Raw genomic sequence first — 144,179 nt, forward strand, 5'->3', positions numbered from 1 at the left:
GCCGTCAGCCACCGCTGGAGAGGCGCAGCAGATGGGTGATCAGGTGCATCTGGATCTTAATCTCTCTCTACGAGGAACACACAGGCCTTGAAATATTCTGTTAAGCAAATGACTGCTAATGAGGTGTGAAGCCCCTAATCAGGATATATGCCTCATTCTGCCATTTGTAGTTCTCTCACCCCCCGTGGCCCCCCTTGCACCCCCCTTTTTTTTAATTTTCCGGTAGGCTTCAATTAGGTGAGGGCTTTTCATTTGAAACATTGAGATTTGTACTTGGCCTGCTAAGGCTGTCAGGTCTAGTTTGCTGCTGAACAGTTCATGCTTTGGTGCTGGACAATGCATGAATGTTTAAATTGCTTGAAATGTCTAATTGAATTATCCTCAAATTACAAATCAAAATGGGAAAGGCTGTCTCTGGCTCACAGGCTCGCTCACTTGGATGTGTCTGCCACACTGCTGCTTTTCTTTATATTTTCTTTTCTACTTCCTGCTATGGCTGTGTTAAATGAAACCTTAAATACTGAAAGCATTTCTGTGTGTGTGTGCAGGGGGAAGTGATGCTGAACTTAGAGGGAAATTTATTCACGTTCTGGCTCAGAGTTCTTTTTGTGCTGCACAAAACCCAGTTCATGAAATTTATATCAGTGCATAAGAAAGCAAACAGCCAGCTGCTATTTACAAAGAATCTTCCTTTCTCTTTCAGCCACTATAATATATAATATAAAATACTTTCAGGCAGATAAATATAAATACCACTTAACTGTTTTTTATGGGTGCTCACAGATTAAGGAAATCAACAAGCCAGAAAGAAGACTAAATGTATCTAGCCAGCACTCACAATAAAATCAGCTTGTTATAGCCTTGCCATTTACACAGTGAGATAGAAACTAAAGCCTGTAGGATTTTCATTTATAAATTGTTGGGGGAAGCAGAGCTGGGTCTCCATGGATCCCATGGACCACATTCACCATGTGCAGCACCTTCCCCAGCAGCACTGGAGGCTGATCAGAAACTGGTCAGTGCAATAAGGTGTCTTTCATGGGTGTAATAGCTTCATGGCATTTTATAATATACAGTAAAGCGGGCTTGACCGCTCACCTGCAACCTTAGTTCTGTACTTAACTTGTTCAGTGACTGTACCAGCAGGACTAAGGGGTGTTGGTGCCGCATCCTGCTCCTAGCAGCTGCACCATCCCTTCGTCTCCCCAGGAATTCGCTCTTCAGGGGCTGCACGCTTCACCCAGGCATTGCTGCCTCCCTCTGTGGGCAGGCATGGAGCCCTTGCTGGTGCTCACTGTGCTGTACAGACTCTCTTGGTGGGATGGGTTGGGGCAGGAGGATGCTGCGACAGCACTGCTGACATGCTTGGAGTAATCAGGAGAATTGCTAATCCCCATGGCTATGCCAAACATGCCATGGTGCAAGGCAGGAGAAACACAACAAGTGTTTAAATGTGGTAGTGAATGCTTTTGTATTAACTCTGACCAAAAATAAAACAAATTCAGAACACGCCAGGAATCTTGGTATTAATATTCCCAGTATTTTTTTCCTGAATTCTAACAAAATTAATTAGATTCAGGTCACTTTCAAGGGCAACTTCTCTGCTAGCTTGCAATTAAGTAATTGTTTTCGTGCTTTAAAACTGGTTGAGGATATAATAGCTATGAAAGGACCATAAGGAAATGGCTTAGATATAATCTCTATTAAGTGGAAGACCATCTGTGAGGGGTATTTTTGATAGAAAAGAAATATCTATTATTAATAAGAATGTTGACACATTGATAACTTAAGACTAATACATTAGGTCTTTTAAAACACGGGATTGTTTTGAGGGGCAAAGATTGCACCTGCATGAATCAAGCATGCCCAAATCAGAGCCTCTTTCAGAAAAGGAGAAAGATGTTATTTAAAACTAATTGTACTGGACATCTATTAAAATGATGTAGACCTTGGCAATGCACGTGTCCAGATGAAACCAGTGAAATGCACTTGATAATGATTGTATATTACCAAAATCACATAATACACCACATCTCTCTCATTATAAATCTCTTGCTCCCTCTCCAAATAATATTAAAACCCAGTAATCTAATTACTCTCTTGGTATCATAATGTTGGTTCCCAGTGGTGGGCCAGTGGAGGAAGAGCACACCAGGCAACACCAGGCTTTTCAGCATGGCAAGATATTTACTGTCTCCTATTCTTTAGGAATATTTTCAGTGATTCTCAAAACATACCCACAGTTTTTAGGTTAGGAGCTCTTCTGCTATGTTCCAGTCTAGTCAGATTTGCACCAAATACTCCTGTTGCTCACCAAAGAGCGCCAGTGCCTTGGTCATTTTTTAAGATGCTCATGCTTTTGGTTCATGTGACCGTTTCACTTGGACTACAGCATACAAATAGTCAAATGGCAGTGGATTCTGGGTTGATATTTTTATTGTTACTAGGACTTGAGGGTCCTCACCTGAATATCACCAGGGCTGTGCCCTACCTTTGTCTGCAGAATGGTGTCCAAGCAGTCACTCCCCAGTTGTGTAAGTCTCCTCTTCCCAGTGACGTGCTGCTTCCTCAGCTACAGGCTGGAGGTACGGATGCTGAACCGTCAGCTTTGATGCCTGAAGCAGGGACAAATGTCTGCTGGAGGCGTTTTCTTTCTGAGTGGTCACAGGGAGATTTTAATGTGGAAGTTTTCTTTCACAGAACACAGCTGATAGTGAAGCCTGGTGGATGGCATACTATGTGGAATAATAGTTCTTGCTGTAGTTTATTAAACTGTCACCTGCTCAATTTACATTCATGTTGGTTTGGGGTTTGTTCAGTTCTAGACATCCTATAAATGGAGATATGAAATCATTCACTAGGGACCAATGAAATCTACTGAGCTCCAGGAATTGGGCAGACAAATATTTGTACCGTGAGGAAATCCCATTTTAGGAATTAAAGGCAACCAAGATGCCTCCATACCTGAACTAAATTTCCGCCATGCAGGCACACATACAGCTGACCTCGTTCAGGCACCTGAAGGTACCAGGGGAGTTGCTTTAGGCTCCCCGTTGGTTGAAGAAGCAAAAAACCCACTGTGAGATACAGCTCAGGTTGGTGATGGCTTCAAGAAGCCCTCACAGATTGTGTTCTACTCCCGTCTGTTAAAGGCATAACATTATGTGGGGTGAATCCTGGCCAAAGGATCCACATTTACCTCCTATAGGTCACGGTGAATCTTTTGAAGCTTGGGTCAATGATTTGCTTTTGTTCTTATGTGGAAACTGGAAGGTTAAGCCCAAGTGGTGAGTTAGAATTATTGCTGCACATTATTTCTTGCATCAGAAAACCTAATGTGAAAGGCAAAAATGAAAATTCTTAAACAAGAGAGGTTTAGGGAAACTTGCAGCACCTCTGGCATAATAAAGAGAGAGGCTTTCTTGAGCTTTGGGGGTGCTGCAGGAATCTGCTAGTGCAATTCCTTAGCTCGCAAAGCACCGACTTTTGGACCCAGTTTTCCTGCCACTCACTGATGATGGCAGTAAATTCCTCCTCTCCCAGCACTGCTCAGCCAAGTACTCTGGGGTAAGCATGGGGTAGGCAGGGACACACAGTGCTGGCCTGCGCAGCCAGTGCCAGGGCACGGCAGAGAAGGGGCGAAGGTAAGGAATGGGCAGCGGCCAAAATCTCATAGCATGGCTCTGGGACTGAAACTTAAGGGTTGGATGAGATGGACCCAGAACCCAGCCAGACACCGGCGTGAGCAGCAGCCAGAAGCTACTCTGAAACCAGAGCAGAAAGCTCTTTTAAGCAGGCTTAATTCAGGCAGCACGAGAAGTGCCTCAACAGGCACTGCAGTCATTCCTCCTGGCAGTGCTTCTCTTTACCATGTCTCAGTCCTCAGCTACATAACCCACAGAACACAGGAAACTTTTTACAAGTACATTTTTATTTAAAATAAAAATTAATTATGGTGCCTTTTTAAAATAGGGTACTGCACAATCTGTATATGCAACACAGTTTTTGGTACGGAACATACTTATTGAGCAATATCCTTAAATACTAAATATACATTAATGGCTTGTTTGAGAAACATGACAACATTAATTCTGATAATTTTCTCTTTAGTCATTTAACCACTGATACAGATTTCCTATAAACAATATTCGTTTTCATCTGTACATGTGGTACACAGTCAAGAAGGCAGATCTTAGAATATTTACATTCATGCATTGATTTAACACACTATTTTGTAGTTTAAAATAATATATTTTTGTTTGTACAGATGCAGGGAGTATTGTAAATACATATCTACCACAGGCCTGATTCTCCATTGCTTGGCAGCATCTATGGTCATTACCTGGTTGGAGCAGCAGGGCCACGCTCGCTTCACATGCTGTGCATGACCATATGGCATGCAAGACTGGACAATTAGGTCTCTGCCTAGATATATATCAACATATTTATATCTTAGACTTGGTAGAACTCTCCTCTTTCCTTCCATGTCTGTTTTTGCAGCACCTACGCGAGGTGGAGATGCTTTCCTGGTCACACCTCTGTGGTGGGCCTGCGCCAGGAAGGGCTGCAGGGCCAAGGCTTCCTGCAACACACGGACACCTCAACTCGGCCTTCCTCGCGTTGTGGAGGACCGAAGAAACACCGCTTTGCAGCTCAGGCCCTTACAGTGCAGTCTCTGCTTGTGTCTGCTAGTGGTGATGCTCGTAGAAAAGAAGAAATTTTGAGTTAATACTCTCCCTCAGACTGAACAAAGTGGTTTTCTGTTTTGCGAGGCTGCCTGGTGGTGATCAGAGGGGTCAGAGCACAGCAATTTACTTCTGTCTAGAAACAGGCCACCTTTGCATCTGCCAAGGATATGGCTATTTTGTGAATGGAGCTTTACAGGACCTTTCTGTGCCTGATATTTTGGTGGCTAAAAATAAACTTGCAATGCTTGTAGAGCTGTATTTTGAGTTGCCAGTTCCCCAGATCCAGGGTCACTGCTCAGTGAGGCCCTTATCCATCAAGACCTTTCCTTTCCCTTTGTATTTAATTATAGTACAATAAGGAAGCAGAGAAGGCTGTTTTAGAAAAGCACCCCGAGTAGTCTGTGGAGTGTTAAACAAACCCTTAAGCCACATCAGAAAACTTCAAAAATCATTCCCCAGAGACACTGCCTTTCTGGCCTCACTTTTCTGAAGACTTAATCTGCTTCCAGCATACTTCTCCAAGTGACTTTCTGAAGATCACCTTAAATTTTTGGTGCACTGTATTCAACTGTATTTGGATGCCCAGGATTCTACAGGAATGGCAGCAAAACTGCCCCATAAAGAATTTCTCGTCTCTCCCAGCCATGCAGCTATGTAAGTGCTGAGAACAAGGACTCTGGAGAAGCAGAGAGGAGCAGCTCCCAGCCTGTCTGCTGCTGCTGCTCTTCTGTGGCCAGTGGATTAATGAAACACACTGGGGATTGTTTGCTTATGAAATACCTTGGGAAGTGTGAGTATTACGGTGATGATGTGCCCGAATACATTTATTTAATATCAGCGTGTTGGATATGATGACAGTGTAACCCCGCCTATGCAAGTAAGATACATATACATCTCTCAAAATACTGCCACAGAGCTGTTAAGTATTTTTATCTTGACTACACAGATGGGTAAACTGAGGCACAGAGAGGCAAAATTACTTGCTAGTAAACAGCAGATCAGTGGCAGAGTTGGAAATAGATGCCGGTCCCCACGTGTGGCTCCTTGAAATGTGCTGCCTCCCTGCTCTGCACGAAGCCTGAACATTTGTGTTCCACTGCGGAGACCTCCAGGGCTCTAGGGGAGGTTTGCTTGTGGGTTATGTCATACACCACAGTTTTCTCTCAGTGAGAACATTTTACCATTGACATCACTGAAAATAAGACAGCATCCAGTGACCATCTCTTTAGACTTTTTCTTGCAAAAACAGACACATTTTGATGAACATAATGAGCTACAAATCCCTTTTGTGATTTTGGCCTTTCAGAACATACCTTTAAAGCTTTATTAGGAAATAAGTAAAATCAACAACCTTTAGGAGAAAGTGCTAATCCTGAGCCCGTATCATGCTAAACTCATCTGCATTCACACTTATACTCTCAGCTAAACATGCAACCAGTCTCAAACTATGACACAATTAGGCAGAAACAACTGGAGTAAAAAACAAAAGGCAAACATAGGTAACTACACCAAAATAAATATTATAGCTTTAAAAATATTCTAGAAATATACTTCCAATATTTTTATTATAGTATTTAGGGGCTAAGTGCTTTAGGCAATCAACATTTGGGATACTAGACTCAAAATGTAAATTCTGTCATTTTAATCCCACTTTGGATCTAAGAGCATATCACTGTATCTTGTGCAAGCACACAATATAAATATGGCAGGAAATGATCGTAGTCTTGGGCAAAAGGTTACTTATTCCCTTTCACTTTTATAACTCGCTTCTCAAGAAAGTCTAGCCTTTAAAAATACTTTTCTGTAGCTAAACTTCTACATAATGACGACAGGCTAAAAAGCTAAATTAATAACTCCATAAAATTCTCAACAGCGGTATATAGCAGCATTTCATTTTATCATTGAAAAGATACTTATATTTACATATATCCTATTGTTCAATAGGTAATAGAAAACTAGAGATGGGCCTGAGCTGAAAATGCTGATTCAAGCATCCCGGAGCTTTTTCAGGGAAGGTCTGCAGAACATCGTCTTCCTCTACCATCAGGCCAAGCTCTACATCCCAGAGATAGACCAAATGCAGACAGGACCGCGTTCAAAATCAAGATCTGCTTTCTGCAGTTCAGGCACATCCTTACATAAAACTGAAAGCATCGGTGTGTTGCGTTTCCGATGGACGCGACGGCTGGGGAACAGCCACATCCTGGACCAGGACCAGGTTGGCCCCTGGGAGTTACTCCCAGACACAGAGACCCAGTGGTATTGGTGCTTGATGTCCAGACAAGAAGCCAGGGTGGACGTTTGTCTTTCACTGCGTCGCTACTTTCAGCACAGAGGTAAATGGAGACATACATGTGGAGGTGTGACACAAAGGAAAGTTTTCAGGGGGTGGGTAAAGACCAGCGGCTCGGCCAGTCCTATCGCCTTTATCCTAAGGGTTGCTTACTGAGTCTAACCTGAGATCCTAAATGAAATGGATTTGGGTGGATTCAGCTTTGCTTTAAGTAGTCTGCAATCCATGTCATGGAAAGTACAACACTAAGCTATTACGCTGAATTTGGCACGACTGGCAGTCTCTGCCCAGGAGAGGCAGAGACTGAGTTAACAGTTAACATGGGCACAACCAGCTTACAAGGCCCTCAGAAATGGTCCTCCAGGCCAGCTCTACAACGTCCTTGGTGGGTCATTTCACCAGACTTGGCACTTTCAGGAAACAACACTCATCAGCGAAGGAAAAGGACTTCAAAGGGCTGCTCTTCCTCTCTAGAAAATCCCGCCCAAATGCTCACTCCAAGATGTAAACAAAATCTTTCATGTAGGGGTTTCCCTGGCAAATCAGTGTGATGCAAACATGAGGAAATGTGGGAAACATGGGAAAACTTTCACAAAGGAAGGACTTTTAGAAGATAAAAAGTATGTGATGTGGAAAAGGAGGCTAACTATAAAGTAATAATGTTCAAAGCACCTCTTAATAATATCTCTCTTTCACTAGCAATGCTAATTGCTAAAATAATATATTTTGATTTCTTTTGCCTGAAAAGTCTTCAGCCATGGAAATTGCATAGTCACCAGACCACAGATGAATTTCCTGGTCACAAGTTCAGTCACAAGTTCATCCAACTTTTGGTTCCTTGATGGCTTAACAGATTTTTTTTCCCCTTTTTAATAATGAAATAATAAAAATGATAAGAATGAGTGAAGTATAATTATACAAAGCTGCTAGGTTCTAGGTGAAAACACTGCATGGGCTGGAGAAACATGTAGGTGACAGCTTCTACTCTTGACCCTCAGACACATTTATAATAAGCTGCTGCCACTCCGGCAGATCACCTTTTCCTTGAAAGACCCTATTTAAGGAGCTTTTTGTGGGCACCCAATTCAAACTAAAAAGTGGGTGAAGAGGAAGTAGGAGGCATCGTGATGTTGCTTTCATGAGATGCAGCATGCAATGCCTATGCCTTTGTGATGCTTTTTCTCTGGGCAGCCTGGACAGGCGAGTTTATCCTCCCTTGGAGAAGCAGCAAGCCTGAAGAGCTGCCTGCTTTTCTCTTCTGAGTCACTGATGCGTGCGCTATTTCTGAAATGAAGTCTGTGGCCACAGAGCCCCTTCTGGTGCCTTATTTCACCCACCTTGCATACTCCATGCGTGTGCTTTAAAAGTTTACCACCTCCTGCACCTCAGTGGGGTTTCAGGGATTATACGACCGCACTGTTGTCAACTGTTTTGTTGTTTTGGGAGGAGGTCATTGCATATTCAGCCCGACTGGTTCCATTCTCTTCTTTTCTCATGGGTTTCCTTAGGTGATCCCAGGTTCGGTGATGAATAGGCAGGGTAGGGGGAGAAGAAAGGACACAGATAAACATCTTCTTTGTCAATACAGAAAATCAAGGACATTTAAGGTGTATTATAACAGCGAATATTTCCTCTGTTTTCCCTTTCTGAGCACAGGTCAAATCAGCAGTTAAATTTTGTCAAGCCTGATGATTCAGCTGTAAGGTGCGGGGTCTGGTCCTAAGCCACATTCTGGGCTGTTGTTCTCCTCATGTCAGCTTACGTATAGATACTGGTGTGTGTGCTGCATGAAATGAAAGCTGCTGGAAGGAGAGCCCTCCTGCATGGGGCCATGTATGTTCCCAGCTCTCCACCACCACCTTCATCCCTGGAACTCAGGCACTGGCTGAGGATCTACCTTGGGCCAGTCCTGGGCCTTTCGCCTCAAAGTGCCACATCATTCAAACTGCAATGATGGCCAGTCATGTCCACTGAGGACCCAGCTCACTCAGCAGTCATTATAAAACCACTGTGTTCAGTCACTAGCAGAGGACTTGTCTGAGCAGGTGTCAATATGTACGTCTGTGGTGACCAGGCTAGACTCTCTTCACAGTCAGTGGACAGACAGAGGTACGTTTAAAACATGATTCAGATCACCTTAAGTGGATACCCAAAATACGTCAGAGGCATTCCCGTTTCTCCGTATGGCCTGTGAAGGAGGCCTAGTTTACTAGTTCAAACAGAAAAGTCCGTCTAGGTGTTGAAGCTACTGACTGAAAACACAGTTCCTGCTGTGATCTGCCAGTCCCCCAACACCAACCACTGAAGCATCTCCCTTTGTATTTAGTGGTCATTGGCACCATTTGGTAACACCGTCTAAATCCAACAATGCTAATCATGAGGCAAAGCAGCAAATGCTCAGCAAGTGCAGAAAACCAACAAAAATCTGCAAATTACTGAGCAAAAGCATCTTCTCTGGTATTTTAAAGTGACTCTGAAAGGGAAGTCCTGAGCATAAGTCCTATAATAGACCATGTTACATCATGGATTATTTCCTCCACACTTTCTATCCTCAAAAGTGGCATGGCCTTTATTTAAAGACAAAGTTTTACACACAGTAAGAGGCAAAAGCTCTGTGCTTTCCACGTAGATACCTCATACATTAGTGCCTTGAGTTCAAGATGCTTGTAAAGGCAAAAAGAACACTACATAAACATGTATAATGCAACATTTTCTGCTATTGTTCTTGGCATTATTTAACAACGCAAACATCAATTAATAAAAATAGCTAAGCACATTTATTTCAGCAGATAAAGGCATTAGTGAAAGGTTTATGGAGAATGACTACAGGAAGATAAATTTGTTTCTCTTGTAATGTTGAAGAAAATAACTCTGACTATGGTATCTTACTCCCTGGTAAGGGTTAAGGCTTGTTAATATTAGCTGTGGTTTCAGCTGTTAGAGAATGAAAATGGAAGGGAAGGTGAGCCTAAGAACTTGATTGAACCCCTTTTCAGCTGTTAACATGCTGTGCCTGCCTGTGTCTGACACAAGATCCTGAGGCTCTGTCTTTCATACCATTGTAAAGCACCCATCCACTCCAGCACATCCCTCAGGAGAAATGCAGAGGCAACATTCCCCTCATTTTCTCCTGTTTACCCCTTCTTTCTTTATTTTGCTGTCCTATGTGTTTCTGCCCTCCCCCCCTTTTCATTCCCTGTCTGGCCTCTTTCTTTCTTCAAGAATTATCTTCCTCTCATGTTTATCTACATTCTTCTTTTTTTTCTAGAAGTGATTTCAAGTATGGCCAAGAGAAAAGAAAGTTTCAGTCCTCCTGAAACTCTGCTCTGTTTCCCTTCTGCCCCTTTTCTGACTTCTGCTTCTGGTCTCCAGAAGCTCTTTTACCTCCCCTGCCTGGAGCCTTGTTTGTTTGGAGTCTCCCCTCTGACAGTGAGACCTCTCTGGAGAAGCTGCCTGTGATATTGTATGACCTATACTAGAATGCACCAGAACTTATTTTTTTCAGAGCCTGAAAATACCAGAATGGAGACTTTATTGGGGTTCTGCTGTCTCTCTGCAGCCCCAATATCCTCATCTGCCTTATCAACTGCTCAGGGTAAGTGTGAGTGAAACAGAGCAACTGTCTTGGGTCTCAATGAAATGGCAATTTGAGGTGTTTATTTATATAGAATCATAGAATCTTTCTGGTGTTTCACAATTTTTAAGTCACACTTTGGCATTAGGGCACTAGCTCTTCCAGTGTTGCCAGCTCTGTGTGTCACTACCTCTTTTTCCCCTCAAATTTTGTTGGCCGTTGAGATCACAGTATACCCTTTTCCTCTTATACACCAAGGAGAACCCTATTACCCTATTCTGAGCCTGATAAGCAGGTTATGCATGATCTTCCTATATGTAGTATTCCAAGCCCCTTTCAGATGAAATGCTGTAGCCCTGTATTTATGCATTTTCACTTCAGGGTTGCTCTTCACTGGCAGGGAGGGATGGGTCAAATTAGTGAGGGAATGAGCAGGGAACTATTCATATCTGACATACTCACTTGGTGGCAGGCGAAACAGGCTGTTTGCTAAGTGGTTTGCACTGCTTTACGGTATGATTTGCTACACATCATGCTTTGATGTTTAGCAAGCAAATTGGTGCACTCTTCATGCAAAACATCTGTGAATGAAAAGTAAATGCAACTCTGCACTGCTTAGTACACGCCTGAAATGATGCATCTGAGTCCATAATGAGCTCTCCACCATGTATGCGTTAATTTGCATGAGTCCTAAAATCAAAAAAGCATCAAACAGCCATTTAATAGTGCATTTCCCAAGTTAAGCTTCCATTTCTGATGAGGTTCTGATCACATTTAATAATAAATCTTGTTTGTTCAGGAAATTCATATTGGCTCGTACCAGCTCTCTGCAGAGTCCTGTGTAAAGGTCAATGTAACAATGCACAGTCAAACAGAATTTGTAGGTTTTTGTCTTCAGGAAAGCTCTTAGAGTAAGTCTGTGTTTTAACCTGGCAGGCAGCTAAGCATCACAGAGACATTCACTCACTCCCCCTCAGTGGGATGGGGGAGAAAAATCGGAAGAAGGTAAAATTGTGGGGTGAGATAAAGACAGTTTAGTAGAACAGAAAAGGAAGGGAAAATAAGAATAATAAAAATAATATAATAATAATAATGAAAATACAAAACAAAATATGAACAATGCAATTGCTTACCAACTGCTGATTGATGCTCAGCCTGTCCCCAAGCAGTGGCTGACCCCTTCTGGCTACCCCATACCCCCCAGTTTTATTGTTCAGCATGACACCATATGGCATGGGATATCCCTGTGGTCAGTCTGGGTCAGCTGTCCTGGATGAGTCCCCTTGCAGCACCCCCAGCCAGTAGGCTGGGCAGCATGAGAAGCAGAAAAGTCCTTGGCTCTCTGTAAGCACTGCTCTGCAAGTACTGAAACATTGGTGTTAGCACATGGGGGAAAGGAAGGTGATCAGGAGTAGTCGGCATGGATTCACCAAGGGGAAATCATGCTTCAATCTGATAGCCTTCTATGATGGGACGACAGGCTGGGTATATGAGGGAAGATCAGTGGATATTGTCTACCTTGACTTCAGCAAGGCTTTTGACACTGTCTTCCACAACATCCTCACAGGCAAGCTCAGGAAGTGTGGGATGGATGAGTGGACGGGGAGGTGGATTGAGAACTGGCTGGACGGCAGAGCTCAGAGGGTTGGGATCAGCAGTGCAGAATCTAGTTGGAGGCCTGCAGCTAGTGGTGTCCCCCCCAGGAGTCCTGGTGGACAAGAAGTTAACCATGAGCCAGCCACATGCCCTTGTAGCCAAGAAGGCAAACGGTATCCTGGGGCCGCATTAGGAAGAGTGTTGCCAGCAGGCCAAGGGAGGTGATCCTGCCCCTCTACTCAGCCCTGGTGAGGCCTCACCTGGAGTATTGGGGCAGTTCTGGGCTCCCCAGTACAAGAGGGACATGGAGCTACTGGAGCGAGACCAGAGGAGGGCTACTGAGATGATCAGGGGACTTGAGTATCTGTCATATGAGGAGAGGCTGAGAGAGCTGGGCCTGTTTGGCTTGGAGAAGGCTAAGAGGGAATCTTATCAATGTGTATAAATATCTGAAGGGAGGGTGTCAAGAGCATGGGACCAGACTCTTTCCAGTGGTGCCCAGCAACAGGACAAAAGGCATCGGGAACAAATGGAAACACAGGAAGTTCCGGCTGAATATGACAAAAAACTTCTTTACTGTGAGGGTGACAGAGCACTGGAACAGGTTGCCCAGGGAGGCTGTGGAGCCTCCTGCTCTGGAGATACTCAAAACCTGACTGGATTCGATCCTGTGCAATGTGCTCTAGGAGACCCTGCTTGGCAGGAGAGTTGGACTAGATGATCTCCAGAGGTTCCTTCCAACCTCAGCCATTCTGTGATTCTGTGCTACCAGCATTATTCCCATCCTAAATCCAAAACACAGCATCATACCAGCCACTATGAAGAAAATTAACTTTATTCCAGCTGAAACCAGGACAAGGAAACACAGTTTGGGGCACATGATCCTTACTAGTCACAAAACTCAGCTGGTATGCTTGACCAAACCCTCCTTGCCAGCTTTTGCTGCTGGTGTAAATTCAGCACAGATGTAGGTCTGTGTCTGTAATGCAGTTCTGCTGGTAGAGTACTACGGGAGGGTTTGTTCTCGTTTGTCTCATTTGCACACATTTAAAAAAATATGACTTTTTAGAGAAAATCAATCAAATGCTGAGCAAACTGTTTATTTAATCAGGACTTTATTATGCCATTTTGCTCATAGCCATATTGAAGCATTGAGGAGAATGAGATCACCTAGAAATTGGAATAGGAGCTTTGTCCAGAAGAGTAAACTGCAATGGAGTTTAAAAGACACATCCAAGTCCACATGCTCTTACTTCTCAAGGTATTTTGTGCTTTGAAGATATGAGATTTTAGAATAAAAAAGTGGCTTCATAAGAAGACTGAACCCTGCAAACCTAATAGTTTTCTACTGCCTGCCTCCATTGCAATGTCTCTGTTGAGTGCTGCTGCCCCATGGCCAGCATTCAGGAAAGACAGACCCCAGGGAAACCCAGCCCAGATAAGAGGGGTTGACCTTGGGCTGGCAGAACACTGTAGGAATCTTAAATTCATCTCCTGCTGGGGCTCTGATGCTCTACTTAGCACTGCCAGAATGCCTGCCTCCGCTTGGGATTTGCTGAGGGAAATGTCTACTCTGCTTCTTACAAAATGGGAATAGAGTATAATTTTCCTTTTAAAAAGCAGTCAGCAGAAAAGCCACTTTATCCTCCCTGCTGTGGGTTTGAGGGGATGCCCAGTGCTCAGAAGACCACAGTACAAGTCCAAGTCTCTCCTGAATAGTGGTACAAAATTGTAAATTGCACTTAAGAGGTTCTATAGGACAAAATAAACAGCTGGAGACCTGTTCTACCACAAGTGACACCAGGACTCATGAGCCCCTCCTGTGTTGTTGGTGACTGGTTGTGTGTGCACCTGTCGCTCCCCAGGGCAAAGCGACAGAAGGGAAGAGGCATACCAGGGAGTCGAGACATATCACTTGTACGTGCAATGACTTCAAAGCTGCTCTCTATAAGGATAAATATTTCATTAGCTATCAACACATAAAAATTAATGATTTTCAGTAAAACTGGCTCTCATACAACACATCCATTTGCTTTTATAGGATCGGTCTATCCTCATGGGTCTTCAGTGTACAACAGATACATCCAAGCTGTCTAGGTACCACTAGTGATCCAACAGTAGCAGCATCGTCTTGAGTTGAAATGGGGTAGATACCTGGTAACTATATTTTCACTCAGCTTCATTCCTCCCAGGCTTGGATGTTAGCAATACCTGTGGCAGCTATGCTTAGAGCTCTTGGCAAGACTTCAATGCTGGAAGTCCAGACAAGATAATATGTGGACTACTGTCACACTTCAAAAAATCCTTATTTAGCAGATGCAGGTAGGAATGGAAGAATAAATTTTGTACACAGTTAGTAGACCGTCTCTCTCAGTAACCTGAATGCTTATAAGAATGCAAAGTAAGTGAATGGAGGGTGTTTACATCTCAGCACTGTGGGCGTTCATCAAACAGCAGCTTGATTCATGCTGGGCATCAGCTACCAGAGATGAATCAGTTCCCATAATAGCAACTGGTGGGAGAAGCAAACTTGCTTTCTAAGACTGTTTTGTGAACAGGACCCCTGCTAGAGAGACTCAATGCACTGAAGAAAGTTGCTTTCTGGGACATAGCTGTCGAATCTAGAAAGCTTGTGTGCAGCCACCCACCATGTGCCTTGCCTTGTGACTAACCCGGGCTGGGCAGCCTGGCGCTGTGGCCCGGCCATACAGCACTTGTGTTTCCCAAAAAGGGAAGGCCACTTCTCTGGAGATTGTTTTCAGATTCGTGGAAAGGGAGTCACATTCTGACTTCCATTTGTCTGTCTCAAAGGGATCAGAAAAGTTCAATCTGGATATTTTTTATTTGACAATATAAAGATAGAAATCAAAGAAGAAGCCCTAATGAAGAACATTCTTTGAAACCTTAGTTTTTCTCTATTAAATTAGTTAACAGCCATATGTGGACTATCAGTCTGTCCAGAAAACAAGCAGCATACTACTCATTACTCGTAGGAAGAGGTTACTAGTTCAGCTACTTCCCACGTACAGAGCAAATGTTTTACAGTTATATTAAAAAGCATCTCCATCTGGACATGTTACTCAATTAGTCTCCTACGTGCAGAAGGGGAGAAGATCTGTACAAGTGCATGTGCTAGAACCAGTATGCAAACCAGAAAAGTCTCTTTCACAGCACTGCCAGTCATGTTGCATCAATAGGCTTTGATCTAGCCCCAAGATACCATCTCCTAAGCAAAGTTTTTTGTTTTCTGGATATTCACAGGAGCATTTTCAAGCCTGCAATTTACAGCTATCTCAGCTCTCCCTCATAGCCATTTTTAGCTGACCAATTTCTGTAGTATATTTAAGTGAGCTCTGCAGGCATGTGGGCGATTTCCATTTTGGGGTGTTTCACACTCCCCTGTGATAGTCAAATCCCTCTCGCTGTGCTCAGATTGAATGTCTAGCCTTTGCTGAGTGCTCCTCTCAGGGAAAACCATTTCCATATGGAGCCACTCTGCAGCTGTTCATCAGCAGTTAGAGGCTGTTGGACTGCAAAATGCAGTGGGCAGATCTTTTGCAGCAGAGGTGTACCTACCCCAGCCTGCTGAAGTCACTCTGAGTCTATCTGAAGGGAGAATTTGGCCTGTTCAGATTGGAAGTAATTGCAGTAGATTGCTGAGCTACACATGAAATTTAAGAAGTGGAGTTTAGTCCTCGTTTATTTTTGGTAGTGCACAGTCAAAGCAATTCCACAGGCTCTGGTGGACTTGAGCAAGATTTTTTATGAGGTAACAAAGAAAGATCTGTCCCTGGGAGACTAAAGTGATGTAATCCCATTTCCTACTCAGCCTTCGTTTAAACTAGCTTCAAAATTATGCTCCTTACTTATCACCTACACAAAACCTATCTTAAGGAAGAGAAGCAGCTTTATTATTGGACTATTAACTGAGGTAATTGATAAAAGTACTTTCAGTGACCCCTCATTCTTTGCGCTCCCTATAATGATCTTTAAAAGGTTTTATTGACTGGAGGGTATGACAGCTGATGTTATCCATTGGGTGTTTTCAGTGCAGAATACATCATCGATATGTTTTGATGACAAAAGGAAATAAAATGAATGGGCCTAATGTGAAACAATGAGCTCATGTTGCTGGCCTTTCAGCCTGGCAAAAAGCCACTAAATGGAAAAAAGAAAAAAGAGAGGTTTAATGCATGGAATGAAGGCACCCTGCTTCTAACAAAGCCAAAATACATCTGGAAGATGGCCAAAACCACAATCAAGCAATGCAGAAACTGCCTGATACTGTCAATATACATATAGAGCCCTGATAACTGGGACTGTAGGTAACTCTGTTGTGTTAGGCAGGGTCTGCCTAAGCTAGTATATAGCTTTAAGAGAGCAGCCAGCTCAAATTTCTCATGGAAGACAACAGCAAAGTTTGAACTATTTAGTCCAATGAAAAGAACGAGGAGATGGGATTGGTTTCAAGGAATACTGGAAAAAGGTTATTTAAAAGAAGAAATGGGAAGTAGACACGGGTAAATTTAGGCTGGAGATGCAAACAAGTTTCTTGCCCTCAGAAGAATAATGGTTTGAATTGGGATTGCTGGAGGAAGGAGCAGGGAGTGAGGGAAAACAACACGGCTTCAAGAAGAGACCGATATGTTTATGGAAGAGATCAAATGCCACATTGCTCACAATACTGGGGGTACACGGGGAGACTCGAAGTTCTTGTTCCAGTGCGATGTTACTATGACGTTCAGGCTGCCATGCTGAAGAAGTAAAGCAGAAATACTGACTGCTTCATGTGTGACTTCAGTTACTCAGGGGCTGACTCTCAGTGACCACAGCAATACCTATGGCCAGAGCTGGACATGGGTTGGGTTGCTCCACATCATCACCCAGGGCTGGGTGATGGCTAGGAATAGGTTCAGCTGGATAAGAAAAGCAGCAGACTCTCTCCCATTTTGCTTTTTTTTTGTTGTTTGTTTGTTTCCCATTTCATGCAGAGCAGTATTTCCTAGAGCCCTTCTGTGAACATCCTGCAAACTGGATGCATTGCTGGCGTTATATTGGTGTCTCACTAAAATCAAAGTCACGGGGTTTGTGCAGTGTTGGACAAAAAACTGAAGGCTGCCCCCAAAATGGACTGTGCACACTCTGTGGGCTCTTGTGCACAGAAGCTGAACATATACAGGTTTGGTCCTTTATTTCTGCATGTCTGTGAAAGCTCTCCATGACTCGCACAGAACTCAGCCATGCACATTCCCTGGAAGGAAGCAGCAAGCCCTGTTCTGCTCATCCACAACTTGCTGGTAATACAGAACCATGAGTGGAAGCCAAAACTCAAGATCTTCTTTCTCTTAGTCCTGTAACATTCTCCAGTCTTTCTGGTACAGTAAGAACAATGTTTATCACTGTTTAGCTCTTTCTGTCCTCAAAGTGCTTAACAAACATTAAGGAAATCTGGAGAAACATGCTTTTCAAGTGCCCAGCTGTATCAATCCTGATTAATACTTCGCTTGTTTTATAGACATCTAAACATACACACTGAACAACACATGAGAACTACCTAATTGCTCTGCTCAGCTACAGTGAGGCCAGAAAAAAGCTATTTATAAACTATTACTTAGCTGGGATCCCATGTGGAATTTGTCCTTACAAAAAGACGTCTATCTGGGAAGTGGAGGAGACAGTGCAGGAATCCCTCACCACCTCTGGCTGTTGGTGTGCCATGTTCTATGCCAGGGGGACCATCAGTACTGGAAAAATGTGGGGATGGAATAATAAGGTGGCAGAGAGAGATGAGAAAGGGCTGCTCTCCACTGCTCTCCCCCCATTTCTGAAGGACGTTATGTCTCTCACCATCCAAGAAACTACAGATACTGCCATTCTAGGCACTGGACTTTTCCACCCCCAAAACAAAGTTGATCTGCTGTGCTACTTTGTGCCCGGATTTTTTGCTGAATGTAGATAACTACCTTGCCATTTGTTCCCTTGCAAACATGGGCAACAACTTGTGTGATGGACTTGATCCATACAGAAGAAAAAGGCTACTGCTATTTCACAGAGTCATTTGAGCAGAGTTTCACAGAATTATTTAAATACTTGCATTCTGTGCAGCTGAACCAAAATTCTGTTGTAGAAATGTCTTTAATAGAAGAGTATCTGCAAGGCAACTAAATGCAAAGAGCTGAGAAGAAAAACAAAATTTGTAAAATAAACTGACCTCTGCAACTCGGGATCACTTTGCATTTGAAGCAATCTGTCCCTGCCACTAACTAGAGTAACACCACTGATTTCCAAGCAGCTGCTCCTGAATTTCTCCCATCAAGAAGAAAAGTCTGCAGAGCCAGACTTGGCTTTTTTGCAGGAAAAATACAAACCCACCAAGCTGACTGCACACTGGTCCCAGCCTTCCTGTTCCACAGGTGTGCAACTGGGCAAGCCCACGCAGAGGCACTGCAAGCAGCAAGTCCTATGCACCTTAATGTCTGCACAAAGATTTGGGTTTGTGTAGTTTGGGAGCTAAGTAAGATTAGCTAATTTTAAGTGGAGACAATTTCTGAGGAAGGATTTGAGTTCAGCCAGTCTCCGTACTCAGAAGAGCACAGGGCTCTCAGGGTTCAGAGCAACCGAAGGGAAGAGCCAGGTTAGCGTGCAGTTACTGCTGCTTGGGGGAATTAATGTCTTTTGCAACGTTTCTCATCACTGCCTCAAAACGCAGACACCAAAGAAGGCACTCCACTATTTCTCTGTCTGGAGCCTCTTTGCAAGGATGGTTTAAGGCAAAGGCTACAAAGAGGAATGACCATATCTTCCCACCCTTAACTTACACACAGCTGGGATCAGACCCTTCACTTCTCTCTGTGCTTCACTCCATCACCTGTCATCAGCTTGGGCAATGAATGCTGTGATGCTCCGACAACAGGCCACTCCAAAAACACCATCTGACATAGATGTTTAGCCAACAACGCTCCAAGCTGGACAAACTGGCAGCACTGTCCTCCAGCCTGGTGGTACTGGAGGCGTGACCACATGCCTGCTGACCACAGGAGCACTGCAGCAACGAAGCAGGCGCGTGGCAGAGCAGGGCCACCCGGGCAGATGCCATCTTCTCCCACCCCCAGCTCTGCCCACGCTGACCTAGTGCACGTCTCGCCCTCGCGGCGAGGCTCTCCCGAGCGGGGAGCTGCGTGCTGCTTAGCAACTCGGGAGTGTTATAAATATTTAGCAGTAAGTACTGGGGTACGGAAAGGGAAGGGCAGAGGGAGCAGAAACCAAGCCGCACGAGCAGCAAGGGGCTGAAGGGCGGCTGCGAGCAATTGATGTGTGCCCAAGGACTGCAGCTGGGCACAGGGGGGCCCTGTCTGCACCCACTGCACCCCGGTGGTGCAGCTCTGTGGCAGCAGCCCCACAGCAAGGCGGGGGGCCACGTGGTGTGGCCTGCTTTGGACGGCACAGGGCCCATGAAGGAACCGCCGGGGTCCTCCCGGGGAGGGCTCGATGGTGCCCATGTGTGTGGGTGGGCACAATCCTGGCTCTTTTGGCTCTTTTTGTGCTGCAGCAAGAGGGTGGGTACCAGGAAGGGCAGAAACTGCTGCAGCCGCGGCCTCCCCTCTGCTGGGCTGGCTTAGCACCCCCGCCCTGGTAAATTAGTTAGAGGGAGCTAGACGGGACTTGAAATTCTGTAGGCTTATTCAGAAAGAAAAGCAGGGTGACAGTGATGAATCAGGCCCATGCTTCCCTGGCTTTCTCATTCTGACTTTTTGGGGTTTTAGAGCTCCTGCAAACCCGCCGTGTCTGCTGAAGCCACGGGGAGCTGCGGCTGTTCAGACACCGGAGAAAACAGGCTCCGCTGCTTTGACTCCAGATGCACTGCAAATCCTCTGTGGGAAGGAAAAGGATAAAGCGATAAAGGCACCCAGCAGGTTCCTAAGGGATTCTTCTTGTGTAGAGAGAATTTCTGGGTGATACAGAGCTAGAGCAACTGATTCCCACCCCGCCGCAGTGCCATGGGTACAATTTCCTCTGCACCACACAGCAGATTGTACTGGGCAACCCAGGCTGCCGGGTTTTCGCAGGCTGTAACAAATGCAGACCTAAGCTCAGGTGCCCCCAATAACCCTGCCAAAAACTTTCCCTAGATGTCTCAGCACACTGTCCCAGGTACCTCTCAGACTCAGCTGTCAGTTTTCAGCAGCAGGGTCAGCCGCAAGTGCCCTCATGTCAACATGAAAAGGGGGAAATTTAAAAGGTAAATGAATTTCTAAGAAATTGAACTTTATTTCTTTGCCTTGAGAGGTTTTGAATATGTAAGAGTCCTAAATTTAAAGTCAGTTTTTAGACTGGTAGGTGAAGAGAACATACGAGGAGGTGAAATCACCATTTTAAACCCCTATCTCATATTTATTCATATTACTTCAGAGGTTATGGCTTCAACAAGAACACCACGTAACAGAGAAGTCATTGTAAAATCATCGAAACTGACAAATCTCCTGTTGGTTTCAAAGCTCCAGTATCTGCCTGTATCTTTGAATATTGCTGGGATAAATTTCAGGAATATTTCAGCCAGTACTACTAGACTAGCATGAGCATCACACAGGTGAAATCAGTTGGGCTGAGGCAGTTACTGTAAAATACTTGCATCTAGTGCAGGATTTCTGCCCGCTTGATGTGCTAGCCTCATCCACAGCAGAAAACAGAAAAATGGCAGGCTAATTTCTGTTAACAGTGACAAGTTAAATGACCACAGGATTGACCATAATGGTCTACAGATTGCTGTTGGCATCTTTTTCAGTACATTACAAATTAGGAGTGAATAAATGAAAAAAATATACATTGGAGAGTATTCTGTGCAATGCTTGGGGAATTTGTTTTACATTGGTGGCTGCAGCCTCCTGCAGGCTTCTAGCGATCCCGGTTTTGAGGAAATAGGGGTATGTTTTAATCATTTATGACAGCAAACCTTCTCCCTACTAATATGCACTTGGGTATAACTTGTGAAAGAAAGATGGACAGAGAAATCTCCCTCTGTAATAATTATGCAAACATGCATTGCTTATAAAAACCCCAGACTGACAGCGCCAGAGCAGTGCCTGCTGCTTACCTGATGAAAACACACACTGCACAGGCAACAGCAAAGCAAACTTTCCTGCACAGCGCTGCCCGTGCAGTTTGGCCCAACCTTCTCTCCAGATGAAAGGCTACTTTATCCACTCCACTCATCAGCCCTTGATCTGTCAAATGAACCTGCTAACAAGCAGTAGAAATACTTCTGGTATTCTGCTTCAAAAACGAGGCCAACCTTTTTTTGCCTTGATGTACCCAAAAATCATTGGACTGTACTAACTTAAGTGCCCCTTTTCAAAATCCCCAGTGGTGCCATTGAGTCAGGAGGATCAATACAGCTGAGCTCTGGCAACAACACTGGGTGTGGGTCAAGTTTTAAAGCTGTTCAACAGCTTGTCTTAAATATGCTAGCCTGGAAATCGCTGAGCAACCAACATGCAGGCTTGGGGCTCTTTGGAAGAATAACTGCTTTTCTTTTTACCCAAATTTCATCAAATAGGACTACACTTAATAAGTAGTGTTAGCTATTGATATCTCTGTGGAGATACTCAAAATCTGGCTGGACGCAGTCCTGGGCAACCTGAACCTAGCTGACCCTACCAGAGCAATAGGTTGGACTAGATGATCTCAAGTGATCCCTTCCAACCACAACCACTCTGCGGTTCTATGAACTCATTGCTTGATGGTTAAAAAATGGGATCTCCTGCAGCAGGACTGGTTGCTCATAATATTTAATTTGTTGTTTGTAGATGACCTGCAGCCTCATCCCAGGATGGGAATAAATTCACCACTGGAAGGGGGGTAGGCAACACACAGGGAGTTTGACTGTGGTTAGAGGTGCTCAGTGGTAGATACCAAACCTGTTGCTGGTAAGCGTCGACATTCAGCCAGCAGGAAAGGTACTCAGGCTACAATGTGACTGTCTTTTTGCTCTTCCAGAATTTTGGAGTTTGTTTTTCTTTCTACTGCCCTTAGTGACATTCTCAGGCCTTTCCAATGAAGATCATATGCCCCTTTGAAAGGCACTTTCTAGGGGTTGACCCCTTTTGCAGTGCCAGACTGGTTTGACATCAGGAAAGTGCATCAAAGCCACACAGATCTGCTCCCACAGACCCTCTTCTTCCCTTTGAGCGTCCTCCACTCAATCCAAACTTTTTAACCCAGCTCTTCCACCAACCATACTACTTCATCTAATGAGTAATTACCATCTTTCCAGCCATCTGCTGAAAATCAAGGCACCATTTCAGTGCAAACCCATCTAATGTTTCGGGGAGAACAGAAGAGATTAACAATCTTGATTCATCTTGACCTGTCTGTTGTCTGTCATGCTGCAGATATCCACTTTACAGCAACTAAGTAGACTAGGCCCCTCTTCTGTCTTCTCTCCCTGTACTAAAAACCATTGTTTTGTTGCAATAAATAATGATTTTGGACTAGACTGTGATTAGCCTCATTGCTTCTCATAAGAGATGGCCACATGGAGGACTACACTGTCCTTGCTCTTGGGGTGGTACAAAATGTGCTGAGGGAGAAGTTGGGGGCCATGGCCTGCCAGGTAGGACATACACCTCTGCACCATGGGACACGTTTGTCACACACAGTGGCTCATCACAGCTCTCACTCCCACTTTTTGTCCTCTTAAAGAAAGAAAGCCTTTTCCCCTTGTAAGCACCTGCTTCGTTTTGTTAAACAAAGCCAACCTCCCGAAGCCTGCTCCAACTACTGAAATTAGATCTTGCAGTACATGGGGTCCATAAATCATAGGGCAATGCTGAGTACTCTAGAAAATACCTGAGCAATGAATTTTAAGACAGCGTAAATATGGCCTGTCATTTTATTTCAGTACAATGCTTTCTTCCATTTAATTGTTATTTGAAGGTGAACTCACCACCTATTTAAGGAAGTGCATATGTAGGCATTTATGGCACCTCTCTCTCAGGCTATGAGACACATACAAAACTGTTGTGGCTTGACAAAGTTAGAATAGTGAACAAAAGATATATTATGTGAAACTTTGCTATCATCAACCTGCTTTCTCTGCCGACTTAGCAAGAGGGCTCTTTGTCAGCAAACCCTGTGGTACAGCTGGGAGCAGAGCTGTCTGTCCTACCTAAAACCCAGCAGAGCCAATGAGTCGCATCCCTAGGCACTATGAGCTGCTCACAGGTCATCTCAGACTGTATGGATGTTCTGGAGATACTAACTGCAGACTTTTCACATATTGGAAAGCATCCTAAACACCTCCTGTCAGGTTGCACAGCCTGTACATCAGCTGGCATAGAGACCTGGATGCTCAGCTTTGCCCTCGCTTTTGAGACTTGAGAGATGGCTCCAGTATCTTAATATTATACAGAGCCAGGGATTTATTTTTCCCTTTTATGTAAATATCTCACTCCCCTCATAGCAAGACACTGACACACCAGTGAGCTGCAAAAATAGGATTACAAAATGCGAGTCCCGCTCTCCCCCGTTTCAGCTGTTTATTTACCAAACTACTCTTGTTAATCTTCTTTACTGCGTTTCCTTCCCACTTCCCTCCAGTCTTACTGTCTTACCATGGTTCAGGTGCTTACATGGTAAGTAGATGTTGAAAAAAGCTCAGGAGGCAGCCACCTCCAGAGCTGATTAAGAGGCACAGAGCTCCACAGATTGTTTCGGAAGCTGCTCTGATTTTTGCGAGATGAAGATTTGTTAGAGCTGCTTGCATTCATAGAGCTCTCACCCAAGTCCAGCCCACAAACCATGTAACACTGAAATGACCTTGCTTCCTCCAGCCTATGCTAAAGTATGAATTATCCCTGGACCCCCTTCTTTTACTTCCTGGTGACTATACTCCAGGGGAAGAGAAAGGGCGGTAGATTTTTAGATGGAGAAATGCTGGAGAAATACCTGAGGTAGCCCAGACTTGGAACCAGTAATTCACCTGCTCATTTGGTCATGGTATGCGCTACAGAAATCGCTGGCTGCGAGAGTATTTTCCTTACCCCTGAAATGAGAAGTCCCGCTGCCTATAATGGGTCTGAGCCCTGGCCAGTGGTTACGTCTCTCCTAGAAATCTGCAAACAAAAGGTGTCACAGACTCTGATTACTGCCTGCACAAAGTGCCAAACATTCAGCCAATCCTTCGATTTTTTTTTTTTTTCTAACGTGCCTTGGAAAAGTTTCTTAAGAGAAAATTCACATTTTTTAAAAGAGGAAATATCCCTCTGCCACCAAAACCAAAGAAAATATCTGTTCCTCTACTGCAAAACTTGGGGTGCTGTCACCACATGTATAACCATACTGCAGCACAACACAACATCATGTGCAATCTCTCCAAGCGCTCGATCCATGCAGCTGCATCCATTTTAACCAGTGTGCTAGCCATGCAGCACCCTACTCGGCAGACCCCAGCATCACACACAGGAAATTTAGAGCCTTTGAAGAGCTGTCCCATAGGTATCTTCCCAAAAGTCTGTCAGTGCTCTGAGTATTAAAGCTCACTGAGATATTTTGGTATTATTTCTCTCATGGACCGGAAAGCACAGGAATGGATTTCAGCATTTCTTAAGAGCATTTCATACTGGAGAATTTGAATATTTCCAGGGGAGGTGTGGGGATGGAAATAACAGCATGCTGGCTTGGTTTTGGTAGATATTTCATACAAAGAAGCACCAATTCACTAAGTTGTATTTTATGACAAAAATGCTTAGCACCAAAACTGGTGATCAGCTGAAGTTTTAGCTTTCACAAGGGAAAACAAACAACCTCAGGATAAACATTTTTTAAACAGATCAAATAAAAACAGAGCTGAGTTATGATACCTCGAGGACAGGCGCTCCCTCTCTTGATGCTACAGAAAAGCAGACACCAGAGAGTTGGATTGGGTCTGGCTCTTTGAAACCAGTAAATGAGATTTTAACTTAAGCACAATAGGATTTTTCTTCTTTTTCTTTCTACTTCAAATTTGATTCTTATGAAAGTGAGGGATTAATACAACAGATCCAAGCTCTGTGCAAATAAAACTCTGCCTGCACTCTCCAGCTAAGATATTTAACTCTTGCTACACCCTCCAAAACCAGGTAATTGCCATTATTTCACTCTTCAGCATCTCTGTAGTGCTTATACTGCTAATTAAGCTGAGACTCATGCTTTAGGCTAAATAGGATATTGAAATCATTGAAGGCCAGGCTGTAAACCCCACTTTATTTGGAAGACTAACAAGCAGAGAAATCTGGAATCGCCTTATCAAGTTATTCCAGTTAGGTTCTTTGCAATACATAATCCATAATACTTACAGATTTGTCACTGGGAGATATATACCACATATGTTTACTAAAGTTTAATTCAGATTGGATGATAGTACAAGTTTTACCCATGGATAGGTGTACCTTACAAGGAGATCATGTTCAGTGTGTTCTTTGTATTTTCAGTTTGGTTTAACTCTTTTTTAGCTGATGGGCTGGCTGGCAAGGATTTTTAAATGTTTTTCCTGATGCTCCAAAAAAGATATTGAACTATCTGCTGCTGGCAAGCCAGTTTCCATGTGTACTGGCACTTCCAGTCTCTGTTGCACTGCAGGCTCTCATGAGAGTGAAGGTTTGCAAATGTGAAGATGTGGATCTCCTTCCCTGGTTCCTCTAGGAAGAGGTAAAAAAGTCCTGTATAAAAATTCTGGTGTGTGACTTGAAAGGTTTTACAGAGCATGTGATTGGATGATAATTCTTGCCACTTCCACATTTCCACTGCTCACCAGACAGCGGGTGGTGAACCTAGGTGACACCCTTGTGATGTGGGCAAATGTCTTGATATCTGTCTCAGAGAGGGGAAATTGAGCAGGAGAGGGGCTTGAGGGTCATTTTGTGATGGGCATTGTAAACAGTCCCTTCTCATCAAACCTTGCCACTCTCCTGGTCTCCCTCACTGCCCTCTCAGCAACCAGGAACTGAAGCTGTGCCACCTCTGGAACCCGCAGACATGCCTGACACGGCACTAGGGGGAAGGGATGCTGTTCAGTGATGAGACACAACACTATCCTCACCCAGAGGTAAGAAAGAGTCAGGGTGGGCAAAGGTGGGGTCTTCAGGCTGCTTTTTGGTTTCTACAAAGAGACAAACTGAGTGTGCCTTTCCTTGGACAGCAAGGGTTGTGCTGTATAAAGGTTCTAATCCAATCTAGATGGTAAGCAGACAACACGCTGCCCTGGAGGTGGGAGCCAGACCTGTCAGGGACGCTGCAATGACAGAAGCCCCATTTCCAGGAGATGCACAGGGATGGGAGCCTGCGAGGACTGTAAAGAAGAGCTGGTGGGATGGAGGTGTGACAAAGGATGGGGCAGAGCACAGCTACAGAGCCCAGGGACAGGAACATGCTGGAGGGACCCTCAGCTTCAGCATCACCCAGATTAACTCCCTCCCTCCTTCCCTAGCCAGCAAAAGACAGAGTGGAGGATTTCTCACACTAGCTAAAACCAATTCAGCTCAACAATATGTGATAATACTTTGTGTTGAAGACAGATATGCTTCTATTGTGAAGTGTCTTATCTTATTTCCTAGGGCTTATCAATATATACACTTTACAATGGTTCAAGGAACCTGAACTACTGTGGGAGGCTGCCAGGCACTTCAGGGTATCCATTTGATAGAGTTGTTTAAGAAAGGACTCATTGATGAAAAGCAATGCTCTACTTAGTCTGTAAAAATACAATTAATAAGATTTTCTTTTATAGCTGTCCATCCCACATCTGAGCGGTTTTCAGCTTAGCATTTGTCAGCAGTGTGAATGTCAACAATAAGATCTAAGAGGAATTTTCATTTTTCTCTGAGCCTAATGCCAGTTCAAGCTGCAGACTTGTATGTTGATATTCACACCGCTGACAAATAACTGGTGTCTTCATCAAGTACATGTATTATTCTTCACTGACATGAAACACAAGAGACTTGGTTATGTGAACTCCCACAGCCTTTTCAAGGCAGCTCTAAATTTGTCTGATTAAATTTCTGTTCCGTACCTCCCATCTACCAGCAGCAGAGAGCAGATCCGAAGAGCAATTTCTTGCTAGGCACAAGTTGCCCTGGAGAGTTACTGCTCCCGTAGGCATATTTTACAGCCTTGGCAGAAATCATTCACAATTTGGCACTAGGCAGACAAATACAATAGCTGTTGTTGAAACAAATACAACTTCCCACATGGAACTGAACCAATCCACTGTGAACAGTCCAAGGTAGATTAGGAACTATAACTAAGAAATTTTGCACTGTTACCAATCCAGTAGGACTCCAGTTTCAGTCCTCTGTAGATGATTTTCTAAAAGTGCAGTAGACAGAGTGAAAGCTTACCAACTCCTCAAAAGTAATACGCATTAATTTAAACTAAGCTAGAATAGCAAGAATACTTATGTAAATTTAGTAAGATAGTATATGCAGACTTTCTTGTTTGAATTCTTCCCTTTTGATGCTCTTGGACATGCTATCCTTCAAATTCTGAGTAATTTTTTCAGACAACCAGAAAGTATGAGCAATGCTTCACCATTGTGATATCCCTGATGGGGCTCATCAAAAGTCTTGCATTTGCTTTGAATGCAAATAACTTTTTCATGAAAACTATTTTCTGTTTTTTTTTTTTTCTTTTTCCCTCCAAAAACCCTGTGACTCAGATGTCACTGCAGTATCTAATGAGAGTTATGGGTTGAATATTGCACTCTTATCTGTGAGCCTGGTCACCCACCTGTGCTATAACCCCTACCTGAGACCCCCATTGTATGAAACAGTGACACCATGAAAACACAGCTGTGGAGTGTCCTCAAAGCAGTATTCAGACCAACAGAGGAGAAAAGAAACTCTATCCAGTTGTGAGAATACAATTCCCACAAGGCACTTTCTTTAAATCAACGTATTGGACTTAGAGTTGGAGTCTTCGTATAGATTTTCAAGTTTTGACTTTTTCTACCAGAAAGTTGAAATCTTTAGTTAAAGAAACGATCCTCTGTGACATTTTTCTGTGTAACTGAAGTCAATACTTTCTAACTGCCTAGGATCTATGCAAGCACATCTATCACAGAGGCAGAAGTAGGGGAGCTGAAATTGTTGCTACACACAGTGTTGTACCTAGACTTCACATGGGCTTTTAAATTAAAGGAAGCAGGTTTTGAATTTGATTCTGTAGATGATCATTTTGAAGCAAGAATAAGTCAGAGGTAGAGTCTCCAAATGAAAAATTACACAAACGACCCTAGAGTTTGGGTTAGAATAGCTTGCATCAATTTGAAGTGCTGAAATTAGTGATGGGTCTGGGCCAAAAATCTCACATCCCACGTGTACATTTTAAATCAAAAACCTATCGACATTACTCAGCACCCTACAGCATCTTAACTTTGGCAAAATTCACATTAAACTGAACACTGAGGCTCTGTCCCATTATTTTTTTTCTCCTCCTCATGCCCATGGCTGTGCATTGAACTTTGTCCTTTACACAGGCAGGAAAAGGTACAAGCAGACATTTTCAAAAAAACAAACAGCAACCACCACCACCAAAGAAAACCAACACTTTGAGCATAGGATACCTCTGTCTGCATTTTGCCTTTAGGATGCCTTTGAAGAAAACAAGGTGTTAGCAAAGACTTGGGTCAGTCTTTGTGGGTTTGCGTTACACAAAGCATATTAAAAGCATCTGTAGTCTTACCTTTTTATGGCTTTGTAGCAAATGATGACAACTACAAAGAGGAACACCAGTGTGGCACAGCATACTGCAATGATAATAACCAGGCCTGGCCACCAGGTCTCTTCAGTGGGGCAGAAGGTAGACTTGGGAGCTGTAAAGAGAGTGTGGAAAAATGCATGAATTCTCCCACATACGTAGTGTATAATCAGGTACACTTTAGTCATCCATATAATAGAACTATGCCAGAGCCACTGATACATGCAAAGAGTTTATTTCATGTTCAGGACATTTATTTTTCTTTTCACCTCAAGCAGTCAACCTCCCTGTTTGGTACTAGATATTTCTTGTCATGGTCTCCAGATGACCAAGCTCTCTGTGTCAGCGTTGTCTGCAGCCTGGCACCCAGCACAGAGGAGAAAGGCTCAGCTCTGCTACCCGCAGGAAACCTCTCCCCTCTCCACAATCACCGTCTCCTGCTGCATCAGCCTTAGTCTTAGAGAGACGTCATGCTGATAAGGGTAGGCTTTCAAACCTCATTAGGGGAGGTTTACTGGGGAGCAGCAGCAGCGCCTACCAATCAGTATTGCAGCCGCTATTGTTGTAACCTTGGAGCAAGGAGGGGGAATTTGTTTTAAAAGAACAGGAATTTTATTACATTTATTAATTGCTTTTAGAGGACTGTGGCTATCAAGCTTCCTTCCAATAAAATTGTCCGATGTTTAAGAAATGTTAACCTTACGAAATGTTAACTCATGAAAGCATAAGCAATTGTCATTGCATTTTTCTTATTCAACTTAGGGCTAAAACTGTGCATTTAATACTACTCAAAACAAGCAGTGTTTTGCATCAGAAGTAATACTGGTGGCATTTAGCTCAAATCTTTTCTTCCAGAGCTATATTCTTTTTTTTCCCATACTTTAAGGGACACCTTTCTTGACGGATGGTGAGCAACAGCCAACGCCAAGAGCAGTACTGGTTATTGCTATAAAAGCCCCTTCCCCCAGTGTTACACAACCACAAAACCTTCATGAGAATTTGTGTCTTGCTAAAGGAAGTTTAATAATAAATCAGTTAATGGGAATGACTAAATCTGCATGTTCATAAAGCAGAGGACAGAATCAAATATAACAAAAGGCACTTTTAAAGTCTAACTATATGATCTGATATATCCTATATTCTGTACTTCCTTTTGTACACATCACAAACAGCTGTACAAATTAAAATATGTCATCACATTTATTGTGAGCTGACATCCCCTATGCATCCTATGTCTGTTGTTCAGGAATAAATATTCACATACTCTGCTAGGTAAATACTGAAGTACACAATTACTGTGTACTTCTTCTTTCCAGTGATATGATTATAGAAGAATTGATAACATTAATCCTCAGAAATCTGCAGCAGCATCTTAGAAAATGACTAGGTAAAGAGCTCCTGGTGCAGTAAAGAAGCAATCAAAATAATCAAGCCATCAGCTTGATAATTTATAGGCAGTTCATCATTTGGTGTCACGAAGTGCTCACATTTCTCAGGTGAATCAGCCTTCAGCACATGCTATCACTATGATCATACTTGCCTAGCAAATATTGACTTCAAATTACTATACATACATTGACTGTGAGGGTGTTTTTCTTTGTTTGTTTCTCTTTGTTTGCTCTTCTTTTGTGTGTGCATTGTTTTGTTTTGTTTTGTTTTCCTCAATAGGAGAGAAGAAACAAAGCTGAGATTTCAAGTGATTTGTAGAACTAATGGTTACTGGCTCCTCTTCTGACAATGAGTTCACTTCAGCAACAGAATTTCTGCTTTCTTACCATGATGTTAGCTGAAGAGTCAGTTTTCACTATAGATGGAACTATTTATTGTGTTGTGATATAAGCTGATATTTTCTGAGTTATTTCAATATTGTTATTTTCTAACATAACAGAGAGGATTTCAAAGATGAGAAAATGTTTGCATGAAGGAGCATGCAGTCTTAGGGCCAACTCTACCCTCTTGATGTTGCCCTGAGAAACAAAAATAGTTCCACTGAAATCAAACGAAACACATGCATCAGCAGATGCCACATACAATTAGATACAATCATACAAAATGGGGCTGGTAGGCTCGTTCTTATCTAGTCTTCCTCCAAGGCAGGATCAACCAAACTAGTCATAGAGCAAACCAAGGTGGTGAGACTGGGCTGCTCTTCAGCACAACGAATGAAATTGACAAATGGCAGAGAAAGGGTCTAAAGCAACACCTATCATATGCCTGTGTACCATGTGCTCCTTCATGGTTTATCACGGTGTTTTTACGTGGAGAATAAATAGATACGTTCAGAACAGTATAGTGTATATGACTCCTGACAGCCTACGTGTAGTTATTGAAGACAGGAAATAAGAGTTGCTGATGTGGAGGTGACCCCTAATTCACGCAACTCAGTTCCCTTCCTCACTGGTCACAGAATCACAGAATCACAGAATCGTCTAGATTGGAAGAGACCTCCAAGATCACCTAGTCCAGCCTCTGACCTAACACTAAGAAGTCCTCCACTAAACCATATCACTAAGCGCAACATCTAAACGTCTTTTAAAGACCTCCAGGGATGGTGACTCAACCACTTCCCTGGGCAGCCCATTCCAATGCCTAACAACCCTTTTGGTAAAGAAGTTTTTCCTAATATCCACCCTAAACCTCCCCTGGCGCAACTTTAGCCCATTCCCCCTCATCCTGTCACCAGGCACGTGGGAGAATAGACCAACCCCTACCTCGCTACAGCCTCCTTTAATGTACCTATAGAGAGCGATAAGGTCGCCCCGAGCCTCCTCTTCTCCAGGCTGAACAACCCCAGCTCCCTCAGCCGCTCCTCGTAAGACCTGGAAGTATCGGTTGATAGTCGGCCTCACCAGAGCCCAGTACAGGGGGACAATCACCTCCCTAGACCTGCTGGCCACACTGCTTCTTATACAAGCCAGGATGCTGTTGGCCTTCTTGGCCACCTGAGTACACTGCTGGCTCATATTCAGCCAACTATCAACCAGTACTCCCAGGTCCTTCTCTGCCAGGCAGCTTTCCAGCCACTCATCTCCCAGCCTGTAGCTCTGCTTGGGGTTGTTGTGCCCCAAGTACAGGACCCGGCACTTAGCCTTGTTGAACTTCATACAGTTGGCCTCAGCCCATCGCTCCAGCCTATCCAGGTCCACACCAGGCACTCAGAAAGAAGCACAAGAAAATAGTGGAAGCAGTCAAAGCCTGTTTATTAGTAGCTGGTGGGTTTACACAGCTTTAAAAAAATATTTTCTATTTCTAATGCTTATTCTTGCAATGCTAGGTAATCTTGTTTTCCTTAGAAATGTCCACTCTTTTCCCAATAAATTTCTGGTTGTGTGCTAGTTTCTGCCTTCCTCAGTATGCATTCATATAGCCCTCATTACTGTGACATCTCTACATCTTTAATGCATTTCTCATCACAATTACCCTCTGAGGAAGAACAGAGCTGCTTTAATCCTCTCGTACTGATGGGAAGCCAAAGCCTGGCCCATCTGGATGCCCCATATGCCAGGCGCAAGGCACAGGAGTGCTGCATGCCTATGAGCTGCAGCTGGGAAAGTCAGCTTGGAGCAAACTTTCCCAAAGCATCAGCAAGGTGCCCAAGAAAGTGCCACGTCCTCAGAAAGGCCCCCATTTGGCTGTCAATGCTAGGGAGACATCGATGTCTCCACTTCTCTGGGCTGGAGCTTGAAGTCCTGACCCGCTCCCTGTGATGCCCACGTGCTGGGGTGGCTCTTCATCCTGTGCCAGCGTCCCAGCTCCAAAGTCATTGCCTGCAATATAGAAAAATCACCATGGGGCTACCAAGAGCTGAGGGCTGGCCAGCGTGGCCACAACATCTGTACCCTCAGCCCCCAGCACTGGCCTCACACAAGAGGCTTCAACTGCTCAGAGCACGACCAGCTCCTTATTCGACTCATTCCCATTTCCTCTTCATTGGTCTCAAGATCAGCCAGCTGGACAGAGAAAGTGACTTTCACAGTGCAAAGCAACTCAAGGAAAATGTGCTTTTTCTCCTAAGCCCTGAAGCACTGGTCTGTATGTTGGACAAACCATTGGGTGGAAAGTAGTAGGAAAGTGATGACATTTTAAAGAAGATAAGCAGGGTGAGCTAAGCAATTGCAGTCTGCCATCCTGACAAAAATTCTGCCAAAATATTGAAGTTCTCACTCAATTAATAAAGTATTAAAAGAAGTAACTGACACTAAACAGCATAGGTTTAAGAAAACACATCTTGTCAAAGTGACCAGATATTTTCTGAGGAGATTACTGGTTTGGTAAATACTTGTATTAGTGCTGATGTGATAAACTTAAGACTCTGGTATGACTTTTGATGCAATTATACATGATGTAGAGGCTATGAAACTGTAATGCTACACAGTAAGTTTGGCACAAATGAACTGAGTTAAAAGCCAGGGGCCTGTTATGTCTCAAAGTCTAACTATACATGGAAAGTCACTACTGAGAGAATTTGTTTTTCAGCAGTGACTCCCTCCTTCCCCCCAGAATACGGGGCTAGATACTGGTAAAGTTTGTAAATGACTCGGGAATGTACTCAACTACAAGTGGAGACTGAGTATACTCAGTTTAGAAATAGGATAATTATTATCATTAAGGGTAATTATCCATTTCAATACTCTATCAAGTCTGGTGGAGTATTTCACTGAAAAAAATAGTTTAAGGTAGACTGTTTACTTTTCCTAAAAGAAGTCTAAATTCAGCTGCAGACACTGACTCAAAAGAAGAATTAAGTCAAGAAAATGCTCTGCTTCTGGGAAGTACACATGAGCACAATGCCTTTTTTTTCCCTTGGCCTTAAAATTCATGAAGTACAAATTTTGGTTAGGTTTACTCTTTGAGAGCAGTGCCTTCCCATATTCCCAACAGCACCAAGCCTAAATAAACAGCATATCAATACAATGGATCGAGACCCATTTCAGACCTGTGGGTGGCTGGATCCAACTTCCTGAAAACTAACTCATGAAAAAGTACACTTAGAGTAAAGTAAGTTTAGAGTACATTCAAGGGTGCTTGTGGTGACATAAAACTCACACGCTTTCTTTGACTAAATTTGTTTTGGAGTCTCAGCATAAAGACGCAGCTCCAATTCTAATGTTAGCAAGCATTTGTATACAAATGGGTCTAGCCAGAAGTGTGCATGCCAGGAAAGATTAGCTCAGCAACAGAGGGTTTCCCTGAATGTCCAGGCACAAAAATAATAGTCACGTCACTGGAAAGAAAGTTTCCATGAGATTATAAAGAAATATCTACTTTCTCTTTAGCAAATCTCAGAGTGGATCACTCTCAGAATTGTCCTGAGTTGCTCAAAACAAAACAAAACAAAACAACCAGTGAGTGGTGAGGCTGTTTTTAGTCATGTCTTTTGGATCACCATTAAGTGGTTGTGTGTATGTTATAAAAACAACACATACTTGTACTGCCTGCAACAGAATATAGAATTGGACTTGGAATCCTTGAATACATCCTCAGGTTTTCTTCAGTGATCACAGCTGTACTTTATAAAGCTTAGATTTTGGAGATTTAGCACTCCCATTACTTATTTTGATGAGGATTACTATTTCCATTGTGATACTGCTTGTAGACTAATTGCTCTTTGCATAGGAATGACACTACACCAGAAATTAACAGCCCCAAACCTGCCAGGAGGGAGTAGGGGCTACTTTCCACCACGAGGACCATGCTGGGTTGAACATCAGCTCTCCACAGCACCAGTGAAGCAGAGGGAGAGAGGCAGCACCAGGGCACTACTTAGCCCTTCTGTCCTGGCCATCACTCACCAGCCAGCCCAGCAAAACAAAACAAAGAAAACAAAACAAAACACAGGCGTGAGCCAGCAGATAGATAGGGGAGGCAGTGACCCGTGCTCCCACGTAGAGTCCCAGGGGAAGCATCCTCTGGCCAGGGTCTGAGCGTGTCAGTCTGCCACAGGCTCGGTCCCAAGCAGCTGGTGAGTACGTGCTGACATGATGTGGAGGGGTGACAGTGACCCCCTCACCTCCCTACAGCAACACTAACTTCATGCCTAAAGGAAGAGCGCTTTCAAGATAAATCAAAACTGGTTATTGTTTTTCCTCCCGCTTTTATTTCTGTTCTTGCAGAAAGGTCAAGAGTGCTGGTGTAATCATCTTTATGAGACATCTGCCCATTTTTAATATTGTATATTCACAACAGGCTAAATCCATCCATCTCTACGCCTGCAGCACTCCTCTTGCTATTGTAGGGCTGCCTGAATCAGCCACACAGTTTCATTTTGCTTGCTTGGAAGCAAGGTTGGCTTGTGTTTTGAAGGCAGGCTCATATTCCAAGGGTCTCAAGTGTTTTGTCAGTCTTGGCTGGAACCTGAAAGGAACTGGTGATACAGGCAATGCATTACTGCTGACCCATACGTATGTCACTTATTTTATAGATCTGCCAATCTGCTGGCTTAGGAGGGGTTTGGGGTTCTAGCCTCATTTTTACTTTTGTTTGCCTTGTTATTTTGATACATTCACAGAACTTGTCCGCACATTGGCATCTCCATTTGTAGAACAGGGAGAAGCCACTAGTTCCTACAGCCCTTATCACACTGATGTAGGAACAAGCCCAGAAAACACGGAGAGGTTTAGATGTCATTTCAGATGTTCAAGTACATGAAAAGACTCTCAGGATGCTCCATATCTAGTTAAACGCGGAGAGAGATGCTGAATTTACAGCAGTATGGGTCTCTTCACATTGAGGTGTCTTATCCAAACCCTGATGGAATGGAGGGATGCACTGCATCTATCTCCTAATTAATGTGAAACACCTTGGTTCTGGCAGGAATCCCTACAGAGCCCTACAGAGCAACAGTTACACACACACAGACACCAGGACTTGGGCACCGACTCCAAAAGCACTGTGTTGTGTAACAGATGAAAAACCAGGAGAGCCTCCATCACATGTGCACTTCTTTTTTGATAAAGCTGATTTCGGTGCTGCGTCTGGGGTCTCCTACCTACTTTCTTGTAGCCCCCCTTGCTCCCTCCAGGAATGTAAATGAATCCCAAAGTGAGTGTATTAATGTACAATTGACTTAATCGTACATGAAAACGAACCCTTGGACAGCTAAGAAAAGGGGAGAAAAAGTTCAGGTGATGTAAACTGGTGGAAGTCTACTGAGCCATGGGACTGGTGCCAACTGAGGACCTTCTCCCACCATGTCCTCATCTCCCAGCATGTGATGCTGCCTGAAAGCACTGCTCCAGACTTTGCTGAAGGTGGGGAGCTCGGTCCCCTGACGGCTCTGGGCTCTTCGGGTGCAGATTTTGTTACCTAACCCCAGGCAATGTGGAGAGATCCATGAGTCAGCGTCAGCTCAAGTGTCCCCTGCTTGTTTGCTGCATTTCATCACGTAGGAACAGTTACAGATGTGTTTGGATGGCCCCTGTGTTACGAACACACTGTGCAGCCTGGGCTGCTAAGAGGGAGAGGCGGCCAGCATGGAAAAACAAATCTCTCACAAAGAGCCATCTAATGAAATGTAGGGTACTGTTAGACTTTGACACAAATATAGATCTTCAGCTGTTGGTTTTAAAAAGCATTTCAGGAACAGGAGTAGTATGTGTCCTCTTTGGGCCTCATCCAACAAAATTAGTGGATTTGAGGGGGAAGATTTCCTGGGAGGATGGGGGAGGTGAGGCTGACCACGAGATGGGGGCCTTGGAGCCCCCTCCCCAGGGCAAAAAGCAGTGGGTGCATTCGTGCCATACAGTGGGTCTTCCACTGCTGTTTCTGCTCCCTCTGCTCAGCACTTGAGATTCCTGGCATGAGCTGAACATAAACACAAACATTCACATTTGGGGCACCTCCACATGTGTCTAAAACGATTCATTTTGAAGATACAGGAGCTCTATAAGATATGAATGGATGCACTTCGCTGTCTCCCTGGCAGGTCCCAAAACCACCTCATCAACCTCCCTTCACAGTCGTTGCCTATGAACAACAGCATCAGGCCACGCTTGAGCAGCCGGAGGGGAGCTACGGGAGCACATCAAACCACAGGCCAAAGGCAGGGCCGGTATCAGCACAGGCCATAGAGGCTGGGCCCCCTCCCTGCCTGGCTGGGTACGGCCTTGGGGACAGCCTGCAGACAGCCGTCACCTTCTCTGCTCGGCCTCCAGACTGCAGAGACATAACCTGGGTTTGGCCACATAGGCCGCAGGGCCGCTCCTTTGCCCCATGTTGAGCTGTGGTCATAACCAAACCCATCTAGCCGGTGGCTGGAAAACTTTGGCCACAGACTGCCCCTATCCTGCTGCCCCAATGGCACCTACAGTCCCCTGGGAGAAAAGAAACGGCATAGAGGAGCAGACCACCTTGGAGGAACAAGATGGTTTCCCAATACGCAGTAGTACGCTTGCATGGCTTTTTAAATGTCCAGCATGGAGGTGGTTGAGCACAATGCTCAGGATGTGGCCCCGGCCCTGCTGCTGATTCCCCCTTGCTTCCCCCTGAGAAGCAGAAACAAAGCAAGCTCCAAAGAAGAGCTCCAAATGCTAAAGCTGTACTTACTGAGTGAATTAAATCCAGAAAATGCAATAAAATATATGATTCCCAGAACACCATGACTTCCCAAGGCTCTTCTCCTCGAGCTGAAGGCCATGCTGTTGCTTGTTCAGAGAGTATGGAAATGTGGTGCAGGATGGGCAGCACAGAAAGCCAGAGACATTAGCATCCATTATTAATTTGAGGGACTGGGCAAACGCAGCTGGAATGTAAAGCAGGAATGGATGACAACTTCAATAACAGATGAAGTCAGTTTGGGACAAGTTCATCTCCAGTAAATCCAAACATCATGGAAAGGATTTGGATTATGACAGTCCCCAAAGAGCACTGACCTAGAAAGCCACTCTGTTGGACCTGTTCCCTGAGATCCTGCCACAAAGAGCAGGCACCAGAGGAAGATGCTGCCCAGCGAGGAAAGTCCAAAGAACTCTTTTAGACCTGCAATGTCCTATCCCACCATCCTCACCTCCAGAGTACGGCTGCAGCTCTACAAGATGTGAATAGACTGGCTTAAGTATAATAAGAACTGCCTAAATTTGCAGCAATTTTTGGTACACATATACAGAGAAAAATGAACAAACAAAAACCCCAAATATCAATTTCCGTTCTTTTCATTTCCTTTTTTTTTTTGTTCTTTCCTTTTCCTTTTTTTTGTTCTTTCCTTTTCCTTTTTTTTTTTTTTGTCATTCTTTCCTTTTCCTTTTTTTTGGTCTCTTCTCTTCTCTTCCTCTTTCTCTTTCTTTTTCTTAGTCCTGTGCCTTTCCTGTTGCTTGTAAACGTAGGGTCATTTCCAGAGAGCCATGAGCTACTCAGGTAAACAACTACTACCAAGCAATAGTGGTGTGCTCAGCAGAAAGCCTGTCCTGATTTACTGCCTCCCTCGAGTAGCTAGGTTAAATAACACTGGTGGATATCAGCTATTCCTGTAGCAGATGATCCTTCTGTTTATCACATTATGTTGCAGACAACTTTATATCAGGCAGCTGCTCTGTGCATATGTTCCTACTACAGTTTTAAGGGGGATACTGCTATCACTGTGCAGTGGGAGCTTCTGCTGTAATAAAAACATGTGTGGGATGATGCTGGAGAAATTCCCTCCCCCGCAGCTTTTACACTGTAGACGCTGTTTTTCTACACTTTCAGTTCCCCCCTTTCTCTACCTCTCTCCCCCTCTTGAAAAATAGTTTCCTTCTGAAACAAGGAACATGCTAAATTTTGTGCATGGTTTTGGAGGATGGAGCAAGAAGAAGTAGAAGAAAGGGGCAGTTTTGCAGTTTTCTGGAGGTCACGAGTGACAGCAATGCTGCTGTGCTACCTTAGAAGGTCTCATGAGCTGCTTTCCCCTGGCAGATTTTAGACTCCTTTAGAAAATGAAACTTGTCATTAATGCCAAAATAAAAATAATACGAGATGACAGTACGGGTTGTCCAGGCATAAGTGAAGCACATTGAAACAAAGTGGCTTGCCTGGAGTCATCACAGCTTTGTGAAAAAGCAAGGAAACAGAATGGCTTTTGACTCCTGAGCAGTCTTACATTCTGGCTCACTTTGCCCCCTCCTTGGGGGTCAGACAGAAACACTGGCTCCAGTCATAACTACATGACTGGGGTGGAAGCAGCAAGCTCCCTGGCTGACTTCCCATACAGGTGCCAGATCTCTGCCCCATGAATGCCATGCCCAGCACCTTTGTGGGGCCAAGACCCATGGACAGAGCCAAGGTGGCATCCCATCAGGTTCCTAGGACGGGCTGGTGCTAAGTTTGTAGGATAACTTATATTGGCTTCAGCATCGCTGCAGAGCAAGAACAGTATTTCAGTTCCAAGTCCTACATGCTTGTGGAAGAATGATGATGCAGACAGCAGAGCAAACAGAGGAGCATCAAAAAATTAGGGAGAAAAGTCTGTGCTCCAAGCAATCAACAAGCTGAGGACCAGATCTGCCAGCTTTAATCCTATTAGGTTGTTGGTGGAGCTGATGAGACCCACCAGAACTGAGGTACGACTCTGCAAATAGGAGCAAAACATGGTTTCAGCTGCCAGGGTCCTTTGGAGGACAGTGAGGTTAGTGAGCGCAGAGGGAGAGTCTGTTCTCTAAAGCATGATCTGGAGAAGCAGTAGCACTTAAAGGCCTTGTGGAAAAAAGGCTTTTAAGGAGATTACATCATAGCTAGTTTCTGTGTTAACACTGCTCTGGCATTTATCTTTACAACGGGCGCTCACGTCAGCCACTGCCCTCTGATCTTACTTTGTCATATGTTTTTCTAACTAACAGTCTCCGAAGAGATGCTGCTTCCCCCTCTCCATCTGACTCTCCCTCAGCAAAAGGATAGAATTGTTTTTACCTTGATTAAATCACACACTATTGATTTCTGTCCCAAGCAAATCAGAATTGAAGCCTGTGGCTTGCAAGTCAGTCTCCTCCTTGCAACAGTGTAGTCCTTCTGGAAAGCCTGGTGGGCACTGTTGCATTTCCCTGCTGTCTGTGACCTGGACCAGCACCAGACTACACAGCACGGAGGGGGCTGACACCCCCACATAGCCCTAGTGCATGAGAGCCATCGCTCAGGCAAATGTTGCTGTGTCTGGTGGCCTGCTTTTCAAAATGCAGGAGGAGCTGATCAGATTAGTAGGTATCTGGTGCCTCCAAGAAACAGGTCACAAATGTCTGAAAATTTGCTGTTAAACTAGTATTCTGGAATTCATTTTAGAAGGTGACCTGATTTCTGGAGGTTCTGAGCACTGAGAGCCAGGATGCTTTAACTTGAATACAGATATGCAAGCTTAAGTTTAACCTTCTGAGTTTTATGATACAAGGGTCAACCTCTCTTTACTTAGGCAGAGTGTCAGTGTGGGTAGAGGACAGAAATTCATCTAAGGACATAGGTCCTCCAATTTTCCTCCAGGACAGGAACAGTTGTCCCAGCTTTCCAAACTGTTACAAGATATAGGGATAAAAAGTGCAACATAAGGCTGCGTGTTAGCACTGTTGCTATTAATTTCCCAATTCTGTAATAGAGTAAATAATTTTTGCCTTACAAGTACTTTAACTGTATTTTTGTAGTATTTCCCTGGCTTTCTCATAAACCACGTATTCGAGCAAGCACAGCAGCAAGGCAGCGGACTAGGGCAGGACAACAACAGCACAGCCCTGACCTGAGGACAGTGATCCTCAGTTCTTTTGAACAGTGGCACCACTGAGAGGCACAGACATGCGCCAGCGCAGTGCCATCCACTTCATTGCACAAACACACAGCCCGGCTCTCCAGCGGCAAGCGACGCATGCAGGGAGCACGGGTTGTACTTCAGAAGGGAACGTAAGTGCTGGGGATCAGCTGCTTGCCCCAGCAAACTGTGGGAGCCCCTCACGTTACAGCAGTGAAAAGAGCATCCTGGAGGAAAGAGACCTGAAAACACTGAACCATCGTGCTGAGTCTGCCTTTGCCTTTTTGGTGCTCTAATACCTGATTAGCAGATTTCCACATCAATACTCAACAACCACATACACATGTGCACATCCATGCATCTCTACATGTATCTACACATGCATCTCGTAACGAGGTTGAAAAATCAGAGGCAACTGTTTTTGCGTTTGCAGTGGCAGGCCCCCTGGCATGCCACGGAGAAACAGGTGTCGAGGAGCAAAGGTAAGAGTAAAAATCATCCTTGTCCTCCCTCGTGACCTCCTGGCCAGCACCCACCTCAGCTCAGCAGCAAGCAACCACTGAGCAAAAAGCACTGAGGAAGCATCATCCTCCCCAAAATAAGGTGGAGTGGGCCACGGCTTAGCACACTTACTTGGTGTTAAGTGGTTTGGAGAGCCCACTGAGAAACTATGCATTTTTAGGTGCTTAAAAACCCTTCAAAAGCTAGCCGTTGCTTTTACTGAGCCTCAGGCAGCCTTGGATGAAAGGCATGCCCCAGCAGCACTGTGAAGGCAGGTACGGTGGAGCCTTATCAGGGGTATGGCAGAGCCTTATCAGGTACCAGTGATCTTTTCTGTCTGGGACAGAAATCGATAGTGTGTGATTTAATCAAGGTAAAAACAATTCTGTCCTCTTGCTGAGGGAGAATCAGATGGAGAGGGGGAAACAGCATCTCTTTGGGAAACTGTTGGTTAGAAAAACGTGACAAAGTAAGATCAGGTAGCAGGTAGTGCCACCCCTATGGACAGTTTAAATACATGTAGTGATAGCCCTTACAGACTTTTAATTCCAGTATCTGCTGATACACGTTTTTTTGTCAGGTGTTGGATGAAACTGTAGCATCACTGACAGAGGACAAATAAGAAATGAACACAGCGATGCCCTGGTACCTCAGGCTGCCTCCTTTCTCTTTACCAGGTGGTGATGGCATGGCCATAGGCTCTGCCTATTCCTCCCAGCAGGGCAAGCACCTTATTCTCTTCAGTGCGTGGTAGGACAGAACCTCGCTGATCACTTCTGTAGCAACTATTGTTCACTTTTGAGCCTAACAATAACAATCTTCAGTGCTCAACATCCACTAGTCTCAAATCCAAAGTTTACAAAGGTGAGTTTGTTTCAGACATGGTAGTGTTGAGTGGCTGATGGGTTAATTGGACCTCATGGGATCCCACCAGCAGGTTAGTGGGGAGGGAGAAGCAGCACCCTGGACTCTCTTGTTGATGCTCCTACAGGGAGGGAAGGCACTTCTTTAGCAAGAGTCACAGCACATCGCCATGAAGTCTTCTGAAAGTTTATCCGTCTTTCAATTCTTGCATTGAACAGGCCTTCAAAGGAGGGATGATGTAGGCTGAAATCCAAACAGATGAAACATGATTTCGGAAGTCTAAGCTCCTACAACGATGACCAGTCTTTTGCCAGAGAATGATTAATGAGATACCTCAGGGCTGGCAGATTCAATCCCACAGAAAGATGACAGATTTTCTCTTTATAATGTTCTATATACAGATCAAATTAAAGCCAGATCTGCACGACTTCTTCAGGCTGAATGGTATTCACAAGAATGGTGCCATCAGAGACAATAAGGCTATGAAATGCAAGTAAAATTCAGTACTACTGCTATGATTAAGATATTATCTCTTAGATAGTAGCTTTTTAAAGAGCTCAGGAAACTCCAGACAATAGTGAAGATTGGACAAACCTCACAGCTTGGAGCTGAAACTTTCTCCAAATTAGTGCCTTCAGGGAAGCAAACAGAAAACGAGCTTCAGCCAACTGCAGGCTGACTTTCGTAGCATAGATAGTAGAAGACTTGGAAATACTCGGAATATTTTCTTCATCTGTTAGTAGCAGCAGTTTCTAAGTCACTGGTTTGTGTCTATCTCTGAAAAATTAATGGATTGCATGTTGGGCATTCAGATGCTATACGGAGAGTGGCTGTACTAGACATACACTTTAGATTGATAACTACAGATGGCTTTAAAGAGTTCAGTTTACAAAGAAAGACATTGCAAGTCACATGTCTGAGTTTTAGGGAACAGCTGGTTGACTATGTAGCAGGTACTTCTGTTAGTGTACAGCATCTACATCAACATAATGTTCCTGTTAGATATTACAAAGTTTATTCCCTATATCACTTCAATAGCTCAGTTTTTGCTGGAAGGGCTTCAACTATCATTTAGAAAATGTCCCTGGGACCAGTAAATAATTCCCACACTCAGTGCACTCAGGTTCCTTTTCCAAATTGTATTTGGGTTTCACTAAGAGAAATATAGTTAAAATTGATGACCTGGCTGGAGTGAAATGGAACTAAAATGTAAAATGCTTTCCAAACCAGAGGTATGTTTAATCCTAATAGAATAAAATTCCATTTATCAACTGATAGATTATTGTGCAGTGTCCATAAAATATAGAATAGTTAAAAAGGCAATTATATCATGTTAACAGATCAAGTCATTTCACCATGCCAAAGGCCCAACAGAAAGTCCTCAATCACCACTTGGAGTACACTTGTAACTCTCTGAAAGACAAAAGGCAAGGCACAACCTACCTCACAGTCACAAAAGCAAGCCACTTGGTTACTGGTCTTTTCTCTGCACTTTTCACTGTCTTCACACAGAACTCTAGGCCTGCATGGTAGGCAAACACTTGCAGAGATGCTGTTGACCATCATTCTCTCCTGAAGCCTACAGTACTTGGCAGCCAGTGCTAAAGAATAAAGCCCCATAAAGATGAAACAGCACCTGCAACTTGCTAAGTCAAAATGAGGGTTAAAACAAACCCTCCCTTTGCTCAACCGACAGTCATTTCCTTCAACAGTGGCTATGAAATAAGAGTATACCATCCTTCCAGAGGGAAAGGAAAATGTCCAGTGATGATTCAATAGAATTTGCTCCACTGGCTCCCTTATAAAAGTCCAGTTTAACAGCATAACTTGCCAAGGGACAGACCTTTGTGTAAAATATTTTCAACTAATGAAGTGATGAAATATCAGCTCCATTTAAAAGACTCTTCAAAATTGTAAAATGATTCATTTTAATAACAATTAGGTATTCATTATTTGCTAGTATATATATGTGATTATAATGGGATATGATTTACTAGGGCAAGTGTTAAACTAACTCACATAATTATTAATGATAATTTTTGGCAGTGGTATCACTTATTAAGCTACGTTTTTATTAAATTAATGGATATTATGTACTCATTTCAGGATAACATCCCAAATGTTCAGACTGCTGCTTCCTTGATCAGATATGCTGACTTAAAAATTCCCCATAAGTTGCAATTATACAGGCAGCACAACACCCTTTTACCACATTTTTAACTAAGACAATGCCCCAAACCTTATGAGAACATATGTTTCTGTGGGTGCTTTATCAAGGTCAGCTGCTTAACCTTTGCTGCTAGGACAGCTTGTGCCAATTAAGTTTGCTTCTGGCTTGTCAAGATGAGACACAACTCCAGTCTGCCAGGGGCACGGGAACTTACAATTATTTGTAACTCAGCAGCCTCTGACTCATCAGTAACTTCACTGAAGATTTGTTATCTTCTCAATCAATGAAATGGTAGTCATGTACAAATGGACTGCCATCCACACAGGGAATTAATGTCTTCAGTTTTGCCAAGTCCTTTTTCTTAAAAAAAAAAAAAAAATCAGGCTGTTGGAGTACACATCTCAAAGCAGAAAGGACGGCTCTACTGCAGAATGAGTTTAATATCTAATGCTTCCTGTTTCAAAATTAAACAATACTTTTAATCTATAGATAACAGAACTCCCAATGATTTCTGCACTGCAAAAGCCAGCCTGAGGCTTTTACTTTTAAATACTGGAAAATGTATGAAGGAGTACATTTTCAAGAGAGTGGATTTTTCCATAACATGGATTTATTACTGCATGAAAAATTGAAAACAAATCTGCAAGGTCTCAGAGCAGAGGGAATATTCATCACTTGCCTAAATAAAAATTAGCCTTGACAAAACATTTCAGAATTTATTGTGGTGAAAAACTCTGAATTGGGAATTTAGCAACAGAGCTGGAATTGACAGTCTGATCTAACCACTATTTTACAAAGACAGACAGTTTACAACAGCACAATATGAGATGTTATGTACATAATTGATAGCAGAATCCTATGAGTAAAGTATTCGCATGAACCTTTTCCAGTCTTACCTGCTTTCTAATCACTAATCCAGCTCTTCATATTTAATACAACATCCCAGATGCAAAACTAATTCAAGCTTCGTATTTGATTGCTGCTTAAGAAATCTTCTCACCCTGAACATTTTTCCCATTTTGACTGGGAGGTGAAGACCTCTAACTTTTATTCCTGCACTAGAAATAACTGTGCTAGATGAAAAAAAAAAAATCGGGATTTTGAGGTCTTTATGTCTTTGGTGTTTAATTCACCAGCACCTGCAGTGTGAGGCAGGAAACCTAAGCATTGCATTTCTGATTTAGGTGGGTGAATTCTGCCTAAATCCCACCTTGGATGTTTAATGATTTGGTTCACTGTGCTAACAGGGAAGGTAGCATCTGTGACGTGAAGGCAGCATGACGGGGACCTGGGCTCAACTCAGCATGTGCTCTCATCTGTGTCTCCAGGCTGCATGGCTGGATTTCAATTTAGATTTGAAAGCCTCGAAATCCTACCGTAAGTTCTTAGAATCACAAACCTTCAATAAACTGAAAGTGATCTGGGAGAAGACAAGAATTGGATTATGGTTTTGCTTTGTAAAGTATAAACAACAGTCTCACACAGGAGTGTAATTCACAGTATAACAGCTGTGTTATCAAAACTGAAAGGGCTTCCCTGTTTCAGCATTCTGCTTGCATTTAAAAATCACTGTCTAGACCAATATGCTAAAACAATGTTCTCTCACAGCAGATGTCATTGCTATAAATTTCTTGATGTAGGAGTCTGTGTACCCCTCCACTTTGTGTGTTACTGTAGTTCTCTTCCATTACTGCTCAGTTTTGCTAGTAAGTATTACATATGAAGCATGGAGGAAAATTTCTTCCCCGTTATGATAGAAAAACACCCCCATGTGTTTGCTAACAATTTATTTGGTCATCAATATTTTGGAGAAGCTGATCATAAACTCTTAAAGTGTGCCTACATATCTCAAAACTACTCAAACCCAGTCCTTCTGGCAGAAGTGGGGTGAGCAAGGGCTGGTTATGCCAGACAAGTTCTTAGGGTCAGAATTACAGTCACAGCACATGTTTGGAAAGGTGCAAAGCACTCAAAAGACAAAAGGCCTACACAAAAGAAGCTGGACACACAGCCCATACTGCAAGAGCTGTACCTGATGACCTGCAGCAAATTCTTTGGTGCTTCATGTTTTAAGGCATGTGGTGGCCTCCAGGAGGATTTCAATGAAGTTTTGCAATCACAACCTCCCCTCACCTCCTGGAGGACAATCATAGATTGTCCAAGGCCAAAGATCCTTTTGGCCTTGCGTAGGCAAGCACCTCAATGTCTGTGCCCATGTAATACGAGACGTGATGTGCTGAGCACCAGGACCACGCTTAGCTCTCCTTCTTATACAGCCTTTTGGAGAGCATGTTTGTGTGAGGCTCAAACTCATTCTCTCGATCCACAGTGGGTTACCTCACCCATTCTACTACTAGCATTTAGGTCACAGAAAAGCCTAAGGAAAAAACATTTCTTATTCTTTTATGTACCAGAACCATATGGTTTTCATTTCTAAAACAAGTTCCTGCTGTGAAAGGCCATGTTGCTAGTGGTCAGCAATCCAAATCTGCAAAATTTGGTTGCTTTAAAACCTCCTCAAAGTTTAAGAAGTTCCAGTCTGTTCCAGTACTTCAGGCTTCAACATATTACACACACTGAGAGCATCTGTCCTTAAAGATCCAAATGTCCTTAGCTTTCCTATTTGCACTGAAGGGACCCTGCACACTTCCTGAAATTAAGCTATGCATTTGTGCTCATACAGTTGCCAAAAAGTTGCTCCCTGACTACAGTTGGTCATTTTTGTTTTGGCATTTTCAGACCAAATCATTAGTTAATTAGATGCATTATCTCCAAAGATAAAGATTTCACCTTGAAAAAATAAATTGTACAATTACAGCCTTGAGATTAGAGTCCTCTGCAATGATGTCATTCACTTTGGCTTTGCACTGTGACTTGATTGTGCTTTATCTTAACTGAGAGCTTATGGCACACTTTCACAGAGTTCAGGAGCTATAAAGACCTAACTGTGTATGTACGTATAAGTGTCCAATGAGTCAAAGGCTGGTTCACATATCCAGACTCATATGTGCTAGTTCTGCTTGTAATGATCTCAGATAAAAGGTTTTATTCACATTTCCTCCTCTAAATTTCAACTGAAGCAATATTTGATTTGACAATTCCATCATCAGTGAAGGGATGGCGGTACCACGGACTCTTTACCCAATGCAGGAGATGGATAGAGAAGAGACAGCAAACGTTGCCAACCAGTGAGGGAGGTGTTCATGCTGAACATCCTTTCCCTTCCTTGATTCATTTTGAATAAGTCACCTCTGAACTGTTTTTTCCTCAAACCTTAGGCAGGTTAAAACTGATACTGACTGCTGTCTTTGTCTCTGCTTGGATGTCTGCCTTCAATCCTTCCCTATTTTGAAAGCCTAGCTTCTACTTCCAGATGAATTCCTTTCTTCTTTGCCATGGCCCTGGAGAATACTGTGGGCTTACAAAGAATTTAAAGGTTGACAACTGCAATGTTTCAGATTTTGAAGGGTCAACATCATTTGAACTAGCTTAATCTCATGGGTCTGTGTAGCTGGGTTAGAAATGCTGCCTAAACAAGTACTCCACCTTGCCTTAGTCTTGGCTGAAATCCAGAGACAGGGAGGAAAGCAGGGTGGGGGGGGGGGGGGGGGGGTAAGAAAGGAACAGTTAATTAATGGCCAGGTTCTGAAAATCCCTAGCTCCTCCAGGTCATGAAAGCCACATCTAGGGAACACGGTGAATTTCACTGAAAGTTCATACATTCTTTGCTGTCAGCATCTAAACTTAGTTGGCCTTAAGCCCCTCACAGCCTCACGAGCTTTCCCTTCACTTTGTTAACCAGCAGTTTTCTAGGCGTGGGTTAAAGAGCAGGCTTCTGCTTGCATACGGAGAGATACTGAGGAAATATAAACATGCCAGACAGCCTGGAGAAACTGTCATTGTCTCAACCGCCACGTCTCCTGACAGCCCCCACCAGTTTGTCACACAGTCCCTGGCATCCTAGCTACTTCTAACACGGCTGGGCCTCCTCAGCTCGAAGACCATCAGGAAGGCACGTGTCTATACCAAAAAAGACAGGAGTATCTGGGACACAAAAAAACAGCACTTGGCACGAAGCTCAGGAAATTCAAAACTGAAACACTCACGGTGAAGATCTCCGTGTCCCAATTTATGGACAGAGACACTGAACTCCGACCAAGCAGCATTGAAAGAAGCAGCACTCACAGTAACCAGTGTGGCTGACCCAGCCTTCATTTAGATACCATAAAGCAGAAGGATTCACTGTAGCAGACCAAGAGTCCTCTACTTAACATGGATATGCTGCTGCAGGGTGTGGAGTAAAGTCCCAGGATAGTTGCAGAGCAGGTGCAGTGAAGGCAAGAATAGGGTGTGGAAGAGATATTGGAAATGCCAGTGGCTTGTGTGAAGGAGTTAGAAACATGGAAAAAGCAGGCCTCTGATCGCGGCAGAGGGAGGACAAAAACAGCCCGTGTTTTCTTTCCTGGGACCTGCAGTCTGGGTGGTGGAGACATTCCCTGAATCCACCAGTCCATAATTTAGTTATCCATGTTGGGAAATATATTGGCCAAATGATCTAATTTAATTTCCCATACTTATATTGCTGAATGGATGATACGTCTCCACGGAGTGCACTGAAGCACAACCCATACATTTCATACACACAAGTTGGTGTTTTTGCCACCTCTCATTTGTTTTGCCTGACTGCCAAGTTGTATGTGATTCGGTTTATTTTCTGTGGAGGGAATTAGCTTATTATCCATCAGAGTGAACACAGAATTTATGAGCAATTATATGTGAATTCTGGAATTCATAGATTTATACAAATCTGTTAAATATTATCTGTAGGAAGCAGAGCTGAGGATTTGCCACTGGATGGACCAGTCTATATTGAAATGTCTGAAGAGATACTAAATGCAATCTGATTGTTCCTGAAAGTCCTGAATTATTCTAAAAGAGGGGAGGTTTAGATTAGAGATTAGGAGGAAAGTCTTCACTCAGAGGGTGGTGAGGCACTGGAACAGGTTGCCCAGACAGGCTGTGGATGCCCCATCCCTGGAGGTGTTCAAGACCAGGCTGGATGAGGTCCTGAGCAACCTGATCTAGTGGGTGCTGTCCCTGCCTACGGCAGGGGGTTGGAACTGGGTAACCTTTAAAGTCCCTTCCCACCAAAGCCATGCTATGATTCTATGATTCTCAATCACAATAAAAGCCTGTAAGAGACTGATTCAGCTGCTCACATGCAGGTATCCAATGCCACTCTATACATCCAAGTAGGGCTTGCAAAACATTGAGGTGGGACTGATAAGAGTACACAAAGAGGGTCCTCCGCTTTTCCATAGCAGCAACTGGAGACCAAAAAGCACATGTCAAAGAGTGCTTCATTTAACATGGCTTCATTTAACAGATAATTGAGCTGTCAATGTCTGTAGCAGCTGGATGGACAGGAGTTACGTACTTACTGGCTTTCACCATTAGGTCCAAACCACAACATGTGGAGATCATCTAAACCTCCAACAACTTTCAGCGCAATTGCACAAATAGCTGTTAAGGACTGTGCCTAGCAGGCTGCAGCCTTTTGGGGCTGACAAAGCTCTGAAAGCAATGACAGCGTCTTCTCAAAGATGTAGAAGGAAAAAACTTGTGCCTCCTGGGCTGCTCCTTCTTTTTGCTGAGGTCTTTCCAACACTTTAATCACTGAAAAAGTGCAAAGTGCAAGCCTAGCATCAACCATTTAATTATAGCTTGTCTTGTCCCTTTACTGCCCTCTCCTCCAAACGCTGCTTAAAAGCAGTGTCCAAAACATCAATATTTAACCACAAGGCTTGCTCATTCTCACAGGGATGGGGATTGCTGTACACGTGGGCTAAATCACAGTGCCTAGACAGATGATAATAATGAAAGCATCTTTCAAGATGAGGCACTTGATTGCTACTCTAAAGCTTACTGGTGAAAGGAATGTGTAATCTATTTTTTTATTGCATTTGAAATGAAATAGCTTGTTTAAATATTAGTCATCTGGATTTATATAGCTCATTTTTAGAACTGGGCTAGCACCTGGCAATCCAGCCTGAGTAAGCATCAGGCTATCCCAGTCACAGGCCCGTTTGATTTCTGTTTCCTCTTTTTGCAACGTGTGACAGACTTATCTTTTTCTGGTATGATTTCCTCCCACTTCGCAGTAGACAAATCCATGCACACAGACCAGCTGCCTGGCGGCAGCCCAGGGAAAGGAGAGCAGAGTCCTCCCAGAGCAGCTGAGCACCATGCCGAGGACCAGTGCTGGCACTACTCTGCCGCTTCGCAAATGGGTAAGAGTGGTTCCCCAGGGCAATGGGTAGCCCAAGTACAAGAAAACGGAGTGGCAAACATTTTATTTTCTGACTGTGAGACAAAGATCAAGGCAATTTCCACTATTACCGTCCATAACATTTTCTTGAATATTGAAAGAGATTTTTTCCTGCTATTAAAAACCTTCATCTCTGCTTTTCAAGCTCTCTTTGTACTTCCTTTTCCAAGTGTTTCAAATTACTGTTTTTTTTTTCTGCCTCTGCCTTAAATTTCTGCAGCCTGGCACAGATATGAAGCATACTGCTGGCAGAAAACACTGCAAAATTCTGCCTGTCCTCTAGCAGGCTAAAAACTGTGCAGGAGTCTTCCTCATGTCTTCTACACATCTAGGGATGGAGCTGATAAAGACAAACATCCACATGATGCTACCTAATGAATTCTTCTCCCATGGGGGAAGCACTGAGAAGGATAATAGGCATACTTTACAACACTGTTCCAGGGGAGTTTATCTAAGCAGGGAGAAGAATTAATAGGCAGCCTTTTAGGGAGAGACAAATTTGCAAAAATACAGTAGTGCTGAGGAAATTTGCTGTAATATCAAACGCCTGGGATCTAAAGGTGCCTGCACAGGGTTCAGCCCATGTCCCTGCAACCAGTTAGTACACGTAGCGCCAGCAAGGTCCATTGCACTGCCAAGGAACTCCTCTCTGGGGACCGCTGACACAACTATCTGTGCACGAGGCGACTCTCCACTCTCTGGAAAGGATTCATGTGTCAGAGATCACAGAAGTACTGATTTGGAAGGAAATTGGAGATGAGCTAATTTCAGTCTTCTGCTCACAGAAGCCCTTGCCTGTCTGCCTTTTGAAGACCTCCAAAGATGGAGACCCCACACAGCCTCTTTGCCAATTCCACCCTTCCTTCCTGGGTTGGACTAGACAGAATGCTGAAAATTTTGCCTGCTTGTAAATTAATTTGCCTTGGATCACGAGGACCTCCAAGGTGTGTACCTGGTGAAACAGTAGGTCATACAAATCAAGGGGAAGCACAACACTTTGTCTGTGTAGGAGAGCATTTCTCAGGACTAGGACATTAGCGAACCACTTAAAGCCAGGGAATCATATATAATACAACGAAAGGAGGGAATTTCTCTGGCTTTCCTCCAAAAGCCAAGTATTATTCATTGATCAGAAAACAGATCTCCATCTCCACTGAGAACATTTTTTCCTCCATTTGCTAAGTGGAAAATGATAAACGAGCTAGCTGTGCCCTCTCCCACATCCTTTCTCCTTCCATCTGTCCAGGCATTACCGTCGCTTTGCACTCCTTCAGCGCACCACAACCGCACCAGTGGCTACTTACCCGGCACCACCAGCAACCTTGGGGGTGGTGGAGGTGGGGGAGGTGGTGGCAATGGTGGAGGTGGTCTGCACTGGCAAACTTCCTGGCAGCTCTCTGTCACTTCGTCTGCTACAGGCTTGGAGCATGACTTCTGGGGCTCGCCCTGAGTAATCTGTGAAGAAACAAGTCAGAAAGAGTGAAAACTTATTTTCCATGAATGTGCTTCTTGGACTTGAGCTCCTGAGTGGCACCTCATCCCTTGGTGAGAACTGAGCTCCTGCCACCACTTGCTTTTCACTGAGGCCACTACAAGGTCTCTCTTCCCCATGTGGTCTCAATTTTATTTTATTTTTTACTTAACATAGTATCTTCAAGACCTCTTTCCCTCTGTCAAATGCGGTTGAAATTGGACAGCTGGTTTCTGAGTTATTATGAGGTAGGGAGAAGGCGGGTAGTGGCAGACAATATGATTGCGTAAGCCTTCTTTCCTTAGGAAAGCCATCTAGCAGCATGCATTATTCACAGGGTCGTTGCTGCGAGCCAAAGAGAGCTAATAAAAAATTACAAGACATTTAGGGTCAGGATTATGTTCATTTTCCTTACGGCAGAAGTGAAAGCCAGATGAGATCTGTTGTGCCAGCCTCCCTCTGATGTTCGGAAAGCATTTCACAGACTGCTTCACTTCCCACTATGGCAAGAGGGAACCCACATTTTACCCATCTGTAGGCCACATCTATGGCATGGTGAAAATGGAAATGCCATAAACTGTGACCTGTATCCTCCGTAACATGCAGTATTGGTTAGTTATAAAGCTGAAGAGGGGGCATTGCAGAGCCCAAGTGTAAATACTGTTGAACCCAAGTGTAGGCATTGCTTGGCCCTGGACAACAATTTAGCCAGTATTCAATGTATTCAGTATCTTGATCTCATCATGAAAAGGAGCACTTATTAACAGCATATTTTTCTTACTGGCAATAATATTTACATGACTGGAGACTTAAGGAAAATTCAGTGACTGTAAAATTTCTAATCTAATGCTAAAAAATGAAGTGGAGTAAGTCCCTAATGAAAAGAAAATTTGGGGAACATTGCAGGAGCCTCTGACTGGTGTTAATTTCAGAGGTCTCTAAGCCAGCTTTTTTGAAAGGACTGAGACTCTAACAGAGTCTCAGGATACTCTTTTAAGGAGACAGAGCCTATAAGACGAAGCAGCATGTTATCTAACAAGAACTTTGAACGTAGGATTAGGAGCCCACCTGGGATGGACCCGTGTCTCACTGAAGCCAAGGCAAGTGACGCTAGCATTCAACTGTTGCCTTGTACAGTTTGGTGTTGGGAGGGCTATTGTCCTAATAGTTTTAGGCTAACACCATATTCTTGAATTATATATTTTCCATGGCACATTGGTCATTACACAGAGGATGCCTCATGCCTGACCCTCCGACCTGTTTTAGGTAGGCCCCTTCTGCGTCCTCGTCTATCCCCACGGCCACCCAGGGTTGCCTCCCTTCCCGTGCCAGCTTCGGGCATGCAGAGCCCATCTCCTCTCCCCTTCATCCCCTAGCCCCCAGCGTGGCCAGCAAGCCTCTGCCATGGCCCACAGCCGGGCACCTCCTGGCTGCAGGAGGGCTGCACGCAGTCTTTTCATGTATTTCTGGCCAACAAGAGAGATGTGGCTAATTAAAACAGCATCACAGCACAAAAGACATGTTCACATGCGTAGGAGGTTTCTAAATGCAGAAAGATGCATTACTCTGGCCTCAGGGAAATGGCGGTAGGGCTTTGTTGATTAAATATTATAGAGAGGGAAGAAAAGAATAGAAAGAGCTACGCGCAACTGAGTTGGAAGGATGGCTTGGCACAGCACAAGGCAGAAGGCTCAGTTCTTTAAACAGCATGTCAAAATCTATTACCAAACATAGGGAAAAACAAATTCAGTACAAGTGCCTTCCAACTTTCCCCTTCGCCATCAGGTAACAGCAAGAGGATGGCTAAAGACCATCCCAGACAGCTTCCAGGAACTTACACAAACTCTCCGAATGCTCTAATGAATCAAACTGACTCAGCTTCGTAATCCCTCATAGCTGGTAATAAATCTGTCTGCTAAGTAGGTATATTTATCTTTAAAGTAAGTGATCACAGGCAGCAAAATATCCTCTATGCTGTTTCATCTCTTCCAAGGCTGTTTGCGTGTCGGGCTGTGGTGTTAGCAGCTTGTCCAAGAGGAGCCCCGCTGGAAGAACACCCAGGACTTCTCCTGGCTTGGACCCATAGGACAGCACCTGCAGTGCTCACAGAGCAAGTAGGGCAATATCTCTTCACTGGCCCCAGCAACTGATAAAGAAGCAAGTATTAACACCCAGCTCTAATTATTGCTCCCTACCTGGTTCTCCAGTTGCTAAATGCTATGGCTCGCTGCAGTCTTGCAGGAGCCAGTAAAGTGGGAGAGAACAGAGACGGGGAAGCATAACATTCAGCAGGCTTGGAGCCGACCTCGTAAGCAGACCAGAAGCAGCTTTGTGTATATGAGTCTGAACACCGTGCTGGTATGGAAAAGCTATGCTGACTTATTGCTCTAACTTAATATCAACCAGAACCAAAAGGCTTGCTTGGTCTTTTTTTAGACTATTGACTGCTTTTAAATCCCTGGAGGCTCTTCTACCTTAGGCTGGTAATAGAGTGTCCTCAGAAACCAGTGGATATTTTTCTCAATTACTTTGCAGACAAGATTAACCCTACACATGCCCAGCTGCTCTCTGCTTCTGTGTACTTTTCCTGAAAAAAAGAGTTGTTTGTTCTCCTCATACCTTAGTCTGATCATTTACCAAAATTGTTTGTTTCCCTTCCCCTCTCACTCAGTAGAATGTCCGGTTGCTAGAAGATACTTGTGGGAACACAGATTTTACCTTTCCAGGGGTTTGTCTTAGAGGGTTAGTACGCGAGAACAAAGATATTGTAAACTAGCTGAAATCTGGCAAGAAAAGGAAAGACACAAATTGAGTTTGAGGGTCTTGAAGGGGAGAGAAAGAGTCGAGGACTGTTTCAGGAAGATTAACTAACAGTAGAAAGACTGAATTAAGAAAAAGGAAAAGACATTTGGCTAATTTTCAAGAAAAAAAAAATCCCACTGTTGATGTCTATTAGTCTTGTTATGAAAGGAATGAAGGCTATTATTTGTGTCTTCTGAAGGTAATCAGAACAAATCACTAGAAAATATGCTTGAGGGAACAATCTTGCTCTGGCGGAGGATGATGAAATAAATTACTCCATGTTTCTTTCCCACTGTCTGCAATTCAAGGTAAGCTGCTTTTACAGGAGATGGCAGGAGAAAAAAAGGCATGTTGAAAAAGCCTAATCTCTCTCTGGACCAGTCTGCTAATTAGAGTCCGTCCTCAGACTTTACTGCCTATTCATTTTGCCAGACACCAGTATGTCCCCAGAATGGCTTTGGATGTACTTTGCAGGTGATGACCAAGACGACACCCACCAGGCTGCCAGTCAGCTCATGGCACAGATGTTGTCTTGGCGAGGGGTCATCTCTGGACCAAACAGGTCTTGCTCCCCAGCTGTTACACCTGCACCTTCCAGCCCAGCTGTTGTAAGTGCCATGAACACGTGTCTCCTTGGCCTCTCTAAAACATGGTTGATTGTTTGGCATGAGGCTTTCTAAACACACTCAGCAGCCTGTCAGTTTGGACATGTGTTGCCTGGACATCAAGGGGATGCATTTTTTTCCCTGCTCTGAAAATAAATAGAGTTGACTTTATGGACTTATGCCTTTGATATGAACATGCTTTGCAAAAAGGCAAACATCTTTAAATATTCATGGAAGTGGAAGTCTGATCCACAAATGTCCAGGGAAAAGCAAGCAAAAAGTGGTAAATGTTGGTTTCCCTTTGTAGTTTTTCAGTTGAGGTTCATATCTGTGATACATTTTTTTAATCCAAGATTTCCTGCAGAAACAATAGTCCTATTTCTGCTTTGCATGGAGTGGAAAAACAAATCTGCATGTGGTGTTTGGTATTTCAGAGGTGTTTGGTATTTCAGTAGAGTCCCATGGGGTTGCAGCAGTTCACAAGCATGATTTACAGAGTGGGATGGGGAAAGAGGATTAATACCGTCCCCACAGCATGGCCCTCTTGTGACTTTGTGAATCAGGTAAAAGGAGGAAAGCTTGAAAAGAAAAGTGCAATTGACTGAAAAAGCACAGAGACCTCTAAAAGCCTGCTGATGTGGCAAGAGCTTTGTCTCTTGGAAGCAGTCTACAGGGAAGAGGTCTCAATGCCGCCGTGTAAATCCCAGAATGGCTCTGCATAATTCACATCAGAGTTAATTCAAATCCATGTTTATGAAACCAGAAAAAAATGTGACACCATTATTTATCACAACACTTACAGATCTTTTTTTTTTTTTTAAAATTATGTCAAAAGCCTCAGAGAGAATTGTCCCTTCCTTCCTGTCATTATTCTGGCTACTAGGCTAATAAAAAAGATGTTTTCCTTTCTTTTAAAAAAAATAAGATAAATGTTTCTTGTCTGATTAGTATCTGACTGATTCTCTTAAGTGTCCCAAGGCAGGGCTTGAAGAGGGAGTGCCAAGATGTGGTAGGGAAGGCTGTGCCCCACGTAGGTCATAGCACAGACGAACGGGTAAAGAGGGGCTGGGAGAAGAGAAGTGACAAAACACGATGGCTGCTGTAGATGGAGCAGGGACAGGGAGTGACAAGATGGGACACTCACAGGTTAGTCGAGAAAGTACAACTTGTGAAACTTTGAAGATAAGAGCAAGGATTATGACTCAACATGGGGAAGAGAGTCATGGGAAGGATTCAAAGACAAGGGAGTTTCGGTCACAGGAAGGTCTCCATGCTGGTGAGTGCTCCACACCTGTCCTTTCCATCGGTACATGCCACTGGGATCCTTAGATACGTCCGAGTTTTGGGAGAGGCTGGCAAAAAGCTTGAGTCTGAGGAGATTTATTGATTGTCCTTACACAGAACAGTAGGCAGTAACACAGGTATGGATGAAGAATGGGACAACAAAACTTCCAAATTTTTGCATGGAAAGGCAGGACCCCTTGGCTTTTGCATTTCTCAGAGCCTGTTTCAATTGTTATAAACTAAACATAATTACTTCTGAAAGATTAGGTTAGATCGCCTAAGTAGTTTGCAGAGAGATGTTTATGCAAGTTTTTTTTTTTTAATCTGCCTGATTGACTGAGTGATTACAGGAGAGAGGTTTCAGAAGGCATCTCTCTTTACACAACTGCACTTCCCTTAAAGATGCAGTTACAGTTTTAATTTATGGCCAGCTAGCTGAATACTTGAGCAGGACAGCAGTGGTAGTGGCGGAACAGGTTTTTACGATGGGGACATTGGTTTAAAAGATGTTGTTTTTGCTGTATTTCTCTTCATTTTAATCTGCAAGGAGCACAAATCCTCTTTGTCATTCACGGCAAGAGATGAGATATTATAACATCTCTATTTAATCTCTTGGGAGCCACTAAGTTTAGAACAGGGAGTCAAAGACATGGAGTCTCCACTGTGTTTTCTCCAAGAAACTGCAACCCTTCTTTTCTTGAACAGCACTTGGCTGGCTCATCAATCACTCCTCTGAAGACATATATTACAAATAAAGTTTAAAATATCAAAGTGACGCATTTGAGTTCAGCCTTGCTGCCGGTCTGGTTCTCCAAACTGGATGGCCACTCTCAGCCCATCTCCCTGCTCGACCCACACCGCGACCAAGGTCACACGAGTCCGAGTTGTCAAAAAGCTGCTTTCGCCCGGAGAATCCCTGATTCTCTACCGTCACCAAACCCCCACGGCAAACCACGACCACCACCAGCCCTCCAGAGCTGGGCTCCGTGCGCGCCTCCTTCGGGCGCCTCTTCCATCTCCAGCGCAAGGCGCTGTCCGAGCCGGTGGCCCGAGAAAAGTCCCGCTCCGCCAGGCTCCGGCCGCACCGCGGAGTCGCCCGCGGGCTCTCGGAGCCCGGGCGCGGCTGCCCGGCGCGCTCGGTCCCGCATCGCGGGCACCGGGGGGACCGCGTCGAGCCCAGCCGCGGCTTCCCCCGCCTCGGGGGCCCCCGCCGCGCCCCCCACCGCCCGCCCCCGCCTCGGGGCCGCCCGGGGGCTCTGCCTGCTGCCGTCCCCCGGCCCCCTGCCGTGCCAGCAGCGCGGCCCTACCTGGACAGAGCCCCAGAGCGGGTGGAGGGCACAGTGCAGCAGCAGGGAGGGCCAGCAGCAGCGGAGCAGCCCCAGCAGCTCCCGGAGCAGCATCCCTCCTGGGCGGACGGGCGGGGGAGCGGGCTCCGGGCGACCTGGGGACGGAGCAGAGCGAGCCGGCGGCAGAGGCGTTGGCTCGCACCCATCCCCGGAGCGCCACCGTCCCAACTTTAATTCTGGAGGGGAGGGAGGGAGGGAACGAGGGAGGTGGGCGGGTGGGGAGGGGAAAGGGTGGTCGGGAAAACCCAGCGCCCGGCGGGGAGCCGTGCCTCCGCCCCTCCCCGCCCGCCCCCTGCCGGGATGCTTCGCCGGCCGCCCGCCCGACCGCGCCGGGGGTTCCCGGGGCCGGCGCTCACCGCTCAGTCCGGAGCTCGCTCGCACCCCGGGGAGGGGCGAGGGGAAAGTTTTGGAGGGCAGAGGGGCCGGGAGCTGCCGGAGCCGGCGGGGAGAGGCGGGCAGAGCGGCGTGGCAGCGCGCAGCCCGGGGATTGCATCGCCCCCCTGCCCGCCGCCGCCGCCGCTGCTGCAGTGATTTTTCAAGCCCATCGAGGCAGTCCCTTGCGCGCCCGGCTCCCCGCGGCTCTCCTCCCTCCCTCCCGGCCTCCCAGCCTCCCTCCCTCCCGGCCTCCGCCCGCCGGAGGCTGCACCGGGCCGGGGGCGGCTCAGGGAGCCCGCATGCCTGTCCTGCGGGGTTCTCAGTCCCAAACTGCAGCCCGGCGTGCTTTTTTGTTATTTATTTAAAAAAAATAAAATAAAATCTTGTTTTAATTTTAATTATTTACGTATTTGTTTATTTTTGCCCCAAAGTGATGCAAAAGCTTCTCCTGTGACAGGCCCGAGGTGTCAGCTCTGTGTCCCAATCCGGGGTCTGGGATGTCATAAGGAAGATGCTTCGTGGCGTTGGTGTTTCAATAAATAATAATTAAATATTAAATAAATGGTGTTGGTGTTTCAATAAATATTAATTAAATAATAAATAAAATTAATAGCACAACACGCTGAAATAATAGCACTTGTAGGGATGTAGATAAAGAATCCCCCAATATCATGGCTGTGCAGGGAGGTAACAGGCTGGAAAATCAAAGATGGAAATGGTTTTGCTTGCAGTGAAGTGATTATGAGCAAAACCTCTGCTCTGTGAATGGTGGCCATTGCTGCAAGTTGGGCTTGGTGTGCACCAGAATGACCGTAAGTGTCCGTTGTTGGGTCAGCGGCACAGGGGTCCTATTTTCAGTGTTCGAACGAGTAAATGAATTCACTTCAGTGAATGAAGTAAACAAATGGGTTCAAATAAGATGTTGGGCTCAAGTTTTATATTTCATACCCAGAGATGTCTGGGTTTCAGGACATGCGTTTTAGTTTTTTTCCCCCTATTTCTGGCACCCACTGAGCCAAGTTTCATAAACTGTTTCATAAAAACCTGCTCAGTGGAATAAGAATGAAAATGCATTAACCGCTCAGCCAATACAGGGCTAAAATTCTCTTTTCACGCCACTGTATCTCCATTCATTTCAATCCCAACAGATGCTGATTTAAATGTCAGGGCTAACGGGTTCAGCAACATCTTACAAATGAGGACAATATAGTGGAATTTAATGGAGTTACACCTGACTTGAACTAGTCCCATTGTGGCTAGACATTTATTTGTAAATCCCTACCTTGTGGGTTTTTAAGGGTCAAGTATAGAGAAAGAGAGACAACATGACATTGGGTACAGGCAGTAATTGTAGAGCAAATATATCTTCTGTAATGATGCTGAAAAAGATGGCGTCCTTTTCTGTAAGTCTACTGTGTAACATATAGTGCTTAATATATTGTGCTCATTCAATTATAGTTTTACTGAACTGGAGTCACAAGAGACAGCAAAGCTTTTCAGGCTTTCTGGTGATTTCCTGAAGGTATTTCAGCACTTGGTCACAGTACAGAACATAATAAATTGCACCATCTGTATACATAGTCCTTGGTTCCTGACAGAATGAGAGATAAGGCTTTAGGCATTGCACGCCAAAAAAAAAAAAAAAAACACAAAAAAAAAACAAACCACACAACACAGATTTCTTTTCTTTCAGTGTTTACAATGCCTTAATGTCAGGAGAACTGTGGAATTTCCTGCCATTAGCAATTCTCCAAATGCCCATCTCTAAGTGTTGTTCCTTTCGTTCAAAGACAACCCAGGGAACTGAGGACACAGGGCCAAGCTCTGCCTGCAGTTGCAGAGAAGCAGGTGCAACCACGGAGGTTGCTGGACACAAATAAGAGCAAAGTCTGGCCCAGGTAATCAGCACCTTTTCTATTTTGTTCTGGTAATTGACAGCTCCCTGAGTGAAATGATTGGGCTGTGGATGCATTAAATCCAATCTCCAGCTTTGGCCCCAGTCACGCAGTCCACATGCAGGCTTATTTCCCATTAGACTGAATGGCTGAAGAAAGGGCTGAATATATGCCCTCTTCTTGTCCAGTGCTTTTCATTAATTTCATTGACTTCTATTCTGTAGTTTCTATGGAGAAAAAAGAGAGTCCAGGAATTTTTCCCACTTACAAGGAAGATAAATGACATAGTGCCCGTAAGACTGCAGGCCCTGAATCAATGACAGGCTTTAAATATGTTTTCCTTAATAACACAGTAAGTGTTTTGTAGTACCGGGACTGGTGCGAGGAAGAATATGATGATTTGTCTGCAGCAGCCACACTACTTAAAGGTTGAGATGGATATTAACTGGGGTACAACCCCTGAACCATAATAAAGATTTCTTGAGTTGTGATCCTACTGCTAAGTATGACTTCTCTGTTGCCTTGGACCTGCACCAGGTTCCCTGCCTGCCAAAACATGTCCAAATCCAGCTACCCAATGGCTGAGGCAGGAATGGGATCCTATCTTCCTAGGTGTATCTATCACAGCACAAAAGTCAAAAGCAAGTCCGGATCCTTCACTGGTGGGATCAACACAGGTCCATGTTCTGGCTCGGTGCTCTGGAGATGAAAAGTGCCATATGAGCAAATGTCACTGCTCAAAATACAAATTCAAGCTATTTGGAAATATTATTTTGTTTTCAGAAAAGCAGTCTTTCAAAAATTTTAAGCAAATACGAACACTTGGTAGTATAAAAAGCATTAAAAAAAGCATTAAATTTTTTTCCTTTCGTGTTTGGTCTGTCTGATTATCAGAAGAAAGTATATATCTTGCTTGTTTTTTTTTTTATTATTTTTTATTTTTTTAAGAACAATTCCTGATAATCAGAACAATCATGATTAACACTCCAATACAGTAACTACTCAGGAAACATTAGTAAGGAATGCTACACTGATTAGCTGTACAAACACATTATCATACTCCTTTAGTCTAAGAAGCCATAATGGTTATAATGGATTCTAAGAGGCTATTTATTTTGTTTGTATAGATTGATTTTACAACATGTCTTCAAGTATTCAGAGGGCATGAGAGAAAGTCCTCTTCCAGGCTGCCTTGTCAAAACCTCATCAAAATCAACAGATACTCACCAATCTGACTTTAGGTAGGATTTGTTCTCACATCTTCAGATACCTTGAGATGGGTTTTTAGCTGGAGCCAGAAGCAGAGGAAGTCAAGGTGACCACTTCTCAAGGCAGGGCTTTGTGGTCAGCCAGGCCTAGGAAGAATCCTTTTTTTTTTTTGTTAATGACATTTCTGGATGCAAGTCAATGAACTTGAGAAAAGTTTTAGACCCAGAGAAACACTAGCCAAAGCATAAACAGAAAATGTTTCATCACTAAGATCTCAAAGCCTCTTGCTGCCTGAAAGCACTGTCTCTCTCAGACTAATTCTTAGTTTTGAGTCTAGAATACCATCAAGAGGCTGGTAAATGCACAACATCAATATACTTTGAATGTTGCATCATAATAAAAACATTTTTGTTGCTTCTTTTAAAGATATTTTAATCGCTTCATATATCTAAGGCAGTGCTTTCAGCAGTAGGAAGTAAATTTATTGTTCGTGTATTTGAAGACTCTACACAGGACCCCACACCTTACTGAGAAATTTTTAGGGGTTCACAAATTAATAAAGTTCACAACAGTGAAAACAGGATTTACAGGTCTCCAAATACCACCATTTCTCAGGGAGTGGAGGGGATTGTTCCTGACAATCCCAATTATTTTAAATAATATAGAAAAAAACTTTGGGACCCTTAATTGTATTTGCATTTACAAATAGCAGATTTGTTTTTCAGAAGACTTCATCATTCAGTTATTTGATAATTCCAGTTTGTTGGAATAGATTCCCAATATTGAGCATGTCTAGAATAAATATAAAGTCAGCTGATTCTTTTATTTTCATTATATTAAAGTTTATCAAATACTATAAAAGTATTAAAAGTGTCAGACCTTCAGCTCAAGTTTTCTCCTGGATAAATATAGGTTGGTACAGAACAAGAATACCTTCAACAAAATCAGTGGATCCATGTTAGTCTAAGTGAGGGGTGAATAACACCAACACGGAAAACTGCATCATGTAATCTTTAGCTTGCACTCCAGCACCTTAAATTATAGGATACCACAGATCTGTATTGATGACCAGAAATGCTCTCTGTTATGACTATATGTCATGGAAGCCTGTTCTTGCTTTTTCAGTTTTCTAGCTCTGAAATGCTGCATCCAGTGATACATTAAAGTGATAAAGGCCTCCTGCTTACTCACTTTCGATAGCTGGTCACATTTTTTTTTTTTTCTCCTCAGCAAATGGATTTGCTCAGCAGCATCACAGTTCTTTGTTTACAAATGTAAAGGTAAAATGTGTAGTATTAGCTACTGAAAGTGTCCAGAAAAATCCCAGATGTGAGGAAGAGCGTGTATGCTCCAAACACATCTGTTTTTCAGCTATATCAATCACATTACTTCTCATTACAGATATTACATTCCAAGTCCATTGTGGCTATTATAATGAAGTCTCTACATCCTGAGTGGACTGCAGGTTGCAGAAATCATTTAAGTGCTGTATCAGATTTACACTCAATATTCATTACTGCTTAGGTTTCATCTGTTTTTACAGAAGATTAAATACTCATTATTCAAATGTGTAAAAGATAGCATGAAAACATTGCGTTCAGATTTACTCTTGGACTCCGTTTGGCTCCCTTGCGGATGGCAGGGTTGGTTACACATTTCTAGGAGGAATTCCTTATCCACTTTACTGCAGAAATCCAGTACAATTGACTAATACATTGTGGTCTGTAGCTGCTCCACTGGAAAATGTCTGGCCAGATGATAAAAAGTCATCAAACCTTATTAAGCCCTAAAAATGTACATCTTTGTTTACTCCATACTAGTATTAAGAATGTGTTTCTCTACTATCCTTGAGGTTGTTACAGCCAAAGAATGAAATAAGAACAGAACTGCGATTGCCCAGACTGTTACGGAAATGGATAGATGACAAGCATGAGGCTGTGTATATGTACAAGAGTGTAAGTAGCTCTAGCTGAAGGGCAAGAAGAGAAGGAGAGAATCACAATTTCTAAGAAAAAAAGCCCTATCAATTGTCTCAGATTATTTTTTTTTAACTCCCCCTGCAAGTAGAAGCCTGCACATGTTTTCATCTAATTGTTTTCTTTATCTGATCTAATTAGAAGAAAGCTGAAGTCTTATTTTGTCAGTCTCTTGAGCGAACCCCATAATCTTCCCCAAAACTACAAGTCTAAGAGCTTCTATCCCCAGCATAAGTACAGCTGAATTTCTCTGGTGACTAAAATCGTTGTCTGTACATATGTATATTGGACATTTCATCAAAAAAAAAAAATAAATGCTTGAAAGATATTCAATTTCACAGAACACTGCTCTTCTTTCTATCCTGTCTCTCTCACCTCTTATCTCTATCTATAGCCAACATGATTCCCAGTCTGAAGAACTGGGAACCTGATTTTGAAAAGCTGTGAGGTGTGGGTCATCCAGCCTGTCCTTGTGGTTGTGGCTGCACAGACCATCTGGACTCAGATCTGGATTCTAGACCGTGGGGATGCCACGACCTCAGCACTCAGGTGAGAGGCTGGGGAACATGGCACAAAATCCCTGGAGGACGTGCAATGAAAGACAGCAGAGCAGAGCTGGTTCACACCTACACCTTCTATGTTTTAACACAGACCATGCTGCTGCTGAATGAGATCTGGAAAGTGACTGCAAATAATCCAAGGAGAACTTCCCAGGCAGGATTGCTCTAGACACAAAGTATCAGGAGAAACAGCAGCCAGCAGGGCAAAGTCCTGGTGCCCAGCAGTCCCCTCTCCAGCTGTGTGCAAGCACAATGCTTACACAGGAAGCACGAGCACAACGTGCTGCCTGATTCCAGTCCATAAGGGTTTTTGATGATAGTATAAACTGCAGGCAAAGCTTGAATTATGTATTAAAATATACAATTATTAGTAAAAGTAATCAGAAACATAACGGAAAACTACATTTGTGCATAGTTTCTTACCATTATTTTCTTTTTCCTTGTTGTTTTGGTCAGTGGGATACATTTGAAACCCGATGGCAGCAGTACCTCCATTTGGATTTAGCAGCACTCTGCCTGTATTTGTGTATGGGGATGTAGGCATGAGGGATTCACTTATTGCCAGGCAATTGCTATTTCTGTGAGAGGTGAGTGGAAAAAACGGAAATCTACCACAGGAGGCCAAGCAGACGACTTAGCCAGCAAGCAGTTAATATGGGGAGATGGAAGGAGTAAGATGGACTGCATTCAGTGAGGAGGTGAGCAACCAGGTGCTGCTGTATTCACTGCTGTGCGAGCCCAGACTTAGGAAGGAATGGATGGAAAATTGTTCTTGGTGGTCCTCCTCCTGCAGCTCTTCTTCTGCTACTGTATGCCAGATCTGTGTCTTGTTGGAGAGGACATTGTGAAAATTCTGTGCAAATTGCACTGGACCATTCCCTGGCATGAAAAATTACCCCATAGTTCAAGGGGTTGTGAGAAGAATATCCATGTGCAGACAGGAAGGAGTTACCAAGTTGTGTGTGCACCTATCTGAAAGGAGAGAAGAAAGTAACTTCATAGTGATGAGTTTTGTTTCAGATGTGTATGCCATGTTTACATCCACTGTTCCCCATCCCACCCATGCTGAAAGCTCCATCAGGAAGGTTTGGAGATGCTTGGATCCCACAGTGAGGTGTAGCCTGTACCCAGGGAAGTGCAGCAGCATGTCCTTATGTGGACTGCTGAAATAAGAGGATTTTCAGGTTTGACTCGCTCCAGTACATGTAGAACCATGGTTCGAAGGTTCACGTGAACTATGCACCCTGAGAAGGCCCCCTGCCCTGTGAGCATCCTCCCCTTCCCATCACTACGTTGCCACCTTTGGCCCTGGGGGTCAGGCTTGTGGCCTCCACACCAGGCCGCAGCAAACCACAAACCTTTACTTCTTTGGGCAGGCAAGTCTTAGGGTTCCCTTTGTCATTTAGCAATACAAGGCTAAATTCTGCCAAACTTCATCAGTGCGAGTTGTGCCTGACATTGGTTTGAAGAGGAAATCACAAAAAGATATTAACTGTTGTAGCAAAATATGGTAGAAACACATCCCAAGTTATTATTTTTTTTTTAACTTACCCATAAGATCCACAGTGGATTTTTGTAAAGAGATCCGTTATACTGTTTCTTTAACAATACATCCAACAAATGTGGCATCTATTGTGGTGAGATGGATGTGGTATACAACACTGCAGCCTGACATTTGTTAATGGCAGGGAAAGAAAAATGAGGTTGTGCCAATGTCTAATACAGAATTTTGGTGAATATTTTATACTGGGTGAGGTTAAGAGTTAAGAGCCAGACGCTGAACATCTCTGATTGTAATGGGCCCATCTGTCTCACAACAGTGGCTATTGATCAGGTTATTAGTCATAGCTAATAGGGAACTATCACAAAGACACCACTGGCATCAGAGCTCACCACTGAGATGTGCTGTATTTGCATAGCACTGGGGTTAACAGGGAGAATTTCTCTCCAACATCTGATTGCTGAGAATCAGACTCTGCCCTGGGAAAAGCACTGACACGTCCCGGTGACATTACTGGTAGCAGCTCCCACTTCTCCCTAGCAGTCTCTATTTGGTATGTAATACAAGCCTTTGTATCAGGTATTAATTCAAAACTGTTCAGTATATCTGTTCGCTCTGAAAATTTACTGTGGTTCTTTCTGCAGCTAGGGAGGAAGATCCATCAGTTTGTCAGTGGTTTCTAGGCTTTTACAGGGTGTTAAATCTCTGTAAGTCTTTTGCATCATGTGTCTGAAGTCACCATGAGGACTGCATGCCAATCCAGTTGGCTGGCCACTGCCATCATTTCTTAGATCCTGTGTGGTCTGCATCTGAGGCAAGAGCCAAAAGACATCTAAACTGGTGCCTATGCACTGTGGCAGGCAGAGGATATACTGAGAGCTGTCTGTTGTCCATAGGTGATAGGTTATCTGCATGTCTGGTAAGACATTGCTATAATGTCTTAGATTAGGCTGGCCCAGAGTATCTGGGAGCATGGCTCCTTGGGACCTGGACTGACTAACAAAAAGCCACATGCACGTATTGCCTGAAAGAACTTGTCACCTTCCTTTTACCTAAGAGAGTCAAACTTATAGGTCTTTCAGGACTGGCTACTATACTAGTCCTTGCTTGGCTTTTGAACAGCATACTGCTGTGGAATTTCAACAGTCTACATTATAAAATATTTTAGGAATTGAGAGAGTGCAAAACATTATACTTTTCCCAGCACCAGCCACGTTTATGTTCCTAAAGCAGTCCTATCCAGCAGTGTCCAGTGGGTTTCTATTGTCCACTTTGGCTGTTTTCTAGGATCAGAATGCTTTTTTTTTTTTCCTGGGAGAAAGGTTCACCACAGTGGTTGGCCTAGCGGTGTAAACATTTCAATGAATTTTCTCAGCTAGACACAAAGGAATATGTTGAGAAAATTAAAATTCTAAGTAAAATATATAAATAAATATAAATTTACTTATATTAAAATAATAAAATAAATATCTAAATATATATATAATCTAAATATAGGTATAAATCTGTAAGTTCTTTTATATCACAGATGTCACTGTGAGATAATTGACAGAAGAAAGAGTTTGGATCTAATTTTAAGTACCCTGTCATTGGATGTTTTAAAAGATATTAGAAATTCATCTGTCAGGATCAATGGAGGCTGAAATTCCTTGGGGAAAAGAGGATGCATCATATCTATCTCTGTTCCCCAGACCATCAAATATCGTCTTGTGCCATCTTTTCACAACAGCTTTCAATTTCAAAATAAGCTAGGTTTTGAATGTTGACGTTCTTACTTTTTTTTTTCCATTTTTTTTTGCATGTTTGTGTGATTTTTTTGTTTGCAATTTCCTTTTTATTTATTTATTTATTTATTTTTTATTGTTATGTCTTGGAAACCCTCAGGAGCCACTGTTTTGGGGAACCTTCCCATCCATTTGTCCATTGCAGTGAAGCGAGATAACTGATGTGCAAGGTGTTGTGGAGAGATAATTGAGGCAGCAGTAGCTGATGTGTGCTAATGATGACACGACAGCTTTCCCTGGCACCGCTCCTTCTAAGCACGCAGTCGCACACAGCTTCTGAAGTGCTGGCTGGGGATGCTCGCTCCCAGGGAGGTAACATGCTAACATGTAAAGCTTATGCCTCTGACTTCCCCTTGTACTCTTATCTGTCCCCATGCTTGAAGGTCCAGATTTGTTTTACTGACTGTTAGGCCTCTGGTGACTCTTCCTATGTTTTCTAGCTTACTCCCCAATGCAATTCCAGGTGCATCACCCCCTACTAGCTGCTGATTTGGGAAGAAATGCATCCAAAGCCCCTCTAAGACCAACATTATTTTGCATTCAACTCAGTGCCTCTTCAGCATTTCAGGATCCTCTGATGAAAGTCATTACATAAATGCAAAGCATTGTATTGTTAAAACTTTAAATCATGATGGATTTTGAATACATCCTTTTCGTGACTCAGTCATGAATAATCACAATTTGCATATAATATTTTCCTGGATTCAGCATACACTCCTTCTCATTTAATCCTTCTGACTTATGCTGCTGTAATAACCTTAAACCTAAATTATAGAAGCTACTGTGGATCACCTTGCTGTTAAGTTGGTGATGAGTAATCTTGATATACCTGTAGGCAGTTGACAAGTGTTTGTAATGAGCAGGGAGGAAGCCCATAATCAGAGGAATCATTTCTCTGTTTATGAACAAGTGCATGTGTTTTGCTCTCCTTGTATCCAAAACTATAGTAGCTATTTGTCTAGTGTGAATTTCATTTCCTTGTACGTATTACTGCAGCACCAAGGGATGAGCTCAGATTGGGGTTTCACTTAATAAGACCCTGTGGAAATGCTGAGGAACAGGCAGTGCTGCCTCAGTGCTCTTACGGGCTTAAGGAGCAGAACAGGCATCCAGCAAGAAGGTATCAAATGCAAGCATTAATGGAAAGTGATAAGCAATTCTCTGTCTTTGAAGTATCTTCCTTTGCAAAGGACAGCTTATTTTTTTCTTGGAATACTATGCTGTTTATCTAGCCAGCTCCCTAGATTTTTTTTTATTTATTTATTTTTATTGAAATGCCCACATATGTCCATGTCTGTAGAGCACTGTCCAGGGTACAGCTCTACACACTTGTCCCAGAAATACAGGAACGCAGTTCTGCCATTGTATAGTGGATACTACAGGCAGAAGCTTGCTGTCTTTTTTGCCTTCAGAAAAGGACTTTACTAGATTTTGGACTTTCCTGGCCAGGCAAAGCCTCAGGCCCTCTGTGCTGCCTTTCATAACACAGCCCCTCTGCCCCTTTGAAAGTCTTTGCAACTTGTCCTCCCAGTGGGAAGGAAATAGGATCCTGAAGATGGTATATCCTACGGTTCCTTCCATCATATGGCTCCTTCCTCCCCATCTTCCATGGGGAATTTTAGTTTGGATGATTTCTTGCTTGAAGGAACAAATGTTTCTACCTAAGTAAGAGAACTGCCTCACAACAAAGTTGTTTTGTCAGATGCTGGTTTGCCCCATCCCTATCCTGCACTTTAATATATTCTCATAATGCTCATTTTTGCTGGAATAATCCCCCATCAGCTACACCGACAAACCCACACAGAGCTATTTAGAGCTGCTAAAAGCTGTTTTGGATCCCAGAGCAAACAGGCTGGTTCTTTTCCACTTCTTTCTTCCTTCTTCATCCTATAAGTTAAACCAGTGCTGACTTCCCCTGTGCCCTGCATTACTGGTGTTGGGGATGCCAAGGCACTCTCTCAGGTTTGACTCCAGAGTCCCAGGGCATTTGCTCCTGCCCCCTGAGCCATTTCTGGTGTGCTTTGGCAGCACTGATCAGGGTGCACATTGGTCCTTTTCTCTCCTGTTTTATGGTGCTGGAGCAGGGTTAGCTCTCAGTTAATACAGGTCTCTTCTCATCTTTCCATGTGTAACAGTCATCGGGCTCCTTCCCAAGTATCTTGTACAAGCAGTTATTGGATCCCATTTCACTGTTTGAATCTGGAAACTGAACTCGCACGGCCAGACTAGAAAATAAGCCGCCACACAGCTGCAGAAAGAGAATAATTGTAACTGAATGATTTTCCCTTGCTGAAAGCTGGCAAACTCCCTGGGTGCATTTTCACATGTTAGGGGTGACCTGCCTGTAGTCTGCCACCAGCGTGCAGACGCTTGCAGGCACTCTCACCTCTGCTAACATCCTCCATCTGTCACAGTTCAAACTCACTTCTGTAGCTAGCTTGAGTGCAAAAAAAAGATAGTGTCTCCTCTCCTCACAACCAGTTCTAGGTAGAACCAGTGTTTAGACAAGTTGTAGCTTTGGCTTGATCATTTGCCTGAAAGCTTTTGCCAGTGTGTTGACTTTTTGCTTTCAAGAACGTTTCTATTTGTGCTATTTTATTTCTGATCTGAGAGTGAGGTTTAGCCTTTTTCAGATGCTCATTCATGCTTCCTTTTCACTTGTTTAAATTACACTCATCTGCCTTGTTCATCAACACGTTGCATTGCTGATCACAAAAGTAATAAACTCCTGTGCCCATAAACACTTTGGTCCATAACTTCTCTCACATCAATATGCTCATTAACTTTTCTACAGGATGACTTGCATGAGGAAGATGACATATGTGCTCACTGCTAGGAAGATAAGAGACTGAGGTAATTGGATTAGCTGTAATAGAAAAATGGGTGAGCTGTAGGAATGGAATTCGCCCAGGACTCATTTGGAACACAGAATATCTGAGTGCTGCAAATCTGATAGCAAATGGTGCTCATTTAAGGATATATATATAACATTGAATGTGTGTATCATCTATAGGGCTTAGGGGGTCATGCACCTACGGATAAATGCAGACAGTATTGTTTGATGAAAATAAACCCTAAAGAATACGTTTATGCAGGCTAAGAAAGCTACGGGTATTTCACCACATTTTATAATACAGTAAGAAAAAAAAAAAAAGTCACCCCAGAAGTTTGAAATAGCAGTGTCTTCTGCCCTCCTTCTCCTTGTTTGGCATTCAGCCCTCAATTCTGAAACAACCCTTGGTCCCTCCAGGCCATCCTACCGGCACCAGCAGGAGGCGCTGGTTGTAAGGAGCCCTGCGTGTTTAGTTATGTGGGTGGTTCATCAGACCCAGCTGGAGAGGCACCTTCAGGAGAGCAGCACTGACCTCTAACCCCAGAGAGGACGTTTAGAACCAGTTCTTTATAGAAAGCTTAAATTATGCAATTCTTCTTGAAGGCTGGCTACAGAAGGACAGAGCTTGGACGACTCACACAAACCACACAGACAGTTGTGACTCGTACACCTCCACTAGTCAAGGTGAGCTTAATCCATTCTGTTGACCTGTGAGGATCGATAATGCCTTGTTTTACAATTTAAAGCCTCTGGTACATTCACCATGTCCCTCTTTCCTCTCTCCAATGACTTTCTTTTGTGCCCTCCTGGTGACGAAAAGTTCAGCTTTCCTACTGGTGTCCCTGTTGGAGCAGAGCAGAGATCATTATTCCCCGCAGCAGCCTCCAGGACCTGCATGTGGCTCCTGGAGGCCTGAAGTTTCATGTCAACCTGTTGAAGGTGACCCAAAAGTCAGCTCTTTGGGGCCTCTTGACTGCTGAACTCAGCCAGCTCTGCCATGATGTCTGTGTTGCCTGTGATGGAGCTGTTGTTCCCAAACCCTCTTTACCCTGTTTTACTTTCATTCAATTTACAGTTGTCTCTGATAGTTGAGATTAATGTGGATTTTATTAGCAAGGAAGAAGTTCATTTGCAGGGTATGTATTGCTCCAGCCATGTAGAGAAAAACCGCATTTGAAAGACAATGTCCTGTTGCTCGCTATGGACTCACTAAGTTTGTCTAAAGTCATGAAAAGTTCCCATATCATCTCTGCCTGGGGTTAATTCCTGTGAAACTAAGACTGATCAGAAAAAGCGTGGAAAGCAATACACAGGACAGGCAACAGTACAAGAAGTGGTTTCATGCTGCCTCCCTCTTCCAGGGGTGCTCACCTGTTACTTCTTTCCACAGGCTTTTAAGCTGTTTTTCGGGGCTTGGTAGGGACAAATAATTTTTTTTTTTAAATTATTTTATTATATACATATTTTTTCTGTATTGTCAACCAATCTATCCTAGTGCTTGTGCTGTAGTCAATTTTGGTGTCCATTTAGAAATGCCAGAAACAATTTTGCTGTGTTACCTTGTTTAGTAAACACACTGAGAGACTCATCCTGAACGGCAGCTTCATCCCCTACCTGTGTGCTCATGCATGCCTTTTGCTTTTGCACTTTGCAGCCTGTACTGATTGTGACATACCTTCATGGAAAAAAAAGGTTGCTTTTCTTGTATGCAAGGTGTCCATCAGCTCCATGGGGCTGTTTCTGTGCTTATAAGACTTTCCATTACAGTGCCAAGGAAACACAAGTTTTCAGGTAAACCTAACATATGACTTTAATTTGTCAGCAGCTTACAATGGAAACACAATGGTCTTTTTATTTCTAGAATTTGTCATGTCTCCAATCCTGGGTATTGAAATATTAGAGAAAAACTGGTGTTTATTTTCAGACATCCATTCATTCCACTGCCTTTGATGAATACCCCCAAATGTCATGTTTGATTTTGCTTTCAGCTTCTCACAGAAAACCCGTCTGCTCCAAGGGGACCTGTTGTATTAAATTAAAAACCATTAGATGAGGGGGTTGTTTCACTGTGATTTAGTGAAGCAGAGCAGGCTTCTTCTGCAGCTCAGAATAGGAATCAATCCCCTGCTTACCCCAGCGCCATGCCCATTCTTATATCTGGGTATTTATGGACACCATACATACTTGTGAAGACGAGAATGCTGTAACCTTGTTGCTCAGTACATACACATTTGAGATGTATATCATTTCAGCCTCCCAGTGCTCAGCAAAATAACTGGAGAAGTCTGCTAGTTTACCAAATAGAACAAATACCTAAACACAGGGATTGAAGTGCACTGGTAAATATCATAGATACAAATCCCTGATGTGCTTACCGTAAAAGCTAGGAAAGAAAGGTCCCCTTCTAAAATAAAACAGAGCAGAAAACAGAATAAGTAGGAGCTGAAGTGATAAATTATAGAGGACATCATGTGGAGAAATCAAATAAATCTCTCTAAATATTTTTAGCATGCTCAGTTTCCTTTGAATAGCTCAACAGGAGGTTCAGCGGTCTCACCTGGCATCTTATTAACACTGCACTGATTGGTGAGCGTGCAGGAATGGAGCAGCACTGGCATCTTGGTTAATCACATCTTCTAGGAAATTGTGAAAAGGATGCGGGAGATACTTCACAAATGGCAAACTGAGGTTTTGCTGGGGAAAAAAAAATGAAAAAAACCCTGTGTTTCCACAGCAGGTGGTCAATAAATCTAGCATTGTTATGGATCACAGCTATAAGTCAGTTTTCAATCGTTCCCAACCGCATGTAGCATCTGTCTTATTCGGAAGTCTGATCACAAACGATCCTTGCTGCAAATGAAATATGGAGTTTCTCCTGCATGTGAGCTTGCTCACTTTCATTTCATTTGTAGCTTTACTTGAGCTGTTCTTTGGATCCTGATATTTCAGAAGACTATTTTTGATCAATGTAATCCTTCTGCAGTGCCTAGTGATTTCCTTATTTTGAACTAAAAATCTCTTTCATGAGCAATTCCCTGTGGAAATGCTCGTTTTAGTCTTATGCACCACTTGGATTTTTCCTCAGGGATGGAATGTTATTTTTCCTTTTAATTCTCTTTAAACCGATGACATTAATGCTTTCTATAAAACTTGTCGTGGGCCCTGCTCTGTATTTCATATATATTTGGGATTAGGGGGAATTTATTATCATGTGGTTTTAAAGCAGCTTTTTGATAAGTCTTGAGTACACTCTCCTGTCAGGTGAGTGCTGATTGTGTATCATAGGGAAAAAAAAAAAAAAAAAAAAGGGGGCTTTAAAAATAGATTCAAAAGTGAGAAGAATCTGCAGGTTTGTGACGAGCAGTTAGGAGATAGAAGACTGGGAGGAATTTGCAGTGCGAGAAAAATCTCAGTTCCCACAGAGGATGCTCGAGTAGATGCTGATTCTTCTGAATGGGAGAAGCTGTGGACTGGGAGATGACCCAGTGGTGTGAGACAGACACTGTGATGGCCAGAAGAAGTGGGATGCCTGAGCTCATGTCTCACCAAAACTCAGGATTTAGAATCTGGGATTCTGACTCCATTCAGCAGGGCTGGGGGACATTCTCAGCAGAAACCAGCTTCACCCACTCAGAGCACTCAATACATAGGCACCCATACTGCATATGTAAAAATACATTATCTTTTGGAGCATGTATAAAGCTGGAAAAATGTATTTTGAATCAGTCTCTGTTCAGACACACCTAATCAGACACCTAAGTATGGAAACAACCCTAAACTCAGTCCATTTTGAATGTGTTGGTCTGGCATTTCCACTGCTTCTGGAAAAGATATGTAAACTGACAAAGAAGTATTACATGCCTTGCACTTAAAGTGATTTTAAAGGCAATCAACAGTTGAACTGTTCATTATGAAGAAAAGAAAGGATACTACTTCTGAGTGATCGCTAAACCACACAAGTAAAACAGAAGTCTTTGTGTTTTGTGAAGGGGAAAGATATCAGAGGTTAAAGAGGCAGGTTTCAGGGGAAAATGCATTTCAGTTCAAAAAGAAAGGTTATTCTAAATATTATTTCCCTAAAATTGGTAATACTCACTACAAGCTTGGGAACTACTCAGAATTTATAACCCTGATAACTTCAACTACAGCAATATATATATGCACTTATATACACATATATATAAGTGGATCAATTTTTAATATGTGTAACCACAAATCTGACAGATAAACCCTTCAATGAATCACTGGCTCAACTTCTTGTTTGAAGTTAAGTCATTTCATTAGGTCTGACTTCAAAAAAAACACACCTTGCCACAATTTAATGTTATAAGTTATGAATTATTTAAATTGCTCATTGAAAACATATTATTAAAGGATGTACTTTAAAAAATAAGCAAACGTAAGCAGGCTGTATATTTTACAGGTTACACATTTAATTCTCAAGAGACCATTTCACACTGGGAACTATCACGTTAACTAGGCATTGTGGTCTTGTGGTATGAACAGGAGAGTAGAAGTTGCTGGTTCCAAGGAAAGCCATATGTGACTTTGAGAATGACATTTCACCTCCTTGCTGTTTTTTCACCTGTAAAGTAGAGAGAAGGGGAAAAGTAATGTAGCTCTCCTGGGGACTGAACCAAGTTAACATTTGCAAAGTGCTTTGCGGTTTGCAAATGGAAAAGGTGCCAGAGAAGTGTTATAACTTCACTTCTATCATTTCTAATTATTATTATGATTATTGCTATTTGAAGCAGGGGTCAGATTCCTAGATTTGGCCTTTTTAGGTTGCTTCTGTGTTGTAAAGAGATTGTAAATCTGCCCTTGCATGGCAGCTGGTGGGGACCCCTGCACCCTGTAAAACTGCCATCCTATTTATTTATTTTGCAGTTAGGTCCATACAGAAATATCCAGTTCCTTTTTCACTTGAAAGTTAATAGAAGACATATGGTGGAGGTAAAGAATTAAAATCTTTGTAAGAAAACCAGAGTTTCTCCACTCCTATAAAACTAGCCTCCCAGCGTATCCATCATACTGGTTGCTCTAACCAGCATTGTGGCTCACTTGTTCTGGTTGTGTTATGAAAAGCCCCAAATCATTCATTTCCATTGCTGTTTCTTAACTCCTTGAACTAGTAATTGACACTAAGGATTTTAACGCAGGTTGCCTTCTTCGTTGACTTTGATTCATGCACATATATACAACCCTCAAAAGCATTAAACATTTTTAATACGTCACCCTTCCCAGCCTTGCAGATTCCAGCTGTAATTTCCTTTCCTGCCTTTACCATCAGCAAAACTTCCACCTTAAACATTCTGTCTCTCCGAAGCCAAATTGTTCCACATGTTATTTTCTGGTAATGTGTATAAAATTTCATAGAATCATAGAATGGATTGGAAGGGACCTTAAAGACCATCTAATTCCAACCCCCCTGCCATGGGCAGGGACACCTCCCAGCAGACCAGGTTGCTCAGAGGCACATCCAACCTGGCCTTTAACACTTCCAGGGATGGGGCATCCACAGCTTCTCTAGGAAACCTGTTCCAGTGCCTCACCACCCCCATAGTAAAGAATTTCTTCCTTATATCTAAACTAAATCTAGCCTTTTTTAGTTTAAAGCCATTACCCCTTGCCCTATCACTACAATCCCAGATAAATTTAGTTCCACTTCAAAGAAATCTCTGGAGCACTGGTTTATGTTTGCATTTATCTGAGTGTTCATAAAACAGTGACCAAAATTGTGGTAGAACAAAACTGTGATACAGAGAACATCCGGGTGGAAGGAGGAGGGGTTCAAATGCCCCATGTGAGTTTTGTCACCACAGGCACAGTACTGCTGAATCCTTGTCCTGGCCCTGGTTTCTCCTTGCTGTAGTTACTGGGACCTGATCACTCCCTGGAGAGTCCTGTGTAGTCCAAGACATTGCTTGGTCCAGGACATCTGTACCCACGTAGACTGGACAATTCTGATTTATATTCCCCTCTACAGGAAAGGTACCAGTACAGGCTAAATAACAAATTCTTCTGTGCCTGGTCAGTGCTGGCCCTCATGAAACCCAGACTAATGGGTCATATGCTTTGTGTCTGCCACCTCTTTTTCTCTCACAGTCATAAAAAGCCTTTTAGGGAGGCAAATTTAATACCAAAACATTGTTGAAACATGGGCTAACTCCCATTGCGTAATTGTAACCTTTATCTCTGGGAGTTATTAGCTGGGATGACAGTTTTTATTTATTTATTCTTCCAGTGGCAATGAGAACATCAGAGAGCAAAGGTCCCTTGGGGACTGCTCCATCTCATTCCTAATCAGTGAGCTTAATAGTTTCTACCACAGCCCTCTTAAGCTTGAAAGCAAACTGTGTCCTATTAGCTAGAAACCACTGTTCAGGAGAGTGACAGTCAAATCTTTTAGAACAGTATTGTTATTTTTAATATACTGGCCTAAGGCTTTTGAGTGAGAAAAAGGGAGAAATAATTGCTTAGTACTGTGAGGCTTAGGCTCAATTTAGGAGCTATCCCTATCTATTAAAGTAGAATTATTTCTATATTGCATATAGAGGAGAATAACCAGAAATTAGATTTGCACTTACAGAAACAAATGGCTTTTCTTTTATAATTGGTTCCTGCTTGGAGAAAATCTGTCAGCACATTTTGTGAATGTATTTCAGCCTAATCCAGCCTGGAAACACCTTAGTGATTCAATTCTCCTACTGCAATAGTGGGTCTCCAGGGAACTTCCTCACGCTGGCAGTAAAACTAACCAGGCATGCTTCATAGTCTCAAAGTTAAAAGCTCGCTCCCTGCTCAGTGAACTGCCAGAATTCAATAGGGGTAAAGTTTTTGACAAGATGAATGAGATGTTTTAGTGTCAAGGATAGCAGTTTTATGCTCCGTTATTGAATATATGCTCTAGAAGACAAAAGAGAGGGGCTTTCAGTCCTCAAAAGTCCTCCGTGTTGCCCAACAAGTAGCTAAGACTTAAAGATCAAAATAAATATGACTTTCACCCTTATGTTTTACTGAAAGGTGAATTACAGAAACAAAGGAAAAACAGAACAAAATGAAAGAAGCTCTTGCTTCTCTCTGCTTCTTTTTGATGAGCAAATCTTGACAAACATTTGTTTCCATCTTGTGGCATCATTGCACTCATAAAGTCACATATCAAGCATGTGCAGACATTATTTCAGATATCAAACTATTTATTTTTTTTCTGGGTGCTTTCTTTATAGTTCCATAAAAGCTTTTACTAAGCCTGGAAGGTACTTTGTGCTGTTTGGTATTTCTTTGGGGACAGAGGGTTCATAAAAATAATGGATACAAGGGACTGCATTAAAGCAAGATTCCAAAAAAAAAATACATAATGTGCCTTGAAACACAGGTTATTTAAGGTGTGACTTGAAAGAATATTAAATCAGAGCTATCCTATATTCAGCATGACACAGTCCTTCTTTTGATGTATATTCTACCACAGCAGCAAGCATCCAGCCAATCACCTTCATTCCTATTTTTATTGTATTCTGCTTATTTTCCAGTGCACTGTGACAGATTTTGTAGTGTAGATGAAACAGAAGGTCGCAGTTTAGACACCTAGCAAAGCACAGAGGTCATTTGGAAGGACTTGGTTATTAATTTTGAAGAACGTGTGCACAGAGCAATAATGGTGAAATGAACTGAGGGCCTTAGGACATACTGAGGACAAAACCTTGACTGTGGTAAACTTGTAACCCCCATACAGACCAACAAGAGTTTTCTAATTAGCTTCAAGAGGGAATGGATTAGTCTCCCTCCTCGAAGGTCTTGATTTAGGAATCCATGCTATTGTACAGCTGCTCCTATATGAGGGAATACAGAGCAGCCGGCTCTACGTATATTCTCTCTCACTCCGTCTGTATCTATCTCTTACCCATCAAGCACTCCAGACAGGCTGCATTCTTGCAACTTTGTGGAAAAGAATGTAAGACAACCAACACATGAGCAAATTGTCTTGAGATATGTGCTTACATGAAAATGAACAAATGAACAAACTAAACAAGCAACAAACAAACAAACAAAACCCCTCTTACCTTGTTCAGTTCTTGTCTATAAATCTTCCTTCCTTTGCAGGGTTATTAAGAACAACTGGATGAAGCAGCACTGCTGTTAGCTGAGATTCTTGCTGTCCTACAGACCTGTGAGCCAAGTTACAGAAGCAAGCACAGAGAATCGATAGTCTTTTTGGCAAAGAGAAAGAGCCTACCTTGATTCCTCCAGCACCAGCAGCTGCCTTTCATGCTCTGCCCTCTGTCAAGGCCTGTCTTAGCCAAGTCATGGTCCCATTACAATTTTGTAGGTTGAGCATAGGAAGGAAGGAAGAGGAGGAAGAGGAGGAAGGAGGAGAGAGTCCTACAGAGCCTCATCTTCCCTAACGTCCATGAGTTAAGGACTGGGTGAGTTTGACAAGACTTTAGACTTTCCAAGGGATAGATGGGGCTGTGTGAAAAGGCTCTTCTCATTCCTTCTTGGGGGAACAGCTCTGTCTCAGACGCTCTACCATATGGCAATGTTCTTATTTTGAAGACATGCCCTCAGTGGACTTGTGGAGAGGTCTGTCACAATTTAATGTATCAGACTAGATAACAAGATATAGTCCAGAAACATCACTCAATTAATAATTGTAGACTACAGTCCCAGGCTATGGCACAGACATACAAAACCTTGAACTGGCAAAGGAGCCAGTTGTGCTGCGATTTAACACAGGCAAAAACAGAGAGAAGGATGGTCTATCCACATTATGATAATAACATTTACAAGGCAAGGAGTCATGGCATTGTTCCTTCTTTCTCCTGAAACATTTCTATCACAATAAATAATACCACATTTAATTGATAATGCTTTGCAGACCTTTTGAATATTTGCTTTTTCTTAACTATGTTTTGAAATGTGATGCACCTCTGCAAGAGCCCAGTCAGAGGTGGGTAGAGGAATTACTTTGTAATGATTATTATTAATACTAAATGCCACCTTGTAAAACAATCTCTTATAATTTGACTTCATTAAGCATTCTTTGTTATACATCTTTAATTCATTAACCTCAGCATTGTCGGCATGATGCCACAATCAAATTCAACTTACTCCTTGTAGTGCAATGAGAGCTGAGGGCAGATCTCATACTGGGCTGTCGTCTAATGGACCTGAAGCGCCTGTTAAATGTAATGACACTCTGCTCTAAATGTAGGCATTTAACAAGGGGAGAGGATGTACGTGCTGGAAAAGAACGTGTATACTTCCAGGTGCAGAGCTGGGCATACCCAATTTCATTTGAACCTAAATACCTGACAAATTTTTGAAAGCTCAGACCGATTCCACCCTTGAGCTACAACTAAACAAATTCACCACGGGGCTCTTTCAATTTTGCTTACTTGGATCCTGTTCTCAAAGGAGGAGAGATCTGACATATAGGCTTTGCACAACATCTGCTGTACTTTTCAAACTGCAGATAATCAGTGGATAATGCAAAATGATATAATTTGCATCAGAAAGATAACTGAAAAGCCTCTTACATGTATTAGGGGGCATAATTTAGCCCTTTGATGTGAGAACAACAAAAGAATATTAAAGACAAGTTCTGCTTTGTACAACGTATGATGATAAAACAGCTGAAGCCAATGATACCCTGCAGATCTCTGCCACCTTTTTTCATGTTGGCCCATCTCTAGCCAGCTTCCAAAGGTCCTTGTAGAGTAACGTGGGATACAGTGAACCCCGGACCTACTGTTTGGAACAGACAACTTCATGAACTCATGGATTCAAAAGATCTTCTGTAGTCAAACGCCTCCTCTAGCACTACAGAAGGAATGAAAGTGATAAAACACAACCTGACGAATTTCTTTTCAAAAAGGTAAGAAATATTGAACCGCTCAAAGCTGAACAATTTACCTCTACAGACAATTTACCTTACAAGACAACAGAGCTGCTATTGAAGGTGATGATTACAGTGATTTACCAGCAGAAGCTCAATCAAGTCTGTGGCTGTAGAGTTTCCTTCCAGACTGGACAACATGGCAGTGTTGCTGTTATTTTATAATATTTTTTTGTGTTTGAATTTATCATATGCCTCTTAGTTGGTCTTCCCTATGGTGGTTGTGTCAGTCCACACTCTACCAGCTGGAACGCTTAGCTGGGCATAGCGGCTGGCTTCATCCCTGACTTTCTGCCCTTTTTGCCAATATCTCAATATGCCACAGTTTTTAGGCTATGTCAGAAGAGCCATCATTGCTACTATTACCTATGCTCAGGAGATAGCATGGTGAGAGGAAAAGTGTCATATGTTGCAGGCTGTGGTGTGTTAAGGCAAGATAAAGTTAGTTGCTGCCATGCATTCACACAGAAGAACAAAACTCATCACTTTCAGCTCTATAAATCATGTTTTTGGATTCAACCTCTGCACCTTCACCACAGTCCAGACAGACTCTAAAAGATTGTTGAGGTTTCCATAAGCTATTAGTCTTTAAAGACCAAAGATTAATTCTGTTTAAAGAGAGAAAAAGGCTTTTGTGTTTGTTAAAAAATGACAATTTAAAGATGACAGATTTTGCAAATGGATATGACATTTACAGGAATCAATGAGCCCTTCTGATACCTATAATAACTATTTTCCAGAACTTCAGATTTTTATCTGGCTTCTTGACACTGTCATTTTATTACTGTATCTGAATCAACATACTTTGTTAATAACAAGGTCAATTACCTTTCTGGCTTAGTATCCATATGACACGTCTTTATTGACCTTGTTCTGTGCCTGGCCAGAGTGGTCCCTAGGACAATCCCCCTAAGGATGTTTTACCTTTTAATTGTACAAATTAATATTCTGAACTGCCTATCAGCTATCAAGTTTCAGCTGGAGGCCTATCGATATTTTATTGCTAGTGGTTTTCACAATTCAAGCTATAAAATGGTAATCAATGTTTTGAAGACAGGTAAACCAGTTATTTATCACTGCAGATAACAGACCTAACTGGGATTTCAGCTACATATTTAGGTTATTCTGAGTTACACCAGCACGCACAAATCAAATCCCAAGTCTTCTGGCATCAAAGACTAACATAACTTCCATGGAGTGGAGTGTATGGAGTCAGGAGAAGATTTAGCTGCAAGTATTACTGAGCAGAATGAAATGGCTCTTCCTGCTCTTGTTAAAATCAACAGGCAACACCCACTAATTCAACAAGATCAGGATCTAGGCAGCTGGGGAGTCTGTATTTATACAGAGATCAATTCTTCTCTTACTTCATGTATTTTGAACTCCTGAAATTCCTCTGACTTCAAAGGAATCAGTCTGGATTTACAGCTGTGTAAATGAGAGGGGAATCAGACTCCAGAGAGAAAGACACAGGCCACTAAGTGGATTTCCTTGAGAGAGGTAAGGGACTACAGAGAGCATGGTGTTGTGGTTTTTGATTGATAAAGATTTGTTTTATTTTCTATCGTTTCTTTTATTAATGGCTCTCAGCCATACATCTCAACATGTTGGTCCCACATGCTAAAAATATACCTGTTTTTAATATTGCTAGCACTGGCTTGTAAGAACTTTAAAGCCCAAAGGCCTAAATCAGTAAAAGCCCTCTCCTCTCTCAAGAGGAACAACTGGTGCAAATGAAGAGTTATAAGTTGGCTCAAACATATCATGGAAACATTTTATTCTAACATATTAGAGGTAGAACAAAGCTGGGGGAGATCAAGAGTGTTTCAATGGCTGGCTGCCTCTGCAGCAGCACTGTATGAGCCCAGGTACAGTTTTACCTGCTGTCTCTGACCAAACTGGGAGATTTGGTTCCAGTGGAAGCCTTTTGTGCAAAGAGAAACATAGTCTGTTTTCCAGCCCGCTCCCTGCAGTAATGAATAACACAACACTTCTACAGTCACGTACCTTTGCAATTTTTGAGCAATAACTAAGGATATAGTTTGCTTTATAGGACAAACCTCCCCTCATATTAGGAGGAACTTATGTAAAAAAAAGAGTATAGGTCTTCCTACCTCACACACCTTTTCTTTTCTGTATGTTTATGAGAAAGGGTAGTAACAGAGCAAAGAGCTATGGGCACGCTGAGCCTGGGAACCAAATGCTGTGGTTTCCATTTGTTGAAGATAATTTGTACAAATCACTTCACCTCATAGTGCTTCATCCTCCCTTTTTCTGGACTAGGGATAATAATTCATTCAGGAGAGGTCATATTAAAAAAAAATTTAAAAAAAGTCAATGCCTAGTGGCAGATATTGCCTGTCACTACCATAGTTTGATAATTTGCAGGCAAGCCCTAACTTTGTAAATAGGAATGAACTTAACTAGATGCAGTGTTAGGGGGTTTCTCTATCATTCATGCCGATGGTGTGCACTGAGACATTATCAGCTGAATGCTCCTGAAATGTCAGGTCCCTCTGCTCTCTTAGTACTTCATCTTGAGTGTTTTGATGGTTCTTTGCTGACTTGTCTCAAGTAACACTGCAGCCTGGCTGTGGTCACAGGTAAGGGAATTTAGAGCTTGTTCAGTTTTCCTTTCCTGCAAGAGCTAATATGGGTAATAGAGGCTGGACTGCAACTGATATACCTTGGTGTGGCTTTTTAAACACCAGGGACCTGTGCCGACTTGCTATGGTGACAAAACTGATTTTGCTTACCTGGTAACAGCAGGGTCACTTCATTGGGATGTAACAGAGCTAAATGAATAAATCTATTCCCAGTGAGTTGAAGCAGTATCATGAGACCACAGGTTTGGTAATCTGTGGAGCCAAAGAGGGAAACAAATTGATTTATTTTTTTCCCCCTTCTCCCCTGCCTTGTTTAGGGGCATTGGCTTGGGACATGACACAACCGAGGTTGTAGTTGCTGTTCCAATAAATGATTAATAGTTATTCCTGAGTCGTGTTTTTTATTATCTATCAAAAACCACAGCTTATTCAAAGCAAGACGTCTAATGAAAACTTACTGCTTTTGAGAAAACCTTCACTGGTGGAATAACTGAGCGTAATGAAAACAAATGCCTGAACCTTGAGTGTTTTGGAGGCAGGGTCTCCAGGACATAAGGAAAGTTATTTAACTTTGTTCACTTCAAACATTCATGCTTGGGAAATGGATATTATCCAACAAGGTCACTGCTATTGCTTTTGTTTAAATTTCTCTGAGAGAGAAAAATGGAAGTGGGTCTTGGGGGGACATGGGGAAAGAAACAGCAGATGCTTGCAGCAGTTTCTGGGCCTTTTACCTTTATAAAGCACCAGCAACGCTTGGGTTATAGCAGTGCAACTTTGGCAGTCCCATCAAACCATCACGAAGCAAGGACAGTTCCCTTGGGCTGTGCTCTCTGTCCTCGGCCTGCAGATCCCCTGCTCACATGCAGGCTGAGGCCAGACAGTGTGTCTGCTGATTTACTCTGCATGCTGCGCTCTTTGTAGTGCTTAGCTGGCCTTGAGGTTACTGGGAGAAAATAACTTTCTATTTAATGTAAACTCCTACTTAATAAGTGGAAAAACTTCTGAATACTTGGAAGACCTCTGACTAGTTCTCCTGCTTTGCTAGCTTCCTCAGGCTGCCAATGCAAAGGGAGGCTGGATGTTGCCTCCCATCTTGCTGCTGTGCTTCTTGTGTGCCCGCAGCCAGGTGGTTGATGCTAGGCTAGAAGTACATGTATGGGCAGCTGAGTGGGAGAGCTCCTTGGCGTTTTGGCCGTGAGCTGAGCCACCCAACCCATGGGGCTCTGTCCCATGCTTAGCTCAGTTTCTCCTCTCCATGAGTGCAGGCAAGCCAGCCTCTGCCACACTCTGCTCCTCTTCCCCATCCCTGCAAGGCAGAAATTGATGAACACTTGCTTTGATTTTGGTTGGGTGTCTCATGACTAGCAGGAGTCATGACCCCATGCATGTAGACAAGGAAGTCATACAGCTGCATACACCATATCCTTTGGTATTGGGAAGGCATCTTCAGTAAAGCTGAAGATGATGGGGGATGAAGTCCCAGGATTCAAGTCATGGTGACCTGCTGGAGCTTCCCTCCAAGGCTAGGGAGGAATGGCCAAGGCCAGGCTTCTCACTCGAGGCTTCAAAAATGGCACGATAATTGACCTGAGCTTGGGTTTAGGCCAGCCCTTAACACACATCAATTTTGTTTAACTGGTAATATTTCTTTGTGAATGGATAAACCAGGCAGCTCTGGAGGCAATGGTGATACTTTAAATTGGTTGTTTATTTTTTGTGAAGTGGCTCTCCGCTGTTTTATGGGACAAAAAATGTACTTTCTGCAGCTGTTCTCAGTCAATGCTTCTGAGATCTGTAGTGCTGTAGTGTCTAATGTCTGACTACTCCTGTGGATTAATCATGCCCCCACAAATTTTTATTCTAAAGTTCCTACATATGTTTTGGTTTTACTCTGGAGAAATCTTTTTCTGGGGTTACAATATCTATTTCTTTTCCTGACATACCATTTTGCAGGGTTTGCATCTTGCACTGAAAAAAATCTTTCCCATGTCATTCCTGTGCACTTTGCTTTGGGAATTACTCCATGAAGCTTCACATTTGTTCATGATTTAAATGCTTAAAATCCCTGGCAAGGGGTGTTGTTATCAGGGGATAATCACCATCCCACAGAGATGTGAAGTACAAGGTGTAAATGAATACCTGGGACTCCCAAAGGCAGTGTTAGCCTGCAACAGCCACAGCTGTTGCTCCTGGAGCCACTTTAGCAACATTTTAGCCTGGAGCATCTTAGCCAGCAACAGCTCCAGGAGCTGTCTTAGAGGTATTGGGGAATGTCTTGATTTTCCATATAAATCATTTAAATAAATTACCATGACAGCTGGAAAGTGTCAACTGATACTAAAATGTCTTAAATGAATATACAAAGATAATTCTTTTAAGCACTTGCCATCATGCCATGTTCCATTAGACCATTGCTATTTAATTACAGGAAAGGGGCAGTGGCAAGGAGAGGGTCTGGTTGTGAAATGACTTTGTATTTTGTATGGGAGGCAGCCAGAACATGAACTAAGGGGCAAAATGGGGCCACTACACATCCAGAGGAAGTTGAAGGATCCCAACATGCCCAACCCACTGCCTGCCCTGTCCTTTAGGAGTGCCCAAGGTGACTTCAAATAGCTTGCTGAGGAAAGCTTGCCAGCATGCACAGACTTTCGTGCAAGCCATTCTTGCTGCTGTTTTGCCAGGTCCCGGTGCTGCTGTTGCAGGAGATCTCCCAGCCCCACTCCTTTCACATTGCAGGGCAGGCATCAGCCTCTGCTGTGCAGGAGAGGCTTCACCTGCATCCGTCAACCTGTAATACTGACAGTGGCACCTGATGTGCATGGTGACTGCAGTCTGCCCAAGGCTGAGAGATGCACATGTTCTGTGTAACATCTAGAGAAATAGCACTCTCATCTTCTCATCCTTTCTGCTTGTGATGGGACAAGGGTTTTGAAAAGTTACTGGAGGGCTTATATGCTGCTGATTTGGAAGGAGAGCAATAGGACAGATATGGGAATGGAGGTCTGATGTGCTTCAGATGACTTCTGAGATCAGGTTGTTGAGAAAAATGACATCGCTATGGATAACATGTCTTACACTGTGTTCAAAGTGCTCTGAAGCCAGGGTGTCCTAGCCATGGACAATGTAGGCTTGCACAGAACTCAGTACTTAGCACACCTGGCTGTGACTCATGATTTATGGCTGATAAAATTAGAGGAGAAGGCATGTTCTGTGATTCATGCTCCAAGCTGCATCCATTGTGCTTACTCTTGCAAAACAGCTGGAGGCTGTACGTGATTGGAAATGGCCTAGCTGACAGCAGTGTGCACAGTCCCTGCTGACACCACTCTAGGGATGCTTCTGCCAGCCCTTTCACCATCTATAATGTCCCCAGCACAGAAGAGAGCAGTGCTGTCAGCTCTCCATCACCCACAACTGCCTTACCCACTCTCTGTGTTAGCTGCTGCACATAAAGGGTCACAAAAAGCCATTGAGGTGCCGGCAGAGCTGATTAGCCCTGCTGGACCTGCTCAGGTACCTCTGGCATAGCCCATTTTCCCTTTTCTGAAGCATCCCAGAAGGGAGCTTGTGACCTGAGACCTGTGACTGGTAAGCACCAGCTGAGGTGGGAGCAGGGCTAGCATGCTGGAGATGAGGTCCTGGAGAGAAGGGGCCATGGGCTGGGGTATGCTGGTATGCTGAAGAAGATGTGAAGATGTAAAGGTGAGTCTGAAACACTTGCGATGTTCCCAGCAGGGAGGTCTGGTGAAGGGCATTTTGAGTCTCATAAGTGTTTTGGATGTAGGAAGCTTGGGACCTGGGACCAAGGGTGGACTGGGTAGCATCTACACCCACCACTCTCTGCCAGGGACAGGAACAGTGTTAGGCCAAGCTGGGGTTCAGTTCACATCTGCAGTTCTCTCTCTGCTATGGCCATCTGCATCTGGACTAGGCATCTCTTCTCCCTGGGTTTCTTTCTTTTTTTTTTGTGGCCCCATGCCACAAGCAGAGCGTGCACAAGAAGCCCTGTGGTTGTAGAGGTGCCCCTGTGTTAACTAAAGGAAGAAAAAAAGGTTAGATCTACGTATAAGTAAGCACAGGAACTCTATCTTTCTGCCTTAGTGTAAAGCTTTTGTGCTCAGGCAGGGAGAGCTTCCTTGCCATGCAAGCAGTAGAGCAGTATGTGCCCCAGATCTGTATGGGGGCATGTTAAGGTCCACCACCACCAGAAATGGTGGTGATGGAGCTGACTTATTTACCTTAAAAAGTAGCCAGAGGGAAAGCCTGTAGGAAGTAGGAGCCATAATTTGCAGTGAATCTTGGCAAATAATGCATCTATCAATACACATGCACTCCTCCACGCTTGAAAAAGTCTTTCTTATTTTTTTTTTCTCAATCTTCTGAAGAAGAGCCCTTTCATTATCTGCACTAAGCAGTCTAACATCCATATCTCCGTTTGCATAAGGTTAGTGGGTGAACAAAGGGGGTGGGATGCAGCTCAAAGTCTCCAGCTGCTGGGCTGGGGCTCTCGGGGAGCTGCAGTGCCACCTGGGGTGGGGGCTGGCAGGCAGAGCCCTTGTAATGGCAGTGTGAGTGGGACCAGACCGATCCCAGTCACCTCCCTGTTTGATATGCAAAATGAAATGGGAGAGCTCAGGATTATGCACTGAAAAATGGTGTCTGTGTGTATTTAAATGAAGCAGAGTGCGTGCATTCATTATGATCTGAAAGCTCTTCAAACACTGCCTAAGTAGGTACAGCAGCCTCGGGTGAGCCTCAGGACTGGTTTCTAATGCGTGTATTTGAGAAAGTTTCTCTGAGTTTTTCACGGTGCCTACTTACAGCTGTAGAGCTTGAGCTTGTAATGTGTAGCCATGCAAAATGAGGCACACTAAAAGAAGCCAAAATCTGTAAAAATATTTTCAGCCTAATTTAACTCTCAGTTATGGGTCTGCAAATCTCAGGACTTCCTATCCACTCTGTAGACGGGAAACAAACTATGCTTTGGCTTAGGGCTTACCAGTGATAAAGATTATAATAATAAATTGCTGTAGCAATAAGCATACATTCTTATGTTGCATGGAAAATAACCTTTCCATACAGCATAATTTTGAAGCTTAAATGGTTCACTATGTTCAGAAGACTGCTATGATCATCTTGTTTGAATCCCTGGTTTTATCTATTTATTTATTTGTTTTATTATTATTTTGTGGTTTGGGATCATTTAAAAGATAATTTTACCTTGCTGTGATTTTGATAAGGCTGCCGGCAACAATCCTGGCAAAGAACAAGAATCAAAACCCAGTCTGTTGGATATTTGTTGATGTATATGTATGTACGAAAGCAAGACAGAGCCATGTAGCTGTGATTTAAACATCTCCACCTCCTTGTTTGGTTGTGCATGTTGTCTTTATACTTTTGTGTATGAAGATAACTTAAGTCTTCATCTAACTTTTCACCTGTGCTACTAAGAAAGCATTTTCATTCCCACACTGTAGGTTCCTCCCCAGTCTCAGGCAGGGTGCAAGCTGCAGACTGCAACAGCTTGCCGAATCCACAAAGCCTAGCTTTAGCTTTCCAACCCCCCCTGGCAGCTATGGTCATTAGCAAGACAAGCTGTCTGCAGCTTTAGCTCTCAAACCCTCCCAGAGCTAACACAGAGCAGAAGATGCAACAAGCAATTGTCACCCAGTTGGCACCAAGGCAGGTTCTTCCCTGTGGCCCCACAGCTAGCTGGTGGCCATGGTGGGACCTGCACTCAGGCTCCAGCCTGGCTCCTCCAGCCAGCGATCCTCCTGCCATCACCAGCCTGGGCTGCAGGGTGCCCTGCAGCTAGGAGTCCAGCTCTCACAGCTGAGCAAGACAGTATGCTTCACCATGATCCCTCACGTATTGCTTCTGACACTGAATGAGTGTGCCCACAACCTCCCTCCCTTTGCAGGGCAAGTTCCTGGTTTCGGACCAACTCCCTGGGAAGGGAAGTCCTTTCAAGTCCTGTTTTCAAGAGCAGCTCAGCTCACGGCGCATCCCCAGACACAGACAATGTGCATTTTAAAGGCAGTTCTTCACTTCTAGGAGGAAAAGGTCATGGATATCAGTCACTCTCAAATTCAAATGGCCGCTTCTTCCTAATCAGGGAGGTGAAATGTCTCTGGCTGTTCTCTGAATCAAATGCTTTGCTTTGGGGGTCTCAGAGATGCTCAATGTCATCATGCACACCCCCAAAATGAACTGGGTTCACCATCTGGGGCCAGGTCTTTTATTAGAAGTCCCACGAGCTGGACACTAGGCAAAGACCTGTTCTTGTCCTGTACTTGTCCGCAGTGCGGCGCAAGTCACTGGAGACGAAAGACCAAGAGACAGGGGAATAAGGGATGTACCTCAGGCTCTGACCCTACGCACACTGTGAGAAGTAAATCACTCCTGCCGTGCTCACAGGAGCTGAGCTGTTCTGCCAGAGTGATACAAAGTGAGTGAGAAAGAGCCAGAGAGTCTGAACTGCCTTTGTTCAGCAGCCAAGGTTTGATGAAGACCCTACACTTGGGTCTCCCCCATGTTTCAGAGTGGGTACTTAATTTTCTTCTTGCAGTAGATGTTTTCAATGAATAAATACTTGGAAGGATATGATGTGCAACTGGATCAACTTCAAGTTTAAACTCCCCCCTTGTCCAACAGTTTCTCAAAGCTCAGCCTCATCCCCCCACGTTGTGGGGGTGTAACCATGGCTTTAGCTTTACAAAGCACACAGCTGTCTTGGTGAAACAGGGATAAAGCTCAACAGTAAAGCCTGCTTGTGCAACTAGGGTGGGATGCAGGAGACTCAGAAAAATGGGCACTGAAAAATAGATGTTTTTTTTCCTGCTCCACAGACTAGAAATGCTGGGACCTTCCACAGAGCATGTCAGCTCGACCACTGTTTCCCTGGGGTCGCTCCCTGTTCCCAAGGTGGGGTCACTCCCAATTGCTCAGCACCTCCAACAGGGAGAGGGTTTGCCCCAGTGGGAGCTAGGGAGCAGTCCTGTTACAAAAGCAGTCCCACCATTAGGGGCCGAGGTGCTTCCTGGAGGAGCAGGCCCTGTGCAGTCCAGGAGACCTCGCTAGCCGAGTGGGTGCAGCACTCAGCAGTGCTCAGGGGCACCTTTCAGACACCTGGCTGTCCCTTGCCCAGCCCTGCAGGTCTTCCTGGCCTTGGGAGTGTTAAGAGGGATCTGAACTTCGCATGGATGTGCTGATCTTACACAGTTGCTTCCCCTGTGTGAGACAGAAGCAGTTCCCCGGCCCCATACACTTCCCTCAACCCCTCAAGACAAGTATCTGCCACACCAGGCAGAAGCCATGCCGCAGCACTGGGGCAGGCCCAGTGAGGAGGCCTGGGTGCTGTCCTGGCCTGCGAGAGGCAGCCTGCAGTGCCTGATAACCTTCCCTGTTTATGTCCATTTTCTGTCACTGCAAGCTGCCATGCCCTATCTGCAATGTTCCTAAGAGCCCCAGGTCTTAAAATGTAAATGCTAAGCCATGGAAACCAGTCAAGTGCCCTGAAATTTCTCCTGCTTGGTCTGCAGAGCAGCTGCCCTGGCTGTGCTGCTGGCAGATGCCAGTTTTCACAGCAGTGCCGCTGTATTTTGAGGCTGTGAATAAATTATTTGTCTTTTACCTTAGCCTGGCCTGAACTGGACAACCTGTGATAACCAGATAATAGGATCTTGTTTGAGAATATGGTAGATCCATGGCTATTTACACGGTATATTCATTTACATGTGTTTTAGCTCTGACAAGTGAGTAGTTTTCAGAGTAGCCAAAGGGCAGCAGGATGGGGCATGCTTTTGCTGCATGAAGGAAGGGTGAAATGGCCATGAAATGGGTCAGGAGAGGAAGAAACCTTTTCAGATGGTAGACCTAGATGCTGGGACTGAGAAGGCGCCTAATGGGGTTACTGAGAGAAAACGGTGCATGGAGAGGTACTGCTGCTGAAATTAATCGGGCGTAAGGCAATGGCTGTGAGGGCCCGGGCCAGGCTTCTCCGCCAGCAGCAGTGAGAGGAGGGCATCCCTCAGTGCCCTGGTAACACGCCTCTCACAGAGGTCTGCGGAGGCCCAGCAAGGCCTCGTGTGTGGTCTGGTGCCCCTGAGCACTGGCAAAGGCAGGGTGCTGGCAAGGGAAACTGTCTCCTCCTGCCAACCACTGTTACATTCGTCTTCACAGCCAACTGCTCTAGCTTTCATGCTTCACCCTTCTGGGCAGCCATTAACTGTCTCCTTTGCACCAAGTTTTCCGGCCAAGAGAAGGCAGCATTCCCTGGGACTCCCAGCTCCGAGATATCCAAACATCACAAAAACAAATGGAGGAAGACAAGAACATAGCGAGGGAAGGAGTTCTATCTGTTATAAACTTGGACCCCAATCTGCCTGGCTGTACCTCCGTTCTTCCTTTCACCTGAGCACAGGGAAGAAGTGACTCACAAGCCAGCAAATGTGGCCTTTCTGTACTGAATTTTCAGTTTGAGTAAGACTTTGCATAATCCTCTGTAAGGTGTTCTTGAACTCCTTGCATTTTCCAGGCACTTAAAGACACTGTAAATTATAATGTAATTGAAAAATGAGTCTGTTTCTTAGAAATGAAGTGTAACCAATAGCCCCGGTCTGCTGACTTAATAGAGAAGCTTAACATCATTATATCTATATTAATAACAAGGCCAGTCAGCCATTAGCAAGAGGAGTTCATTCATTGCATCTCTCTGACACTTTCCAGCTTGCTTTTTTCATGGTAAATGAGTGTTGCTTGTGCTCATTTTCTATTCAGATAATTCCTATTAGCAAGATAAACACATGGGTGAAAGATCCTACTTTCCTCTACCTCTAAATAAGCACTGTTAGCAATATGATGATAAGAGTAATATCAATCTGTGACAGATGAAAATAGAAAGACAAGAAAGACTCATAGAGAGAGCAGTTCTGGTGCAAGAGAGCAGAGAGAGCTCAGAAAGAGGGACCTGCAGCCCTGACCCAGAGGGCCTCAAGCCTTTTCAGCACCCCACCCTGCGCTAAGAGACTTGCTAATGGAGAGCAGCGCCAGAGGGACTGGGACATGCAGGCAGACAGCTGAACTCTGGAAGCTTATTGTGTTTAGCTTTATAGAAAGCTCCTAGCCCAATCAATATTAGCCACATACTTTCCCACTGGTCTTTCATTCTGCCCCACAATCTTGTTTTGAATAAACATCTCAGCATTTGAGAGATTTGTCAGGCAGTCTGGATGTATTTCATTTACCATATGCACTTAATATAATCTTGATAGAGCACTGCAAAGGATCCGTTCCCTTTTACTCATCACCAGCAGATATGTACTCAACAGGTTAGCTCACCTACCTCAGAAATTGCTCAGTGCTCAGTGCTCCACTGGGCACTAGGTATTGCCAACCGAACAAAGACATCACTTCAGTGGTATAAAATAATGTCGTCAGGTGGTAGCTGCAGGACTCCTCTTGCGTGCTCCATTCACCTGCTCCATGGGTACTGGGCATCCTTTACTCATAATCAGCACAGTTTTTAAATCAACAATTAGATTATAACTATGTATAACTATATAACTGTCATAACTAAACTAAACTCAGCGTGAAGCTTGATGCCTTTTTCAGACCTAAAAAATGATTTTTGTGTTCAAAAGCTTACCTGTTTTTTCCAAAAGTATCAGTTGCACTGATATAATAAATCTCTGCAAGCTTTTGCCTTGCTTCCATCTGCCTGAAACAGAACAGTATGAAGTCTGGTAAATGGTAGTGCTTAAGGAAAAAAACTATTCACTTTCTGATGTGTAAAATGCAGATACAACTAACCAAAGTGCAGTGTTCTTTCATGTAAAATACACAGCAATCAGAACTTATTTTTCCTACAAGCCTTCCTGGAAATTGATTATCTAAATCATCTTCCTGCAAATCGATATTCCCACTACCAAGCAATCTCTCCAGGGCCAACAAGCATTCAGCCTCTTAATGTTCACTGCAGTTTCTAAACACCACGTTGATACAGCTTTTGTATTGCTGATTAGGGCTGCCTGCACACCACAAACAGCATTTGTAAATATTTGTGAGAACCTCCAAATGCTGTTGGATTCATCCATGTTCCTGAGCCATACATTAGTTACTATTTCAGATATTGCTGGAAAACTTTCCCCACGCCTTTATAATTATTGGAGAAATTGATGTTCTTGACTGAGACTCACCCCACACAGAAGCCTAAAGCAAAGGACAATTTGGTCTTCGTATGTTAAGGCTTCTGTGTACTACAGTTGCAAAAATAATGCTGAGTGGTTGATGGGCATGCTTGTGCATTAACATACAAATTCAATTTTACAAAAAAAACACTTCTGATTTTTTAAAATGTTGCTGGATTAGACGATGTTTCTGTTTTTCTTTACTCTCTCTCTCTCTCTCTCTCTCTCTCTCTCTTTCTCTCTCTCTGCGCTAACAGCTAGTTCTGGGAAATGAGTTCAGATAACAAAATTACTCATTCCAGTGGTGATAATAGGTGATTAAAATTTTTAAAAAGTCACTGTATAATAATACTAAATACTACTACTACTACTACTACTACTAATAGAACAGATAATGGTGCTGATCATTTTGTAGGGACAGTTATTATTATTATTATTATTATTATTATTATTATTTTTCCCTAGAAAAGCTTTGTAAATGGCGACTGTTTTATTCAAAGTATTTGGACCAGGTCTGCAGTGACATTTTCAAACTCCACTTATAGCCTGTGCAGCTGGTGTGCGGCATTCACCCCGTGGTGGCTGGTTGCACTGGCCTGGATGTAATCTTGTTTGCGTAGTCAGTCACACACAAAACCGAGAATTACTCTACTGTATGAACAGGGTATTCATTACTTGCTACATCCCGTTTTAAAGGTTTCATTCACCCAATCAAGAAACAAAGATGACATGGTGTGACCCAGCTGAACTGACACAAAATGAATTAACCCAGTAGCTGGAGCCTGGGCTACCTAAACATTTCAGGAAATCATAGCTGGATAATTAATGAATAATTCTTAGAAGAAAAAATAGCTTTTTTTTTTTTTTAGTCTTCAACGAATTTCTGACCATTGTACTTGCATAAATATGATCTAAAAGTATAGCAAGAAAAGAAGGAAGACATCTTCATCAAGCCACAAATGCTAGAAATTTTCATGCTAGAAATCCTTGGTATTATTCAGCTGATCTTGTCGTCAAGGTGGCATACAGAAGTTAAACAACAAAAGTTGTTTGTGGACAGTTTTATTCCTAGATATTCTGGGAGCACACCATAGGTCAATTCAGCTGATATAATAAGCCCTGCCAGGTCTGTGACACCTTCCCTCAACACACATTTAGCAGCATCCCCAGTTTTGTTCACCGAGTTGCTTACACTGGAAGAGACCCTGCATAGGGAATAGGGTCTAGTCAAGGGTCTGGCGCAGATGGCCACCTCTCTGTGAAGCAATACCAGATGGTATAGGACACATGGGTATCTGTGCTTCTTTTCTGAGCTTGTATCTGGATGCGATCACCACTAGAGTGCACAAAATACCAGGTGTGTGCAAAACCTGGGAACAATCTTCTCTGTCAGAAATCGTTTTGTGTCTGCTTTGCCCTTAGAGTGACATTGCAGAATGACAGTCATGTTGTTGATTCTGAAAACAAAAAATAATAATAATCTCAAATCTATACAAACTATAAGTAAAGCGAATGGGAAGTTCCATGGAAAATAAAGATTCTGCTGAAAGAAAATTCCCATTTGCAGACTGCTTTTACCAAGTCTTGGCTGGTCACTTCTCAACACTTCTATACCTGGAAGAACAGTTGATAAATTTCCATCTGATCTGACAGAGTCCTCCAAATGTTAATTCGTTGCACATTGGTTCATTGATATTACTTACTTATTTATGTTTTCTATTTTTTAGAGAAAGCTGTATCATTTGATAGCCATTTATCTCTCTTAAAACGTTTGTTTTGAGAATCTGCTACAGTTCAGCACAGAAAAAGACGTGTATGTGTGTTTGGAAGGAGATCTGACAGCTTGTGGGTTATCAAGGCCTGAAAACCTGGCAAGTGAGTTCTAATGTTTGAAATGAATGTTGCTGGTTTCACTGGCAAATAAATCTTTGGAAATGTTCTGAAAACGGATGGGGTGCTTCCTTTTGTGGACAATATTCCTCCTGCTTTCCTTGCCTGTCATTATTTATACCTGCCTGATATTTCTGGTATCCATTTATTAGAAAACAGGGAAAGGTTGCTTTCCATAAGAGCTTTTTCATGTTGTATAAGGGAGGGTCCAAAATAACTGAATTTTGGCTGGGTAAAAAATAGCAATTTTTCAGTCACAATTGTGGTTTGCATTTTATGATACTATATCACTCTAAGCAGCTGTGGTCTAGTGTAGGGATTGCCCTTCTCCAGCAGTAGGATTATGTCCTTAAATGGCTGTAGATAAGCACATTCAGAGCCTTACTGAGACCATACCATCACATTTCCATTGGTAATGAGCAAGACATCTACAGTACTTTCCATCTGAAATGGAAGCTAAAGATAACAGTGAGTAAGAAAAAATGTCATGTGAGGTGGGCAGCAGTCTTCAGGAAGCACAGTGGACTGGCCTTTACACATTAGCCATCAAATTCAGCCCTGGGATATCTCCATTAGTCAGGGATGCTTACTTGTAGCTACAAGGGAAGTTTTTCTGGAGTTATAACGAAGATGATTTTGAACCAGAAGAAGGTGTAAGACTGCAAACATCAGGGGTATGACATGAAATGGAGATGTAAGAATTACACAGCTGCTGCATGCAAGTACCTCTTTTTTTTTCTTTTTTTCTTTTTGCTTGCTCAAGTTCCAATTCCTGTGTTTACGCAGCAATTGCTGTCAAAGACTGCATGCGATAACATGCTGTGCAGCAGCGCTGTGTGAGCAACAGGCTGTATTAGTAATATTGGAGCAGGGCTCATGGCAGAGTCTGGATGCAAATGTCTCCCCAGGTCAGTGAGTTTCAGGTTGCATTCAGGTATCATACGGGAATGGTGTTGCTCCTGCTTTGGGCCCTGGCCACAGCTGGGCTGCTGGCACTTGTAAGGCAGGCTGGGTTTGAGCCTTAAGACTCCATGCCCACCTGCCCCAAATTTACCATTTATGCAAGAGTTAGGAAAGGGAGGAGAAGATGACTTGGACATCTTTGTGCTCCTCTGACCCTAGGCCATTTTGATTAATGGCCAAGTTAGATTAATTTCTCACTGGCTACAGTAATGTTGGTATCAGCCAGAGAGCTTGTAGAGTATATAATGATGGCTCCTATCAATTCTTTGCTCTCATAACCCCTTCTGTGGAAGCAGGGCTGGATAAATGGAGTAGGAACATTGCTGACTCAAGACCCCACAAGTAATTCTTACTAAAGGATATTCTAGCATGAGACATCTTTCCAATTGTTTTTCAGTGGTGAAACAATACAACAACACTCTCTACTCAGTCCCTTTTGTAAATATACCTGTGGTGTTTCATTCAGATGGATGAAGTGACCCTAGACCCAAACTTTGGGCTATACAAACAATTCTCACTGCCCCACTACCCCAGGATCAGAGCAGGAGACAGCCGTTGATGCAGAGCAGACAGGTTTATGGCACATGTTTTATTCATGACCCCTGTAAGCTAAAATGGGAGGTAATAAAGCCTTATCTGGATTTACATGAACAACCCACCCACTGAAATGCTTCACCATTTTCAAAAATCCTGATTAAAAAGTTGGACTTCTCTTCTAGCTCCAAGCAGGCACGGACTGCAAATAAGACATTGCCTCGTTCCTCTCACTCTTCTATTGGAAGAATTTTACATAAATTAAAATTAATGCATTTTTTCAACTAGGTCAGTGGAATGTAAATGTTCTGTTCCAGGGAGGATTATACATCGTAATTCAGTTAAGGGACGCACAGCACAGATCAATCGTGCTGCATTTATCAAAGCAAAGTTGTTTGGAGCAGAAAGCAACCGAAGTTTTCCTACCAAACACTTCACTGCAGTATTTGAAGGCTCATGGGGCTGAGGAACATGTTTGTCTGGCTTCTGGGAAGGCTCAGAAATCCCTGGCTTTTGTCTATGTATCAAATGTGACCTTGAATGTGGCTAGGAAATCTGTATGAGTACAATGGGACAGCAGAAACAGGCCCATCTCATTGCTTTTTAGCTCCAGCGGGAGCATGCCTCCCCTGTGTTTGCAAACAAGGCAGAGCAGCTCAAGACTCAGCAGCAAGTTGAGCAAAATTGAGTTTGTGCTGCCTCACGAGCTGCCAGGACCACACTGAGCTACTACCAGCTGTGTGTCACCCTCAGCCACGGCCTCAGACCTGTAGTCATCGCTGGATGGAGTCACTGCACGCTGAGCTGGTGCATCTGAACCCCTGGTGGGGCGTGCAAACCAGCAAGCAAGAAATAATGTAATTATATGTAATTATATCGCTTTTCTCCTTAGTTCTTAGTTCTGTGAGCTCATACATGCTCACATGCACTGAAATGAATGGCCACGTTAGCTTCCAGGCATGCTGGGGGGAGGCTTCAGAGCTAAGCAGGCACACGGCTGTTCTCAGGACTGGACTGGGGCTGTTGTTTCAATGGGCTCAGTATCTTATGGTGTAAGAAAAGATGTTGTGGCTGAGACCATGATACAACAGCAACCGATACAAAATCTCAAAAAGATAACATCTTTCTTCATGATGCATGACACTTTGAATTATGTTAGCTCGCCTTAGAGCAACCCCATCTTTCTTCTAAAAAAAATACCATAAGTAAATCATTCTGAGTTTCAGACTTTCTTTTATGACCATTAAAACAAAATTGCTATGAATACAGAATAGTCCCAAATAAACTCGTAAGTAGTAGGTGGAATGAAATGGGTCTTTGCTTTTCACACAACTCCAGTGCACCCCTTCCGTGTCTCACACTGCACAGAGTCATACCCCGGATGTGTTTTGTCGTTCCTTATGGTAACAGATGCTTTAGTGCATGAGATCAAAGGTCTTTCTAGTCCAGTATCCCATCTCAGATAACAGCCTGTGTGGATATTTAGGGAAGGATGCAAGGACAGGGGAAGTGCACAGCGATCTGTACCTGATATTTTCTTTTGGCTTTTGACAATCAACAGCCTCAGGAGTCCCTGAGCTACAGACTGAAGGTGGATTATTCAGCTTAATAGTGGTCCTAAATGGAATGACTTTGTCTAAGTCCTTTTTAAACTCATTTGTTATTTGGCAGCAAGTCCCACAGTTTAATGCATCATGTGGAAAATTCCTTCCTTATGGTTTAGACCTACTGCATGATAATTCAATTTGTTACCCCTAATTCTTGCATCAGAGTAACAGAAATTAACCTTGGCTTCTTTACCTTCTCCATGCCACTGGTGATTTTTTACACTTATATCATGCCCCCTCAGCTTGTTTTCTTTCCCAGCTGAAGAGGTCTAATTTAGTCTTTCCTCGTACAGAAATGGTTCCAGACCTTTGACTATCCTTGCTAGTTTTTCTATACCTATTTAAATGCAAAGTTTTTACGTATTTTTGAGCTAAGGAGAACAAAACTGCAACTAGAGTTCAAAGGTGTACAAACAGTATAAACAATGTTCTAATTACTGGTTTCTGCTCTGTTTTACTCTATTCTTTCATTAATTCCAGCTGTTCAGTTTGCCTTCCGATTGTTGCAGGGCAATGCATGATGCTTTCAGAAACCTCATACCTCTGTTTCGGTTGCCCAAGATCTCTTCTTGAGTGTTACTATCTAGGGCCCATCACTGCAGATGTATAAGTAGAGTTATTTTTTCCTTGAGTGCCTTACTTTGCACTTGTCAATATGGAATTTCATCTGGCACTTCACTGTCAGTTGGTATTATAAGCTCCTTCTGCAACAGTCAGCTTTAGCTTTGATTATTATGAATAATTTTGTATCATCTGCAAACTTTGCCACATGCAACACACAGAGATGGTGAATGGCACCAATGCCAGCAAAAGCCCTCTCAGCACTGCTGCAGTAAATCTGCCTTCAGTCCAGAGAAAATGATGCTCTGTTCTGTTATTCATACAACTACCTATTACATTAAGCATCTTTGTTCCTTGGGATGGAGGCTGGTGTAAGGTCTGTGTTTGTAGCTCAGCAATTTTGTATTTGAGCTCTTTTAGCACACTTGATTGAATGCCATCTCATCCCTGTAGTGTGATCCAGGTCAATTCGCCCAGGAGGGTCTGCTTTCTAGAGGCTGTCACTGCTTCTCTGTGACCAAAGACATTTCTGATGAGGCTTATCCAAGGCTTTGCCTTGGATCTACCTTCTTTAATCACAGAATCACAGAATGGGTGGGGTTGGAAGGGACCTCTGAAGATCGTTTAGATTTATCAGATTTCATTGCTACGGTGCAAATCACACTGCAAGAAATAGACATTTAAGCTACTATTAGAAATAGCTACAAACACTCCTCAATCAGCATAAGCCACTGATCGTGTGTGAAGTGCTTCTTTAAAACACCAGCTCTCTGGACTGATTTTTGTGATCCTTGTGGTGGATCAGACTGGGCACCCCAACACCACCAACTCCTGTGCAGTGTATTGTGGAGCTCTGCACGTGCCTGGCAGCTTCATGGACAGATCTAACTTGTGCAATGGTGGCAAACCCCCGTGTACCAGATCTGCTGGGGGCAGAAAGAGAGGAATAATGATACACTTGGCATCAGACTTGCAAAAATTGGCTTGGCCATCCAACTTGGACAAGACATTCTTATTGCTGTTTGCCATAAACAAATAAAATATTTATTTTGTTTCTTTTTTAGCATTTTATCAGCAAAAGTTGGTTGAAAACACTGTGTTAGGGCCGATAAGCATCTATGATTTTTTCTTTATTTCAACACATTGCTCTCCTGTTCTAAGCCCTTCACATTCTGCAGAAGCACATACCAAACCCTGCTGTGTCCCATCAACACCTACATATAGGCTCCCAGTGGGCACAAACACTGTGATAACCCAGACAAGCAGAGTGCTAATCTGCTCCAAGTATCCAGCTCTTGTGTTCTGAGCAGAAAACTCATGGGGGAACCTAATTTGGCACCTGCAGAAATCCATGCCCAATTAAAATTTGGCTTCAGTGGAAGAAATGAGACCAGAACTGCAGTAGCAAACACGCAAGCTCCAGCAGACAAGCTGACTCTGATCACTGATGCTTCACTTAATATTGGCTTTGTGATTTGTGCAGTTTCTTCATTGCACATCCCATTTCCATCTGAAATTCTTCCTGATGCTTTATGGAGGTAGGATTGGTCCTGAAGAGCTGGGCTTGAGCACTGGGACAGTGCTGAACACACTCAGACCCCATTGAGCTGGGGGAGTTTTGAGGCTGCTCAGGGTTTTGCTCAGTCTCATTTCAGCTTTTCCTTGTATGAGGGACTCCTGAGCATGGAGATGCATTTGCTTGCATGCAATGGCTTCTTCTGCTGGGTGTTGCATCAGGACAACAAATGCACTCTGACATCACGATATAAAGGGTGAGAAGAGGGCAAGGGATTTATTTATTTTTTTTTATTTCACTGTGCATTTTTTTCCCTAGGTTTTAAGAGGAGATCTTCACTTATTCACACGTTCATACACATATTTGTATTTTTTAATCCTTTTTGCTGTACAATTTCTCATCAACACATTCTACCTGTAATGTTTGGCAGTGAACTCCTCACTGATCGTGAAATACTGAATTACTCCAGAATTATGTAAAGAAAACTGTATTTGGCCCCGCTGCTGCTGCTCAGCGCATAGCTGATGCATGTGGAGACAGGATTTAAACCTCCAGAAGGAACAAACCAAGACCAGGCTCATTTTTAAACATTATCTGATTTACCAGAAAGAGAGGCAGTGAAAAGCAGGATGAGCTTTGATCATGTCTAATTACGGAGTGTAATATTAGATACATAGATACAATATTGCCGTGACCTTGCAATAGTGCTTGGTTTTGTTTTTCCTTCCCAGAAAAAAAAAAAAAAGGACAGTTTTTTTTCCTTAAAGAAACAGCTGTGTCCTGCCTGCAGCCTGCAGAAGAATGGCATTAGTCACGTGCAGTCCAACACGTAGCACAATTGTAAAGTTTGCTCTGAGAGACTGACAGGAGCTATTCAGAGCGGCCCCCTCCGCCATCTGCCTGAATGGCAGGCTGCGGGGCAGCGGCGGGCCCCCCTCGCCGCCTCGGCACTCGGTGCCTGCCCAAAGTCTGTCCTCAAGTGCAGAAAATCGGGGACTGAAAGCAAAGGGAGGATGTCACTCAGGTCACAGCAGATTGTCAAGAGAAAAAAAAAAATGTGTGTGGGGGGGGGAATAGTCAAAGCTGCGTCTGGTGGGAGTGCCAGGTTGCTCTCCTGGGAGGAGAGGTGTTGGCTCCAACAGGGAGACACGGAGAGGGAGCTGGGCAGTGTGAGTCTGGGGAGAAATCCCATATTCTCACTCCTTTCTCCATCCCTGAGCTTAGAGGACCCAGGTTCGGGGCAGGACCAGACAGCGTGAGGATCAGTGTGAGGGCGAGACATCCCTGCTGCTGTCTGCAGCGCCTGCCTGCTGGGGCGCAGGAAAGGATGCCAAGGGCTTTGGTTGCATCCCCACGCAGACGCTGTCAGACATCCCCTGGGGACTGGTCCTGCAGCCATGGGCACTATTTGCCTGTCTGCCCCGGAGGTCCTTCAGGTCCTTGGACCGGGTGCCACGCTGCTAGCTTGGCCTGCGCCAGCTTTCTGACAGATGGATTTCATCCTCAGAAACAGTTATGAAAGGAGCTTAGAAGTCTTTCTCCCTTTCAAAATGAATCTGCAGGTTCCGGGATGTGCAGGTTCATGTCCCAGGCTTGGGTCAGGCTCTGAGTGCAGAGGATAACCTGTTTGGAGGCCAGAACCCCATCAGTGTCCTCTCTTGGATTATGTCCTACAGAACCCATCCTGGGGCCCAGGAAGGTCAGACTGGATGGAGGGAAGAGGTTCATTTTCGTCCTATCACCTGTTTTTCCTTCCCATTTCCAGACAGTGACTTCTGTCCTTATGGCAGAAATTCCTGCTATCAACTCCTGAGGTGTGTGGCCAAGCATTCCTACTATCCTTTCTTCTGCTGCATTAACTCCTGAGGCCACCCAGTTCTTGCAGCATGACGTTAAATAACATCTTCCACTTTTATGCCATCAGTGCATCATTAACATTGCTCTCCTGTCCTGTCCTGTCCAGTCCTCTCCTCTCCAAAGCACAATGAACCTAAACCTTTAGCTCTAAAGCAAATCTTTTGACAATTGCTAAGAAGCCTTATTTTTTAAGTAAAAATCCGAAAGTTTTTTTTTTTTAATTAATGGATATTGCCTAGTTTTAGCATGCATAGAGAAGAGATGGGAATAACAGTCCTTACCATATAGACATACCTCAGACAAACAGCTACTTACCCCAAATCAGGGAGGGCAAGAAGCCACCCGGAGCTGATTTCAGCCCAGGCCTGCCCAGGAAGTGTACCAGCACTGCAATACGCAGCGTTGTTATACTGACAGTGGAGAGAGCCCCATGACAACACTTATTGCTCAGGCTAGGATAGATAAAAAGTGCTGGTTTTGGGGGCGAAAAGGAATTTTGAACAAACCAGTGTCAAAACTATGGCTTTGCATCACCTCTGTACCACCCAGCTGTTCATCGAGCTGCTCTTTGCTTTACAGACCATTAAAATAACAGCAGCGATGTGGGGATTCTTGTTATCTGAACTGCTCGGTGTGCTTACTGCTTAGGGACTGCTTCCCCCGTTAGTGGGGTGTGTTAGGGGTCTGCTCGCACCGTCCAAGGCGGATGCTGGTGCTGGAATACCCGTGCTGAAGGGGCCCTCAGAGTGGAAATAAGCTGGGGGAGTTTTTAGTGTTGAAGCGGCTAAATCGTGACATCACTTTCAATGAGTGACACTTTAAAAACAACTCCCAGGTATTTTTGTGGAAGAAAATCTTCTTTTCTCTCTCCTTTATTTAGTTCTGAATGAGATGCTGCATGTTTAGGAGAAGCCTGGCTACAACTTTAAAGTGAATGGATTTATTTTTGTGCTTCACTTAAAAAAAGGAGTTAGTAAACCTCACATACCAAAAATTCCCAAGAAGACAGCTGTCAGGGGGTGACCTGTCAGATATGAAGTGGCTCTCCAGCTGGTCCCTGTCTGCATGCTGAGAAGGCATGTGGAGACATTTTTTCAATTGCTGTACTAGTTTGACACGTTCACAGTGGAAAATGATGTATCATTCTTGAGCCTTTGGTTGGTGGACACTTCAAAGTGCACTGGATCCTCGGAGAGGAGTGCCCTATTGTTAATTGTTCCTTTCACATGTACATTGGGATGAACATGGCGAGAGCAGCGAGGAACAAAAGGGCTCCGGTGGCCTCTTAGAGAAAACCCTGTGCAGCTCAACCTGAGTCTGACCTTGAAAGGGTGGGTTGCTCTGGTTTTTAAATCCCACTTGCCGGTTCATTCCCCTCCAGCTCCCTGCCGTTACCCAGCTGCAGGCAATGGGATGCCGGAGCAGCAAGTGCACTGGGGCATGGGGAGCTGCCACGTGGTGGCCAAGAAGCCGTGACCTGGGCAAGTGTCCTTCCAGGAGGGGACAGGCATGGATGGGGACTGGGAGAGAACTTTAGCGATGGGTGTCTCGGAGGGGTGCTAGGTTTCCTGTATTGTCCAGTATATATCCCATATCCTTCCTATAAATTGCCTGTAATGAATATAAGGTCTCAAAGCATGTGACATGAATTTCCCAGGCCTCTGAGGACAAAGCTCATTAACATCCTGAGTCAATCCTTTGCTCCCTGGCATCTGTCCCACACCTCTCTGTCTCTTTCTCACATTCCCTTGGGCTACCAACTAGCTCCATCAGGAGGTGGATGCAACATGATGGTCAGGTTGGGGGCAAACGCTCGAGCACAGGAGGCAGTTTGTTCCTGAAAACAGAGGTGTGATCCCTTCATGTGCGTCTCGTTAAATGAACTCCACAAAACCTCTCTCTGTAACCTCAGCTGCAGGAGAAAGATCTGTGTTGGGTCACAGAGAGGGCAAACCCCAGCTAGTGCATCCCAAAATAGATGCTCGAGCAGGTGACTGGAAACTCTTGTGTCCTGTCCCTGCCCCTGTTCCCCTCCCTCCCCAAGGTCTTACTGGAGAAGACTGTGCAGAGATTTGCATCCTGATGGCGTGAGGAAGGTGATGAAGGGTACAGGCAGGGTTAGCTGCACCAGGTCTCCCGGGGAGCTGCTTCTGCAATAGAAATTGGGAGGACAGAAGGAGAGAAGCCCCAGTGCCCTCAGCAGCCCCTCGCCCTGCCAGCCTCACCTGCCTCAGACAGCACAAAGGTGCCCTCAAGGTTTTCTATCCAGCCAGCACATTACAGCCCGCCATGGTGCAAATGGCTCTGTAGCAGCTCCTTCTGTCCTGGTTCCTGGGTCTCCCTAGACCTGCAACATCTGAGTGTGGGCACCAGCACGTGTGGCTTGGGCTGGACTGGGACAAATGGTGTGAAATCGGGCAGCAGCGCTGGGTGCACTGGTATGAGGACACTGAGGAGTAAGCCCGGAGCATGGTATAGTGGCACAGTCTGGTTCTTGTCCTTCTTTAAGGAAAATCAGAGTAATAGAAATACATGGAAAATGCCAGAGTTTTCAACTCAGCCCTCAGACCTTCGATGCCTCTTGTCAGCAAGGAAGATTTTACCTGCAAAACGGGGGACAGCTTGGACTTCAGTCCCTGCTTTCCCCAAGGCACAGGTGTGCTTGCCCCCGAGCCAGCAGCATCTCCCAGCCTGTGGGCACGCACAGCCTGCCGCCTGCTCCGCAGTTCCCATCCCCGGAGCAGCGCTGTGCCGGCAGTGGGAGGCAGCGGGTCTCAGGCTGGGACGCGGGGCTGCCGCCAGCTCTGCGCCGCCGGCGTGCACCAAGGGCAGCCCTTCTGCTCTCCTCTTCCCCTGGCTCCCGGTTTTACTGTGCTATTAAGTTATTGCCACCCCTTAGGGACAAGCCTGCGAGAAGGCGGAGGGCTCGCATAACTCTGGATCAGTAAAGGAAGCAGCTCAATTAGCATTTCACACGCCTTTTCTTCCCTCTCTTCTTACCTTCCCTGCAGCGGGCATGCTTTCCCCTTAAAGGATTGTCCTGTTTCTGCTCCTTGCCAGCGTTGGCAGGGTGACAGTAGTCGAGTGTGCAAACTTGTGCTATTGTCCCCAGGCCAGGGGGAGTCATGGAGACCCACTAATATGACACAGGAAAATGTTTGCTGATGGCAATTCTATGGGCTTTGTCTAACTCTTTCTCCATCATGACGACTCGATTTAAGTCTCTAACTGTTTGACTACAGATGCAAGAGTACTATCCAACTCCATCCTTTTGTCCGGGTAGTTTGAATGGGTAATTCAGCTTTTGTGTAACTCAATTGAGGGGGCAAACATAAAGACAAGATTCTTGAGCGCTCAAGCTCCCTTTCCATGGATATCTGCACATCTCTTTAGAGATTTGTTCCTTTCCTACCTTTTTCTGACATCATCCTCCCCTGAAAAAAAAAAAAAGTCTCTGATGGGGAACGGTTAAAAGTAGGCTAGCCCGGTCCCCCGTATTACATTGTCCTGTGCCAATGAAGCATGGTCAGTATCAGCCCCCAGACAGCTTCAGGGAGTGCAGAGAAAAGGGTGCCTAAACTTTCCTAACTCATCATCGGCGCTTTCCCTTTGGATTGTGCCTTTAAAAAAGAAAGGCCTTGGTAGGGGTGAAGAGGATAGGGGAGAATGGTAGAAATCGCGGGGAAATGATTGTATTTATTAGCTGTCTTTCTGTGGCTGTCCCCATGGCAACAATTTGCGATGGCAAAGAATGTGAGAAGGGGAGGCTGATGCCTGATTGGGATGCTTTGTATTTGGCAAAGTGGCTCCTGATTGGCCTGAGAGAGCCCCGAACTCGGCGGAGTCGATATTCATTCAGCTTGCTCAAGTGCTCGCTCAGCTGCCTCCACACACCGGCTGCCTCTGCTCCGCCGGGGTGGCGGTGTGTAACCTGCCTAACGAGATTAGCGGCAAGGGCTCTCCTCCGCCAGCACCGCCGGAGAAGCCCCCGCGTGCCGGGTGAGTGTCCGTGCTTGCTTGCAGGGATGCTGGAGCAGCCGTCCCGGCTTCTCCTCCCCACCTAAGCCTCACCTAACAAGATTAAGCCAGGACACCCCGTGCCCGGGCAGCGCTGAGGGGCCGCGGGCGCGCGGCAGCTCTGCCGGCGGCTTGCCTGCACGGAGGCGACCTGATGGACAACTTGTGGGCATAGCTGAGAAGTTTGACGGCTTCCCGTATCCTCCCTCAGTTTTCTTGATGTGTTTTGAATGCAGGCGTCGCGCTCCAAGCCTGCCCGCCGTGTCTCGCAGGTTGCTCGGGACGGATTATAAACTTTTAATGGGAAACTCTGCACGCGACGTCCAGTGAAATGGCATCGGACAGCGAGGTAAAAACCCTGCTGAACTTTGTCAACCTGGCCTCCAGTGACATCAAGGCAGCTCTGGATAAATCCGCTCCCTGCCGCCGGTCGGTGGACCACAGAAAATACTTGCAGAAGCAGCTCAAGCGGTTTTCTCAGAAGTACTCGCGGGTCCCGCGGTGCCACCCTGGCAAGCCGTCGGAGTGCGGCCCGCGCCGGGGAGCGGAGGACAGGGCCCGTGGCTGCCAGTCCGAGATGCCCGACCCCGGCCCCCACAGCGGGGCTGCTGCTGAGAAGGCGCTGCGGGCAGCCGAGGCGGAGGAGAGCCTGGCGGGGGAGAGGGCTTTGCCGGAGCAAAACCCTGAGGCCGGCAGGCCTGACCAGGTGCCCATGAGGAAACGACAGCTCCCCGCCTCCTTCTGGGAAGAGCCGAGGCCGGCCCAGAGCCTGCCATCCAGGGGCTTCCCCCCGGGCCCTGAGGGGCTGTCAGCCCCCAGAGACACTCCTTCCTTTGAGGGGAAGAAAAGCAAAAGGAGCCAGGACACTGCTGGTCCTGAGAGCCCCTCTGAGCCTGCCCTGCACACAGGGGAGAAAGACCCTGCTGGCGTCCTCTCAGGCCGGGTGGGCACCTGGACCTGCTGCCCTTTCCCATGCCCTGGGCCAGCCGTGTACCAGCCCCCAGGGACACTGCCCCCATCGCCCTTCCCAGGGCTGGGGCTGTGGAGGAAGAGTGCGGCCACACTGCCGGCCGAGGCACAGCCCTTCTGCAAGGAGGCAGAGGGTGCGGGGCAGAAATTCTACAGGCCCGTGGTTTTGAAACCTATCCCCACCAAGCCTGCTGTCCCCCCGCCGATTTTCAATGTTTTTGGGTATCTTTAGCCGGGGGAAGGGGTTGGGGGGTGTCACACTGGATACGAGCCCTTTAGAGAGAGTTGAAGTGCCAGGTTGGGCAGTGGGTGCGAGCTGCTGGCAGCGTGGGGAAGGGGTTTCCATCCAGAGACGGCGGCGAACACACCGTTGTCCTCCTGCACAGGCTGGAGTGAATCAGTAACTGTTTGGCCTCCATTCTCCTCTCACCACACGGGTGCAAATCAGGAATAAGCCTTATGAAGCCGGTGGCACGGTGTGTGGGGCAAACCAGGCCTCTTTTGTGGAAGCACATTGTTCGAGCCATGGTGAGCGGGGCTCCGGGCCATTCACAGTCAGCACTTGTAACACCTAGGAGACCTCCTCCATGTGGGAACATCTTCCTGAGGTTGCCCTGTGGCCACAGCAGCGAAATGAAATGAATTAAACTTCTTGAAACAGTTTTTGTACTTTTAAGTAATTCTGGAGAAGTCAAGATATTCAGGTCACTTCCTTTTGCGTGCAAGAGACTGGAAGGACAGTATTTAATGTAGAAACCATGTTTGTGAATTGATTTAAGCTCTTCTTGTGTGTAAATACTGAGAGAATTAAAAAAAATAAAGGAAGAAAGGAGGTAATTTTATTCTAGTGATTCTGCAAATGTAGTGTGTTTACTTTTGCCCCACTGGGTAGACACAGGTTTAATTTGCAACTGGTGGTTAGACACGAGGGCTGAAATCTCTGTCCATTCAGAGTGATGTAAATCAGATGTAATTCTTCTGAGGCTGGGAAATTAGCTGGTGTTAAACCAGTGCAAATGAAAGCTGAATGAATTTCTGCCTCAGAAATTGTTCTGCACCAACCAAAAAAAAATGATAAATTGTCTAACTTGTTGAATACAAAAACATAAAATATGATAGAAAAGAGCACAGAATAGCCTGCCTTCATTTCCATCTAGCAGAGGTCTTTTATTTTGCCTGATTTTAAGATGTGATCACAAAGCCTGGCTACAAATGATTTGCCCAGTATTTTCTTAATTATTTTAGTGAAGTGGCATTGTAAAAGCTAATAGGTGATTTTTTTAAGTTAAGTTTTTCTTAAACCCGCAGAGAAGGTGTTGCTAAGGCACAGAACATGAGATCTGAAAGTTTTAATATTTCAGGTGTATAACTATTCAGTTACACTGGAATAAATCACTGAGGACAGGAGATGTGTGTTATGGGGGAAAAAAGGGACAGAGAGTGGACATCTGTGACCTCCCCAGACCTGAACCTGCTCTCGCTGGAGTGAATTGGAGCTTCTCCCAGGATTCAACAAAAAATGGCCTCAATATCATTGGCCTCTGGCTACTGTAGCGCTCTATCACTCTTGGTATCTCCGTGAAGAGAAAAACAGGCTATGCTTCTTTCAAGTGCAGTCATGAAAATTTCATTCATTCATTGCAATTTCCAGTTTTGGTCATGAAAAAATTATCATCTTAAGCCACGACGGAGTCTAATTTTGGATCTTGTGATGGAGCTTGCTGTTATATAACCAGGCTGCAACTGTAGTTAGGACATAAACTACTTTGAGGCCAAAAGTAGCTTATTCTTTCCCCAAACCTCTCAGTTTATCCCAGTGATGTTTACTTTTATGGAAACAATGGCTGTAGTGTGCTGGTCTAGCAGATCCAAAGTAGAAGCAGAGATGGTTTTCACTGCCTTCTCACTGCTACCAGTACTTCACATATGTATCAAGCCTCTCCTATAGGAGACAGAGCAAAAAAATGGCTTTGGTAGCACATACATGCAATTACATGCAAGGTACAAGGTGGTAAAGAGATGGTCTAAGAGATAAAGGCATCAAGTTAGCTCTTGATCCAGAAGTGAAGATATGAATATACTTATGTCTTTATGTTTTGTCTTTTGGGGAAAAAAAAAATCCACAAGGAGACTGTCCCTCTCCACAAGGAGACTCCAACAAAAAATCAGAGACAGTAGCCCTATTTACTTTAGTGGGAGGAGAATTATGGTTCTTAAATTGCAGAGCTGTAGGCAAGGTATTTTTTACAAGGAAATAGGAGCACTTTCTCACATAAACAGCTCTGTGTCACTGTTGTAATCCAGATGAAGCCCGCTGCTGAACTGCTCTCTCTCAGTGTTGCCAATGCAGAGCAGCCTCCTTGGCACCACTCTTGATTTCCCTCTGGGTGACCAGAGCAGCTCATGGAATGAGCAGCGGGTATTGCAGAGATCTCTGTGGGCAAGTGCTCCTGCTTGAATTCAGGGGAGAAATTTGAAAGTGCTGCATATTGCACAAGAATATGGATTTCTGTCAACATTGACGTACTTGGCAAAGTGGATAGCTTCTGCAGAAATTTTATTTCTGAAGAAATCCAGAAAATGAAGGGAGTTAAAATCAAGTTTCTACCTTATAAATACCAAATCTTTTTTTTCTTTTTCTTCTTTTTTTTTTTAACTGTTAATTTGAATGTGTGTTGCTGTACATTTTTGTTGTAGCTGTATAGCATATTTTAAGTCAAAGTACAGAACCAGACCATTCTGGTTCTATAGTGCTAACGCACTTAGATTTACACACTTACCCTCAGATTCAGACTGATATTGTGTTTTAAAATCCTTAAATTCCTTTGTGACATGGAACTTCCCTCCCCAGCCCAGAGCAGGAACTGGCCCTTGCTGGGGCTCTGAACTGGAGCAGCAGTGAAGTAAAATGCAAACGAACAGAAGAGAATTGCTAAGTATATTCAGAATCACTGAATGGAGATGCGTGAGACTTTCCAAAAGGTTTGCAAAGAATAACAACTCTCTCTCCTCTCTTGCAGTACTTTGTTCTCTCACCCCTGAGATTGCCATCAAAATTATTAATTGTTCAAGATTGGATTGATTCAGACTTTTCCTGGCTATTTTAGTGTTTGGTTGTTCAATACTATTGTTCAGAACAGATGACAACTCTTCAGAGTCTAATTGTTTAATTCATACTTTGTTTGAAAGATGGAAACATAACAATTGAAAGCTGCTATTTACTACAGCAGTGCAAATTTAAACTGTTGAAACTACAATAGCTTTCATAAATAATGGGAAGGGAGAGGTAAATGAAAAAGCATTCATACAAAATAAAAAATCAAAAAAGTGCACGAGAACATAAAGTGAATTGCACATGTTGCAGTAAGAAAAAGTACAGTAACCTGGTCATGAAATATTCCTACAACATTTCACAAAAAGTCATCATCTCTGGAGGATTCTATCATGCTCCATAAAAACAAGCCACTTTTCCCTGCACTGGGATGACTGATCTGCTTACAAAGCCTGGGTTGCTTGGGATGTTGGGTATTTGTCTTTTCACAGCAACTTCTGGACAGATGCATAAATGATCGTCAAATTTTTGCAGATTCAGTATCACACGTAAAACCTTGTGTCAGTGACCGGAGTGTAGGAGAGGTAGCTGGCTCCATTTCAGTGCAAATAAATGTAAACTGACTGTGTGAAGGTTTGCAGTAAAGATCAAGCAGAAAGGACGCAATAACAATTCCTAGATTCCCCCTTTAACATACTTGTCTCTCCTCAGTTTCTGTGCAGTGTGGGCTCTTACCCTTCCTGCAGCTGCGGTGTGCTCACATCAGGCCAGTGGCTCTGTGGCTCAGGACAGGCAGATGAGAGCAACCAGGACATGAGTCTCCCAAAAGAGATGAAGGTCTTTTGGCTGAAAAAAGAAATGGACTTTCTGTATTTGCTCTTCCCAAACCGAGTATGGGCTTGTCCAAGGACATAACAGTGCTGGTTCAGGGGAAATACCCCGGTTGGGATGGCTAATGAAACTGCACCTCTGCAGTTATGCATGCAGGTGGTCATTTCGAATCCTTCCACCGGCCAGAAATTTCCAGGGCTGTCACTGAACACCAAATGGATGCTTAAGTAAATGGTCTCCACCAGGCCGTGTTGTGTGTCTATCACCCCCTACAATTCTGCTCTGTTACACCCATTTAATTTCAAGTATTTCTCTTCTGATTTACGTCAATATGAGGAAGACCCAGACCTTTACTGCTCAGCCCTGTAAGGTGAGGGATGCAAGACCTCCACTGGTGACTTTCCATTTCTCAAACTATTGCTTACAATTGCAGGGCCTCCACTGGCAATACTGCTCTAAAGATGACAGACTCACCAAGGCTGGGGGAGGTTTCAGTGGCCTGCTCAGCCAGCCGTTCTCTGTACAGCCAAAAGTGGTGGCCAGCTCCTATCTGGTGTCACTGGGAGGCTCCATCTTCTGGATGGCTGTGCTGGGCAGATGGCACGGTACCCCCAGGGACCTCACTCCTCCCTGTATGAGGGGTGGGGCTCATGCTGCAGGACAAGGGCGCAGGTCCTGGTAGTAATGGAAGGTAGTGAATGAAATTTCAACAGTGGAGGAATCACACCTGACTTTCCAAAGCTTTGCAAAAAGGTGACAGTTCAGTGTGAATCGCAACTGGTTTTTCAACCGCTTCTGCATTTGGGAAGGGGACAGCTATGGACAGAGTGCCCTTAGCTGTAACCATTTCTGCTCCCACTCACATCCTATCCCAAGAATGCTGAACAAATTTCACGCAAAACCATCACAGAATCTGGACTCCTGTGCCCAGACAGACTTGTATGTGTGCAACACACTTTTAGTCCTGTGTTGAAGTGTAAAACTACAAACAAAGAAAAGTTGGTGCAATGCATTTTCCCTACTTGTATTTCTACCTGGTTCCATGGTACGCAGGCCAACAAAGAAAGAACAGATCTGTCAGGTTTCTGGTGGGGTATCAAAACAAACCCTACTGCACAGCTCCTTTGTTACCTAAGTTAAGGATGGGCATGCTGCTAGCATAAGATCTGCCAAGATGTGGTTACAAATTTAGGCTCTTTCATCTCAACCTAGGTGCCTGGGTGGGACCGAGGCACGCATCAAATTGTAGCAGTTCAGCAAGGCACACCTGTCAACTGAGCTGCAGACACTGCCAATAACCCTTCGTGGGCTCCTCAGCCTCCCCAGCTGTGAGGGAATGTGACTTGTTAAAAACTTCAATAAAAGAATTTCACGGACAATTATGGTGGTTCAGCTGATAGATGGCAACTTGTTAAGCTGCCATAAATCAGTTGTGCATCTGAGCTGTAAATAGGTGACCTAATTTTCAAAGAAGCTGAGATAATAACTTTCATCAGTGTCAAAGGGAGCTAATAGACACTTCAGACTTCCAAAGTCAGGAAATTCAGGGCTAAATCCTTGGACTTTTATTCTGCCTCGATAATATCTGACACCAAATGTCGTCCCATTGGCTTCAGTGGAACTACACCTGGCACAAGAAACTTGGCATTGTTTGAGAATCTGAATAAAGATTTAGAAGCCTAATTTTGTGCATTTGTTTTTGTAAATCTCAAAGTCTGCATTTCCTCATTTTGAGATACTCTCTCTTTTCTTCCAGTGATGGTATTGTTATAGCCACAGAGGTCCAAGGAGGTAAGAGAGGTTGGATTTCATAGGTATGAGATACTCCAGTGGAACAACAGATAAAGTTAGCTTGGCAGCGTTGTCTTTCCCTACGTACCTTGCCTCTTTTTTCTCCATCACTGTCCATGCTCCTCTAGGCCTTTGTTCTGTTCTGATATCAGCTTCATGACAGACTCAAGCTACTGTTTACAGTGCAGCTATTTCTAATTTACAGAAAAGAAAAATAAAAAATAAAAAAGAGCTCAGAGTTTCTTTCAAACCCCCAGTCTAGAAAATTCTCTCAAGCAGAATTTCACCTCCTTCTTACTGCAAATGTAATACAACATGAACTGTATTTGCTTTGTGTAAATACAATTCTTATATCCTTCTTAAATAAACCTTCCTTTGAGTATTAAAGGAATCAGCATATCTGGGTTTTAGTCTTTTAAAAAGTTCTGAGCTTTGAATGTTCAGAAATCAAGTACTCTACTCAAAAAGAAAGGTCCAAAGAATAAAAGTATAAGTGTTAACAAGCTGGTGTCAAACTATCAGAGAATCAGCAATCAGCACACTGAGCAGAAATCCAAAACATAGAATAGAAACTAAAATAAAAATCTCAGTCAGTGAATGAAATGTGATTGTTTTCCCAAATATGTTGACTCTTGACAACTTCTGAATTGTGATCACAGCAAGGATGCTAAGCTCCACCAGACCCCAGGATACCTTTCAGTCTCCCACTGGTACTTGCTTCAGAACTATTCATTCTTCAGAGTTGTCTTTCATTTCTTTTTCTTTGCAGACCAAGCTCTGAGGTGAATCACATGTGTTTTCTCCCGCAAAACCTAATGTTTATCCATCTCCTCCATTTTCTTCTTACTTGTGCTCCAGAAGCATATTTCTTTTAGATTTTAGATTAATCATTGGAGTGCACTTGACCAAGCCAGCAGCAATTCCTCTCCACTGTGCGTGGCGTGCACCCTTACCATGCCGATGGTGTTGGGTGCCGTGCCGGGAAGCCGCTGCGTGTCTGCTATGCCTGAGGTCACTGCGTGTAATCATGCTGCAGGTATCGAATCAGTCTGTGCGGGAGAGGCAAGGTGTCAATAAGTTTAATGCGGTTCCTTCCGATCAGGCTTCGTACCTTGACACGGCAAAGATGGGCAAGAGGCCGTGGGGGCTCTGAAAGAGAGGAAGGTCAGAAACATGAGCAGAGCAGGTTTAAACTCAAGAGGGACAGCTAGGACAGTGGCAAGAGGAGAATGGGAGGAGGAAAAAGGGGACTTCTGTAACGGAGGGATGATGCGTCTGGCATCAGTGGCTGCTCATTCATTCTCAGGCATGGCGTAGAGAAGGAAGAAGGCCAGAGGAAGGGGTGCTATATCCCATCTCAGCCTAGCGGTGGGCTTTCTAGGAGGACTTAAGCAAGCTGCTTCACAGTACTCATCCTCCCCACTGAAAATAGATGCAACACCTTCCCAGTTTAGCTTGGTGCTGGACAACTAATTCTGATAATGTCTATGAAAGACTTTGAATCCTGTGAGAAAGGATATTTGAGGAGAGCCACTGGTGCTTGCTGGCTCGCTGTGGAGATGGTCATGCTGGCCACTTACCCTAATCTGCCTGCATCCCAGGTGAAGCCAAATAAGCCTTCCGGCACTGCAAAGACTTATTTCCAGTGGGTCAGATCCACAACTGATGGATTTAACATCAGAGTCAATGGCACCCCAGCAATTTCTAGTGCCTCATAACTGGTCCAAAATGTAAATCAGTCTCAGTAGGAAATCCTTCTGAGTTTAAGGGATGGATACTGACTGTCTGGTTCTGCAGAGATCAGGTTAAAACCTATAGGACTTTTCAATAGAAATAATTGAAACTATAAGAGGAGATGGTGACTGACATTTTGAATCCAATGGTGAGACAATTTTTACTGGATTCTCTTCTGAGTGACCATACCTGCTTTTTCTTTAATGACAGCCCAGTCCTCGTAGCTGTCTATATGCTCCTTGAGCCGGGAACAGAGCTGCACGTTACCCACATAATCCAGGAGAACATCAATAATTGGCCCAGCCCAGCGACTCATCTCTGGAGTAGACACCATGTCACAAAACTTCAAGAAAAAACAAATTCACTACAGTCAGCGAGAGACAAATGCACCTTCAGAAACTATGACAACAGCATCAATCCCAGGTACTCCTTTGGTCCCAAATTTCTACCAGCTGTGAAGGCTATTTCCAGTTTACCACGGGAAAACTTCTACTAATGCCTCTATTATTTTTTTTTCCAGCTGAGGGCAGAATCCCCTCTTTGCAGCCACAGGAGGACACAAAACCCTGCTGGAGTACCATCTCTGGAGCACAGAAAGGATGGTGAATTGTTTACGGGGTCTGACAGTTCTACTTCCAGGGGAATGGGAGGGAAGAAGAGCACTCAGAGCTTTGCCCTTAGCAGGTGAGGGAGTTGCTGCAAGGTGCATGCAGCTCAAAGCACCATGACCCAGCACGATGGGTCCCTTTCTCTTCTTGGCATCTGTTGCCCACAGGGCAAGCTGCAGAGTACTCAGAGCTTTAGCATGGAGGGCTGCTTATGGAAATACTGAAGCACAGAGCTGACTTGAAACAGCATCATTTCAAAAAAGTAGTTACTTGCCTTCACACTTTGATTTAAATGCATGTATTATACCAGACAGCTTCATCTGTTTCTGTTAGGCTGCTGCATATGAAGATATCCGTGGATTTATCTGCATATGAGCAGTCAGATAAGTTAAGATGAACTAAATCATGCTGTGTGGATGAGAACTCAGACACATAGCTGGACACAATTGAGTAATGGTGACTTATGCATCATCCATCTTCTTAGTCACTGAGACTGTCTAGAGGCACCTTCCAAGCCCACCCCAGATGGGAAAGAAAATGTACCAGCCTAAACCTCTTTCAGTTTAAGCTCCTGTAACTAGATCTCATTTAATTGTACACGTATGGGCACTAACTCGTAATGCATTAAGGTTTTGTGTGGATATTCTTATTCAGAAATAAAATATTAGCACACCTAGGAAGAATAAAGCTGTAGAGAATTATAAGGTCATTTCATTCATAGTGAGAACATTCTCAGAGGTGTTTACTGCTCTTCTGACTTTGTTTCTCTGAGCATCCCCATGTAATGTTTCTCAGAAAAATTAAATATAGTAATGTTGGGAGGATACCAGTGGACAACCCAGAATTTTCTACCAAATTGTTTATAGGAAATTCAGTTTGGGATATCTGACATTCTCCAGTGTATGCCCTCACCATGCAGTTACACATACAGCGTGCAAACTGGGGCTCTGCACTGCACCTCCAAGCATTAACTCCACTTTGACAGAATTTAAATGAGGACACAGTTTCAGAGTAATAAAACTCTGGATCTTATTGCTCCCCTCTTCTCATCTCTGCCAGAGACTTTGCCTGTCTTTTTCTCTCTTCCCTATTCACGAGCTCATCCTACAAAAATGTTTTCCAGATTAAAAATGTTCCAAAACATGTTACAAGAAAGCAAGCAGAGCAAAATGAAGCAAAATAATGCAAAACTGCAACTACAGGCAGTGGAATTGTCTCGGGGACAGAGTGACTCTGGACTCGGAACATACTTTGCCTGAAGTCCTGGCAGGCCCCCGAATGCCCTCTCGCGGCAGTAGGTTGCTTCACTCCCCACGTCCATGGTTTTGACACTGCAATTCGGGAAATGGGGACTGAGACAGCATGCGTTTTTCTGCATTCACTTTCTCCAGGAAACACTAATTCAGTAGAAGCAATAATGATTTATAGCTATGTATTTTTCAAATCCACCTCCAATAGCTCATTGTCTTTACTGTGTAAAGACTAATTCAGATTTATTTTCCTTGTGTAATTCCATACAGGAAATAAGAAATGCACACCTTTTGTGTAGAAAAGGCTACAGTTTCATATGATGCTCTGTATTTTAGAATACAAACCATATCAGAGCCACGTCACAAAGCTATACCACACAAGCCTTACTTTATTAGCCAGAAACCTAGCACTAAGAAGCAAATTTAAAATAACACTGGAGGGAAGGCATCACTTTTTCTGCTCTGTGTGCATTTGTCCCTCACCAATCTCTCTCTAGGCACAGATATAAATTTACACAGCTTTTGCTTCTCCTGCCTCACGTGGTCTGACTTTTGAGGTGATGGCTCTGTTTGTGCGTGACCCAATATTTTGTTACATGTTATAAAATAGTGTTAGGTGACATCCAGAAGGAAATACACATTTAACTAAGTAAAAACAGACCAGTTTATTTGTGGCTGGGATATCACAGAGGGTACAGACAAATCCTCTCTCTTTGCCTTGGAACTCCAGCCTTCTTTCACTCTACTTCCTACCTTATCATGGTTCAAGACTCAGAAATTATTCAGTTTATTGGTGACTATTTCTTTGGTCTAAGTGACACTATCTTCTAAATCACACAATGGTACACTTAAACTATACAGGAGTTGACTTACAGCTTCCCTAATGCTTTGCAATAGAGAAAGAGGACTGTGATGCTGAGAGTTTTTGTAGTGTCTTATGTTGAAGGATAGTAAATTGTGACTGGAGGGTTATATTTTCCTTGAGATATTTTGGAAGGAGTCAACAAAAGATCACACACAACAAAAGTGTAATCTGAGATTATGCAATGTCATTTACGGGACTGAGAATCCAATTCCAGCTCAATGGAAATGGTAGCTGAGATTTGGAAAGGACTGCAGAGATACACGTGTAAGACATGGTCATCTAAAATCTGTAAGTGGCTTTGAAAATATGGAATCATGGATCTAAATCTCCTAATCTTGTTTGAAAACTGAATATAATGTGCAATCATGTAGCTAATGTAGTGATTTATATAACCTCTCCCTGGCTGCTTATCCAGTAGATTCAGAAATCGCAACAATTTACATTCACTATTTTACCCTCATAAAGTGAAGGACTATACATTTTTAATTTAACCATGAGTTTAAATTCTCTATTAGATAAAACAGGTGTTACAGGGTGAGAAACATAAGCATGTTTCTATTGCCCATTTGACACTGCCTGTCAAGAAAACATGCTTCACTCCTCGCACCTCAGGTCCAGAGGAAAAGAGTATTGTGGATCTGACAGCAAAAGCTGTCAAGATGCCTATAATTCACCTGAAATTCAGGCTAGGGCAACAGCAGATTTTGCCTATCTTCCCTCTCCCTCCCCCCGCTCTCCCCCCTTCATTGAACATGGACTTGGAGCTCTCGCATACTCTTATTAAGCCTTATTTTTACGTAAGTGAAGTAGAACTAAAGGCAACTTCTCTTGCAGGAAAGGTGGGAGAAGAAATACATGAAGTTATCAGGATATATAGGTGAGAGATGTCCTCAGAAGTGCTAAAGGTAGATTAAGCTGTGCTTACCTGTATTACAGTTGGCTCTGTGGACAGCTGAGGATCATTAAGTCTGTCCCGTCTGTAATTTAATGCAGGGTGTGGGCAATTTCCATACTGACACTGAAAACAGGAAACAGCATCACAGCCCAGATCCAGGAGATATTTCAACACAGAAAGGTACTTCATTGAAAACATGATGGTCGCTGGAAATGTGGTAGGATGGCTTGAAATATAGGCATTGATGTTCGCTCCGTGGTCAAGAAGCAGTTTCATGGTCTTCAGGCAACCGTGGCGGATGGAGATGAGCAACGGGTTGATGAGGTCAACATTGGGGTTGGCTCCAGCCTGCAGCAGGAGCTCTGTGGCGTAGATATTGTTGTTAAAAACAGCAAAATAGAGGGGGGTGGTGCGTCTGTCCTCATAAAGGCAGGAGCGTTCATTGGAGAGGCTGGTGTTCACCTCATAGCCAGCATCAATCAGCTCTTCCAAGATATCATCGTTGTTGCGCTCGGCTGCTAAATGCAGGGGGCTAATGCCACTGCGCTTGACACGGGTGCGGCTGGTCACAGGGATCAGCATGGAGACAATCCTGATGGATGGATGGAGAGCCAGTGAGCAGTGGTGAGCTCTAGTGGATCTACTGCAAATCCTCGCTTTGTGGTTGTAACCTTAAGAGCCTACTAACTGGCACAGGAACAACTCACTCAGAGCAAAACCAGAGTGTGAACTTGAAACCTGTCTTCATCTCCCTATGTTCTTACCTTGACAAAAATGTGAGTTCGGTGACTCCTCTTTCAGAGAGGAGCAAATTTTTCGAAATTATCACCCAGTTTCTGTGAGGTACTGACAGCCACAGAGGCATTTACAATGGAAGAGGCAATGTGCTGCCTCCTCACCTATCCTGCTGTAACTCACTCCTGTGCCACAACCCAAATGGCAAACACCCAGATGGGCTTTCCTGGATGTTCTGCACCTCCACCATTGCGTTGTGGGTAGGAGTCAGAAGAACTGCCTGAGGAAGCAGGCTGGGCTTGTTGAAAGAGGGGTTGTACATCCCCACCTCCATCATGATGGCTCTGTTGCTGAGTGCTCACCCACACAAGATGTTGGTAGGCCTCATGGGTCACAGCTGCAGCAAGGGGCTTGAGACCAAAAGGGATGAAACCAAACCTTCCTCTGTGGGACAGAGCTGGAATAAACTATATATTTGGTTTCCAGACCTCCATGCCAGATTTTACAGTTCAGTTATTACCCTGGATTGAGACCCGTCCTGGAGGACCTCACTGTGCAGCTTTTGGCTGTGGCAAATCCGTGGGGCTATCAACATCCATCCCAGATCATGGGGAGCCAAAAAGATAATTAGGAAAGGAGAGAAAAAGAAACACAAATATTTTCTAGGCTGGTTGCCATGCTTTTAGCCCAGGGAGAAAAAATGTACAGCCAAGTCCTAAACCCCAGTAACCAGGGATTGCTATTGGAAAGTGTGATGCAGCCTTTAGCACAGCAACATAAATCAGGCCGCTCTCATTACGTAATCAGAATTTCAAATATATGATGTACAAGGCCCCTGCCATTTCAAATCCATGAGCATTTTGTCTCCACAGTTGTCACTGGAGCTGCATAACCAGACCCATGGGTTAAACCCTCATTTCCTGCTCATAAAGTTGGGTGTTTTAGCTAAGGTGCTATCCTGATTCTGTAGATACAGACAGTCGCCCTAAGCTAGATCTAGAAAGAGAGTATGGACCATCAGACCTGAGCCTGCCTACTGTGCTAGGAGATGCCCATGCTCCCTATGGGATGCCTGCAGAGACAGGGACATCTAAAAAAGGGACTTGTGGCAGCCAGCAAGTCACACACCTCTTCCTCCTCCTCTCATGCAGATGACTCTATCTGGCATTCAACAGCTCTTTTAACAAACATGCAGAGCTCAGTTTCCCAATGAGTAGTGTCTCTCTCCTTTAAAATGTGGCACATCTTCAGCTGGGCTTCAATGGCCGGTTCCAACACTAGGCCCTCAAACGTATATTTACATATCGAACTAAGCAAAATATAAGCCCTAGTCTCAGGAAAAAAACTTTGCTTGTGATGCATTGAATTATCCTGTGAAAGACTGAGCCTCCAGTGCTTTCAGGAGCTGAAAGAAGAGTTGAAGATGCATAACACTTTACAGGATTATGTTCCCATTTACATGGTGGACAGTTGATGTTTCCAAGTTACTTTTACATCTTATTTTTTAAACAGAAGTTGTGTTGTTGTTGTTGTTTTAAATTACGTAAATATCTTGGGTAGTGAAGCACTTTTTTTTCTTTTTTTTTTTTTCTTTTCTTCCAGCATCCTCACTCATTCCAGCACTGTGATGCTCACCAGGGAGCAGGAAGATTGGATATTGGTGAGCGTGCAACTTTCCACCATTAGCAAATGTTTTCTATAAGAGCCCTAATAGCAGAAAGGGCACAAAGCACTGTGAGGACACCATGCCAAGTGCCAGAATTTGTCATCCCATGACCAACTCCTTTGAAGATTTAAGGGTCTGTTTTGCTCTTTCCCTCCAGAATATGTGCTTCAGCCAGCTCTTCACATCTAAGTTCTAACCTGCCTCATTTCTGTCTGCAAGGACCTGAACCTCACCTCAGGGGTGCCACACTGAGGCTTTATATCCAAATGTTGCAGTGCCACAAATATCAGTACAACCCCTGTACCTCAGACTTTGTTGGGAGAACAAAAAGGAAAGTCTGGAATCATCGTATTTTATCAGAATCTAGTTCTGTGTCTAGTACCTGTCTGTTTCTTCTTCCTTCAAAGCGAGTTGGTTCAGTTATGTGGTGTCTCCACCACTGCAGTCTTTCCTGTCTGGTGGGAAGGAGAATGGAGCTCAAGTGAAGGCAGCCAAAGCTGGACAAGCCATGCCACAGCTCGTGTCTGTCACAAGGCTGAGCTTCTTACACAGTTTTGAAATAGTGCTGAGTGTCCCCTTATCCCTGACACCTGCTTTTGGGATTTCCATTTGCTAGAAATTATAGGGAAGAGGCAGAGAGCATCCTTACTATGAGCATGCCAAGAGATTATTGACTTGCATTTACTTAATAAATCTGCCCACACTTCACAAACTCTTCTCAGCTCCTTGGTTCCAAGGGGGAAGGAGTTAAATGACTGCTTGCGATTGTCCTACAGCTGATGAGATGACCCTTATGAATTTCATGTCAGTATTGACAAGGTGTCATTTAAAATAAACAAACACCAAGACACAAGAGTTGACAGTTAAGCCCTGAGACTACATTCTTTGCTTTTTGATGGTAGGGAGCCTTCGTGCTCTGGCAAAAAGTTGAAGAGTAGAATTCCTGCAGAATTACGTATTAAATCTGCAGGAATACAAAGAGAGGTCACCATGAAGGGTGTTATTTTACTGAATACCAAAGGAATTAAGAACGATCAGCCAATCGGGCTAAAGCTTTGTCATTTAGATAAATATTTATAAGAGATCTTTTTCTTTTTTTCATCCTCTTGCAATTCTGTTTGCAGCAGTTGGGCAGTTGTGCAAAAAATTTGTGCTCAGACTTTTGCAAGTGAACAAACTGAGTTTGAGATAAATTCTGGTCTCATTTATGCTGCTCAGTGTTAGCAATGATAGATGTGATCTCTGAATTAGGCCCTTTTTCTCATAACATAGGGATGGACTGAGGTTGCAGACTTTCCATGTAAATTTGTTTTCAGATTGGGGTGTGGATCTTCTGAGGGGAAGAATAGATTCAGAGAGCTGGTCTAGACTCTATATACAGATTGGATTCAGATCAATTTACTGTACTGTTGGATCAACTTTTTTGAAAGTGAGCGACTGGAGCTGGTTTTTGTCTCTGGCACATTTCTCATCTAAAATGTGTTTGTTTTCAAGAAACTGTCTTTGTAAGTCAAACCCCGGAGAAAATGTTGAATTGTGCCTGTATTAGTCTATGCAAGATATTTATGTACATGCTAGAAGCATATAAACCAATTATGTAAATTCACACTGGGCTGCCCTCTGAATACAACTTCCACAAAGAAGCAGGCCTACTGCAATTGCAGAAAATAAATATCCTCAGGTCTATCAAAGTGATTTGAGAAGTGTAATTGGGATTCCCAAATGGGCCAAAATGCTAAGAGAAAAGATACTGTGGGGAGGTGTAGCACTGTCAAAAGTTTTAATTCCTCAGACATTGTGAAATACATAAGAATCTGCTCTAGCAGTCTGCAAAGATGGCTTTACTATCTAGAAACAGCCTTTTCTGGACATAGTTGGACATACTCCCTCTTTTAATCACTGCTTAAAGGATTTTGACAGAAATTGCTATAGTCAGAAGAGTCCGCTAAAGTCACCAAAGGGGTCTGTCACTGCAACCAGAGATGTGACTGTGTTTTGCAAAAATAGCTGTGGGCTGTGGCAAGGGATTAAGGTGGGAGCTAAAACTCACCCTGGGATCAGAAGGAAATGCTCAGGAATTCAGGCTCATAAACAGGTTGCAATGTCAGTTCCTATTGGGTCTTGAAAGAGATAGGGAAGCACTACTTACATGACAGTGCAACAATCCCACCCCTAGACAACACCTCCTAAACTGACGTCATTTATTTCAGGCAGGACTGTGTTCTCCTATTAGAAAAAACTACTTCAGAGGACCAGTAAATCTACTCAATTCCTGGTTATTTTTTCCATTAGGTACTTTTCTCAGTGTTTACAGAATATAATCAGTTCTATCCCAAAGACATTTAATTAAAAAAAAAAAGTATCTTTTTATGAATTTGTTCCATGAAAGAGTATTTAATTACTCACTAACAAGCATATTTTCCAGACCTTGGGTGATCCTTATACTTCGTTTCTGAAGCTTTTCCAATTTCCTGAAAGCCTTCTGAAAGGCAGGATACCAGAACTGGACACCATATTCTAGCAACAATCTCACTAATGCCCTAAAGATTCACTTAACCACTTCCTGCTGTCAGCAGCTGAACTATGGCTCATAAAACCTGAACACACCAGAGATGAATGCAGCATGTTCTGCTTATGGAGAAAAATCACTCTGGGCTTATTTATGTAGGAAAATGATTGCAGACTAGGCTATGTCGTGATAGCTGTTGAGTACTAACCCGTTATACAGATGCTTTTTTATTCTATCTCAAGCCTATTTTGTGGAGCTCAATTTAATCCACTCTCAAGATACATGGGGTTATTTAGCTGTAATAGGTGATATCTTGTCAAAGCTAAAGGGACCTTTCACCTCACATCCCTGCTCACACCACCCCGTCCGGAAAACACACTCTGTTCAGTTTATGATTTCCAACCTGAGCTCTGAAAGCGGCAGCTCCCTTGCTTGCAATGCTCAGAATTGGATCTGGAACATTACGTTCTCCTTTTCATAAGGACTTTGTATTTTTATCTAAAAGATGAAATTATGAAATGAACTAAAACTTACTCGCAAATCCCTTTTTTGGCTGCTATGTGAAGAGGTAACAGGCCATCTTTATTGGCTCTGTTAGCATCAGCTCCTTGGGACAAAAGAAACTCCACAATAGGTACATGTCCATTTTTACAAGCTTCATAAAGAGCAGAGGCATTATCACTGGCTTGAGTGTTTATATCAGCACCTAGGAAGGAAGAAAATCTTTGTAGCACCAAAAGGTTAAAATAAGATGGGAGCAACATACTTTGAATGAACCCATAAATCTCCATGACACTGGAGTTACACCATGTGCAGAAAGAGGATGCGAATGAAGTCTTATCGCAGCAAAATGACAATGTGATACAGTTATATTATAGATCTCCACTGGCTTTTACTATGATGTGAATTTTATGAGGGAGAGTTTAAACAGGGAATCATACTCTTACTCAGAGACTGCTGGGGAAAGTAAAGTGATAAAGTGACAATGCACTCTAGGAAAGCGGAGATATTTTCAGGACAAAATGCACAGAGGGTGTCAAACATGAGATCCCAGTTATGAATCGAGGCTCCATTCAGCTGTGTCTCAAAGACAAACACTTTAAAATATGCTTGTTCTTTATTTAACATGGCCTTTTCTTTGGACACAATAATTCCATTAGTACTTATATATTTACGCTATGTATATATAATATTCATGAGCAGAAGTGTGGACTAGATTACTTCAATAGTAGCTCTCCAAAGTAAATTATTATATGATTATGTATTTATGATTTATATATTTATTTCATTTTAAAATTGCTTATAATCTATATATTTATGTAGGTACATATGTATGTACATTTATACTATTTATAATATATTTCAATTTTAGTACATATACAGGCTAAAACAGGATTTTATAAATACATCTGCATAGTTCTGAATGAGAATTCTAATCAGCTTTCATTTGGGCAAGTCTTAATGAATATTTCATTTCAAAACTTAGCACCTAAAGCTTTATCTTTCCATTTTATGAGGCTTCAACTTAGGCCCCAAATGGTGAATTTTACTTAAGAAAAGATAAATATTATTGATGAGCTACTAGAGTATTTGGGGCATTTTTTCATGTACTCTAGTGGGTGCTTGTCTTAATAAATAACAAGCAAGAATAAACTGAGCCCTGGTACTATTTGGCCAGAAACAGTTTGGAATTTTGCTTTTTTTTCTGTGCTATATATTTAAGGCCTGGCAGACTGAGTTTTGACTGCAATATACTCTACCATGCTGTCCTGGGGAAGGCTGCTCTATGTGCATCCTAAATGGGAATGACAGTTCACTGGAGTTTTGCTTCTAAACTCCAATAAAGGAGTCAATCAGTCTCCCGTTTGATCATGAAAAATCCCTGCCAAAGAGAACATTTCCCTGTGCTCTCACCCCAAAATGAAACATCTGTGTTGTGTTTGGCCCTTTGAAGATGTTGTAGCTGGAAACATCAGGAGAATTGCAGTGACAAAACATAACACAGGACTACATTCTTAATGAAAAAGAAATGAAAAAGAAACCTTTTTTATGATGAACATTGCTCATTGTAAACAATGCAGTGATATCATTTCTGGGATTCTCAGAGGAGTTTTTGAGGACTTGAAACAACTGGACAGTTTTATTGGATTTTCTCTTGTGTATTTTTCTCAAAATTGAACTTTAAGAAACTCATAATATCTATCAAAGTTGAAACATAAATCACATTCTAGCTTAGTTTCTAAAATTGTAGGCAGTCTGATGGACTAAATGGTCACATAAAACTGACTTGACAATGTTAGCTGGACGACAGAATATATTTTTTTTTTTTGTTCCCCGACTCTCATATATTTCTTAGCTGTTCTGATTTAGAAGTTTTTCTTATCTTCATTGCTGTTTAACTCTCATTTCACAAGTGCAGGACCCAATTCTTACCTACGTTGAAGATAGTAGTCCACAGCAATAATAAAATATTCTTCAGAATGGTAGTAAAGCCTGTGCTTATTGTAAAGCTGTTTTACATGACTGGAGCAGTAGAAGTTAGATTTTGTGTAAACTAGAATAAAATTCATTCTGTTTATATGTTTGAACACATACACATGAGGGAGAGTGTCTGCTTCTCCTAGGTGTAAATCCATTAACTATAACAATAGCACTCTATTTTCTGCAGGATTCATTAGTGGAGGAGAGATAACCTTGCCCATCAGTGTACATGTTCATGAGCAGATGGGGCTGGCTAATATTCAACTTCTGCCATCTCTTACCACCTACAGTTTTCTTCTATGACTGATCGGATTTAAGCTACATGTGCACAGCAATACAGGTTTTGAAAACTGTCAAACAATGAAATTAGAGAGCATCATATTAATTCCTGAAGTAGGTGAGCTCAAATGAATGCTAAAGTGCATTTGTTTAGACCATGCTCTCTGAAAGGCCCTACACAATCCAGCCATCTGGAGCAACAGGGGTTCACCAGCTCTACAGGCTAGTCTTTGTTTGCAGATAGAAAAGCTGAGTCAGGGAAAATTAATGGGAACTTTGAAATATCAAGGATGGAACGAGGAATGGTGTGTCAAGGGCACAACTCTACTCACCACATTTTGCCAGGTATCTCAGAGCTTCCAACTGCCCACTCTCAGCTGCCACAAATAAAGAAGTGATTCCGTAGGAGTTTGCAGACTCAATCTTGGCACCCCCTTTCACCAGGATATCGATAATCTCCAGGTCGTTTCGGGAGACAGCCTCATGGAGAGCAGTCCATCCTCGATTACAACGGTGATTGGTATCGGCGTTGTACTGTACCAGAAGTCTTGCGGCCTCTGCATTCTTGCGCTCACAGGCTGTTTTGAAGAAAAGTGAAGTGATCAGTACAAGCTTTTGAAAAGATTCTAGGTATTGTGGGTATCCACCTCATGTAGCACAAGGCAATATAACGCACCTTGGCCATATTGAATAAGACCATCTCGTTCAATATAATGGCTAAGGCTGCTGCCAGATGACATTGTCTGGGGCTTGCAAGAGACGTGGCAGTGAAGCCAATCTTCAGTCTGGAGCTGGGGGAGTCTGTGCCATGTGCAGGACTTGTGCCAAGCCTAGTTCTAAGGAGGCACAGCACATTTGTGCCAGCTGGACATCACAGTGACACACGGAGAGGACAAAGCACGAGAGATAATTTATGAAGAATGAACAAGTCATAGAAATTCCATGACCTGAACACTGTATTTGCAAATTCTGAGCAAAATGGCTCTAGATCTTACTGTTCTGAACTACAAATAGAGTTCTATATAGACAATAGAATGAAAAAAAGCCCAAACCAAGAGTGGCCAGAAAAAGATCCTTTGAAAATAATAACAGGGTGAGTCAGTAGCACTCTCTCAGCCTGCAACAATTCACAGCTTAGGACCATCCCAAGCTAATGGTGTTTTCTTAGTAATTAATAGTATTCTACTGATTTTTATTCCATCAGTTTGTCCCATTGCTTCTTGACTTCCAAATCATGAGGCTTCCAATCCTTCTTATACACTTCCGACTGTGGCATCCCAAACTAAAGGCACCTAGAATAATCAGAAACTTTTACCACCCCCTGTAGCGTTTGTTCTACAATGTGCAGAGAGGTAGGCCAGCACATTATATAGTAATTTTGTTTTTGTTTTCGTTTTGTTTTATATAGTAGCTCATTTTTCTCACAGTGGCCCTTTTTTGGTTTTGATCCTTCCCTTGGGACATGGACATGGATTTCTCTCTCATACACGGGTGTCGCTCACATGTACTGAAAGCAACGATCTGAATAGACACTATTATAATCACCTATGCATGGTAGCTCTGCAGAATTAAATTTGCTAACACATAAGGGATGACTTATTTGCCATTCAAATTTTTCACTCTTTTTATTAGAGGATGGGCCAGAAGGTTTTGCATAAAGACCTGCATGCTCTGAATAATAGCTTTTCTCTGGTTAAAGGATGCATTCACATTATTATTATTGCTAGTATTACTGCTAGCATTGCTACATGCTACTACCACTGTTACTGTGTGTTTAACACACAGTAGAACAGCCAGAGTAGAACAGCTTTCCTTTGACAGACTGTGAGCCAGAATTTTACAACTAAGGCATTTTAAACTGAACAGGTCTAGTGCCAGGCATCCGAAGCTGGAGGCAAGGTTGCTGTTGAAAGCAGTAGTATATGCTATTTAATGTGTTAGAGCACTAAAAATGGTTATGGCAGTAACAGTCAGTCAAAGAGGGATGGACATGAAGGTGTGAGAGTTCATGTCCTCTCAGTCCTTGTGATATCATAGATCTGATGTTGTTCTGCTGAAGAAAGTGTTTTCTCTGACCAGCAGCAATGCAGTATGTCCATGTTAAACACTTTATCTACCTCACTGGATTGTTTATAACTTTATTCATCTCCCGTAGCACACAGCCTGGCCTGGCCCTGTCTATGAATCACTGGCATGTCTACAGCTGATACACTCCCACACCGAACAGCTACTTAGGACCAACTGCTTGGAAAGGCATACATATTCCTGTACTGTCCAGCTTTCTGCTTTCCCAAAGTTTGGGACACTACATGGACCCCCTGTGCTGAGAAGTCCACTGAGCACCACACACCCTGTCCTCAGCACCATGTTGCAGCCTATGCCCCCAGGGCAACATCTAAAATGTCTCTCATGTGAATGAGAAGAGAGGCCATGGCATGGCAGGTCAGACATAGGAGACACAGGACTGTTGGACAGAGGGTGCAAAATGAGTGAATTGCGGAGTTTCAGCCTAAGGGCATGATAGGCAAGATGTCTGAGGTGAACAAGGTGCAGCTGATCCTTCAAGCACCTGCAGCTCTCTCCTGGTGGTGCCAGAAGAGCTCATCATCCCTGGAAGCACCACCCTTACCTTTGTAGAGTGGAGTTTCTCTGGCCTTGTTGGAGATGTCGGGCTCGGCCCCCGCCTGCAGCAGGGTGAGCAGGCAGTCCAGGTTGCCCCGGCTGGTAGCCAGGTAGAGAGCTGTCTCCTCGTTGAGGGTGCGCTGGTCAATGGTGCCAGGGTACGCTGTGAAGAAACCGAGAGCCCAAAGTCATCGTGGCAGGCAGTGCACAAGTATCTGCAGCACCATCACCCTTCCATCCTTACAGTTTTAGGTGAGTTTTTTTTTTTGTTTGTTTATTCCTCCTTTTATTTTCAGCAAACAAAGTTAAGAATATAAAAAAAATATAAAAAAAAATCAGTCAATAGCTTAGATTAAAATGTTTAGCTATGGCCACTGGTGATGGAGAAACCTGTTGAGTAACTGCACTTCAGCAGCAGTTTGAAAATAAATTTCAGTAGTCGACCACTTTCAGAGAGGTGGAAAGAGGTGCTGGGCTGGCTCTGAAGCTAGTGCTAGCAGGCAACACTGATGCCTGCTGTGGTGGCTGAGCAGTCTGCAACAGCCAAGATCCCAACTACAAGACTGCTGTGAGAAGTTGAAAGCTTGGCAAGATCTATCCGGGCATCACTTTCTCCTGAAGATCCTAACTTTTAGGGGCTTAAGTCTGGAAAACTACCCTCAAAGACAAGGTTAAATTAATATGCACTCATAGAGGTTGAAGAAAATCTTCACACACAGTCCCAGAAAAGGATTGGGCTGGTGCTAATTCTGCTTTTTAGTATACTCATATTCTTCTTCCTCCTTTTGTAATTAGTTAGTTTTAATTTCACTGACCTTTTTGCAACAGACTCAGGCAACCCACTTGGCCATAGTACGCAGCTTCATGTAAGGGTATCCAGCCATCCTTATTAGGTTCAGAAAGGTTTTTTCCTGATTTCATCATGTTGCACACTGCTTTTTCATCTCCATCCTTGATTGCTGCCACAACAGGGTCAAGTTCTCTTTAAAACAAGATTAAAACCTGATTACCATTTCCTTCATTCCCAATAAGCTTTTCACAGCAACATCACTGTATCATTTGGCAACAACAGTGAACCCCTACAGCTGATATGCTAAGATTATTTTTTTCTAGCTACGGGGCCTCTAAAGGTGAAATTTATCTATCTGCTCTAATTTAGCCATTCACAACAGGTCAGAAGAATCACTGTCTGGACGTGTTGATCTCTTTGCATGGGGTGTAGAAGAAGAGACTCACTTTGAAAACCTAGAAAAATCATGGAGTGTGCTCCATGCCCCTGAGAAGTGAGACATGAGAAGCAGCCTTCAGATGAGCTTCTCTCCAACAAGATTTTCCTTTGCCAAGCCTGCATCCTGCACAGACCCAGCAGCCGATCTACTCCTTCCAGCACCAGTGCCTAGTCCTTCTCTGCCTGGCTGTGCTGACAGAAGGCAGCCACTGCTTTCCTATTCTGAGGCAGCAAATTGTCAAGCTCCAGGGCAGCAAACACCCCAAGGGAAGAAGCACCCTTCCAGTTCTGATGGGGGCTTGCGAAAAAATGAACAGGGGTTGTATTTTCAGAGACAGAGAACATGAGGATGTTGGAAACCTAGGGGAGCTTGTGGCTCACACTAACTCTGTAGAGAAAATATTGCAGCTTTGAAGGCAAAGAGACTGGGGATGGAGGTGAGTGTCTCAAGGAGAGCATTAGCATCACCAGGGTAGGAACCCAGTATGAGATGAGGGCAGTGATACTGGGAACAGACAGAAACTCTGATTATGACAGGAGGTCTAAAATACCACAATGGAGTGAGACTAGAGACAGAAAAATATAAGCAGCTCAGCATGGGAGTTCTCAAAAACCACGTCATTGGTACAACCTCTGCATTTAGTGCAGCTTGCAGGAGCAGTGTGCCAAGGAATGGGGAAAGACACCGTTCCCCAGATGAAAATGTCCCTTGTGCCACTGCTGTTTCTCTAGAGCTGGAGGCAGCAGTCTCAGGACAGCAGAGTCACAAAAATAGCAACCCTGGAATGGAGGGAGATAGGGGACAAAGCCAGGCATTTTACATGAGGAGATAACAGCTAGAGCAGGCAGCTGCTGTCCTAGCCACAGCTGGCCAGGAGGAATCACCTGACCTGGTAGCTGCAGGGCTGAGGTCCCATCTCTGCTGCATCTTCATATTCTCAGAGTACCCTGAGGACTACGACTAAATTATAGATAAGAGAGTTTTATATAAGCGCTGGAAATCCAGCATTTTGTTGAAGTCAGCCAGCAGCAATTGGTGCGTTTGGCTGGGACAGGAGGAGGAGGTGGGGGATCTTTGTCTGTAACAGCCTCTGGCACAAGGCTGCCAAAGCCATCTGTTGTTCTGTGCAAAGGTTCACGTTACATACGCCGGGCTGCTCACCACAACCTCGGGATTCGGCACACAATAGTTACTGGCGCTGAATGAGTTACTGCATGCCAGGTGGGCCATCGCAGGAGTCTGTGCATGGTGCTTGCAGGCAGCAAATGCAAGGTGAAGCTCATTAGCTGGGACCTCAGTGAAAGCAGCCTACCTCTTATCAGCGATAGGGTTAAAAATGTGTGAAGAATCGGTTACTGTTCGGCTTGAGCCCTTAGATGCTGAATGAAGCAAGCTTCTGTTGGGATCCTTGACCTTAAATGATTCCTGAGTAAGAAGAGGGGTTTGCTGGATCAGGTTGTGGATGCTTTAGCCAAGCACATTCCAGATCAGTACAGAAAGTTTAATGAATCTCCATGTGAAATCCTTGTTTTCTGCTTGGCTCATAGTTGGCTGTTATAAAAAACAAAACAAAACAAAACACAAACCAAACCAAACTATCTAAAAAAAAAAAAAAGTCACCATTCTGCTGCTTGGATTTCATCAGAAATATACAAAATAAGTATTAGGACTATGGAGGAAGCCCGAAGCTCTGATAAAATCTTAACCTTATAGACTAATCAAAAGAATTACTGCATTTCAAATGCCAGTAGTGAAGCTGATAAATACACATTGCAGAAGAGAAGTACAGGGGGGTCAATTCTGAGCACTGCAGAAGAGGTGCAGAGGAGCACAGGAGGGTTCAGGAAGCTCCTCATTTTCCTGGCAGCCCGGTAAGATGCAGAAAGCAGGAAGGAGCAACATCTCTCCAGGTGAAGCCAACAATCAGCCCTGCCTGGCTCCAAGACCAGGGCCCTAAAATAGCCGTGACAGCACACTCCCCTGTAGCTTCCCTGCCACACTTCTGCTCTCACCTGGCAGCAGAGGACGGGCAGTTTATCAGCATTATCCCACTCCGCACTGTGGACTGAACCCTACTGAGCTGTGTGATGCAGAAGAAGCTGTCCCTCCAGTCATCGCACCCAGAGGAGGAGAGAGGTGTGCAAGGAGTGCAGAACACTTAAAAAGGGGGTGTGATTTCAGTGGGACCAAGAGGAGGTGTCAGGTTATGGGGATAAGGGAGGCTCCATGTTCCAGCAGAAAGGGGTTTTCACATGTGTCAGGGAGGGCAATGTCAGCAGGGGACAGAGCTTGGATCAGCCTGGGTGCAGGGTGAGACTGGGGAGAATGGGTGATAGGTGATATGGGGGAGAACATAGAGATGGGTGATAGAGGAAAGGAAGTAGAGTGGTGGAAAGGTAGTCACTGCAAGCATGCATCCAGCGAGGGACTTGAGAGATGGATAGAAGAAAGTGATTTCAAACTGGGATAAAAAAGGCAGGGAGGAGTTTTCTGCAGGAAAAAGAGAAATGCTGCTGCAATAATTTGTCTAGCCACCAAAGGCAGGTGCCTGCATCTACTTTGCCTGCAGAGAGCTGTAATAAATCCATTTGTGTCCAGACACTTCCACAACACCCAGGCATAGGACAGGGCCACCCACTTGCCTGTCTGCTTTCCTCAACCATGACTGTGATCATCTGAGTTTATTTATGGTCTCTGCCAACAGCAAAATGTGGCCAGGACGGTCAAAAGTCAGCCATGCTGGCTTGCCCCTCGGGCAGGTAGGATGCAGCACGGCTTCCCAGCAGCCCCTCTTAACGTGGCAGGACAGTGTAGGTATTGCTGGGAACAGGCATTGCATCTGGCAGCATTAATAAAACATCCCTTTGAAGGGCTTTCCTGCCCTGTTTATATAACGCGATAGAATATTTCTTTTCCCTGCTTTTTCCCAGAGCTACCAAGTGACCCAGAGTCCCCAGGAAGTGTGCACTGGAGGGATGGAGAGGGATGAAGGGGGAGAAGAGAGCAAGGGGGGTCTGGAGCGGGAGCAGGAGGGGAGGCACTTACACGGGCTGGGCTGTGCTGCACAGGCTGCCGTCGTACCTTCGCCTGACCCCCCAGGCTGCTCCTGTGCTGGGAGGCTGAGCACGGCCTCTTGGCTGGGCTGCCAATCTGGAGTGGCGATGACATGAATGAAATAAAGAGAAATACTCCGAATAGGAGAAACAGGTCATGGTGAGGCAGAAACAGAGACACACATCCGCAGAGATGGAGCAAGGAAGCCTGCCGGTCAGGGCTTTGAATAAAAGCAGATGGCCACAGCTTGTTCTACGCTGGATTCAGCTGCTCTCTCAGCTCGAGATTATTTTTGGCCCTCTGAGGAAGCGTCAGGGGATTCAAATGACCATATAAGACAAGAGTGAGTTTAACCCTGCCGCCACCACACAGGAAGCAGGCACGAGGCGAGGTGACATTTGTCACCTCCCCAAGTGTCACACAAGCAGGTCTGAGCAGGGGGTGGAAGACACCTGACTCCTCGGGGTGGTGGAAGAGCTCAGCACTGCTCCAAGCCTGGAGTTACAGAGCTGCAAAGGCTTTTGCTGTGCTGGGAGGTCAAATGCTGCTGGCCTGCGGCAAAGGCAGGACAAGTTAATGCACAGAGCAGTGGAGGCAGTCTTTCAGTAAAATAGCAAGGACCCCAAGGAGGACAGGACCAAATGGCCAGGGAAGCCCTTATTCTGCCCAGCATTGGGTCCCCACGGCAGAGCTGACAGTGCAAGTGCACTGTAATGACACCGAGTAGCCACAAACTTCAGCTGGAGCAGGAGTGCACTCTGTAAAGCATCCTTGTTCTGCAGCTGTTAGGCATGCTTATAGCTCCTCAGATTGTCCCAAGCTTCCCAGCCTTGGGAACCAAGCAAGAACAGTAGAGCTATGAGAAGGGAGAAGGAACAAAAACTTCAGTTACTCCTCCCCGCACCCCCCCCCAAAAAAAAAAAAAAAAAGATTTTAAAGGATACTTTTGTATCTGCCTTGATTTTGGGGGTGATTATCTAATGTCTTTCTCCCTTTACCCTTGAGAAATCTGCCTTATAAAGACTGAAAGAAGAACAAGGTCTGGTTTTCCCCTGCCAGCAGGTCCCCACTGTCACTGCCTGAGCCCAGCATGGCAGAGCAGGGCGTGCCTCCACAGCTGCATGCCTGGGACCAGACTCAGACCTGAAATAAATTCATCCTCTACAGTATCTAAAAGGTATCCAGCTCACACTGTTTTATATGTCTGGTTTTGGCCTCTCTCCTATGTTTTCCCATAACAAACGTTGTGCTTCCTCTGGTGAAGCTGAAGCCTGGCGCAAAGTGTGCCCCTGTAGGAGAGGGGAGCTGCTGGCTTCAGCAGGGCTTCTTCCCTTCAGGAAAGCACACAGCAGTGCCCCTTTCTCCTTTTATTTATTACTTAAACCAGACAGCTCCGGGCAGATTCTCATTTCACCGTGAGGATGTAAATTGTTGACCTCACTGGATTTATAGCAGGCTCCGGCTTTCAAACTAATGACAGGCTTGCAGACCAAGCGCGTGAAGCTGCTCAGCAGCACTAATTAGAAAGCACGTGTTTTGACGGGGGAAGCTGTTTTCCTGCTGGCGGGCAGCACGAGATGGCCCAGCCTGGGCCGGCGCTCACTCACCTTTGCCAAGGGTAGAGCTGGTAGGGAGGGTTGTGGCTGCTGGCACGGCCGGGGGTGGCCGCCTCGCCAGGGCCCCCCACCACTGACTTCTGGTGGCTCTGGGCAGCTGCCTGGCCTGCCGGGTCCTCTTCCAAGCTCTGCTGGATGGCCATTTTTATAAGCTCGTCTTCGCTCAAGCTACCGTACAGGCTGTATTCCTCGCAGCCTATTGTTTGTCTTTGGGTATTTGCTGCTGTTGTAGCCATTTTTATTCTTTTATGTTTGTTTTGCTTTCCTGTAAAGGGAGATTGCAGTAATCAAAATCTGGAATTAGCAAAGAAATTCAACCATCTCGTGCTCTTGTTCAGCTCCGCCCCTTGATTGGACTGACTGGCGAACACTTCGGAAATCCTTCACCAGGGAGAGAATATTATCAGCCAAAATCTGCACATGAACTTACTGAACGAACTCCTTTCTATCACATATAGTAGCTGATTTATCTGTTGATTAAACAGGGAAGGGAGCTGCTGCGAGGAAGGCAGGTTCTTATCTACTCTTTCTGGTTGCCACAGTTCAAGAGAAGAATCAGTAAAGGAAATCCTTGTCAGATTAAAAAGATACAGCCTGGAAGTGAGTTTATTTAGGTCAACACCAGTGGGCATCATTCTGTGTGTGTTTTGCTGTTGTTTGTTTTGTTTTATTTTATTTCTCACTCTAATTGCAGAAAATTTAGGGACAAGGTTTGTCTTTCTGCTTGTTTTCTGCAAGCACAGGTTCTCTGCCAGGATAAAGCAACTTCGTGGAGTAATTTCTTCCACCCTATCAGGGGATCTCTTGTGCAACATGCAAAGATATTCTTTGAAGTGACTTTCTTTGTCTTGCTCAGCTAGCAGAGCAACACGACACTGCTCAGTTTCACTTCTGATTTTTTGCTGCCCACAGAACAAAGTTCAAGGTCACCAGTTTCAAGACTTATGGTAAGACTCACTTCTAAAAACTGGTGGTTGAGATCTGGAAAGGAGAGGTGGGGGAAACACAAGGGCACACTCAGAAATCACAGAATGACTGCAAACCCTCATCATAATACGGACTCAAAAAAGGCAAAGACAATCAAAAGTACTACTGCATTTCCAGTAGTAATAGGGATGAATTAATGCCATGAACAGTACAATACTCTAGCGGGATCTACTCCAGATGCCAGAGAGGATTCTGGCCGTCAGTGTCCCAAAATCAAGGGATGAGGTGGAAAACCTTGTCTCTTTTAAGATGACAGCCAAGAGGGAATAGGTTTGCTCTTTATAAGCACACCAAAGTGACAAGAACTGTGTAAAATTACAGAGAACACTTGTATGAAGAGAAATGGTTAAAAGCTGCCCAGGAGGAGGTGGACAGGACAGGGGAGGACAGGGAGACAGCAGAATATGACGGTGGAGAAGCATCCCCCAGGCACACATAGGCAAGGGGCTGGCTAAGTGCACCTGTGGGGTTTCAACAAAGCTGCCTCTACTCCCGCTGGGGATCAGGGCTCCTTTCAGCCCCTAGGGGTGTCAGTCCCTGCCCCAGAAACCATGCCAGAGCATGGGGGTCCCTGCCCCTGCCATGCCAGAGCACCACTGATGGAGTGAAGCCTCCACCTCTCTTTCTCACTTAGTCACCCAGGGCAGACTGGCTTCCTGGGGCTTATGCCAGGACATGGCTCTGCTCCCACAGCCCTTGCTGCTGTGTGCACAGCTGAGAGACAGTCCTGACCTGGGGGAAACAGTAACTCCCCACATGGGAATGGACATAGCTATGTGCATCAAGACACTCACGGTCATTTCTTTAACCATAATATGTATGTATATATATGTATATGTATGTATACACACAGAGTTCAAAGAAATGCAAGAGCCTGAATCAAGCCACAAGAAACTTAAAACCTTGGATTTAAGCATTTCACCTCAGAAACAGCCATGTTTGCTACATCCACGGCCCCCTCAAGCTCCAAGCATGCCCCAGAGGAAGTGGGAAAGGGAAGCCCAGCAGATTTCAGATCAACATTATGACTCTTAACGATGAAGGATGTGTTTTGCAGTCATGAAAACTGCCAAAATAAAACCTTCTGTTCCTGTAAATAATGCAACCCATTTTTTTTTTAATTTTTATTTTTTTCCCCAGATTTCTGAAGGCTGCTCTAATGTGAGCTGGTGCACTTCAGCTCTGCTCTGACCCCTTGCTGTCCCAAGGAACTGAAACCAGGCATCAAACCACTGACAGTTCCCATGCAAGAGCTGCTGTCGCCCCATACCCCAGCTGCTCCAGTACCTGTCCTTGGCTGCACTCCAGCCCACGGCTGGCCCAAACCCATGACACAGCCTTGTTTTCCCTGCAACTTCTGCTGCTGTTTGGCTTGCTCAATTCCTGGCATGCTGGGCAGCACGCTTACAGTCCCGCAGCCTAGGTACTTACGTAGCGAGTGGTGTGCTGTGGCTGCGTGAAACCCACGGGCTGGAATCAGAGAGCTTGTCTGCAACATCCAGCACTTTTGTGCCCAGATGCAGGGGCCTGGCCCAGGTGGTGACTCAGAGACTTAAACTCAGTTGTTAGTGAAGAGGGCAGGATCTTATTCTAAGCTCCTAATGAAGGTGATGCACAGTGACTCTTTGGAGGAGGCAAGAAGGGAGCTAAAGTGTTCTTTGAGGGGAACCTGTAGTGGTGGGGCATGGGGCTCAGATACCTCTTCTCTATCCTCCCCAGCACCACCACCTGCATCCTGACCGCACAGGGGCAGAGCAGCAGCAATGCAACTCCATGCTCTGGCACACTGGGCCTACTGATTTAGGTGACCCTCTAAACCCCTATCAGATCTAGATATAAGGGCCATTTCTGGACATCTTCCTTTCCCTCCTTTTGTTTCCTGCCTTGTTGAAGCACAGTGAGGGAAAAGGAACATTTCTTAACTTGGGGATCGTTCCTGCTTGATCCTCTTACTCTTGTATGGGTTAACTGGGTCCCACCCACTCGAGAGGAAAGGGAGAACCTCCCCCACGTGTTGGTGATCCTCACTAATCTAAATATTTTGACAGGAGTCCCATGGAGTGCAGAAACAACAGTGCTGGCAGCAGCTCCCACCACTGACTCATCCTGCAGAAAGAAATGTTGTGGGGCCCGAAATAGAGAAAGCTTTAAGTGCTGCTCATCTGACTGGCACAACCTTGCTGTGGCTGTGAGGGTCACATCTGGGGGCTGCAGGAGCTTTCAGGCCCATTCGGACAGCCAAAGATGTCCTTAGCTGCCCTGAACCCTCCCAGAGATGATTCAAGTTGGGTTTGAAGCCATTCTCTGGTGAGATGCTTTAGTAGGCAGCTGTGGAGTCACAGTGATCTGATGTGGGTTTGATTTAATTCTGTAGGAAGCTGCTGTAAGCCATGCGAGCTGTGGTAGCTGCCCAAGTGCATGCCTTCCTCTGGAGGCTGGTGCACAGCAGTGGGATGGAGATTAACCTCCTTCCCCCCTGGGCTGGGTTCAGTCGCTCGCCTGGTGCTGCCCTGCTCAGCTGGACAGCAGTGAACCTCCAGCCACGACCTTATAAATACCCACTAGGCTAATGTGCTAAAAGCTACATATTTTCCACCTGCAGTAGCAAAGATGTAAATAAATGGAAATAAATAAATAATTAAAGAAAATTTTCTTGTGTGGAATGGTTGAACCAATTTGGTCAAATAAGGTCTAGCCAAGTGGTCTTTCTGCAGTCAGCATGAATCTATTTACTTGTTTCAGTACTGTTTATTGTAGGTTTAAAATATTAGAATCAGATCTAGAAATTAAATGCTGGCTTAACCGTCCACTTTATCTCCAGGTTTTTGTGGGAGATTTTCGCGTCGGGCTATCCCCTGTACTCCTCTGGCAGCCCGAGAGCCTATCCTCACAGGTGGGTAGCGCATCACATTGCTTGTACTTTAGAAGAGCAGAACCTGATTTTTAAAGCTGTGGTTATAGTGCCTGTATTAGTCACAGAAGAACACTCTGCCTTCAGGTCTGAATTGCCTCATTAGTGAACTCTCTTGTTAGAGACACATCTTAGGATATTGCTGCCTCTGCTTCCACTTAATACCTCAGTCTGACAAGATCTTCTGGATCTAAATTCCTCATCATTTCCACCTCGGGCCTGACCCTGCTCTCCTGACATAAACATCTCCACCTGATTTGTAACTTTGCTCTCCTGGTTTCAGTGAGTTTATTTGATGTAGCAATCACACCTGTGCCATACAGACACACTGCAGCTGCACCCGGGGCCCGGCAGGTAGGGCCAGCAGGGACATGGTGGTGGCAGGCCCAGGCCCTGCCCTCACTGTGCGACGAGCAGCTGTACCTGGCTCTGAAAGCAGAGGTACTGCTCCCGGCTGACTACTGGCAACCGCTCACATTGTGGTAAAAGCCATAGACAAACACAATTAGGATGCTATTATATTTGGACTGCGGGCTCTGTCAACATTCAGTGTTTGGGAGAATGGGCCTCCGATTCCTGGTGCAGCATAAATAAACAAGGAGGATTACAGCTGGCTCTCAACATGCCGGAGTGCACTGTTCGACACCATTAGCATCTGAAACAATTGGTCCCCATTGATAGCACTCCCTTCAAGAAAAGCTTAGCAAGGCTGCCTGTCCTTCAATGCACCCCAGGCAGCAGAATTAGCAGAATTACTTCTTTCTGTCAGAGGAGGGTGGCAGGTGAGTGACAAGGTCATTAAGGGAGCACAGCCAGGGACTTTGCCTGCCTTTGCACTTCGTTTACCCGGTCAGCTTGTAACTCAATACAGAACCTCAGTATTTATGGCACAGGGTGAGATAAACCACATTTCTAAAAACAAAAACAAGTCTTTGAGAGGCTGAAAATGGGAGAGAAGAGGAGTGGTTTGCTCCTTTTACCTTTCACAAGGCATGAGTGAGCCCCAGGTTCTGCAGATACCACTCCGTGTGTTTGCCTTTACTTCTGAAAGCAGCAGGAGCACACAGGGGGAAGGTAAACATGGCTGGAAGTCTTCCCAGAAAACCAAGCCTCCACTTCAGCTCTTTCTTCTGCACCTTTCAGACCAGATCCTCTGCTGGCAATAGAAACTAGACCAATTTACAGCACTTAGAGCGCTCATATTTTTTTCTATATTTTAGGTCAGTTTTCAGACATCTCTGCAGTTTTTGAAATATATTGTTAACTACTGCTGGGAGGCAAATGATATTTTAAAAAGAGAAAGATTTCCAGTGCCTATCAGACCTGTCAGAGCTGGGGCATTAGAAGAACAACACCTCATGCAGTCCAGCTGCAGCAAGAGGCAAACACATTTTGTAACGACAGCTTATGCATACTGGTCAAGTTATAGCCCAGTGCTGGAGGAGCAAAGCCAAGCTTCCCAAAGGAATCCTCCAAGCAAACAGATCCACTTGTCCAGCCCCAGCTGTCAAAACAGGTCACCTATCAGTCTGGCATGGGTTATGATGCCATCAAGTTGTGATTCTGTGCAAAATCTTTACTGGAAATACATACACCTGCATGCTTTTATTTCTTCTCAGAAAGCATTAATTCACACAGCAATAAGTGCAATATTAGCTTTGTGTCATACCAAATGGAAATTTAAAAATGAAAGAAATTATTTGCTGATGACATCTTTTTCCTGCACTGTGCCTTGCACACACTGTTTTACCTTTTCATGTCATAACAACAACAATTATTTCTGAGCAAGGTATTCTAAGGGATAAAGATAAAAGCATCACCTGCAAGTAAAAGAAAACTAAGGAAATGACAGAACTACAGCTCTGCTTAACACCAGTGAGTGTTGTATAGCTTATTTGTAAAAATAAATAAATAAATAAATGAAAAAACACAAAAGGAAACCACAAAACCTCCCAAGACTGTGTTAGGGTGTTAGGTTACAAACTGCTATAGGAATAAGCATTTACACAGACATAGCAAATAGAAAAGACAGATTGAAAATGCTAAATAAGTTCAAAACATGCATATTTGCATTACCTTTTTGTTCTGAAATAAAAGGGTAATAATATTGTTGAAATTAGTTATCTCCTTGATTAAGTCTTAGTTCAGAAAATCCTTGTTGGTATTCATCTCCCTGCTTTGCCTGGATGTTTCGATCAACTGCAGGACAGCTTTGAAACACTCTCGCTTTGAAGCCTGGAGTTTATTTCTGGATCACCCCATGATCAGCGAATACAAGCCAAAATATAAGTTGTTCCGAATCTCAGATTTCCTGCTTGAAGATGTACTGCTGAAACTTTTTCCCATTCTAAAGTTCTTCTTTGTTGCATTAATCTGAGGAACTTCACTTCATCAAGCATCCTGTAACTAAATGACACAAAGTTGACCTTTCTATTACATCATTATTTATTGTCCCTGACAAGTAGACCATATATGGACATGTTTCTGGAACCTAAAGAAAAAAAAAAGAAAAGAAATTACCATATAATTTTGAAGTAAAATATGTTGTCCTGGAGAGTTTTATTTACATGGGTGAAGGGAGCTCAATTTACTTTTCCTTTAGCTGCTGCACGTTAAATGAAGCAGGCAAACATTACTGTGGGTATTTAGTGATGTTTTAGAGTGGTTTGTGCATTTTTAAGGCTACAAGGTTTGAGACTTCAGAATTCCAAAGACGACAAAAGTAGCTGTGAACCTGTTCCAAGTAATATTTATAAGAGCTTACTACTGGAAAAGAACAGCTCTCAAAACACTTAAATGTAGAAGACAAGACCCTCGAACACAAGACTGCCTTCGGCCATAAGAGTGAAATGGCAGCCATTGTCCCCACATCTGTTATAGGGCAAACTGGCAAAGGAAGAGATAACTCTGATTACAGGAAATAGTCAGGCACATACAGGAGAGCTGACACTGCTGGATTAACTGGAACATGGGCATAATCCTCCATTTGGGATGGTTACTATGTATTTGTCTAGCTAATATGATGAATGAAGTATAATACAGTATAATACAGAATCAAAATGATGCCTCTGCTTTTTCCTTCAGCTCCTATTTCATTAATTCCTGTGACAAAACATTGCATTTAAAAAGAATAAAGCCTGGATTGCAACAGGTCTCATTTCCTTTCAGAACACCTTGTTGAGCCTCAGGCTAGTTGTACTCACCCTGTCACTGCATAAACAACCCCATCCAAGGCTTGGCAAGAGCAATCTGGAAGAGAACCAATTTAGCATCATCCACTCCTACATGATCCCTTCCAACTTACCTGCTTTGCATTTAGGGTCTTTCAGGACTAGCATCATTCCTTCTCTGAGTCTGTTCTTCAATCCGACGTGCTCCAGCACAAGAAGATGGCCATTACATGACACGTCCCTCTTCTCTGCCGTCTGAAAAATGATCTACCCCTCATCACCAGTTCTGGGGCAATTGTTTTGTCCAAAGTTAAGGACATTCAACAATTACTGTGGCAGGCAAAGGAGCTGTGGATGTTGTCATTGAGTGGGTGTGAAACTCCTACACCCCTGACAGCATGTCAGCCAACCCTCTGTGACTTCTAAACAACACCCAACATTTTTTTTCCTGATATTGCTTTAAGATTGCAACCAGCCTTGCCTTAAAAACAAGAGTGAATATCTCCCGGATCTAACCCTTCTGCTTTCCTTTTGGCAGGCTCTCATCAGATCCACACCCTTGGCACTCTTATGGCCTGCATGATGACCCACTGAACTCAAGGAACAATGCTGATACTTCATTGCAGATTCATACTTGGAAAACGCAAGGGTGTGTAAGTCTTCCGGTAAGGTTATTTAATCAGAAAAAAGACACTGGAGCTCAAGGTCCCAGCAGCTATGAACATTGCAGGAGGTAACCCATGTCATTCACACTAAGCACACTTTCCTCCCTCCCACGCTCCTGGTTTTCCTTGCAATGCCCAGTGCATCCTTCCTACACAGAAACTGTGTGAAGCATACTCTGAGTCCTGGGGCATACAAGAAATTAGGAACATGTCACCGTAAGTCCTGGCCCATGCCTTGCTTTTCTTTAGCGTTATACAGATCAGACCATTCAAGTTGTGCACTGCATCAGATGTTTGCATCTGTACGGAGACACGCAAGACACACAGCACAAAGTGGCAAGGGCCACAGCTGGGTGGCTGCTTTTGGTGCAGGGTCCTCTGGTGCCTACCCAGCACAGCACAGTGCTGTAGCCTCTTCCATCACTCCACATTGCAGCAAACCAAATGCCACAGGCTGGTAGGTCATGGAGCAGGATTGCCAGCTGTAGCTCGTGAGTGGGAGAGAAGCTCCACCATGGAGGAGCTTTTTTGCATGAATATCTCCCTTGGTGCATGACTCTGGACAGACCAGGCAGCATTAAGTGCCCATTGCTGGAGGAATGCATCACTGTGGGCATAAGGGATTTGATGTATTGGGAGCACCTATGAAGGCTGCTGCACCCTTTTCTAATAAAAGTGCCTCAGAAGATCTATTTTTAGATACCACTGACTCTCACTTTTCTCTTGAGTAAAACATTTAACTCCTCTGTGTCTCATCTGCGTCAGTGAATAACTAAATGCATTAACTTCAGAGATGAGTTCAGATTTCTTCATAGACAGGAAGCCAACAAGATTACTTATATGGATAGAGATTGACAAATATGACTTTATTTAATCAGTATCTGTGAAATACTTTCTTATCCTCAGAGGAAGACCTCGTAGAAGTTTGCAATACTAATTACAGAAATATTACTACACAGTCATGAAATCATACATTTGGAGGCTGAGGTTTGTTTTTTTTTTTTTCCAAAACAATGTTGTGTCTTTATTACAACACATCCAAAGCATAATAATAACAATCATTATGATTTATTAGCATTGCATCAGATTTATTAATATTTCCCCTGGGACTCACCCAGTAATGAATTTGCATTTTCAACTTAACCCTGAGACATTCCAAGAGATTACAAAATGTCACCTGCAAAAATAAATACATAAATTCATGCCATTTTCTGGGACAGACTTCAAACTCAGACACTGCACATTAGATCTGTTTGCTTTCTCTTTAAATAGAAAACGATGGAAATAGCCAACTCATGCTGATGGGGGAGTCAGCTAGGGTCTCACAAACAGGGAGCAATAAAAAAGAGTTGAATCTGAGAGAAGACAAAGGACAACCATGTAAAAATAGCAAATGGCTAAATGAACAACAAGGTTCACTTTATTTTTTTTTGTTTCCTCAAAATAGCCATCAGAAGCCAGGTCAGGAAAGCACATTTAACGTGTTTTATTTTTGGATTTGTTTGCAGCCGCTAATACAGTTAGTTGAATTGAGTAGCCCTTCCGTTCCACTAAGTGCTATTTTCTATTAAAGCACAAATTAATCAGGTAACTAAGGCTTGTGAAAAAACAAAGTTCATTTGTGCATCCTTGGAGGCCTTTTACCCAGTTAAAGACTTGTTCTGTGCGCAAAGCCGGCAATGCATTTGCCATCACATGATGAAATCCAGGTGAGAATGGACACAGCACTGAATGTGTTCTCATCCTTAGCCTGTAACTCCCAGCAGCAACCACCTCTGCTGCCCCCAGACACTTGGCTCAGCAGTGCCTGTTCTGAAGGCAAGAAAATGCTGACTAGTTGCAACAGTAACAGTCCCTGGACAGAAAATGTGGCTCCAGGAGCAAACCTAACCACTTCGTTTCTGCCTGCCATTCATACGTACAGTTTTCAGCATGTGACAGTAGTAAGTGCTGAATGCACACAGATATGAGATGCAAAAAGATCCAGCCAAGGGGACCCCTTGCAGTATGGAGTTGCATATCAGCTGTTTGATTAGGTTTCCTGCTGACAATTTCTTATGTTTAAAGCAGAGCAACCCCACAATACTTTGCCACAGACTTGCGTGCCAGGTACCATGAACTCTTCCCTTGTCACTTACGTCTTGTCTGAACTTTTTCACTATAGCAAGACAGCAAGATAATTTGGGTGCTACCTCTCAATGTGAGTATAGACCTAGGGCACGTCTCTGCGCCTTTCACAATTGTGTTCCAGTAAGCAGAGCTTTGCTTTGCATTCGGTGTTGCCATGCTGCGCTTCCATCAGACACTCCCAAAGATTAAATGCAAATGCCAGAACCAAAAACAATCCTCCTGCACCTCCCGCTATACAACCCATGTTCAAACAACAAGGAGACAGAAACTCCCACAGGGGAAGACAGTTTCAATTTCCCTTGCAAGAACTAAAGATTGCTTTGGCCACAGTAACCTGAGAGAGGCAAGGAGCCAGAGGCACTTGCATGGGAAAAGGTGCAGAGTGTCACACATGCCCAGGGGTAGGGAAT

At 43.9% G+C, this 144,179-nt stretch overlaps 3 protein-coding genes across 8 annotated transcripts; 1 reads left to right on the plus strand and 2 right to left on the minus strand.

Moving 5' to 3' along the window:
• Nucleotides 1-3,912: 3,912 nt before the first annotated feature.
• On the minus strand, nucleotides 3,913-58,558 carry PRIMA1 (proline rich membrane anchor 1). 3 transcript variants are annotated; one of them, XM_066998283.1, is made up of 4 exons: nucleotides 57,910-58,147; nucleotides 51,745-51,895; nucleotides 28,865-28,994; nucleotides 3,913-8,484 (listed from the first exon to the last, which is right to left on the minus strand). In XM_066998283.1, the coding sequence occupies exons 1-4, from the start codon at nucleotides 58,000-58,002 to the stop codon at nucleotides 8,385-8,387; spliced, it is 474 nt and encodes a 157-aa protein (XP_066854384.1). In that variant the 5' UTR covers nucleotides 58,003-58,147; the 3' UTR covers nucleotides 3,913-8,384. The 3 variants fall into 3 exon arrangements, with proteins under 3 accessions (XP_066854384.1, XP_066854386.1, XP_066854385.1); XM_066998285.1 differs by lacking the exon at nucleotides 3,913-8,484 and adding an exon at nucleotides 11,019-11,245 and having other exon boundaries at nucleotides 57,910-58,154; XM_066998284.1 differs by lacking the exons at nucleotides 3,913-8,484; nucleotides 28,865-28,994 and adding an exon at nucleotides 31,976-32,646 and having other exon boundaries at nucleotides 57,910-58,558.
• A 46,457-nt stretch (nucleotides 58,559-105,015) lies between these two features.
• Nucleotides 105,016-107,794, plus strand: FAM181A (family with sequence similarity 181 member A). The gene has a single exon (XM_013177521.3). It carries the CDS (start codon nucleotides 106,052-106,054, stop codon nucleotides 106,919-106,921), a length of 870 nt encoding a protein of 289 aa, XP_013032975.2. The 5' UTR covers nucleotides 105,016-106,051; the 3' UTR covers nucleotides 106,922-107,794.
• A 2,045-nt stretch (nucleotides 107,795-109,839) lies between these two features.
• On the minus strand, nucleotides 109,840-141,292 carry ASB2 (ankyrin repeat and SOCS box containing 2). Of its 4 annotated transcripts, none has more exons than XM_066998286.1 (12): nucleotides 141,109-141,292; nucleotides 139,881-140,295; nucleotides 138,785-138,960; nucleotides 133,898-134,171; nucleotides 132,282-132,386; nucleotides 128,823-128,989; nucleotides 128,015-128,170; nucleotides 125,718-125,963; nucleotides 123,160-123,331; nucleotides 117,746-118,307; nucleotides 114,287-114,440; nucleotides 109,840-113,512 (listed from the first exon to the last, which is right to left on the minus strand). In XM_066998286.1, the coding sequence occupies exons 4-12, from the start codon at nucleotides 134,140-134,142 to the stop codon at nucleotides 113,376-113,378; spliced, it is 1,944 nt and encodes a 647-aa protein (XP_066854387.1). In that variant the 5' UTR covers nucleotides 134,143-134,171; nucleotides 138,785-138,960; nucleotides 139,881-140,295; nucleotides 141,109-141,292; the 3' UTR covers nucleotides 109,840-113,375. The 4 variants fall into 4 exon arrangements, with proteins under 4 accessions (XP_066854387.1, XP_047926451.1, XP_047926450.1 ...); XM_048070494.2 differs by having other exon boundaries at nucleotides 138,785-138,973; XM_048070493.2 differs by lacking the exon at nucleotides 138,785-138,960 and having other exon boundaries at nucleotides 141,109-141,291.
• Nucleotides 141,293-144,179: the final 2,887 nt, after the last annotated feature.

Source organism: Anser cygnoides, chromosome 5 (genome assembly GCF_040182565.1).
Source record: "Anser cygnoides isolate HZ-2024a breed goose chromosome 5, Taihu_goose_T2T_genome, whole genome shotgun sequence".
NCBI lineage: Eukaryota > Metazoa > Chordata > Aves > Anseriformes > Anatidae > Anser > Anser cygnoides.

Bases quoted from the DNA above. Each gene is read 5' to 3' on its own strand.
- ASB2 (XM_066998286.1), bottom strand. From the start codon at position 134,142: ATGGCTACAACAGCAGCAAATACCCAAAGACAAACAATAGGCTGCGAG. The intron at 123,332-125,717 runs GTGAGTAGAGTT...CTTCCTTCCTAG, and splicing joins GAGATACCTGGCAAAATGTG to GTGCTGATATAAACACTCAA. The intron at 114,441-117,745 runs GTAAGCACAGCT...TTTTTCTTGAAG, and splicing joins CAGAGCCAACTGTAATACAG to TTTTGTGACATGGTGTCTAC.
- FAM181A (XM_013177521.3), top strand. From the start codon at position 106,052: ATGGCATCGGACAGCGAGGTAAAAACCCTGCTGAACTTTGTCAACCTG.
- PRIMA1 (XM_066998283.1), bottom strand. From the start codon at position 58,002: ATGCTGCTCCGGGAGCTGCTGGGGCTGCTCCGCTGCTGCTGGCCCTCC. The intron at 51,896-57,909 runs GTAGGGCCGCGC...GTTTCTTCACAG, and splicing joins CGCTCTGGGGCTCTGTCCAG to ATTACTCAGGGCGAGCCCCA. The intron at 28,995-51,744 runs GTAAGTAGCCAC...CTCTCTTTACAG, and splicing joins AAGGTTGCTGGTGGTGCCGG to CTCCCAAGTCTACCTTCTGC.